General features: G+C 43.4%; 2 protein-coding genes across 5 annotated transcripts; both read left to right on the top strand.

Moving 5' to 3' along the window:
• The first annotated feature begins 1,369 nt into the window (after positions 1 to 1,369).
• LOC129855587 (zinc finger CCCH domain-containing protein 3-like) lies at positions 1,370 to 92,343 on the top strand. 4 transcript variants are annotated; one of them, XM_055923408.1, is made up of 12 exons: positions 1,370 to 1,465; positions 1,710 to 3,318; positions 3,863 to 4,083; positions 54,917 to 55,070; positions 61,726 to 61,898; positions 74,364 to 74,445; positions 74,546 to 74,701; positions 74,823 to 74,892; positions 77,218 to 77,349; positions 83,099 to 83,268; positions 83,543 to 83,733; positions 92,018 to 92,343. In XM_055923408.1, exons 1-12 carry the CDS (start codon positions 1,420 to 1,422, stop codon positions 92,047 to 92,049), a joined length of 3,036 nt encoding a protein of 1,011 aa, XP_055779383.1. In that variant the 5' UTR covers positions 1,370 to 1,419; the 3' UTR covers positions 92,050 to 92,343. The 4 variants fall into 4 exon arrangements, with proteins under 4 accessions (XP_055779383.1, XP_055779385.1, XP_055779384.1 ...); XM_055923410.1 differs by having other exon boundaries at positions 3,935 to 4,083; XM_055923409.1 differs by having other exon boundaries at positions 1,710 to 3,306.
• A 9,757-nt stretch (positions 92,344 to 102,100) lies between these two features.
• On the top strand, positions 102,101 to 106,815 carry LOC129855588 (transcription factor MafAa-like). The gene has a single exon (XM_055923412.1). The coding sequence runs from the start codon at positions 103,237 to 103,239 to the stop codon at positions 104,161 to 104,163; it is 927 nt and encodes a 308-aa protein (XP_055779387.1). The 5' UTR covers positions 102,101 to 103,236; the 3' UTR covers positions 104,164 to 106,815.
• The last annotated feature ends 37,364 nt before the right edge of the window (positions 106,816 to 144,179 follow it).

The following is a 144,179-nucleotide window of genomic DNA, read 5'->3' on the forward strand; positions in this document are numbered from 1 at the left end:
CCAACTAACAATGGAATGTTCCTCAATAAAATTGAAGAAGATGGGACTTCAAATGGGTGTCCTAACTCTGTGGTCACTAAAGATCCCATGACACTTATTGCAAGTGTATGTAATGATGAGTACCATTTTATGTGTAATGTGTATATCAAACTGTATTCTTATCATGTAATACTGTGTATAAAAGTACCCTGAATGTAAAGTGTATGAATAATGTATATATAACAAAATATCAGTAAAAAAAATAGTTAAACAAGTTTACTTTGGGCCAATAAAAGTAGAGTATGTAAGTTGGGTTAGCGTGGTAAGTTTCCCCTTACACTCTTTGGGTGCTTTGGGTGTCTAGAAAAGTGTCATGTACGTCCAATCAATTATTTATTATTAAATGTTTTGCCATCTTCCATAGCTTGAAGACCATGCCTTTGTACAGCGGCAAACTGGTTCAAAATACCGGAAAGGTGGACTGCACGGCTATGTTAGGTTAAATAAACAAATTACTATAGTAAGGGCCTAGGTGCCAAATAATATCACAGGGTTGAAGTTTATATCTTAAATCATCCAAAAATTAGCCAGTTTAAAAAAAAAAGAAGAAATTTCTGTGAACATTTCTGTTAAACTGTTGTGGATTTTGGAAATAAAAATCTAAAATTAAGATATGTCAATTTGTTTGTCTACATGCCATTTAAAATACAATGCAGATATTGGAGTAAACCTATTTTGGGGTAAGACAAGTACCTATGAGTAAGGGCAAATATCATGATAAGCTTGCGAGCTGAGTTGAAATAAGACATCTGATTACCACTTTGCATTTAGAACGTTTGGTTTTATTATAGTTAATAAATAACCAAATCATTGGTGAATCACTAGATAAAACAAATGCATGTCTTTAAAAAAAATCTTTATTATGGTTAAGGAAACCGAGCAGCACATTCTCCCATAAAAAAACAAAAGTCATCAAGAATATTAACAATATTAAACTGTGAATATCTTTCCATAATTGTTTTACATGTAGACAATGCCAAAATAAATGCGAAACTGTTTCTGGATGCTCAACACAAAAAGTACAATCAATGTTAATGTCTTTTTTTAGTTTCTTCAGGTAATGATTCGCAGAGTAATAATTATGGATCATTCTGAAAGAGGCCTCTTTGACCTTGTTAACAAGCAAGTTTTTGTGTGGTTATAACCAGACTTTTCCCCAACAGATTTTAGTGACCAATGTATTCCATTAACTTGTGACATAATGCATGTCCCGTCTGGCATTGCAAGCCGGTCGACATTCGCGTCATCACACTCCCTCATCTGATTGGTCGAGTAGGTGGGATTTCTGATTTTGTGGGTGTGGTAACGACCAAACTCCTCCACACGTATTCTATAATCGCGACGCTGGATGATGACGTGTGAGTTCAGGACATAAACAACATGGACGAGAGAGAAGCGCTGAAAAGGCAAATCGATCTGTTGCAAAGTAATGTGGAGTTTTACAGTACAGTTAACATTAATGATACACTATATTTAATAACTAATACTTACCAGTTACATTTGAAAGCTGTCACGCTGGCTGTTGGAACCACCACGTTCTCTGTTGATGCCTAGCTAACGCTATCTAATTTAGCTGGCGAAAATTGACGGTGCTAGCTAGATACACGCTATTCAATTTTAATTAACCACTGTTGCCAGTTACTTCTTAACCTCTTTCTGTCATCTTACAGATCTCATCAATAACCATAGAAGTATCCATGGTGATGCCCCTTCTTGTTCTGGCCAGCAGTGGCACCCAGCGAGACCACCAGCCCGAGGCAGGAGTCCCAGCTCATTTTTCAGCCCTGCATTCTCCTCGCGTGGTGGGCCTCAACCCACAAGACACTGGAGGAAGAGCTTCACCCTCAGTAGCAAGACCAGCTCATCCCAGCACAGTAGACATACTACACAGACTGCCAAGCCCTCTCTAGAGCAGCAGGGTAGACCAATAAAGATTACCAAGCCCTCTTTAGATTCTGCAGCACCCAACTCCTCTACTGGCTTCCTGTCCCTTCATGCTGCAGATACCTTACAGTCCAGCCAGAGCAGTAAGGAACCAGCTAGAGGAGAGAAGGATGGAACAAAATGTGCTACATCTAGGGATCTAACAGGACCAAGGGGCCAGCAGTACGCACTCACAGGGGGAGTGAGAAGCTCTATGACGGGGACAGGCAGTGGATCCACAGCTATAGAGGCAGAGACTGAACCCGGCAAAGGAAGGACAGGACTTGGGGGCAAGGATGGGCTGGGAGTCTCGGAGCTTAAAGGGCCTGGACCTCCAGAGGACCAGCATATAGAAACGAAACACAATATTCAGGCCAAGACTGAAGGGAAGAGCATAGGACTGGGACTGTCTCTGATGGTGACCGCCCCTGGACAAATGGACTTGTCAGGTATCCCTTCCTCAGCCAAAATGACCACCACTGCCACCAGGGTTCAGAACACTGCTCAGCTACATATTAAACATTGCGTGACTGGAAAAACCAACACAGCAGCTAAGCAGGTTGTTGCCAAGGCAACCTCCAACAGCAACCCCACCCCTAGCGATGCCAATTCACTTCCTCTACCCCTTCCACCTCCTCTCTCTGCTCCCCCTAGTGCCTCTCTCAGTCCCAGGTCCAAGCTCACCCCAGCCCAGCCAGCCTCCTCTCCCCACTCCAAGTTTTCCTGGGTGAAGAGCCATCAGCCAGGAGGAGTCAGGCCCAGCCAGGCCAGAATAGAGTCTCGGCCCCCAGAAAATCTAATCACCTCTGTCATCACCACAGTCTCCCATTCTGGGGTCCCTAGTAGTTTCTCATCCAGCCCCAGTTCCAGTAGGAAAGCCTTTGCCCCCAGAAAGAAGGTTCCCCGTAGGCTCAGTTTATCCACTGCAGTCCCTAAGACCTCCAAGTACACCTGGGTGTCCTCCTCTGCAGGGGCCCAGGCTAGGTTGTCCCGGAAGCCTCTCTCACCCAAAGACCTGGCTCTGGCTCTGCCCCAGAGAGCTACAGAGGGGTTGGTAGCCAAGAAACCAAAATCCCAAAATCTTTTAGCCAAGCAACGTAAGGCAGCAGGGGCCTCCTCCTCCACTACCCTCAGTAGTCGCTACTGCTGGAAGGCAGGGCCTGGGGGAGGGGGGCAGACTGGCTCCGGGACAGGGTCCAGAAGTGGGTCTCTGTTCCGCTGGACCTCAGAGAAAGAGAACGGGGCCAAGGGGGGGTCCAGTGTTCCTCCATCTGTAACTCAACGCACCGCCTCCTCTTCCCCTGGAGGGTTCAAACTCAGGAGCAGGATGAAGATCATCAGGAGGTCAGTTAGCAGGTGAGAAAGAAGAGGATGAGGGCAGCCAGTGATTTATCTTCTCATCCATTCTCTTACTATAGAGAGCAATAGTAATGGCGTCTTTTTGTAAGCACTAACTCCGCCATGGCTCGTTGGGTCAAAGCCTATGGGGAGTTGAATTAATTGTTTTATTTTTTGGGGGGCGGGGGGTAGATAAACGTGAAAATAAGGTTTGTGGTAAATACAAGCTTAGGAGATCTTATACATTTTCTTTGAGATTATTTTCTTTTAACTACTTTTTGTGAATTTTGCTTTACAATTCATACAGGTCATGTTAACTCAGGGGTTACCAAACATTTTCGCTCAGGCCACCCTTCCAGCTTTAGGGAACATCCTGCGCCCCCCCCCCCCCTTCAAGCGCACGCCATGTCTGTTACTATTGGCAAAAGCACTATTCATGACAAACTGTTCACACCCCTCTTGGCAGAGGAATTTATATTATTTCCCCACTACCTCTAACACGAACACACACCTACCTCTAACATGGACATCTACCTCTAGCACACTCTCCTATGTATTACAGTGGGTCTGGGGCAGAACGGAGACCCAGCCCAGCAGCCATGACCCTGATCAGCCGCTACTCTCTGCGCCTTAGGACACACATTCCGGTCCGGACACAAACTGCAGTGAGGACATGCACCCTTGTCCAGAGCCCGGGGGGTGTGAAGAGGAGCCCGTCCCTTGAACTGGTCTCATTTGGCAGACACAAGCTACGACGTCTCTCCCCCAACCCCTCCAGGACAGGTAGGAAAAGAGAGCTGGGGAAAAGGGGGCAAACACACAGGATGTACAGTCCTATTAGGGCCAGTAGGTTTTTCTGACCTTGGCTAGTGACCTGAACAAAAAAAAACATCTTCCATGTAACTACAAAATTAATGAAGGAATTAATGGAGATCCTTTCCATTCTAACATTTTAATTTAAAAAAAATAATGTGATTTTATAAATTTCGCTAGCAGGGTTCTGGTGAATTCCACAAATTAAATTCCAACTCAATTCCCTCTCCCTATAAATTCCATCAATTCAACATTCCAGCAGGGTTGGGGTCAATTCCCTAAATTAAATTCCAATGTAATTCCCTCTCCATTTAAATCCCATCAATTCAATACAAAATTCCATAGCAGTTCTTCAATTCAGAGTAAATTCAACTTGAATTCCAATTCTGAGTCAATAAAAAAATACAGTTCCTAATTCGTTGTTCTGCCACAACAATTCACTCAATTAAATTCATCTCAAATACAAATTCTAAATCAATTCAAAACTACAATTCTTAATTCAATATTCTGCCACAACAATTCAAATAGTTACATTTCCTCACTCGACCAATTCCCTGAATTTATATTCCTTCTTTCAACTCAAGCCAAACACAACCCAACTACCTCAACTCATGGCAGATTCCAAAGACAAACTTAACCTCTTGACAAATTAAGAGGGAATATTCCTGGTAAACCTCAATGTCCCCAGAATTTTGAAAACATTCAGGAATTAGCTTAACATATAAAATAATACTATCAGATGCTTTTCAAATTGAAACATACCATCATAAAGATGTAAAACGTTATCCTAAATATAACCCATCCAATTTGTGAATATCATAGATAAGTTAAAGCTGTTTAATACGAACAGCATCAAATAATGCAGAAAATGCTGAATTCTCAATTCCATTCGATAGCGGCTGTTGTTTTATTCATTATTGTGTTATACAGTTTTTCCCCAATTGTTTTGGAACATTGTAGGGAACAAATCTCCATGCTCTAAAAACAATTGCCAAACCTTTTTTTATGAGATTGGGAAAACACCTAAAACACATTTACTTCATGTTTTTAATATTCAAACAAAACCCTTTAGATAACATACTCATTATGTAACATTTACACATCAGCTGCCTAAATGTATAGTTCGAAACAAGATTCACGATAGAAATAAGAGGATCGTCCAGTGCCGTGGTCATGTGGACAACACTCACAGCAGCAAGCAAATGTGTGCTTCCGCACCGGAGACCAGTGTTCAATTCCCGTTTCTACCTTTCATGCAATTTGTCTGTCTAAATAAAGCACAAATTCTACAGTAGAGTGGAATTCCACTCCAAATAATGTATGATAGGTTTATTAATTCAGTAGTTAAATTTACACTCAGTGTACACTCAGTGTAAAATAAACCGAGTTGAGTGTGATTGTCATTTTTACTCTGTGTAGAATAAAACAGTCACATTCAAAACCATAGCTATCATTATCATATTTCCCAGCATGCTTTATTGCAGGTTGATTTTTAGAATTGTTTATGACAATTTCTGTGTTTTTGCATGCCCATCGATTGATTGATTTATCTGATGCTGTACAAAGATAAATAACAAACAATTTTCTAATCTAATTCATTCCGTTAGTGGTTGGACTTATTGCACCCGTTAATGAGATCATTGTTCAAGTTGAAATGGTTTAGGTTGTTTCCTTTGTCCAAGTCTCCCTACCTTGGCAGTCGTTATCAATGCAGGTTGTGGGTGATCAAAAGTTCCAATTGTTGGATATTCATATCCATATTACTTTGCAAGCCAGCATAAATTGACTTGCTTGATGTGACCTGCAAACCATGAGTTTCAGATCACTGTGTTAGGGTAAAACTAGGCTGTTGCAGTATAGTCTAATGATATGTGTTGTCATGAAGGGTTACATTTTAAGGATAAGATATTCACTTAGGCCACTCAGGACGATTCAATGTGGTCTTGTTAAGCAACTCCAGTGCATATTTGGCCTTGTGTTTTAGGTTATTGTCCTGCTGAAAGGTGAATTTGTCTCCCAGTGTCTGTTTAAAGTCACAATTGGTGAAATCCCTGAGCGGTTTCCGTTCTTTCCGGCAACTGAGTGAGGAAGGAGGCCTGTATCTTTGTAGTGACTGGGTGTATTGATACACCATCCAAAGTGTAATTAATCACTTCCATATTCTCAAAGAGATATTCAATGTCTGCTCCCCCCCCCCATCTTCCAATAGGTGCCCTACTTTGCGAGGCATTGGAAAACCTCCCTGGTCTTTGTGGTTGAATCTGTGTTTGAAATTCACTGGTCGACTGAGGGACCTTACAGTTAATTGCATGAATGGGGTACAGAGATGAGGTAGTCATTCCAAAATATTTTGAAATACTAATATTGCACACAGAGTGAGTCCATGCAACTTATTATGTGACCTGCTAAGCACATTTTTACAACTGAATGTTACGCTTTCAATAACAAAGGGGTTGAATATTTATTGACTCAAGACATTTGACCCGAGACAAAATCCTAGCGGAAAACCTGGTTAATTTCAGCTTTTCATTTTTAATTTGTAAAAATGTCTAAAACATAATTCCATTTTGACATGTTGGGGTATTGTGTTTAGGCCAGTGACACACAATCTCAATTTAATCCATTTTAAATTCAGGCTGTAACAACAAAATGTGGAAAAAGTCAAGTGGTGTGAATACTTTCTGAGGGCACTGTATGTTGTAGATTTATAAAGCAATACAAAATAATTGAGTAAACAATACTTGGTGGAATTTGAATGTTCCCTCCTTATAAAAGATGTCCTTAAGTGATAGTTCACCCGTATTACAAAATAACAATGCCATAGTTCATAAACTGCTTATGGCTAAGGAAACCAACATGTAATTTTGGTGAACTATCATGTTAATTGGACCTGTATATTGCCCGTCGACGACTCATTAGAAAACAGTATTGTATATAATTATGTGATTTAAAAGAAAGTTTGAATTCAATTTCAATGCATTAATAATACATGGTCATAGCCCTCCATGTTCCATATCACAGCCTTGATTAAAAATGTCAGAACCAATGGCCTCTCATATATTGTTTTTATACAATGGGTTACCAACATGAAGAAGCAAGATTGTTTCCCAAACCATATTTTTTTTCAACATACATTCACTAACACTGGTTGTCAAGTGCAATTTTAGGCATTCTCTGGTTGTTAGTTCTATTCACTTTGACTGCCGTGTAAAGCAAAACTATCCAAGCGCTGGTTAATAGAACTTTGCAAGTTGCTATGGCAAACAAAAATGGTTGCTATGGAGGCTTTTCCACCCCCTTGCTAGCTTGCCAACTACACAGCTAACACAATTACTTCAGACTGAAGCTGGAAAGACAGCAAAGTATCTTCATTTCATTTAATTTTACCCGATATTTCTTTGTATATATCCATACAAATTATGCTGATTTGTGATTTCGACTGTCTGAGAAAAATTGCCTGTCTCGTCCGGTCACGTTCATTATTGTGGGACACAGTGAAATCGAATTTCAATATTGTAACAATGTTGGAGATAATTTGTGATGCTTTTTACAGTGTTGATCAAGTTTAGAAATTGTGTAGCTGGGCAGATGAGACAGTGGATCTGTAAAAGTAGTAGTAGTGCGTTGCTAGGTAACGGTGTATATTAGCGCTGGGCGATATGGCCAAAATATCATGTTATATGGTATTTTAAAAATGTTTTTGATTAATAAAAGTTCTAAATTTGCTTTATGAGTAGTGCGTGACCCTAGGGTGGCAACACATATATTCTAAATTATTTCAATGGGTCTTTCTCCATTCTGATTGTTTTATACTGTTCAATTCAACTTCAACCTAAAATAACTTCCTGCATTTCCATCAATTTCTGCATTTCCTGCACTCATTTGAGATCATTCCCACACTGCCACGATATGGGAAAAAATACTAGTCCTTATTTTTAACAAAATGTTGCAATTGCGATTTAGATCAAAACACTTGGGTGAACTTTTGGAATCATGGAAATAGAATGTTTATTATAATTCTATAGTTAGAATATAAATAATAGTGGGCACTTTGAATACAGTGTTGTTTGACATGACAACAAATGAAAATGCCATGGACGAGTTTATTGTGACAGGGTAGGAACCAAAGTGATGTTCAGTGTTTCCTATGGGACCCTATAATCTTGTCCTACATTAAATCTTTGTTCATATAGCCAACATATTCATGTTTCCCCTATTCCTCTTTGATTTAGAAGATACTGTTGCACAAACAACATGCTGATTTAAGCCTCCACAAGTACTGGTATCAGGCTGTATTAGCTAGCTACGTTTGCCCTGACTCAGAACTTTTATTAGCTAGTTTGCTAGCCAGCTAACTAGCGATTAGCATTAGTGGCTAACACGATTTAGCGTAACTTGCTAAGAAAATACAAACTAGCTCTTTGCAGATGTAAGAAACACAAACTAATATTGTAATTATAGAACGCTTGTGGATTTATATTAAGATCAAAGTGGAAACAACTTCGTTGTCATCAATATTGTTGCATGTGCTGCATTGACCATCTCGTGGACAAGCAACAACAAATGTGCTACTTGAGTGACGGGGTGGGACTATGTCTGTGCGGAAAGCGGAATGGAGAGAGAGAATGCAGAGGGATGACTCAAGTAGCGGAGTAAACTATAAAAATGGACGTTACACACGGCGTATCAAATTTAACAAACCAAACATTCAAATACCGGTATAGAAGATAAAATAAAAACCCAAACCGGTCCGTGCATAAATACCAGTATATAGTAAAATACGGTATACTGCCCAGCCCTACATTTGATGAACGTACTGGCCATGTGTATGTTGTTTAGTATATCATCGGCAGGAAAGGTTGCTAGATCGAATCCCCGAGGTGACAAGGTAAAAATCTGTCGTTCTGCCCCTGAACGAGGCAGTTAACCCACTGTTCATAGGCCGTCATTGTAAATAAGAATTTGTTCTTAACTGACTTGCCTAGTTAAAAAAGGTTAAAATAAAAATTCCATTGCAAGGACGCTTCATGTTAGAATTCAATTTCAAATCACAGTTTAAATTCCAGTTCCATTCCAGGGATGATATTCAATTAAAATTCAGACAGTCTAAATTCCAGTTAAATTCCAATGACGTTTTTTGAAGATATAATTCTTCACTTCCTGCTTGAATTCCAAAATTGAATTCGGAATTTGAAATTAAATTGGAATTGACCCCAACCTTGATCACTAGCGATCTCAGAATAAACACATTTTGAATTACATTGCTAACCTACTAGGCCTGTTAGCTACCTAGAGCTACCTGGAACCCTACTAATTCCACGACTGGTCTATCGACGTCACCGCACGAAGAGGCAAAAACAGACTTCCCCCCCCATCGCGACGTCCCCCAAAGGCTAACTTGCCTGCCCCGGTCTGCTAACTGCTAGCTTATCTTGTAGCTAGCGCAGCCAGGAAGCTAGCACCAGTTAGCAAACACAATTCTACAATTCACAACCTCTCTTTCGCCATCGCTATCCGGCTTGGATTCTCTGTCGACACGACCACGTGCCCTCAACCGGTGCCCTCAACCGGCCTCCGTCTGAGCAGACCACCCCCCCGGGCTACTAACTTTAAACGCGTGCTAGCTTAGTGGAGGCCTCACTGCTCCATCTACGGCTGCCCCCTGGACACTATGATCACTTGGCTACATAGCTGATGCCTGCTTGACTGTCCATTAATTCATGGTACTCCATTCTGTTTATTTGTGTTTTATCTGTCGGCTCTGTGCCTTAACTCAGGATCTGTGTGTAGTTAATCCGACCCTCTCTGCCCAGTCGTCGCCATTTGTACCTTCTGTTGCTGTGTTAGCTGACTAGCTGCTGTTATCTCACCTGTTGTTTTAGCTAGCTCTCCCACTTTATGCCTTATTGTATGTCTCTCTCAAATATCAATATGCCTTGCATACTGTTGTTCAGGCTAGTTATCATTGTTTTGGTTTGCAATGGACCCCGTAGTTCCACTCTCCGTACCTCTGATACCTCCTTTGTCCCACCCCCCACACATGCGGTGACCTCACCCATTGAGACCAGCATGTCCAGAGATACAACCTCTCTTATCATCACCCAGTGCCTGGGCTTGCCTCCGCTGTACCCGTGCCCCACCATACCCTGGTCTGCACATTATGCCCAGAATCTATTCTACCACGCCCATAAATTTTCTCCTTTTATTCCTTGTCCCCAACGCTCTAGGCGACCAGTTTTGATAGCCTTTAGCCGCACCCTCATCCTACTACTCCTCTGTTCCTCGGGTGATGTGGAGGTAAACCCAGGCCCTGCATGTCCCCAGTCACCCTCATTTGTTGACTTCTGTGATCGAAAAAGCCTTGGCCTCATGCATGTCAACATCAGAAGCCTCCTCCCTAAGTTTGCCTTACTCACCGCTTTAGCACACTCTGCCAACCCCGATGTCCTTGCCGTGTCTGAATCCTGGCTTAGGAAGGCCACCAAAAACTCTGAGATTTCCATACCCAACTATAACACTTTCCGTCAAGATAGAACTGCCAAAGGGGGAGGAGTTGCAATCTACTGCAGAGATAGCCTGCAAAGTTCTGTCATACTTTCCAAGTCTATGCCCAAACAGTTCGAACTTCTAATTTTAAAAATTAATCTCTCCAGAAATAAGTCTCTCACTGTTGCCGCCTGCTACCGACCCCCCTCAGCTCCCAGCTGTGCCCTGCTCCCCATCTAGCTTCAGAGTTTGTTCTGTTAGGTGACCTAAACTGGGATATGCTTAACACCCCGGCAGTCCTACAATCTAAGCTTGATGCCCTCAATCTCACACAAATCATCAAGGAACCCACCAGGTACAACCCTAAATCCGTAAACATGGGCACCCTAATAGACATTATCCTGACCAACTTGCCCTCCAAATACACCTCTGCTGTCTTCAATCAAGATCTCAGCGATCACTGCCTCATTGCCTGTATCCGCCACGGGTCCACGGTCAAACGACCACCCCTCATCACTGTCAAACGCTCCCTAAAACACTTCTGCGAGCAGGCCTTTCTAATCGACCTGGCCCGGGTACCCTGGAAGGATATTGACCTCATCCCGTCAGTTGAGGATGCCTGGTCATTCTTTAAAAGTTACTTCCTCACCATATTAGACAAGCATGCTCCGTTCAAAAAATGCAAAACCAAGAACAGATATAGCCCTTGGTTCACTCCAGACCTGACTGCCCTCGACCAGCACAAAAACATCCTGTGGCGAACTGCAATAGCATCGAAGAGCCCCCGCGATATGCAACTGTTCAGGGAAGTCAGGAACCAATACACGCAGTCAGTCAGGAAAGCAAAGGCCAGCTTTTTCAAGCAGAAATTTGCATCCTGTAGCTCTAACTCCAAAAAGTTCTGGGATACTGTAAAGTCCATGGAAAACAAGAGCACCTCCTCCCAGCTGCCCACTGCACTGAGGCTAGATAACACGGTCACCACTGATAAGTCCGTGATAATCGAAAACTTCAACAAACATTTCTCAATGGCTGGCCATGCCTTCCACCTGGCGACTCCAACCTTGGCCAACAGCCCCGCCCCCCCCCCCCCCGCTGCTACTCGCCCAAGCCTCCCCAGCTTCTCCTTTACCCATATCCAGATAGCAGATGTTCTGAAAGAGCTGGAAAACCTGGACCCATACAAATCAGTTGGACTTGACAATCTGGACTCCCTATTTCTGAAACTGTCCGCCGCCATTGTCGCACCGCCTATTACCAGCCTGTTCAACCTCTCCTTCGTATCATCTGAGATCCCCAAGGATTGGAAAGCTGCCGCTGTCATCCCCCTCTTCAAAGGGGGAGACACCCTGGACCCAAACTGTTACAGACCTATATCCATCCTGCCCTGCCTAGCTAAGGTCTTCGAAAGCCAAGTCAACAAACAGATCACTGACCATCTCGAATCCCACCGTACCTTCTCCGCTGTGCAATCCGGTTTCCGAGCCGGTCACGGGTGCACCTCAGCCACGCTCAAGGTACTAAACGATATCATAACAGCCATCGATAAAAGACATTACTGTGCAGCCGTCTTCATCGACCTGGCCAAGGCTTTCGACTCTGTCAATCACCATATTCTTATCGGCAGACTCAATAGCCTCGGTTTTTCTAATGACTGCCTTGCCTGGTTCACCAACTACTTTGCAGACAGAGTTCAGTGTGTCAAATCGGAGGGCATGTTGTCCGGTCCTCTGGCAGTCTCTATGGGGGTACCACAGGGTTCAATTCTCGGGCCGACTCTTTTCTCTATATACATCAATGATGTTGCTCTTGCTGCGGGCGATTCCCTGATCCACCTCTACGCAGACGACACCATTCTGTATACTTCCGGCCCTTCCCTGGACACTGTGCTATCTAACCTCCAAACGAGCTTCAATGCCATACAACACTCCTTCCGTGGCCTCCAACTGCTCTTAAACGCTAGTAAAACCAAATGCATGCTTTTCAACCGTTCGCTGCCTGCACCCGCACGCCCGACTAGCATCACCACCCTGGACGGTTCCGACCTAGAATATGTGGACATCTATAAGTACCTAGGTGTCTGGCTAGACTGCAAACTCTCCTTCCAGACTCATATCAAACATCTCCAATCCAAAATCAAATCTAGAGTCGGCTTTCTATTCCGGAACAAAGCCTCCTTCACTCACGCCGCCAAACTTACCCTAGTAAAACTGACTATCCTACCGATCCTCGACTTCGGCGATGTCATCTACAAAATAGCTTCCAATACTCTACTCAGCAAACTGGATGCAGTTTATCACAGTGCTATCCGTTTTGTTACTAAAGCACCTTATACGACCCACCACTGCGACCTGTATGCTCTAGTCGGCTGGCCCTCGCTACATGTTCGTCGTCAGACCCACTGGCTCCAGGTCATCTACAAGGCTATGCTAGGTAAAGTGCCGCCTTATCTCAGTTCACTGGTCACGATGGCTACACCCACCCGTAGCACGCGCTCCAGCAGGTGTATCTCACTGATCATCCCTAAAGCCAAAACCTCATTTGGACGCCTTTCCTTCCAGTTCTCTGCTGCCTGTGACTGGAACGAATTGCAAAAATCTCTGAAGTTGGAGACTTTTATCTCCCTCAACAACTTTAAAAATCTGCTATCCGAGCAGCTAACCGATCGCTGCAGCTGTACATAGTCCATCTGTAAACTACCCACCCAATTTACCTACCTCACCCCCATACTGCTTTTATTTATTTACTTTTCTGCTCTTTTGCACACCAGTATCTCTTCTTGCACATGATCATCTGATGATTTATCACTCCAGTGTTAATCTGCTAAATTGTAATTATTCGATTTATTGCCTACCTCATGCCTTTTGCACACATTGTATATAGATTCTTTTTTTTCTACCATGTTATTGACTTGTTTATTGTTTACTCCATGTGTAACTCTGTGTTGTTGTCTGTTCACACTGCTATGCTTTATCTTGGCCAGGTCGCAGTTGCAAATTAGAACTTGTTCTCAACTAGCCTACCTGGTTAAATAAAGGTGAAATAAAAAAAAATAAAAAAAACATACCTACAGTAGAAAAGAGGATAATATATTATTTCTTTGTTTTTCAACTCCTAATATTTAAGCAAATTATATTAATTGGAGCCAATTAAACTCACTGGAGTAGCTGACATAGGCTTTGAAAAAGCACCCGTGAAAAGGCTGGCTAATTATTCAGATGGCTGTGAGTGGTGTCTTAGTCTGTGTTAGCTACTGTGTGACTTATTCACTTAAAGATGGAATCCTTAATGTTGAAACTGACACTTCTTTTTGGGATATTACAAGAGAAAGAAGTTACTGCAAACAATCACTGTTTGTTGCCATCTTTAATGAATATATCCCTCTGTGTAGAATTACATAACATGGACCATAGTGTGGATATAATCTGTCTAACAGCTCTATGGTTTAGTAATTTTAGGACACTGTGATCATTTTAGGAAACTGTTGGACATGTTTGCGCTTTGCAGTGCTCGAATCGGCCTATCTGCCGATGGTATCCCACACTGTCTCCAGTCTCCTGCAGGGGGCAACATACCCATCTCTATGAGAGGCCTATGGAGAAATGCAATGTGGTCTTTGTGTGAGGTCGCAGTTAAGAAGAGAGGAGTGAGGGTGGGGGGGGTGTAATTGATAGCCTGATTGAGCTGTGATGGTGAACAAGTGGTTACAGTGGGTAATTTGCAGGGCTGGAGGTGGGGAAAAGAAGAGGCTCTACTATCAAGCCCTAACATCACCACACCACTCACCTCCCCATCTCCCCCATCCAGCCCTAGATAAAAAGCAGCTTATGCATAATTATCATTTTGCAAATTGGATTGTTTTAACAAACTAGAGAATCTAGGCCTAACCTGATAGAAAGCAATCAGTGTTTTTTTTACAACCCTCTCTTCCTTCCATCCCCCGGTCATTCTGCTATAGCAGCCCCTGTCATGCCCGTCTTTGTAATCTCCCCCCAGTCAATGGAGTCGAGCAGACATTAGAAAATACATCACTATTAACAATGGGCTTTATTCATCCTGATGGCTGACTGTCTGGCCCTCTCCATCGCTCACTCTCTCTGTTTCTCTCCTTTCCCTCTCTTCGTTCGCCCTCCTCTTCTCACATCAACTCTCTGTCCTCCATTGTTTTCCTGCTGTTCGTCTCTTCTTGTTCTGTCTCTCACCCCTCTCTCTCTCCATCCAGTCATTCTTTCTCCTAGTTCTGTGCCTTATCTTCCCTTGTAAGTGTCGAGATGAAGCTCGCCTGAAGCAGGACATGTTTTTTTTCTCTCTCAGTGATGGAGGGAAGGAAGGAAGGAGAAACTGAGGAAAGAAGGGATGGAGAGAGTGAGAGAGAGAGAGGAAGATGGAACGAGGTAAAGAGAGAGGGAAAGTAGCCATCTATGCTGGAGATAAGAGCTGCTAATAAAGAGCAAATTGAATTACTAATGATAGGGAGCAGTCTTACAGCTCTGATGACCACACACAAACAATGTTTTTTTCTCTTCAATGATCTCTCTTTCTCTCAGTGCAGCAGTAGTGCAGGTGTTAATTTTGCTGCCCGGATATCTACGGTTTAATTTAAAGAGAAAATTCCCCAGATAACCTAATAAAGCAGATAAACGACAGGAATGGACAGAATGCGGAGTGGAGGAGTGCTGAGCCATGTGGGTTCAGGCCCCATGTGATGGCTCGCTGGGAGTGGAGGGTCTCTCTCTCCCCCCTCCATCTCTCTTTCAGCCTCTCTAAATCAAATGTAATTGTCACATGCGCCGAATACAACAGGTTTAAACATTACCGTGAAATGCGTACTTACGAGCCCTTCCCCAACAATGCAGAATTAAAAAGTAATAGAAAATGTAAATAATAGCACAATAAACAAAGCTATATACAGTGCTTTGCAAAAGTATTCATCCCCCTTGGCATTTTTCCTATTTTGTTGCATTACAACCTGTAATTTAAATAGATTTTTATTTGGATTTCATGTAATGGACATACATAAACTAGTCCAAATTGGTGAAGTGAAAAAAATAACTTGTTTAAAAATAAAAAAAAATCAGAAAAATAAAAACCTGAAAAGTGGTGTGTGTATGTATTCACCCACTTTGCTATGAAGCCCCTAAATAAGATCTGGTGCAACCAATTACCTTCAGAAGTCACATTATTAGTTAAGTAAAGTCCACCTGTGTGCAATCTAAGTGTCACATGATCTGTCACATGATCTCAGTATATATACACATGTTCTGAAAGGCCCCAGAGTCTGCAACACCACTAAGCAAGGGGCACCACCAAGTAAGTGGCACCATGAAGACAAAGGAGCTCTCCGAAGGAGCTCTCCTATATGACAAAGTTGTGGAGAAGTACAGATCATGGTTGGGTTCTAAAAAAAATATCAGAAACTTTGAACATCCCACGGAGCACCATTAAATCATTATAAAAAAAATGGAAAGAATATGGCACCACAACAAACCTGCCAAGAGAGGGCCGCCCACCAGAGAGGCAACAAAGAGACCAAAGATAATCCTGAAGAAGTTGCAAAGCTCTACAGCGGAGATTGGAGTATCTGTTCATAGGACCACTTTAAGCCGTACACTCCACAGAGCTGGGCTTTACGGAAGAGTGGCCAGAAAAAGGCCATTGCTTAAAGAAAAGAATAAGCAAACACGTTTGGTGTTCGCCAAAAGACTTGTGGGAGACTCCCCAAACATATGGAAGAAGGTACTCTGGTCAGCTGAGTATAAAATTGAGCTTTTTGGCCATCAAGGAAAACGCTATGTCTGGCGCAAACACCTCACTTCACCCCGAGAACACCATCCCCACAATGAGCATGGTGGTGGCAGCATCATACCGTGGGGATGTTTTTCATCGGCAGGGACTGGGAAAATGGTTCGAATTGAAGGAATGATGGATGGCGCTAAATACAGGGAAATTTTTGAGGGAAACCTGTTTCAGTCTTCCAGAGATTTGAGACTGGGACAGAAGTTCACCTTCTAGCTGGACAATGACCTTAAGTGTACTGCTAAAGCAACACTTGAGTCGTTTAAGGGGAAACATTTAAGTGTCTTAGAATGGCCTAGTCCAAGCCCAGACCTCAATCCAATTGAGAATCTCAAATCAAATTGTATTGGTCACATACACATGGTTAGCAAATGTTAATGCAAGTGTAGCGAAATGCTTTTGCTTCTAGTTCTGACCGTGCAGTAATATCTAGCAAGTGATCTAACAATTTCATGCATAGTTTCCTAAGAACGCAAAGCCAGGCGTCTATCTCTGTCGGCGCCATCCCACCTGTGGTATGACATAAAGATTGCTGTACACCAGTGGAACCTATCCAACTTGAAGGAGCTGGAGCAGTTTTGCCTTGAAGAATGGGCAAAAATCCCAGTGGCTAGATGTGCCAAGCTTATAGAGACATGCCCCAAGTGACATGTAGCTATAATTGTTGCAAAAGGTGGATCTACAAAGTATTAACTTTGGGGGGGTGAATAGTTATCCATGCTCAAGTTTTATTTATTTACTTATTTCTTGTTTGTTTCGCAATAAAACATATTTTGCATCTTCAAAGTGGTAGACATGTAGTGAAAATCAAATGATACAAACCCCCCAAAAATCGATTTTAATTCCAGGTTGTAAGGCAACAAAATAGGAAAAATGCCAAGGGGGTGAATACTTTCGCAAGCCGCTGTATATATTTAAGTGGGCAGGGGTACGAGGTAGTTGAAATACTAGGTAGGGGTAAAAGTGATTAGGCAATCAGGATGGATAGTTAACAGAGTAGCAGCAGCATATGTGGAGATTGTGAATGTGTGTGTGGTGTCAATATGCGTGTGTGTGTGGGTAGAGTACTCTAGCTGTCTCTGTCTCTTTTGTGTCTCTATTTGTCTATATGTCTCTGTGTAATGTGGTGTTGCTCTATATTATACAATCACACAGAACAGAGCTATCTCTGAGTCTTCGCATAACAAATCCAATCCCGTCAAAAGATCACGTTAGGTTCAGACTTCACTTCACTGAGAGGGTGTCTTGGGGGGTTGGAGCTGTAAGTTGAGAGGGCAACTGTTGGTGCGTTTAGAGTTGGTGTAGTTCACATACTGGCCCTGCTATGGCAGCCATGTTCTCCTCTTTCTCAGCATCAAGTTACTAGTACCCCCCCTCCACCACAAACACACACACATACACATACACACACACACATACACACACACACACACATACACACACACACACACACACACACACACCCCCCCCGGTTACCCCGCCAACACAGATGTTTTGTGGGGATCCCGCTACCGTGCCGATGATCTGCCCATTTGGTCCATAAATTATCATAGTGCGACATGTGCATCTAACCACAAATATATTTAGGCTTCACTTAGTGACAGTATGCTCTTATATCATGCCCCCTGGCTCTGCTATTAGGTCTTCGTATGACTTAGCAATATAGTGAATCTATGATATACTCTGCAATAAAATCTAAATCTAGCTGCACTATTTGTTTGTATATGCAACACAAAATGTAGGTGTGCGAGTGTGGACTATCTGTTAGTGCAGTGATGGTTTTAATCTCTGCACCCAGAAGCAACTATTGCGTACATGCTGGCAACTATAGATGGTTATTTTGGCAGACATGCCTAGATGTTGAGAAAGAGGTCTATGTTCCCTGCCAGGTTTTAAACTCAGCAAAAAAAGAAACGTCCCTTTTTCAGGACCCTGTCTTTCAAAGATAATTCGTAAAAATCCGAATAATTTCATAGATCTTCATTGTAAAACGGTTTAAACACTATTTCCCATGCTTGTTCAATAAACCATAAACAATTAATGAACATGTACCTGTGGAACGGTCGTTAAGACACTAACAGCATACAGACGGTAGGCAATTAAGGTCACAGTTATGAAAGAGGACACTAAAGGGGCCTTTCTACTGACACTGAAAAACACCGAAAGAAAGATGCCTAGGGTCCCTGCTCATCTGCGTGAATGTGCCTTAGGCATGCTGCAATGAGGCATGAGGACTGCAGAGCAATAAATTGCAATGTTCGTACTGCCTAAGACAGCGAGACAGGACGGACAGCTGATCGTCCTCGCAGTGGCAGACCACGTGTATCAACACCTGCACAGGATCGATACATCTGAACATCACACCTGCGGGACAGGTACAGGATGGTAACAACAACTGCCCGAGTTACACCAGGAACGCACAATCCCTCCAACAGTGCTCAGACTGTCCGCAATAGGCTGAGAGAGGCTGGACTGAGGGCTTGAAAGCATGTTGTTACACCTTGCCCAAACCGTCTGCGCGCGTGCGCTATCGTGCATACATTTATTTTGCCCCCCCACACCAAACGCGATCACGACACGCAGGTTAAAATATCAAAGCAAACTCTGAACCAATGACATACATTTGGGGACAGGTCAAAAATGTATGGTAATTTAGCTAGTTAGCTTGCACTTGCTAGCTAACATTAATTTGTCCTATTTAGCTAGCTTGCTGATGCTAGCTAATTTCTCCTGGGATATAAACATTGAGTTGTTATTTTACCTGAAATGCACAAGGATCTCTACTCTCACAATTAATCCACACATAAAACAGCCAACCGAATCGTTTCTAGTCATCTCTCCTCCTTCCATGCTTTTTCATCGTTTAAATTATATGGTAAATGTCACGTTCCTGACCTGTTGTTTTTGTATGTGTTTAGTTGGTCAGGGCGTGAGTTGGGGTGGGCATTCTATGTGTTGTGTTTCTATGTTGGGTTTAATGTGTTGCCTGATATGATTCTCAATTAGAGGCAGGTGTTTGATGTTTCCTCTGATTGAGAACCATATTAAGGTAGGCTGTTCTCACTGTTTGTTGGTGGGTGATTGTCTTCCGTGTCTGTGTATGTCGCACCACACGGGACTGTTTCATTTTCGTTCGTGTATGTAGTCTGTTCCTGTTCGTGCGTTCTTCGTGTTTATGTAAGTTCACATGTTCAGGTCTGTCTACCTCGTTTTGTTGTTTTGAGTTTATTCAAGTGTTCATCGTGTTTCATCTTGTTGTAATAAATCATTATGGATTCAACTTACGCTGCATTTTGGTCCGACCCTTACTCCTCCTCTTCATCCGAGGAGGAGAAAGTAGACAGCCGTTACAGAATCAACACATTAAACCCAACATAGAAACCCAACACATAGAATGCCCACCCCAACTCACGCCCTGACCAACTAAACACATACAAAAACAACAGAAAACAGGTCAGGAACGTGACAGTGATCGCATCTAAACTTTCATTGTATTACCACGACTACCGGCAAAACAGTTCGTCTTTCTATCACCCACGTAGCTATAACCAATGAGGAGATGGCACGTGGGTACCTGCTTCTATGAGGAGATGGGAGAGGCAGGACTTGCTGCGCGATCTGCATCAGAAATAGGAACGACATCTATTTTAGCCCTTGGTGTCGCAGACGCTCGTTGGCGCGCGCAAGCAGTGGGTGCAATAATTGAATAACATGGATTTCTAAATTTATTTTACGACGCACGCGACGTGTCCGGTCTGGTCAGCATGTAAGGCAGGTCCTCATCAGACATCACCGGAAACAACATTGCCTATGGGCACAAACCCACCGTCGCTGGACCAGACAGGACTTGCAAAAAGTGCTCTTCACTGACGAGTCGCGGTATTGTCTCACCAGGGGTGATGGTCGGATTCGCGGTTTTCGTCGAAGGAATGAGTGTTACACCGAGGCCTGTACTCTGGAGCGGGATCGATTTGGAGGTGGATGGTCCGTCATGGTCTGGGGTGGTATGTCACAGCATCATCGGACTGAGCTTGTTGTCATTGCAGGCAATCTCAATGCTGTGCGTTACAGGGAAGACATCCTCCTCCCTTCCTGCAGGCTCATCCTGATATGACCCTCTAGCATGACAATGCCACCAGCCATACTGCTCGTTCTGTGCGTGATTTCCTGCAAGACAGGAATGTCAGTGTTCTGCCATGGCCAGCGAAGAGCCCAGATCTCAATCCCATTGAGCATGTCTAGGACCTGTTGGATCGGAGGGTGAGGGCTATGGCCATTCCCCCCCAGCAATGTCCAGGAACTTGCAGGTGCCTTGGTGGAAGAGTGGGGAAATATCTCACAGCAAGAACTGGCAAATCTGGTGCAGTCCATGAGGATACTGATACTGACTGTTACTTTTGATTTTGATCCCCCCTTTGTTCAGGGACACATTATTCAATTTCTTTTAGTCACACGTCTGTGGAACTTGTTCAGTTTATGTCTGTTGTTGAATCTTGTTATGTTCATACAAATATTTACACATGTTAAGTTTGCTGAAAATAAACACAGTTGACAGTGAGAGGACAATTATTTTTTTGCTGAGTTTATATCATTCTCGTCTCTCGGTTGTCTCCTCATTAATCAGATCAAGCCACCCCTTCCAATCCCACCACACCCCGTCTGTATGCACGCATGACTGTAAATCGCGTTGGATAAAAGTGTCCGCTAAATGGCTAATATTATTATTATTATTAAAATCACACCCGCTTGCTGGATTACACTTATTTTTTATTCATATCTTTTACAGTATATTAGGCTAACGATACTCTATGCATATCCAATGTAATCAATCTCAGTGCTAGTATCAGGTATAGTCTAGGCTTCAACTATGGCAACAACGCAACACACACACTGATCGGTGAGAATGACACCATCTCCCCTAACACACACTGATGTCATGCGTCACATTTAAAAGCCTGTCCTTATTTGGCTGTGGTTTGGCTTAATGTGTTTTTGTTTGTTTATTTGCATCATTCACTAGTTCACACTTTCTCTAGTTTCTCCCACTATAGTTGTCCCCGTCGTAAACATTCCGTTATACACACACACAGCTTTATTTGGCTATGGGCTTGAAATCACTCCTGTATTTGTTTGGATTCAGAATACACAGTTGCTGTGTCCATATGTGTATATGCATGTACGAATACATGTGTAAAATAATCTTTCTGCATGCCACCAATCGTCTTTTACTCTTGTAATAGTTATTGAGTGAGGAGGGTGAATCGTGTGTGCGTATTTCTTTCATCAGCTGCTTGTCAACATATCCCACTCTAAATGCCATTCCCTAACACATTGTCAGTCAGGCACCATAGCTTTGTCAATCAGGCACCACGCACGCTCTGCGTCTTATGGCAGGCAGTAATGCCAACCCACAGCTCTCTTCGTCCTCCTCCAACAGGACAGGTAGCCTATTCTCATCAGTGAGGTCTTTGAAACCTTGAATAAGGGTTTCATGCAAATTAATTACTTAATCATACAATGTGATTTTCTGCATTTTTGTTTTAGATTCCGTCTCTCACAGTTGAAGTGTACCTATGATAACAATTACAGACCTCTACATGCTTTGTAAGAAGGAAAACCTGCAAAATCGGCGGCAGTGTATCAAATACTTGTTCTCCCCACTGTATATGTTTTTGTGAGTGAGCAGGCTGAGCAGGTGATTGAGGGACATGGCTGGAGGCAGAAACAGTAAAGTCAGCTTGAACTCTTCCAAGTTAAGGGGGTACATGTTTTTTGTAGGTATCCAGAGCAGTCAGAGCAGTGTCCTATGTGCACCGCTGGCTACACTCTCCTCTCTCTTCTCTTCTCTCTCGCTCTCTCGCTCTCTCTTATATATTTATATATATATACTTATTTCCATAGACATGCCAACAGGGATGTTACTTGGTGGGTATGTTTCTATGTTAAACCACAAGGCCTTATGGGCCATGTAGCTATCACTGACATAGATTCTGTTAGATTTTCATTTTCACCTGATTACTGTTTAGCCAGTCATGCATTGTTGCAATCTGTTTTAATAGCATATACTGTAGTACCATTTACATGGATTCATACAGACTACGTGTGACCTTTGCATAGGCCTGGCTATTCGTTGTAGTAGGAGTTTCTCCTTAAGTTAGTTTTTTTGACAATGGAAGACCATTGCACCACTGGTTTAGCCTGGTGAAACCAACCTGATCGCTGCCTTCACCATTCTGTAAGTGAAATAGAATGGTGAACACAGCAATTTGGCTGGTTCCACCAGGCTACCACTGGTTTTGCCTTGAAATAATATGTCAACATTACAAAATGCGGGGGGGGGGAAAACAAATCTTTCTCACCTCCACCTGCTCAGAATAAAGCTTTTACAGTGTTCAGTTTTGGGAACAGTACCCAGAATGTGTTCTGTGGTTTTGTTGTATTATGTAAAGCTCCAGGAAGCTACTCCAGTCCCTTAGTGAGTCAATCATAGAGCAGTACACTGGCATCTAGCCCCTCACTCCCCCTATAGAGTACAATAGTATGAGTCATAATACCCATAAAACCTAGCGGTCAAACAAGGAAATGGTTCCAATCATTTTTCCATCATTAATTTTTCCCCGTAGGGTTTTTTAGAAACACTTAATGTAAGGGCTGTGTTTTGTGTAGGCATATTCTGGCGTGACGTTTTGATAACCATGTAAATATCTCTAGGACAAGGGGACTTTTATCAATATGTTCACCTTTATTCACCCCCCAAAAATGAAATGCTAATGTGGCTATCATAAAGAACAACAAATGCCATGATGATCTGGACGAGACTGCCGAATCGAGGCAAAAGTAAGAATCTCTGATTAACTATCTAATGTTAGCTACATTTTGTAATTGATACATTGGCTACATTTCTTTAAATTGACAATTCTGTGAACTGTCTTGTGCAAGTTTTAAATTGACCTGTTAGCAAAGGTGTCATCTAGAGATGCCGTGCAGGAGCTTGCAGAGATTAGTAGTCTTGCATGATGTCTACTTTGATGCTAATTAGCATTTTCGAATCTGAGGGTAAATAGAGCCGACTATATTGATGTCGCCTTGTCCAAGAGAGATTTACATGGTTATCAAAACGCCATGCCAGGGTAAGCCTACATGAAACACAGCCCTTATTTTAAGGGATTCTTAAAGTACCTTTGGGAAAAATGTATGTTGGAAAAACGATTGGAACCATTTCCATGTTTGAAGGCTATGTTTTATGGGTATTATGACACCTCCACTGTGGGGCTCTATCCCTCACCTCTCCCTCGCCATTACAGTAACCCAACACCAACTCCCTCCCCTCCATGTGTCTTTACAGAGTGAAGTGTAACCATAATAATCATGGGGGTTTGGCATTTGCGTGTCCTTGGATCGCCTGGCATGTTAATTATGGGACCTCCTCTCCCTGTCTCTCTACCTTCCTGATTGCATGCAGGGACACTTCTGGTCCCATTAGGGGCAGGGGTAGCGGGTGACAGTGGGTAGGGGGGGTTGGGGACTTTAGAGCTTGGGAGTTGGGGTCCAAGCAGGGGGCTTGCAGTGTGTCCCTTGGTTGGGGGGGAAGGGGTCAGGAGCAGCCCACCTCTGCTCTAGCCTTTAACGCCCTCTTGTAAGACAATCCTCCCTCTAGTCCAGTGGGTTTATGATGGGGAACCTCAGAGGAGAGGAGACAGGCTTTACACTGGGTTACCCTCAGCGCTAGATAGGACACGTAGCTGACTGTACGGAGTTACCTCACCACCAAATGGCCCTTTGGGCCTCATTAGGGAATATCTTTTACACCCTGTCTTACATATGCTCACTCACTCACTTTCTTCTTTTACACTCCCAAACTCCTTACTGACATACTCACACTCAATAGGTTACTTATTTACACACAGTCACTGTGTCTGTCAGTCAGTAGCTCCAGTATCTCTCTTAATCACACTAATAGCAGCTACTAGTCAATCCCGCAGGGACGGAGAGATCAGGGGAGATGGGTAGGGGCATGGGCCTGTCCCAGCCACTGACTGACCACAGACCACAGGTTCAGGAACTATTCTGAGCTATTCTCCCCCCACCTCCTCACTCCCTCTCTCCTCAATCCCTCTTCCTCTCTTTCTCTTCTTCGTCTCTCCCTCCTCGCTCCCTCTCTCTGTCCAGAGGGAGTAATGATATTTTTCTAATTAACTGGTTGGCTGATGCTTTCTCAGGGCCAGCTGAGCAAGGCTAGGGGCCAGATCTCACCCTGCCTCCACCATCCCGTCCAGTGCTATCCCTGGTTCAGCTGGGTGAAGCTAGGGGCCAGATTACTCTTCCCCCTGACTCCCTCCCTCCTCCGCCTGGCTCTCTCCCCAAAAACAGCTCCAGCACCAGGCCCCTAGCAGCCCCTCCAGACGTGGGGAAACCCAACCCTCTAATCTCTTTCTATCTCTCTCACTGCCTGATATTTTTTGTCAGCCTTTCCAACTTTCCATTTCAGTCGTGCAGGCTGCAGGGCCGGACACCTGAACCCCCTGTCTATTCTGGTCCTCAAGAGTTATCCAGCCAGCAACCTCTCTCCCTCCCTCTCCCTGCCTCCCTCCTCACACCCTCCTCTCCTCCGTGCCCCAGTCCATCCCCTGGGGGCAGTTAAGTTTCTCCAGTCTCTTGGGCCCCCCAGCTATGTGGCTATGTGCTTCAAGTCATGATAAGCATGCAAGCCTCCAAGCTCAACACCAGGCTTTCTCCTAAGCCTCTGCCCTGACCTCCCCCACCTGCCCCCTGACCCTCGGCGATCTATGCACGGGCACACACACACAAAAACTCTCCTCACCATCCTATCCCCACAGGTGTGCCCATCACCTCCCTCAAAAGAGGAAGGTGACAGGCAGGTGTAAACTGAATGATGGATGGGTGAAACATATATGAACCCGGTCTCACCCTATCTCTATCTCTCCCTCCCTCTCTCCCTCCACTGTCTCACTCCTCCGCCTTCTCCCTCCTATCTCACTTAACCCCCCCCCCATTTAACGTCTGCTAGTACCCTTTATCCATCTCCTCTCCCCCTCCATCACTCCTCGAGCTCACCCCAAGCCCTGGTTGTGTGTGTGTGTGTGTCCCTCTGCGTCTGAATAATTCATGCTTAACCTATTTCATTAGGGAGATTTGCTCTGAACAGAGAGAGACAGAGTAATTGAGTCCTCTTAACTGTGTGTGTGTCTGTGACTGACTGTTAGTGTAAACATTCTAACACAGCGATAGCAGCATCGAGCGACTGTAAGAAGAGTCTGAGGAGCCACCAGTCTCTATCCCTCTCTCCTTTTCACAGTTACCTAGTTTATTTCATTCTCTCTCTCTCTCTCTCTCTCTCTTTCTTACTCACATTCCCTCATTCAGTCCCTCACTCACTCACTCACTCATTCACTCACTCACTCACTCATTCAATCACTCACCTGCTCACTCACTCACTCACTCACTCACTCACTCACTCACTCACTCACTCACTTACTCACTCACTCACTCACCGTTTCCTGCTAACCAAATCAGTCTTTCACAATACTTGGCGGTGCTGGGGATTGGCTGTCTTGTTGATCATTGCACAATACTAGTGTTGTTGGTAATATCCTGGTCAGATGGGTGACTGACGTGGCTACAGACGAGTAGTGCCTTCATTACTGGTCTCTATTACTCATAGTGTCTCTCTCAGGGCTTGGCAGGCTGTTTTTATTTTTGTATTTATTTAACTAGGCAGTTGGGACAACACTGTGGTTAGGGTCAGCGTCCAATACTAATTATACACACCTGTCCTCAACCGGGTTAAGTGTACAGCCAGGACCAGGGTATACAAATGCACGTGTGCATGCATACACCCGCATACACACGTGTTTGTCAGCTGCTTGTATTTCTGCTCATGGACTGCAGAGGGGGCTGTGCACTGTGAATGCAGGCAGGACCAGGCCCGGTGACCTGAATGATTTCAGAGGATGGTCTATCTATGAGCCTTACATCTGACATTGTCGGTCGGGCTGAATGTGTGAAAGTACATGTGAGATGCATGTTGCAGGTGTCCTCTACCCTCTACTGTATGTCACTAAGGTAATCACAGACGGGACAATCCCGAACGTAATAATTTAGGTGGCCACCACAGCCTCCAGCTTGACCTAACCCTCTCTGTAACTGGTTGGGGGAGGTGACAGTGGAGAGTGCTGAACAGGAGATGGATTAGGTTTTGGCTTTAGGCCCTCAAAGGATCAAGAATAGGGGCACTACTCTTGACTTAACCACATTTTCCGGCCAGATCCACTCCTTAAAGCCCTCTCTGGAACAGAAATGTGTTCTGTGTATGGGGGCTGCGGAGTTGACCGCGTCATAAGAAGGTGTGAGGGGGAGTCTGAATGTCACACCTGACCCTCCACGCCTGTCCAGCTGTATGATACTTAACGTCACCCTTCTCCAGACAGCTCTGCGCATGCTGCTGAATACTAATATGTACACTACGCACATATGCACGACGATTACACACATGCAGTGCATTCGGAAAGTATTCAGACCCCTTCCCCTTTTCCACATTTTGTTACGTTACAGCCTTATTCTAAAACGGACTCAATTAATTTCCCCCCTCATCAATCTACACACAATACCGCATAGTGACAAAGCGCAAAACCAGTTTTTAGAAATGTTTGCAAATGTAAAAAAAAACTAAAACAGAAATACCTTATTTACTTAAGTATTCAGACCCTTTGCTATGAGACTCGAAATTGAGCTCAGGTGCATCCTGTTTCCTTTGATCATCCTTGAGCTGTTTCTTAAACTTGATTGAAGTCCACCTGTGGTGAAAGGCACAAATCTGTCAATATAAAGGTCCCACAGTTGACAGTGCATGTCAGAGCAAAAATCAAGACATGAGGTCAAAGGAGCTCCGAGACAGGATTGTGTTGAGGAACAGATCTGCGGAATGCTACCAAAACATTTCTACAGCATTGAAGGTCCCCAAGAACACAGTGGCCTCCATCATTCTTAAATGGAAGAAGTTTGGAACCTACAAGACTCTTCCGAGAGCTGGCCACCCGGCCAAACTGAGCAATCGAGGGAGAAGTGCCTTGGTCAGGGAGGTGACCAAGAACCCAATGGTCACTCTGACAGAGCTCCAGAGTTCCTCTGTGGAGATGGGCGAACCTTCCAGGAGGACAACCATCTCTGCAGCACTCCACCAACCAGGCCTTTATGGTAGAGTGGCCAGACGGAAGCCACTTCTCAGTAAAAGGCACATGACAGCCCGCTTGGAATTTGCCAAAAGGCACCTAAAGGACTCTCAGACAATGAGAAACAAGATTCTCTGGTCTGATGAAACCAAGATTGAACACTTTGGCTTGGATGCAAAGTTTCAGGTTTGGAGGAAACCTGGCACCATCATGTGGTATGTTTTTCAGTGCAGGGACACACTCAATTGCATACTTTAAAAAATCTGAAATAGTATTTCAAAATTCTCTGCGCCCCACACACTACTCTGTTTGAGACAGGGAAGAGGAGAGAGAGAGAAAGAGAAGGAGGGGGTGAGAGGAGAGCGACTGTGAGAGAGAGTACAGTATTGATTTGGGGGCAGTTCATTCTGTGCTGTCCCTGGTGAGTTGCTCTGGGGGAAATAGCTAGTTTGTCTCCTGTCACTTTGGCTTCACAGTTAAAGAAAGAAAAGAGCGGAGAAAGAAAACCACTTGTCTCCCTAAACGAGAGCATCAAGATCAAAGGGACGTGGGGAGATCTAGAACAGACGCGTGCGTGCGTGCGTGCGTGCGGTGGAGAAGGTTGTATTGATCATTGCTCGTTTACTGTCCCTCGTTCCCTGGTGAATTGCACTGTGGGAAGTGGTTAATTTGTCGCCTGTCCAGGGGGGGCTTGGACAAGATGCGTGCATACAGTATGTGTGTGTGTGGTCATTTGTCTCCTGTCCAGAGTCGTTCTCAACTGTTAAAAGCCTCGCTCTGTCTCTGTGGTGACAATGTGATGTCATTGATCCCTCTGTCCAATGACGGTAATGCTGGACTAACTGGCCTCATTAACATAATGTATACATTAAATACTGTAGAAATTGTATAGGAAGAAAGTAACAGTTATGAAAGAATGAAGAAGCATTGTACTCTTTGTGATCTAGGAGGCTAAAAGCCTATTCAAATTGAAGAGAGTTGAAGCATTGGTATGCAGACAAAATTTAATTTCATATAATATGTACATAAACCTTTCAATTTACATTTGCAACAGAATGTCTTGTGCCGAGAGGGTTCGGGGACATTTACCTTAAACATCCCATTTTTGCAACCTATTTTGCAACCTGTATGGTGCAGCTGTCAAGTTTTTGGACCTTAAATAAAAAAGTATAGCAGTTTCATTTATCACAATTTTCTTTAGCCAATTTTGTTATTTTAATGCATGGCTGACAGACAAGTTCTTTACCTTCTCTGCTTTCCACTTGCCTCCTCCATTTCTGCTATAGTGCTGCAATCAGTTAGTTGTAATTTTGTGTAGAGCAGGCTTCCATATATTTTGGTTAACTGCGTGTGTGACAACTCCACCAGTCCTATTTATGATATTATATACAATTATATATTATTATAAAATATATACATTTTTTCATCAATCGTACTTTTGAGTTGAACCATAATATTTGTTCTGGTGGATTAAACTGAAATTGCAACCAGTTTTCTATTGCTTGTTTTAAAAATAGCAATATTTTGAAAATTATTTCATTTTCAAATAACCGAAAGTGAGAGGTGGTAATCTGATGAAGGGAAACAGGCCATCCTTGAACACGGGATGAGCCATTCTTACTAATCTGCTAGAGAACTGGTTCGGATTTAAGTATATTTTTTGTATGACTGGAGCCTTTAGTGAGCGGTCCAATGCTTTAATATTTTATAACTTTTGCCCACCTAATTCCTATTCATTATATGAATATGTCAGTTTAATTTTGTCTGGCTTGCCGTTCCAAATAAAGTGGTATAGTTATTGCTCATATTTAAAAAGACACGTCGCTGGGTGTAGGCAGGGCCATAAGTAAATAGGTAAACTGTGACATGACTAAAGAATTAATCAGGGTGATTTTTCCACAAATACACAGGTGTTGTCCTTTCCATGGTAACATAATTTTATCTAATTTGGCTAACTTTCTTTTGAAATGTATTGTAGTTAGGATTTATTTTGGGATATGAATACCGATCATGTCCACTTATTCATCGGACCATTTTATTGGTAAACTACACAGTAATGTAAAAGTTTTTTTTTTTTTTTTGATATCCATTATGTAATGTAGTGCATTTATCATAATTCAGTTTTAATCCAGAGAGGTTAGAAAAATTGTCTAGATCCTCTGAGGCTGTGCAGGGATCCAAATTGCAGATTTAAATATACATACATACAGTTGAAGTCGGAAGTTTACATACACCTTAGCCAAATACATTTAAACTCAGTTTTTCACAATTCCTGACATTTTATCCGAGTAAAGTCTCTGTTTTAGGTCAGTTAGGATCACCATTTTATTTTAAGACTGTGAAATGTCAGAATAGTTGTAGAGAGAGTGATGTATTTCAGCTTTTATTTATTTTATCACATTTCCAGTGGGTCAGAAGTTTACATACACTCAATTAGTATTTGGTAGCATTGCCTTTAAATTGTTTAACTTGGGTCAAACATTGCGGGTAGCCTTCCACAAGCTTCCCACAATAAGTTGGGTGAATTTTGGCCCATTCCTCCTGACAGAGCTGGTGTAACTGAGTCAGGTTTGTAGGCCTCCTTGCTCGCACACACTTTTTCAGTTCTGCCCACAAATGTTCTATGGGATTGAGGTCATGGCTTTGTGATGGCCACTCCAATACCTTGACTTTGTTGTCCTTAAGCCATTTTGCCACAACTTTAGAAGTATGATTGGGGTAATTGTCCATTTGAAAGAACCATTTGCGACCAAGTTCCTGACTGATGTCTTGAGATTTTGCTTCAATATATCCACATATTTTCACTCTTAATGATGCCATTTATTTTGTGAAGTGCACCAGTCCCTCCTGCAGCAAAGCACCCCCACAACATGATGCTGCCACCCCTGTGCTTCACGGTTGGGATTGTGTTCTTTGGCTTGCAAGCCTCCCCCTTTTTCCTCCAAACATAACGATGGTCATTATGGCCAAACAGTTCTATTTTTGTTTCATCAGACCAGAGGACATTTTTCAAAAAAGCACGATCTTTGTCCCCATGTGCAGTTGCAAACCTTAGTCTGGCTTTTTTATGGCGGTTTTGGAGCAGTGGCTTCTTCCTTGCTGAGCGGCCTTTCAGGTTATGTCGATATAGGACTCATTTTACTGTGGATACAGATACTTTTGTGCTGGGATTGATTTGCACTTTTTGTACCAGCGTACGTTAATCTCTAGGAGACAGAACGCGCCTTCTTCCTGATCATGGTCCCATGGTGTTTATACTTGTGTACTATTGTTTGTATAGATGAATGTGGTACCTTCAGGCGTTTGGAAATTGCTCCCAAGGATGAATCAGACTTGTGGAGGTCTACAATTGTTTTTCTGACGTCTTGGCTGATTTCTTTTGATTTTCCCATGATGTCAAGCAAAGAGGCACTGAGTTTGAAGGTTGGCTTTGAAATACGTCCACAAGTACACCTCCAATTGACTGAAATTATGTCAGTTAGCCTATCAGAAGCTTCTAAAGCCATGACATCATTTTCTGGAATTTTCCAGGCTGTTTAAAAGGCACTGTCAAATTAGTGTATGTAAACTTCTGACCCACTTGAATTGTGATACAGTGAAAGTGAAATAATCTGTCTGTAAACAATTGTTGGAAAAATTACTTGTATCATGCACAAAGTAGATGTCCTAACCGACTTGCCAAAACTATGGTTTGTTAACAAGAAATTTGTGGAGTGTTTGAAAAATGAGTTTAAAACTTCCGACTTCAACTGTAAACTTCCGACTTCAACTGTGTGTACACTTAGAAATGTCCTTATTTTTGAAAGAAAAGCCAATTTTTTATTTTTATTTTCCTTCCCGTGATATCCAATTGTTAATAGTTGCTATCTTGTCTCATCGCTACAACTCCCGTACGGGCTCGGGAGAGACGAAGGTCCTCCGAAACACAACCCAACCAAGCCGCACTGCTTCTTAACACAGCGCACATCCAACCCGGAAGCCAGCCGCACCAATGTGTCGGAGAAAACCCGCGCACTGCGCCCGGCCCGCCACAGGAGTCGCTAGTGCGCCATGAGACAAGGATATCCCTATCGGCCAAACCCTCCCTAACCCGGACGACGCTAGGTCAATTGTGCGTCGCCCCACGGACCTCACGGTCGCGGCTGGCTGCGACAGAGCCTGGGCGCGAACCCAGATTCTCTGGTGGCACAGCTAGCACTGCGATGCAGTGCCCTAGCCCACTTCGCCACCCGGGAGGCCAAAATAACATCAAATTGATTGGAAATACGGTGTAGACTTTGTCAATGTTGTTATTTTATTTTTTATTTTACATTTATTTTACTAGGCAAGACACATCCTTATTTTCAATGACGGCCTAGGAACAGTGGGTTAACTGCCTTGTTCAGGAGCAGGACAACATTTTTACCTTGTCAGCTCGGGGATTCGATCTTGCAACCTTCTGGTTACTAGTCCAACGCTCTAATTTTTTGGCTTCCAGCCGCCCGATAGTAAATGACTATTGTAGCTGGGAAATGGCAGATTTTTGTTATGGAATAGGCGTACAGAGGCCCATTATCAGCAACCCTCACTCCTGTGTTCCAATGGCATGTTGTGTTAGCTAATCCAAGTTCATAATTTTAAAAAGGTAATTAATCATTAAAAAAACCTTGTGCAATTATGTTAGCACAGCTGAAAACTGTTGTCCTGATTATGGAAGCAATAAAACTGGCCTTAAGACTAGTTGAGTATTTGGAGCATCAGCATTTGTGGATTCGATTACAGGCTCAAAATGGCCAGAAACAGAGAACTTTATTCTGAAACTCGCCAGTTTATTCTTGTTCTGAGAAATTAAGGCTATTCCATGCGAGAAATTGCCAAGAAACTGAAGATCTTGTACAACGCTGTGTTATACTCCCTTCACAGAACAGCGCAAACTGGCTCTAACCAAAATAGAAAGTGGGAGGCCCCCTGTGCACAACTGAGCAAGAGGACAAGTACATTAGAGTGTCTATTTTGAGAAAGAGACGCCTCACAAGTCCTCACCTGGCAGCTTCATTAAATTGTACCTGCAAAACACCAGTCTCAACATCAACAGTGAAGAGGCGACTCCGGGATGCTGGCCTTCTAGGCAGAGTTCCTCTGTCCAGCTTCTGTGTTCTTTTCCCATCTTAATCTTCTAGGCAGAGTTGCAAAGAAAAAGCCATGTCTCAGACTGGCAAATAGAAATAAAAGATTAAGATGGGAAAAGAACACAGACACTGGACAGAGGAACTCTGCCTAGAAGGCCAGCATCCCGGAGTCGCCTCTTCACTGTTGACATTGAGACTGGTGTTTTGGCATAAAACGAAGCATGTGTGTCCATGTATGCTGATGATTCAACCATCAGCAACCACAGCTAATGAAGTCACTGAAACCCTTAAAAAAGAGTTGCAGTGTGTTTTGGAATGGGTGGCCAGTAAGAAACTGGTCCTGAACATCTCTAAAACTAAGAGCATTGAATTTGGTACAAATAATTTCCTAAGTTCTAGACCTGGCTGCTGAACAAGTTGAGGAGACTAAATGACTTGGCGTTACCTTAGATTGTAAACTGTCATGGTCAAAACATATAGAGTCAACGGTTGTAAAGATGGGGAGAGGAGAAAGCAAGTTCTGCAGGCTCTAGTTTTGTCTAAGTAGTGTGGTCGAGTGCTGCAAGGAAAGACCCAGTTAAGCTGCAGCTAGCCCAGAACAGAGCGGCATATCTTGCTCGACATTGTAATCGTAGGGCTGATATAAATACTATGCTTGCCAGTCTCTCTTGGCTATGATTTAAGGAGACACTGACAGCTTCACTTCTTTTTATAAGAAACATTCATGTGTTGAAAATCCCAAATTGTTTGCGTAGTCAACTTACACACAGCTCTGACACACACTTACCCCACCAGGCATGCCACCAGGGGTCTTTTCACAGTCCCCAAATCCAGAACAAATTCAAGAAAGAGTACAGTATTATATAGAGCCATTATTGCATGGAACTCCGTTTCATCTCATATTGCTCAAATAAACAGCAAACCTTGTTTAAAAAAACCCAGATAAACCAACACCTCACGGCACAACGCCTCTCCTCTATTTGACCTAGATAGTTTGTGTCTATGTATTGATATGTAGGCTACGTGTGCCTTCAAAAAATGTTTTATGTAGTTCTGTCAGTGAGCTGTTGTCTATTACTGTTCTGTATTATGTCATGTTTCATGTTTCGTGTGGACCCTAGGAAGAGGGAAAGGGGAAAGGGGGATACCTAGTCAGTTGTACAACTGAATGCATTCAACTGAAATGTGTCTTCCGCATTTAACCCAGCCCCTTTGAATCAGAGAGGTATGGGGGGCTGCCTTAATCGACTTTTGCAACAGCTAATGGGGATCCTAATAAAATACCAAATGTGTGAAAATCTGGTGCTTACCAGAATTAGAGGATGAAGGTGAGATCCAGAGAGTGTGGTGAAAGAATTGATGGTTAAAGTGTTTTGTATCGTGTTCTTTGTATGCCATTTTTATATTTGAGAATTAACCAATGATATTAGGCCACATTTGGCCATGATTACAGACATCTGTGTGTCTTTTGACACTATATAAACGAGTCAACCCGCAGTGTTTGTGATCACACCCTGATGAAGACAGCTTGGATGTCGAAACGTTGGACATTACATTTTTGCATCTGAGCTCCTGCATCGGCTCTCCTTTGTTTTGAAGTTTTCTACTCCGCTGGCCAGCACCTCGCCTAAAAAGGTGTGCGTTTCTTTTTCTTCTGAAGCGTTTCAGATCCCAGGCGACATTGTTGACCAAATTAAACTCTAATGCGTATATCGTTTTGGACAGAGAGGACAGCGATACGAGTGCCCAATCGTTGCCAAATTAGCATCCTTTAAAGATATATAATGGTTAAAAGCCTGGGCAAAAGACTCGCCGGCTTTAAAATAGGTGTGAACAATCACTTCCCAAAGGAAATCACAGAACGACGCAAAGTACTGTATCAACTCTTCTAAGACAATAGACTAAAAGGGAGACGTGTAGCTCTCATAGTCGACAAGCTATACATTGATAACCAACTGTTCTGAGACACCAAGACCACTCCATGGCTATTCTAAATCACTAACACTATTAATGGTAGGGATTGTAATAAAAAAATGTTATGATAATACTAATATACAACAATTAATAAACTATAAATACGCTATACTATTGAAGTTACTTAAAATAATTAGTATTACATTTTTTATGTGTAGTATTTATATATCGATAAAAGATATAGGACAATTCATGAAATAATATATCCCCACATACAAGAATCCACAACACAAAATTCCCAAGCCCGAAATTAGGCAGGAATCAACACGGTAGAAATAAAAACACAACAAACAGAGGACAAAGGGCACAGTATATGGGTATGTACGGGTGTATGTGTGGGGAGTGCAGGTGTGTAGGCAGATGGGGTGCATGTGTGATTGGAAAAGTGTGATTAGTTAAGTGAGTGAGTAATTAAAGTGGTTGCAAATGCCAGAGCCCATGTGTTTATGCGAGCAGGCATTAACTCAGCATTTTTAAGGTTAGGGATAAGTTTAGGAATTAACTCCGGATGGTTAAAGTAAGGGTTAAGGTTTGGGATAGGATTAAAACCAAAATATCTATCGCTGGATATGAACATGCAACCTTTGGAATCAGAGGCAGATTGTCACGCCCTGACCATAGAGAGCCTGTTATTCTCTATGTTGGTTAGGTTGGGGTGTGACTAGGGTGGGTCATCTAGGTAATTATATATCTATGTTGGCCTGGTATGATTCCCAATCAGAGGCAGCTGTTTATCGTTGTCTCTGATTGGGGATCATATTTAGGCAGCCATTTCCCCTTTGTGCTTTGTGGGATCTTGTCTTGGTATAGTTGCCTGTGAGCACTACTCTGAGCTTCATGTTTCGTTTTTTCACTTTATTGTTTTTGTTATTTGAGTTTTCTCTTCCTAATAAAAAGGATGGAAACATACCACGCTGCATTTTGGTCCACTCCTTATGCCGATCGTGACACAGATGCTTACGCCCATCCACCATCCCCGTCTACAACACCTAAACCTTTTTAATGGTAACAGAGATCACTGTTGCTACTAGTGGCCGGTTTCCACTTCATCTCCCAATGTCCTCAAACATGGATGGACATCGAATACTGACTTGTATCACGGGTGACCTGGCTGATGTAAAAGGGGCAACTTGGAGCAGTATTATGTGGCCAGTTTGGCCCCTAACTGACTAGCTGTTTACAATACAACCTCAGCCTCCTACTTAGAAACACATGTTTACGACTAGTCGGCACTCATGAGGGGCCACTAAGATGCTTGTGGAATGAATTAAATTAATGAAAAAATAAATAATTAGTGTCAAATCTCGAATTGGCAAACCATTCCTTATTGGATTAATTAACACATAAACAAACATTACAATAATTCACTATGGTAATGAAATGAAAATTCTTCTTCCGGGGTTCTCTGCGTTTCACATCGCATAAAGAGTGAAAAAAAAGTATGGTAAAAATGTAATGCATAATAGTAAATGACATCCCTAGAGCAGTAAAATAATATACATACATACATTCACACTGTATAACATATACATCTACAGACAAATAAATACAGGGAAAAAAAGTTTAAAAAGACAAACAAGTCCCTTGATCCCCATTGGGCACAAAGAGAAGATTAATATGGGAGACAAGCCAATACACAATCTATATACACATGCCATTAACCACATAGAAGCTAAATCATTTTTACATTTTAATTATATGTAGCCCTTTTTCTTTTATTCCCGGCTTTATTTAAATATTCCGCAAAAGGAAATACACAATGGACGAAAAACCATTTCAATTTCCCCTCATCACTCAGCCACATAATGCCAGGGTATATCTGGTGGGCTTTCTGGAATAAGAGCAACTGTATATCGTGGTAGAAAGGGCAATAGAGGATGAAATGAGTTTAAAATCAGAGTGTATTTGTCACATACACATGGTTAGCAGATGTTAATACGAGTGTAACGAAATGCTTGTGCTTCTAGTTCCAACAGTGCAGTAATATCTAACAAGTAATCTAACAAATTCACAACGACTACCTTATACACACAAATGAGCGATGGCCGTGCGGCATAGGCAAGATGCAGTAGATGGTATAGAATACAGTATATACATATGAGATGAGTAATGTAGGATATGTAGACAATATTAAAGGGCTGTTATTTAAAGTGACTAGTGATACCTTTATTAAATCCATTTATTACATTTATTAAAGTGGCCAGTGATTTGAGTCTGTATGTTGGCAGCAGCCTCTCTCTGGTAGTGATGGCTGTTTTTTTCAGTCTCTCAGTCCCAGCTTAAATGCACCTGTACTGACCTTGCCTTCTGGATGATAGCGGGGTGAACAGGCAGTGACTCCGGTGGTTGTTGTCCTGGAGGGCAGGTAGTTTGCCCCCGGTGATGCGTTGTGCAGACCGCTCTACCCTCAGGAGAGCCTTGCGGTTGTGGGCAGAGCAGTTGCTGTACCAGGCGGTGATACAGCCCGACAGGATGCTCTCGATTGTGCATCTGTAAAAGTTTGTGAGTGGTTTAGGTGACTTGTCAAATTTCGTCAGCCTCCTTCACCACACTGTCTGTGTGGGTGGACCATTTCAGTTTGTCCGTGATTTCCACCTTCTCCACTACTGTCCCGTCGATGTGGATGGGGGGATGCTCCCTCTGCTGTTTCCTGAAGTCCACAATCATCTCCTTTTGTTTTGTTGATGTTTTAAAAATAAAAAATATATTTCACCTTTATTTAACCAGGTAAGCTAGTTGAGAAGTTCTCATTTACAACTGCGACCTGGCCAAGATAAAGCAAAGCAGTGCAACACAAACAACAACACAGAGTTACACATGGAATAAACAAGCGTGCCGTCAATAACACAATAGAAAAGAAAGAAAGTCTATATACAGTGTGTGCAAATGGCGTGAGGAGGTAAGGCAATAAATAGGCCCAAGTAGTGAAGTAATTACAATTTAGCAAATTAACACTGGAGTGATGAGAAAATGATGATGTGCAAGTAGAAATACTGGTGTGCAAAAGAGCAGAAAAGTAAATAAAAACAATATGGGGATGAGGTAGGTAGATTGGTTGGGCTATTTATAGATGGGTTATGTACAGCTGCAGCGATCGGTTAGCTGCTCAGATTGCTGATGTTTAAAGTTAATGAGGGATATATAAGTCTCCAGCTTCAGCGATTTTTGCAATTTGTTCCAGTCATTGGCAGCAGATGTTGAGTGAGAGGTTATTTTCCTGACACCACACTCCGAGGGCCCTCACCTCCTCCCTGTAGGCCGTCTCATCATAGTTGGTAATCAAGCCTACCACTGTAGTGTCATCTGCAAACTTGATGATTGAGTTAGAGGCGTGCATGGCCACGCAGTCATGGGTGAACAGGGAGTACAGGAGAGGGCTGAGAACGCACCCTTGTGGGGCCCCAGTGTTGAGGATAAGCGGGGTGGAGATGTTGTTTCCTACCCTCACCACCTGGGACTGGCCCGTCAGAAAGTCCAGGACCCAGTTGCACAGGGCGGGGCCGAGACCCAGGGTTTCGAGCTTAGTGATGAGTTTGGAAGGTACTATGGTGTTAAATGCTGAGCTGTAGTCAATGAACAGCATTCTTACATAGGTATTCCTCTAGTCCAGATGGGATAGGGCTGTGTGATGGCCATTACGTCATCTGTCGACCTATTGGGTGGTAAGCAAATTGGAGTGGGTCTAGGGTATCAGGTAGGGTGGAGGTGATATGATCCTTGACTAGTCTCTCAAAGCACTTCATGATGACAGAAGTGAGTGCTACGGGGCGATAGTAATTTTGCTCAGTTACCGTAGCTTTCTTTGGAACAGGAACAATGGTGGCCATCTTGAAGCATGTGGGCACAGAAGACTGGGATAGGGATTGATTGAATATGTCCGTAAACACATCAGCCAGCTGGTCTGCGCATGCTCTGAGGACGCGGCTATACACGGCTGTGACTATAATCGAAGAGAATTCTCTTGGTAGATAATTCGGTCGGCATTTGATTGTAAGGAATTCTAGGTCAGGTGAACAAAGGACTTCCTGTATGTTATGATTACACCATGAGTCGTTAATCAGAAGGCATACACCCCTGCCCTTCTTACCAGAGAGATGTTTGTTACTGTTGGCGCGATGCGTGAAGAAACCGGGGGGCTGTACCGACTCTGACAACAAGTCCCAAGTGAGCCATGTTTCCGTGAAACAGAAAACGTTACAATCTCTGATGTCTCTCTGGAATGCAACTCGTGCCCTAATTTCGTCCACCTTGTTGTCTAGAGATTGGACATTGGTGAGTAAGCGGTGGATGGTGTGCTCGCCTTCTAAGTCTGACCAGTAGGCTGCCCCGTCTGCCTCTCCTGCGGCGACCGCATTGTTTTGAGTCGGCCTCTGGGATAAGGTCCCATGTTCAGGGTTGCGGTCTGGACAAAGGCTCCGCTTCGAGAAAGTCGTATTCGTGGTCGTAATGTTGGTAAGTTGACGTTGCTTTTATATGCAGTAGTTCTTCCCAGCTGTATGTAATAACAGTTGCTTTTTTTCTGGGCTAACAATGTAAGAAACAATACATACAAAAACAAATTACTGCATAGTTTCCTAAGGACCTGAAGCGAGGCGACCATCTCTGTCGGCGCCATTGTTGAAAGTTCATTCTCTATTTCTTAGAGGTCACAATAGTTACATAGTCTTTCCTCTTCCATTTCGCCACAATACCGACCTGTTTCAATATGCGGAGGCAATATCCCTGATCTTACCTGTGCATATAGCGATCTTTTGCTTTTAGGTAGGTTATACATAATATACAGTTGAAGTCGGAAGTTTACATACACCTTAACCAAGTACATTTAAACTCAGTTTTTTCACAATTCCTAACATTTAATCCTAGTAAAAATTCCTTGTCTTAGGTCAGTTAGGATCACCACTTTATTTTAAGAATGTGAAATGTCAGAATAGTTGTAGAGAGAGTGATGTATTTCAGCTTTTATTTATTTTATCACATTTCCAGTGGGTCAGAAGTTTACATACACTCAATTAGTATTTGGTAGCATTGCCTTTACATTTTTTAACTTGGGTCAAATGTTTCGGGTAGCCTTCCACAAGCTTCCCACAATAAATTGGGTGAATTTTGGCCCATTCCTCCTGACAGAGCTGGTGTAACTGAGTCAGGTTTGTAGGCCTCCTTGCTCGCACATGCTTTTTCAGTTCTGCCCACAAATGTTCTATGGGATTGAGGTCATGGCTTTGTGATGGCCACTCCAATACCTTGACTTTATTGTCCTTAAGACATTTTGCCACAACTTTGAAAGTATGCTTGGGGTCATTGTCCATTTGGAAGACCCATTTGCGACCAAGATTTAACTTCCTGACTGATGTCTTGAGATGTTGCTTCAATATATCAAGCCTCCCCCTTTTTCCTACAAACATAACGATGTTCATTATGGCCAAACAGTTCTATTTTTGTTTCATCAGAAAAGTACGATCTTTGTCCCCATGTGCAGTTGCAAACCATAGTCTTGCGTTTTTATGGCGGTTTTGGAGCAGTGGCTTCTTTCTTGCTGAGCGGCCTTACCGGTTATGTCGATATAGGACTCGTTTTACTGTGGATATAGATACTTTTGTACCTGTTTCCTCCAGCATCTTTACAAGGTCCTTTGCTGTTGTTCTGGGATTGATTTGCTCTTTTCGCACAAAAGTACGTTAATCTCTAGGAGACAGAACGCGTCTCCTTCCTGAGCGGTATGACGGCTACGTGGTCCCATTGTGTTTATACTTGCGTGCTATTGTTTGTACAGATGAACGTGGTACCTTCAGGCGTTTGGAAATTGCTCACAAGGATGAACCAGACTTGTGGAGGTCTACCATTTTTTTCTGAGGTCTTGGCTGATTTCTTTTGATTTTCCCATGATGTCAAGCAAAGAGGCCCTGAGTTTGAAGGTATGCCTTGAAATACATCCAGAGGTACACCTCCAATTGACTCAGGCTAATTGACATGATTTATCAGAAGTTTCTAAAGCCATGACATCATTTTCTGGAATTTTTAAAGGCACTGTCAATTTAGTGTATGTCAACTTCTGATCCACTGTAATTGTGATATTGTGATAAGTGAAATAATCTGTCTGTAAACAATTGTTGGAAAATTACTTGTGTCATGCACAAAGCAGATGTTCTAACCGACTTACCTAACTATAGTTTGCTAACAAGACATTTGTGGAGTGGTTGAAAAATTAGTTTTAATGACTCCAACCTAAGTGTATGTTAACTTCTGACTGTATCTCTCACACACACAAATATGCCCTTAATCGAACAATACGTTCTCATTTTGGGTTCATGATTAATCTCCTCCACCCATTTTATTTTCTTATTGCTTCAAAAAAAATTTATTCATATCTATGTCTCCCTTATTTTGGTTTTCGTACAGATGTTCACAGTCAGACTCTTGAAAAAGGTCAGACATTTCAGTTGCCCAGGCTCCCCCTATGGATAGATCCCATTGAAAAACTTCACTAGCTATTCTGGCAGTTGGTATATCCAACAGTCTATTCCAAAGTCTCACCATACATACATGCCTTCCATCTCACATCACAGGGTTCCCAGCCCATATCCCCAGTTATTGCAAGTATAGGTGCAAACTTGTGGACACCTGAAAGTAACGTACTGCTCTGTTATGGACATGTTCATTTTTAAAATACCTCTTAGCACGCCACTCTCCTGCTGAATAATCCAGAACACGCATGTCTGATACAGTTTCTAAAACGTAGTCAAACCAATATCTTTGAGTGTTTTTGTGGATGTGGATGTTGGTTTGTGTGTTTGTGCGTTTGATATCGGCCTACCTACATGGACGTGTGAGCCTCTGTGGGTGTGTTTGTGCCGTTCCTCTTTTGACCAAATTATTTAGTAAATGTCATTTGTGTCCGTGGAATGCTTGCGTGTGAGTGTGTGCTTGATTCAGTGCATGTCTGCACTTGTGTGAGGGTGTGTGTGCTAACGTGTGATTGTGTGTTTATCTCTAGATCAATGCAATCTTGCTGTACTCCGTGCTTCCCTGTCTCAAAAGGAGTTAGTGCCCCTGGTCTATTTTAGAGACGATTACACCCCCTCTACTACCCTTACCCTCCCTCCCTCCTCCGGTTAGCCTTTCAGGGCATTCTTAGCCTAACAAGTTTGTACATATTAATGACCAACTTGCAGCGCCGCCTCTCCAGTTACCACGATGACAGGGACCCTTTCGCTAACGCAACACCCCTCTGCCCTAGTGCTGCTCCTCTCGCTTTATCTCTCACTCTCTAACACTCGATTCCCTTTTATCTATCGCCACGAAGACATTCTACTCGGTCTGTTGGTGGAGAGGAGCAATGGTTAGAAAGTTCTGAGACCTGTCCGTGGGACCAGTCACTCTAGAGAGTCGCAGTGTGGTGTGTGTGTGTGTCTCTGTGTGCAGGGCCTCACTCTACACATCTGAGTTGCCGATGCTTGGCTTGGTATACATTATTTTGTCATTGTACGCTCATTTCTGGGACCTTTTCCATTGTGTGCGTGCAGATGCCCGCTCGCGTAGATGCCCGTTCCTCCTGGCGATGCTGAGCGTTTTAGAGTGGGTCCGGTGCCAGTCTAGTCCTGCCCAGAGGGACCAATTACAGCACAGCAGCTGCACCCAGGCACACACACATACAAGCACGCACACACCAGGGTATCCGTTAGGAAAATGTGACGTCGGACAATGTGACCGGGAAGATTTTAATTTGTTGGCCATTTGAGAAATGTACTGCTCTATATGCACTGGGTGCATAACCCATTAGAGCGTCCACCCACGGTAATCAGAATGATAGAAATCACATTTTGATTATAGTAATGCATCTTAGCAGAACATGCAACTCCTGTAATGAAGCAACCAGTAAAACGTTGTTTTCAAACATTTGCGTAAATGCATTTTTGCTGGGAAACACCATTCTCACAGCGCACCTGACGCGAGTGATTCCATATGTGAAACAGAAAGAGGGGAAATCTAAATATGCAACAACTAGGATGGGTAACGGGTTGTTAATATGACTAGGAGTGTGCCTTTGGCTTCTGGACAACGAAAGAAAGTTGATATGACACCCAATAGAACAGGAGAGTAAGGGCATATGAGGAAGTCTTTCATAGGCAGCTCATCCAATAGCTTCCACTAAAGCAAATTGGAAATAAATTTGCCAAAATAATGTAATTAATCTTGTCTATACAGAAATAAATGTAATCATTCAAAATACTGCATCAGAGAGAATGACTTAGCCACAGAGGAATTAAAGATCATTAGCTTTTTAAGAAAAGTAGCTGTGGATTGTTTCAAACCACCAGCTCGTATAGGCCTATGCCTATTTGAGCAGCGTGTGTGGCAATAGGCCTAGCTGGTTAGCGGTCAGTGAAAAGCATCTAAAATATGTGTGACGATGATGTGTCTTGACTATAATTCAAATGTTGTAACAAAAATACACACACACCAATTGAATTCCACTAAATTATGCAAATTAACCCGTAGACCGATAGGCGTGGAGGTCAAATGTAATTCCATCAATGATTTAAAAATCATTATTTTGCAATTGAATCGTTTTTCTCTCCCAGTCAATTTGCCTGGCAACTATTTTATTTATTGGGTTTAATTTATTTTCGTTCAATAGCTAACGGAAGCCCTGGTGCGCACACACACAATCACTGCCTGTAGTGCCACAATTAAGGAGAGCAAGAGAAAGGGGGAGAAGAGAACTAAGAGAAGAAGACGACAGGGGATAGGTTAGATATTCACTTGGAGAAAGGAGAGATACAAATCTGTATGGGGCAGAGTGAAAAGAGAGAGGGAGTGTTCGAAATAGAGGAGGTGGGTGGGATGATCGGATGAAGAGACTGTTGGATGGAGGGAGTGAAGAAAGAGATGGATGACTTGAAAGCTAGAGATGAGAAAGGTGGAAAGGAGGCGTAGGGAGAGAGCAAAGGGGGGGGGTGAGTGTTTATTTGGAGGTTTGTGTCTTCGGAGCACCTGCTTGACTTCAAAAGGTCTGGAAAGGAGTGAGCGGAAGTCCCCTGTGCCCCACCAAATTAGCACCCGGACTGACTGGGTTCGAGAGGCCTCACTATCCCCCTGTCACGAGGCACCCTATCCCCTTCCTCAACCCCCTGACCCCTCACCCCTGACCACTGTAAATGTAGCCCTCACTGTAGCTGTGGGCCATGCCGCTAACCTTTACGCTAACAGCTACAGTGAGTGGCCAGGCAGTAGTTCGTTAGCTTAGCATTAGATATGAATAATAAGGTCAAAGGTCAGGGCCAGCGCCGGTGATCATTCTCCGAGAGCCGAGGGTTTCCAGTAACGTAAATAAGACCGCAGTTTGTGAGAAGCGCTGAGGGTTTTGTCAATAACTCATAGTCTATAGGCTACGGTATGTTTTCTGTGTTTCCCCGCCTTGCCTGCCTAGGAGCCAGTCATGTTGGATAGCTCTCTTTTCTCATCTCCTACTCTTTTATAAGCAATTGTCTGATAAGTTAATGGGAAAGAATCAGTCTCAATGAGTCATTTCATCATACTGACCTTGTTGTTACAGCATGAGGTTCTGTTATAGATAGACCTATCCTAATAAGAGAACACACACACACACACACACACACACACACACACACACACACACACACACACAAACCTCAACTACCAGGTGTCAAACTTAAAAGTTCAACACCTGGTAGCTCAGTGTGTGACGCACATGGGCTGTGTTGTTGTGTCTCGACCTTGCCAGTGTGTTACTGTGTAATGGAGACCCCATGAAAGGTGGATCCCTTTTTAAAAAGAGGGTGTAAAGAAGGCCTAAATACACCCTAAGAACAGCCTCCAGTCCTCTGACTCTTTTCTGTTCCCCGTTCTCTCCCTCTCTCTTTTACACACGAGCCGTCTTTCTAACCCCCTCTCTAGCTACTGTAAACCCCCTTCTCTCTCTCTAACCCCCATCCTTCTCTCTCTATAACCTCCTCTCTCTCTCCCCTCTGCCCCCTCTTTCACTTTACTTATCCCTTGACGCTCTCTCTAACCTCCCTCTGCCCTCCCAAACCACCTCCCTCTTCGTCCCTGGCCCTCTCTCTCTCCCCTCTGCCCTCAGCCATCTTTATAACCCTCTCTCCCCCCCTCTTTCACCCCTCCCTCCCCCCTTAACCCCCTTTCTGTTATCACTTTGACACTGAATGGCGGTTGAAAGTCTCTCTGCGTGTCTCTCTTCGGGGCTGTAAGTCACCTCGTGGTCTCTCACTCAGCGTCTGAAAGGAAGAGGAGCTAACACCAGGGTTAGTGTCTGACCAGCCGGCCCCCAGCACTCACTCACTGGCCCCGCGGCATTGCCCAAATGATGGATGTTGGCCAGACAGGCATGTGGTGCAACCAGAACCTTACCCTGGGTTTAGATACTCATACCAGAGAGCCCCAGATGAGTGTGTGTGGGGGTGAGGTAGGGGTGGTTGTGTAGGTTTGTGCATACGAGTGTACTATCTCTCATTCTTCTCTGGTCTGTTACGCTCAACAAAAACGTATGTACACCTGCTCCTCCCCTCTCTCACAGACTGTCACTCTCACACACACACAGACATGCTTTCCTTGGCCATGTCCCCTGGGACTGCTTAGTAAGTAGTTCAGAGCTCTTGACATGTATCAGGAGAGTCAGGCAGGGGTTCATATCCCATGTGGACTCTGTTGTTGTCCTCTGGAGCGAGAGAGAGTTGCCTAACCTTGGTGTGCCCTCTTACTTAGGGGAAGGTCACACACACATCCCATCAACTACTACAACTGATGTGTGTGACTGACGCAAGCAAACACACACACACACTAGGGCTGACCCCGTTTAGTCGCCTGGTGGATTGTTTGGTCGATAAGCTGTGGTCATCCGAGATTTCTTTAGTTGAGCAGTTTCAGTAAAAACAATAAAAATGTTTCATGGTACACCAGACACGTGTCTGATTCGCGCCTGTCTCAGTGGACTAATCCATTGTGGAGGCCACGGGGCTTGCACAGTTTATCACTCTAAGACGTGATACTGAAATTGTAAATGGTTATTTAATGTAAAAATAATGGTGCAACACTAATAAATAGAATATAATTTTATAAGAAATGTGCTTTCTCCCACGTTGGATACGGTCGCTGTCCGCGGTTCTGAAACAAGCTTCAGTGCGGCGTAGAATTGGAGCCTTTCACTATTTTGCTATGTGCATAATAGCAAAGTTAACCAGCATATTGGGATTGAGAACAATGCGGCGCAGGCAGCAGCGATGAGGAAACAGCCTTTGCTTTAGCCTAATTGTCTAAGAAAATTGAGGAGAGGGGAAACCCCAACTTTAATTAGATCGATAATCAATAGCCTAACTTAAATGTGCGTGGCTTTATAAATGATCCATATATGTCTACAGAAATGAGATAGAGGTTGCTTCAGTTGCCTGTTTGAGTGTTTGTTTAATAGCCTGAGCACCAAGCCTCACGCAACGGAAAAATGTCGGATAAAGCAATTTTACAGATTCGGCTATTTTTCTATGCTGTAATTAAGGCTTTACAGTTTTTTTCTGTTTCATTTATTTAGTGTTTACGATGTTGCAAACAGGCAGGAAAATATTGTAGTTTAACAGCACCTGTTTGTCACATAATATGCAAGCACCTCTCGCTCCTATACCGTACTTTTTCTTGATCTTCTTCTTCTTATTTTTGCTATTTTGATCATCATCATCATTACAATAATAAGTAACGTCGTTATCATTAGTAGCTTTGTATATTAGCCTTGTATAACCACAATTGAGCTCTAGGCCTAAGAGCGTGTCCTGTTAAGTCTTAATATCGTAACTTACTTAGGCCTATATTCCTCTAACCACTACTCTACCTGGGGCAGCAGGTAGCCTAGTGGTTAGAGCGTTGGGCCACTAACTAAAAGTTTACTAGATTGAATCCCCGAGCTGACAATGTAAAAATCTGTCGTTCTGCCCCTTGAACAAGGCAGTTAACACACTGTTCCTAGGCCGTCATTGTAAATAAGATTTTTTTCTTAACTGACTTGCCTGGTTAAATAAAGATAAAAAATCTTTATATAATAATATATATGCTACTGTATCAATCAATCATTAATTAGTTCATGCCATCACACAACATACGAGAGACATTCGTGCTTTGAAATGCAATCAAGCCTTTTAGTTTTCAAATTAAATAATAAAAGGGAACTTTGATTAATTAGCCTAAACAATAAATACACTTAAATCCACGAATGCATGCAACTGTTTTTAGTCTGCTGTAATAAAGGCTTTATATATTTTTGTTGTTGTTAGAACAGACTCTCTGCTACACTTATTTATTTAGTGTTTACACTGTTCCCAAAATAGCCATGAATAATAATAATATTGTAATCTAACAGCAACTGTTTGGCACACAATACTCATGCAACGCTTGCTCCTATACCCTCCCTTTTCTTGATCTCCAGTATTTTCCACAACTAAGTCAAATGTCTTCCACAGATCTGACTTCCCCTTTCCCTCCTGAGCAACCAGTAAACATTTGCCCATTTCAAGTTTCTTTTTCACGTCCTTCTCATCCATTTTGATGTCACGTTTTGATATACTGTGTTTGGAGTTTGTTTAAAACCTTATTTATTGATGTGATTATGATAGGCTATAGGTCAGCCCCTATTGGTCAGTTGCATGCGATGCTTACATGTTTCACGTAAAGAGAGCAAGGGTTGAGGGAATAGGGAATGTTTTTTTCCTAAACAAATGAGGAAACATGTAAGAAACTACTGAACAAAAATCTAAATGCAACATTCAACAATTTTACTGAGTTACAGATCATATAAGGAAATCAATTTAAATAAATTCATTAGGCCCTAATCTATGGATTTCACATGACTGGGCAGGGGTGCAGTCATGGGTGGGCCTGAGAGGGCGTAGGCCCACCCACTTGGGGGCCAGGCCCACCCACTGGGGAGCCAGGCCCAGCCAATCAGAATACATTTTCCCCACAAAAGGGCTTTATTACAGACAGAAATACTTGTCAGTTTCATCAGATGATCCCGCAGGTGAAGAAGCCGGATGTGGAGGTCCTGGGCTGGCGTGGTTATCCATGGTCGGCGGTTGTGAGGCCGGTTGGACATACTGCCAAATTCTCTAAAACAACCTTGGAGTCGGCTTATGGTAGAGAAAATCACATAAAATTCTCTGGCAACAGCTCTGGTGGACATTCCTGCAGTCAACATGCCAATTGCACACTCCCTCAACTTGAGACATCTGTGGCATTGTGTTGTGTGACAAAACTACACATTTTAGAGTGGCCTTTTATTATCCCCGGGCACAAGGTGGACCTGTGTCATGATCATGCTGTTTAATCAACTTCTTGATATGACACACCTGTCAGGTGGATGGATTATGCTCACTAACAGGAATATAAACACATTTGTGTACAACATTTGAGCGAAATAAGCGTTTTGTGTATATGAACATTACTGGGATCTTTTATTTCAGCTCATGAAACATGGGACTAACGCTTTACATGTTGCGTTTATATTTTTGTTCAGTATAAATGGCTGAAATGATGTTAGTTTCAGCACGGACAGCACAATAAACACTTGCTGTGGTGTGGTGCCTTTTCACTGCAACAATGTGCGCCAGTCACACAGGCACTCGCTGTCATTCTTTAACACAGTGTGACCGTCGGGCTTTGAGTCATTTGTGTCTTAATTATTTGACCAAACACTGTGCTTAAAGCGTTAGACAAGCTCAGTGCATATGTTGTTGTTGACACACATGGTGTCTGTCTATATATGGAAAAATAAGCTTAAACAATCGATTGGTCGAAAAAAACAGGACGACTCTCAGGTTGACCCAAGATTTGTTTTAGTCGGGGACAGCTCTAAAACACACAGACCCACTCACTCTAATGGCTGATCCTTAAATGGACAATGCCTGAGGCTCTTCCCTTTCAGGCCCCTCTTAACCCCCTGACAGGGTCTATTTGATTGACAGCCAGTCACTCCCCTTTGACTCCACAACACGTTAACATGTCACATGAGTGACACATGAGTGAACCCGAGCTGTCGGACGATTCGGTCCTTGGAACCAAAAAAAAGCATGCTAGCGTCACTAGTGGTTCGTCACAAAGCGAGCCCCTGTCTCCTCCAATCATCTGACTGGGGTCAGGGTCAAGTCTACGGTCTCCGGAGGTGTGTTTGTCTCATCTGTATGATGTTTTTTTAATGAGTCTTTAACGTATAGAAGTTGTTTGCGTTCGTGTACGGTATGTGCACGCGCATGTGTGTCTGTGCGTGCCCGTGTGTCAGTGCCTTTAAGTGAATTGAAGTGATGGAAGCATGTGTGTGAATGGACTGGATATTTATTGAAAGCATGGTAAAAATCCATCCCTGTCCCCTTGATTGGCCGAGAGGTGTATGGCTGTCTCGCTCTCGTCCCGCCCAACACATATCCTTCCTCTGACCTGTCCCATGGATATACACTCCTCTCCATATGTATTTGGACAGTGAAACTATCATTTTGGCGCTATACTCTAGCATTTCATATTTGAGAGGTAATGTTTCATATTAGGTGACAGTACAGAATGTCAGCTTTTTTCATACATATCTGTTTTACTGTTTAGAAATGAAAGCACTTTCTGTGTTTAGTCCCCCCCTAAGTATTTGGACAAATCCACTTATAGTTTATTAAAGTAGTCAAAAGGTTAGTATTGTGACTCTTTTGGTTGTTTTGGACTATGTTTTGCCCAATAGGAACTGACTGTGCTTTAATGTCTTAACAGTAAAACAGATGTATGAAAATACCCTCAAATAAACGCTGGCATTCTGTTCTGTCGCCTCATAAGACATTTGATCTCAAATCCAAAATGCTGGAGTTTAAAGACAAATTTAAAAGGTTAGCTTCACTGTCCAAATATGGAGGGGAGTGTATTTACTTTGTAATAAATAGTACTTTGACTTAACTTTTCCTGGTATGTCAGATAGCGTGAGTGGTGGTGGAAAATAGGAGACTTTAGAGGGGGGTAAGGTGTTACCCTAACTAACTTGAAGGGGGTTGGGTGTTACACTACCCCTCCTGGAGGGCAGTGGAAGAATCAGCGAGGGGGGTGGTGGGGACAGGGGGTGTGGTTTACAGACGATTGCTCCACACACACGCGCACAGATGATGGCTTCACCGCGATGACAGACGAGGCGTAGCCCCTCGGGCGACACCCGAATCCCCCCCAAACCCCCTACTCCTACCCGACAACCACAATGATCCCTCCGCCTTAGTGACATCATCACTTATCGGGCCCTAGGGTGTCCATGGCACCGTCTCTCCTTCAATCTGTCAGTACACCTCTCTCATCCCGCCATCTCATATACCCTCTTATGCCGCTTATTCTAACCCTCACCCCTCTCCAACTCAACAACAGAAAAACACCTTCTTTCCCTCTAAACGTATGTAGAACATCTTTAAAGTCCATTATTGTGATCCACACCAATACTTTTCCATGTTGGAAACATGGCACAGCTGGCTCAACAGAACAACACAAATTCAGATCATAAGATTTCTGGCATTTTACATTACTTTTATTGGGTGCTTGTTCATGAACTGAAGGCAAACACATGTAATAGCATGCCCAGACAGGAGGCCCTTAGTAGGAAACACTCTGGCCATCATCACTTCTGAATCCCACAGGCTCTCAAGGCAGCTCTGTTTTTATCCTAAGGAACGCCTCAAGGTCACACACACACCATCTAACCCCTGAAAGCAGGTCTGGGACCAGAGGCTGGGTCTCCTTCCTGTAGCATTTGTCCACTGGACCTGTCAGTCAACACAGAGGGCAGAGGTCATTTCTCTCCTCTCTATTCTTTTTCTTTATTTCTATCTTTCTTTCTTTCTTTCCTTATCTCGCCTCTCGCTCTCTTTATTCCTTTCTCTCTCTCGCTTGCTCTCTTTCTCTCTCTCTCTCTCACTTTCTCTCTCCTCTCTCTCTCCCCCCCCATTCTCCATGTTGATATCTCTCACTCCCTCTCTCACACCACCCTTCTCTCTTTCTCTTCCCCCCCTTAATCTGAGACGCTAGTATGTACTCACACTTCCCCGAAACATACACACACGCACACGTTAGAGTATTTGTGATCATATGACACCAACACTATCTCACACGACACCACTAAGCTCTCTCTCATACACACACGTGCACACACCTATGAGCACACAGCATGCCAGTCAGTGTGAGATATTGCACAGAACAGGCCATATTTTTGCTGGGTGGGGCAGTGGAGTGGTACTAATATTGCTAACTGAAAGTACGTGCCAGAATCTGCTCTCACTCTATCTTACTATACATGTGTATCTATAAGTGAAACTGCCTGCCTGAGCTTAGCATTGGGTGTTAAACTATATGCTAGTAACTTGAGCACCAAGTTGGTGGTTAACCGCATGACATTTGGTATGCATTTAAATATGATATCCTCCCAAAGTCAATTAAAGTGAAGCATTAGCTTAGCATTGGCCATGTTAAGTTAGCCTCTCGTTGGGCATATCTATCAGATTCCCACTGGGATGCAGAGGATGAGCCCCGAGGGATTTGAATGGAGACGGGGGGGGGGGGTTGTACAGCAGAAGGGGTGTATAGAAGCTCCAGTATCAGACTGACTGTCAATAACAAGATTAACGGTCTACAGAGTCTCCGGAGGCGGGTGGTGGTGGTGGGGTGCTGTTAGCTGGAATTAGCCGTCAGGTAAGGAGAAGTCTCGCTTGCCAGAGTCACAGCGGCTGTGGGAAGGGACTAGATAGAGGCAGGCAGGGGATCACAGAGCAGGTAGGGGGAGGAGAGGGATAGATAGCAGCCTGTCTCTGGAGACGCCACACCGTGCGGTGCTGTGTTATGATGGCATTATTTGATCATCCCTAAGAGGATGGGGTGGAGTGGTGCTGTGGTGAGCCGCTCTGTCACTCTGCAGTCAGGGAGAAGACTAGAGCAAGAGCTTAAGACTGGGTGAAGAGAGCAGGAGGTCCGGAGTGGCAGGCACACTGAGATGTACTCTACCCGTCCGTCTCATAGAAGACGTAACAGTCTTCACATCCCAGTCCCGGTCGATCAGATGTAGCAGCTACGTTATAGAAGAAACAGCAGTTGATCTGTTTCGGGGGGCTGTTGCTACATAATAGGAGGGCATGGAAATTGTCCATCTGTGGCTGCTGCTGTATCGCAGCCAAAGGGATCTAGATCCAATCCATGTCGAACTCTGTAGTTATTCAGTGTTTAGAGAGTTTGTGGAGGGTTGCGTGTGTAAGTTCAGTCGCAGTAGCCCAGAGCAGAAGGTGTGGGGTGGGCTTGCTGAGAAAGGTGCAGTGCAGAGTGAATAGACTAGATCATCTGTGGTTTCACAGCATGGAGTTGTGTGTCATCTTGGGATGGATGGGTTTGATCTGTGTGTGTGTGTGCGCGCGCGCGTGTGTGTGTGTGTGTGTCAGCGTGGGATGAATGGAGGGTGTGCTCTGATTGTAAACCCCAGCAGGTTGTGTTGGTTGAGTGGGTCTGGGAGCAATAGGGACTCAATCTTCTTCTACTAGACCACCGCGAACACACACACACACACACACACACAGGGGTCTTAATCTTCCTCTAATAGGCCTTTGACAGCAAGATGGGGGAGCGAGAGAGAGTACTACCCTTCTACCATACACGCACACAGACTCTCAAGCGTGTAGCTACACTACAAACTGGGGCTGTCATTAAACAACAGCTAAAGCGGAACATCATTGTGTTTCGCTGTTGGGACTAGGTGGACTGTGTTAGGGGTGTTTGGAATAGGACTGAAGGAGGGGTAGATGTGGGGGGTAGGGTGTGACGGGGAGGCGGTAAGAGGTTTGGGGTGCGGGGCACGGCAGCGGTCTTTGACAAGCCCTATTTGTCATCTGCCAGGGGGCCCGAATAGCTCTGAATGCAATACAGATGACTGCTGGGAAGAGAAGGGACTACAGTCCAGGCAACTAATCCTGCACAACCATGCCGCCCCCCCACCTCAGACCATGGTTATTATAGTAAATGAAAACTGAAACAAAACCTAAAATTGGAAAAACAATTTAGTAAACTGAAATAAAACAATTAAGAAAAACATTTGAAAAACTATACTGAAACTGTCTTTGGCTGCGAAATGAAATGAAATGAAATAAAATAAAATAAAAACAATCATAAGTGTTAGTTTTTGTTTTTTTCCTTCTAATGGAGTTTTCAAGTTTTTTTTTCGAATGGGATTTACAAGCTTCTGAATCTGGCAGGTAAATGCTGCGAGTTGATGGCAATGTTTGAAATAGCGTAAAAGCTATCACTAGCTAGTGGTAGCGTGAACCATAGGTGTGAACCATAGCGGCAACAAAAGTTAAAGCTGAAACGAAAAAAGAAAAAAATGAAATAAAAATGGTTGTATATGACTCAAACTAAATAAAAACCTTTTAAATCAATTCTGAAAATGAAACTAAACTGAATGTGAAAAAATTATCGAAAGACTAATAGAAATGAAAAATAATAGAAAATCACAAAAATATCATAACCTTACCTCACACACATACACACTCCCACATGCACACACACACCTATACATATGCAGCCTTACCTCATTCATACAGAGGGACGTGTGGGTGGGCAGGTCCCGTGCGAGCGTGTGTGTGTTTGGGGTAGGTTCCACTATGATGTGTGGTGATTCATGGGTGCATGTTTGTCTGAAATTAATTATCCAGCTGATCCAGAGCTGTGTGTGTGTGCTGCCTGACAAGTGAAACGCACTCCCCGTCTTCGGAATGTAAGATAAGAGAGAGAGGGTGGAGGAAGATAAATATTTTTGTTGTGTCATTGCTCCGAGCTGCTATTTGCTTCCTGGTCATGCTTTGTTATTAAATGCTAATTAACATGACAACAATCATGGCAATTGGCACTTAAAGATATCAGATACAAATCATTGAAATGAAGTAGAAAGGGTACGTTGTTGGGTCTCTCTCTCTCTCTCTCTCTCTCTCTCTCTCTCTCTCTCTCTCTCTCTCTCTCTGTCTCTCTGTCTCTGTCTCTGTCTCTCGCCTTTGCTCTCTCTCTCTCTCGCTCGCTCTCAATTTCCTTCCTCGCTCATTAAGAAGACAAAGTGTTGTCATCGTGAGAGATGGGTGGTACAGGAGAGAGGGGGGGCGGCAGGGAGTAAGAAAAAGAGAGATTTTCTTTGTCACCAACCTCTCTCATTTTCTCCTGCTGGGTCTCAGCGTTTGTCTTATTGAACAGAAGATGATTTATGTGAGATTTGAGCTGGGAGACTTCTGTTTTAGACCTTCCACAACACAGCTCTGGTTCAGTTGGAGATTCACTTGTATATTTCAACTCTAGAATTGACCCAGAGTTTTATTTAAATTAGAACCCACTGTATTCGTCCCAGTCCTCTCCGATCTTCAGAATCATCAGTCTTATTCATTCTTCCACAGTCATCAGACACAACCTGAATCATCACAGCACACTGCCTGATCCTGAAAGCTAAACCATAACTCCTGGCTTTGATAAATCCTCGAGTTTGTTAAATTGGTGTAAAGCAGCGGTTTCAGATCCTAGCGGATGCAAATGCCATCCTTTACCCAGCGCAGCGTGTACGTCAGCCAATCCCAGCCATCATAAAGCAATATGATGGATACACACCCAGATGAATAAATAACAAAGACTCCTATTCTTTTTTTTCTCCTCCTCCCCTCTTTTATGGATCTGCAACATGATATAACGAATGAGACTTAAAGAGGGAAATCGGGAAGGAGGGAAAGAGACAGAGGATAGGAATTATTAGGCTCATATATATATATATATTCCTCCTTTGTTATTCACTCATCTTTACATGTGAATCTTGTTAAAGAGCACACCTGCCTGCCACAGAGTTCTAGGTGCGTGTGTGCGCCCTGCGCATATGTGTCTGTGTCTTATTTGTGTTTTATCTCTTAACTTGACCCTAAAGCCTGCCTTGACCCTAAAACCAGGCTTGACTCCAGGCTTGACCCTAAACCCAGACTTGACCCCAGGCTTGACCCTAAACCCAGGCTTGACTCCAGGCTTGACCCTAAACCCAGGCTTCACCCTAAACCCAGGCTTGACCCTAAACCCAGGCTTGTCAGCCAATCCCCCAGTGGTGCATTGGCACGTTGTAGTTTGTACCTATGAGTTAGCATGGGCATATACACAAATGCCATGCCCTGTATTGATTTCTTGACCTGTCAATCTGATGTCAATCACTTCCTCTGTCTTCCCCAGGTCCCGCCTCTCTGTCCCTGCATAGCCAATTGTCTCAGCGGGTTTTCAGGACGCGGTATAAGATAGTGACGCGCCTGGGCGGAGCCACCTCGTACACCCCACACTATAGTAGCCACGCCCTCTCCTGGAGAGCCAAGAGGATCCATACGGCCAGGTAATGCGTACACACACACACACACACACACACACACACACACACACACACACACACACACACACACACACACACAAAAATACGGCATACAATGTTCCACTATTTGAAATACGCAGTTTATACATAGGCTGCACTCTGTAACACATGGTACGTAATACACACAGGCCGCCACACACACACTATGGTTCTTATGTTTAGTGTGTCTCCCTTCTTAATATCACTCAGCAGCACCATAACCCAGGATGAGGGCCTGTCATTAAAGTAGCAGACAGGTGTGCCGTTGTGTGTTAGCCTGTGCGTGGAGCGGAGAGGGACCCCGGGAATTTATGGAGCTTATTTTTGCACGGTAGATGACCCAGGGAATAAAACATTTACACCGGTCCTCTGCTCTGTACGCTCTGAGCATGAATTTACACCTCTTACAATGGGATCTCAGAGAAGACCCCATCAGAAGGGAGGAGAGTGGGCAGGCAGGGGGGGGGGGGGGGCTCTTCTCCGAATGTCATTACAACCTCCTGTCTCTCTTTTCCTCTCTGTCTTTATTGCTCTCTTTCTTCCTTTCACCCTTTCATTTTGAGAATGAGGGAATTCACTGAAATGAAGCTAAATGCATTTACTTAATAAGCACTCAATGAACATGTGATTTACAGGGCTCCAACTTAACCCCTAGCTCTTTATCCCTCCTCATGTCTTTACCGCTCTCATCCTCACATCCATTCTATCCATCCTGTCCTCCTTTCTCCCTGGGAGTGAGGAAGGGGCTCGGCGCTAAAACCGAGGTTCTAGAAAGTAAACGATATAAATGAGACGAGGAGAGGAGGTACGAAGTGGATGATATGAAGTGGTTATGAGGTCATAACATGGGGGACGGAGGGAGAGGTAATGAATCCTTCTGATGATCTCATTATTGCCCGACGGGCAATAAGTTCATGTGTTATTCATGACCTCATCACCGTGGGACGGACAGTTAGACAGTTAGTTAATGTTTTATTGTGATTGTTATTAACATGGACTTCTGGTTTTATTTGCGCCGCTAGTTAGAAGGTAATATGGTAATGGAGTTGGATAATATATTATTCTACTGTTATGATAGGCCTGTGAAATGGCTTAGTGTCTTAATGATACTCTGTTTTCTAAAGCCTCGTAATGGGCTGTGGCGGGAGGAGATTACAAGCTGTTGCGTGTCGCGCGGGCACGCGCACGGACACACACAGACACCGGTGTGTTCATAGCGCGAAGGGTTCAGTCGGAGTGCGGTGTGCTGTGCAGGTGTGTCTTTGTCTTTGTGGCCGTGTGAGACGTCCACGGACTCGGAGGAGATACAGACACACAGGCTCCCATGACAAGGGGACACACATGGTTACATTTCAGCTTGGAGAGATGCAGTAGTTTCTCTCTCTCTCTCTCTCCCCGTAAGGAAGATTGTTACCGTATGCCAGTTTGGATTTGTGTGTTCTTCATGTGTTATACAGTTATCTTAATTGTCTCTATGTGAGTGTTTTTTTTTGTGTGTGTTTGGTTGTATGTCTGTGTGTGGTGTCAAATTTTGTGTAGTTCGGGTTGAGCTAGGTGAAACAGTGGGACTGGCTGCATGAGGCTGAGAATGGAGCTAGGGCCTCTGGTGACTTATTACTATTCATTTAGCCGCTGCAGTAAATATTGATTAATCAAGGGATTTTCAATTTGAGCCGCGCGACATCCTGTGAAATATCACCAAGTCTGGAGATTGGGGGGGAAGGGGGGGGGGGGGCTGAACAGGTCCCCTGGGAGAGAGGACGTTCTCCTAACCCCCCCCCCCCCCCACTTACTCCCCTCACTACCTCAATCTGTCTGACTCTCTCTAACACCCCTGAACCTTTTATTAGTTCTATCCTAAGCCATCTAAGCAGTCCTAGCTCATCTATAGCAGTCTCATCTCCTCTTACCCCCTGCACCGAGTCCTGTCCTACCTCTGCAGCCCTCTCATATCATCCCCACTCGGGTGTCCTCAAAGCTTTAGAGAGGCCCAAGATGTAGCCTCGCTGTGGGAATAAATATGGTTCATTCTGATTTCCATAGTTGGGCTGATGCCCTTGGCACAGAGTGACTAGCACCAGCCACACATGATCAGTGGGCACCTCTACCTATCTGAGCACTCCTGTCACCCTTAACTCCCCTCTCTCTACTCTGTTAGTCTCCCACCCAGACCCAAGGGAAGTGAGCTGACCTGTCCCATACCCAGCATGCCGTGCGGTTCTCAGTGTGGTGTCAGCAGTAATGGGCATTCTGGGTGATTGAGTGCTGGGGGAGGCGGATGGGGGGTGGAGGGGGGGGTCGTATTCCAGCCCCCGCCACCAGGAAAGAGATATAATCTCAACATTAAGTCCATTAATAGTAACAGGAGTTGAATTAAGAAAGCCGTAAAACATGCAGCGCACCCCAGGATAAATGACCGTCCCTCCCTCGCTCCAGCCGTCCCTCTCTCCGCCCGTCTTCTCCGTCCCTTCTTTTCTCGCCTACTCTGTTGCTTATTTGCCTCCCATCATGTTCTATGTTTTCTCTTTTTCTCTCTATCCGTATCATTGTGTTGCTGGTCGTCTTTATCTTTTCATTGTCTGTTTCTCTTCTCATCCTCGCCTCTTTTTCATGCGTTTTCAGTATCACCTTATCTCTGCTTCTCAGCTCTTTTCCACCTACTTCACTCTCTTGCACGCGCTCTCTTCTTGTCAGTTCTCTTTTGGATTTAATGGTGCTTGATTGTTTGTTTTTGAGCTACTGTTGAGACACACACACACACACACAAACACACACACACACACACACACACACACACACACACATGGTCTCTCATCTCGTCTAGTGCTCCTCTATTGATCAGGATGTGGGAGACGGCAATAAAGGCCGCTCCGCTCTCCTCTCTCCCATCACTTACACACTCATTCACTCCTCCATTCATCCCTCCTTCACACCAGCTCATATGGCATTTTTACTCGTCACTTATCATATTTATCTTCCTATCGCTTTCTCACTTATCCCTTCTTACTTACTACGGTCTATTCTAACATTCATGTTTTTACTTTCCTTTTGCGCTTTTCTACTCTCCCCTCTTTCTTACACACGTACACTCTCATCTACAGATTTCTGATTGCTTTGTGTTAATTTGATGTTGTTTTGCCCCAGAGGTGTCCCTTACTCTCCTACGATTAGTGTAGATTGAATTGTCTTAATGCGTAATGAGTGTGTTTTAGGACCACTGTTACTGCATTGCTGTAAGCAGAGCGCAGTCCTCCTCTCCTCGCTATAGGGATTAGCTAGACTGTTTGCGCTGCTCAGTCTGTTCCAAGGGTAACTGTTTTCCCAGTATGAGCTTACTAATGCTTTCGCTGCATGCAAACAGGCCAGAGCAGCATTATTCAGAGCACTCGCGCGACCCCCAAATTCTTCCCTGTCACCGAAACAAAAGTCAGATCGTTCATCAACGGCAGTAGTAGTGCTGAATCGCTCTCTCCTTCATCTGTGTGTCGGGCATGGTGAGAGCTGTACACACACACACACACACACGCACAATTTCACAGGCATGCAAACACTCAGAATATACTCACAAGGGAGTTCCTCTCTGCTATTTTCTCCACCTCTTTTTTCTCCTCCTCTCCTCTCCTCCTCTACGGCCACCTACAACTCTGTGGGATCATGGTCCATGGGGTCAACTTACCCCTGCTGTAAATACACGGTGCATTCGGACCCCTTGACTTTCTCCACATTTTGTTACTAAAATTGATTAAAGAAAATATTTTCCTCATCAATTTACTGACAATACCCCATAGTTTGTTTTTCAGCGGCAGGGACTGGGAGACTAGTCAGGATTGAAGGGAAAGATGATCTGAGGTCCTTGATGAAAACCTTCTCCAGAACGCTCAGAATCTCAGACTGGGGCGAATGTTCACCTTCACAACTACACACACCTACACCTACACCTACACCTACACCTACACCTACACCTACACCTACACCTACACCTACACCTACACCTACACACACCTACACACACACACACACACACACACACACACACACACACACACACACACACACACACACACACACACACACACACACACACACACACACACACACACACACACACACACACACACACACACACACACACACACACACACACACACACACACACACACACACACACACACACACACACACACACACACACACACACACACACACACACACACAAACAGCTCAAAATCTCTCTTCTCCCCCATAGTTTGTCCCATTTAATGAATCACCATGGTGATTGGGATGATGTGTGTGCAGCCAGGATGTGTCCCCCAGGGCTGCTGGGGAGCAGAGTGGTATATTGGCGTGTCGGTGAAAAGGCTCCCCCTGAAACGAACGTGCTGTCCGGCAGGGGAGGATTTGTGTGGCGGACAGGCCTGGAGTACCTTTGATAACAGATCGCTTGCTTGGGGGTCAAGGGCGGCACAGGAAAAGGTCAAGGAGAGAGAAGAGGGGATAAGGAAAGGGAAGAGAGACGGCTCTCTCTTCTCCTTCTCCAGTTGTATCACTTGGGGCTTTTTTTTATTATCTCTTTCGATCTCATTATCTCTCTCTCTCCCTCCCTCTCTTTCCCCTCTCTCTCTCTCTCTCTCCCCCTCTCTCTCATTAATAGGGAGATTACATGGCGATAGTAGTGGAAATAGGGGTGGTGTACAGGAAGTAATATGTATAATGTCAGTAATGATGTTGTGCTGGAGGGGAAAACTCATTCAGACAGCTGCCTACCTCACATTACTACCCTCATTCACATGCACACGCGCACACACACACACACACACACACACATACAGACACTCATGATGCACTCTTATATAGGCACACACTTTCTTTCATACTCTATGTATGCTCACACACACACATTGCCATTTTTCCCCAATACTCCCTCACCAGGTGTCTAGTCCTCCTCCCCCTCCTCCTTCTCCCCTCCCAAGTCCTGCACCATGTGTCAGGGTTAACTGCTGTCTATGTTAAGTGTTCATGTCATATCCACATTAACCTCCATGATGGCTCCTCTGGCTGTTGGGCCCTGCTAAAGCCTCCCTGGGAGGCAGTCACTGCTCCTACATTAGCCTCCATTATGGCTCCCTGGGCTCCAGTTGCCCTGTGTAGGGCACACACTGATCTTATATTTGTGAAACTGAGTGTCTCTGCTGGTGAGTTATGGCCTGGTGCGGGAGAGGGAGAGAGGTAGCTAACTAGCGATCTGTGAATGTGATGTTCCTTCTCTTGTTCTTCTTTCTTCACTCAGCTACACACAAGCTCTCCACTTCGTGTGTGTGTGTGTGTGTGTGTGTGTGTGTGTGTGTGTGTGTGTGTGTGTGTGTGTGTGTGTGTGTGTGTGTGTGTGTGTGTGTGTGTGTGTGTGTGCATCTCGCTGGCTGTGTGTCCTTGTGTGTGGTTCTCTGTGTGTTTCTGTGTCTGTTATTGTGTAACTGTAGTTGTAGTGTGTGAGTGTGTACGTGTGTGTTTGGGGTCCCCGCTCTGTTCTCTGTAATGGGAGGCATGAACTCTGGCTCCAAACACATTGCCAGCCCATCTGAACTACAGCAGCAAATTACCTCCAGCGCACTGCACACCAGCCCCAATCCCACCCAAATAAAAGTGACAGGCCAGTACAATTTATTGCCATAACCCCCCCCCCCCACACACACACACACAGTTACACACACACACAGTTACACACATAGCACAGAGGGTGACTTCCTTTGCTTCTGCATGTCATTTTGTGAATATTTATTTGTGTGTATTCTGTAGGCTTGTGGTTGTGGTTATCCAGTATATGTGAGTACAGTGTGTGTGTGTGTCTGCCTGCGATTGCGACTCTGCGTTTCTGTGTGTCTGTTCGGCACCACGCGTTGCTTCAGGACCCGGGGGCAGCCCTCCCTGCTCTGGCCTCCTGCCCTGTCTATTATCTCATTGATTTCCTCCTCTTTTCAATTCTCTCTATTTCCACGCTGCCGCCCTTTCCATTAGGGCGGCAATTTAACAGAGTGCTGTGACACGGAGGAGAAAGAGGGAGGCGAGGAGGGAGGGTAGGACTGGGAAGCGTAAAGAGGGAGGTGAGGAGGGAGGGTAGGACTGGGAAGCGTAAAGAGGGAGATGAAAAGGGAGGGTAGGACTGGGAAGCGTAAAGAGGGAGGTGAGGAGGGAGGGTAGGACTGGGAAGCGTAAAGAGGGAGATGAAAAGGGAGGGTAGGACTGGGAAGCGTAAAGAGGGAGGTGAGGAGGGAGGGTAGGACTGCGAAGCGTAAAGAGGGAGATGAGAAGGGGAGATAAAGTGGAAGAGGAGTGCAAAAGACAGGCAGAAAGAGAAGCGGTGTAGATGTGGTGGGGAAGTGAGCAAATTACAAGAGCAGTATCATTCAGCTCATTACTACTTTGTGGTTATACCAAATTGATCTTTTTGCCCAAGTACTGCGTTCTCCAGGGGTTATCATACCATGATGTTTCCTCCCATAGAAAATACCATCCCAAAACCTGGAATTGTCAAACAAGATGTTCTGTGTATCCATGTATGCTTTTCCTAATGCTTTGCCAGTTTCTCCCTCCCTCACTCTATTCTGCTTCTTCTCCACTCTCTCTCTCTCTCTGTGTCCTCCAGGAGTGTGCTCCAGAGTCGTCTGCGTCCCCCCGGTAGTAATGCCGGGCACCCCCCGGCCCAATACTGGAGAGGCAGAGGGCTGGGCATGCGCTGGATTGGCGGAAACCTTTACAGCGTCTCAGCCAATAAGCTGTCCCGCACTGTGACAACCAGTGCGCCAATCAACAGGACAGGTACTACACACACACACACCTTACAAATACAGTGCGCCAATCAACAGGACGGGTACTACACACACACACACACCTTACAAATACAGTTGAAGTCGGAAGTTTACTTAGGTTGGAGTCATTAAAACTCATTTTTCAATCACTCCACAAATTTCTTGTTAACAAACTATAGTTTTGGCAAGTCGGTTAGGACATCTACTTTGTGCATGACACAAGTAATTTTCCCCACAATTGTTACAAACAGATTATTTCACATATAATTCACTGTATCACAATTCCAGTGGGTCAGAAGTTTACATACACTAGGTTGACTGTGCTTTTAAATAGCTTGGAAAGGAGACGCGTTCTGTCTCCTAGAGATGAACGTACTTTGGTACAAAAAGTGCAAATCAATCCCAGAACAACAGCAAAGGACTTTGTGAAGATGCTGGAGGAAACCGGTACAAAATTATCTGTATCCACAGTAAAATGAGTCCTATATCGACATAACCTGAAAGGCTGCTCAGCAAGAAAGAAGCCACTGCTCCAGAACCGCCATAAAAAAGCCAGACTATGGTTTGCAACTGCACATGGGGACAAAGATTGTCCTCTGATGAAACAAAAATAGAACTGCATGGCCATAATGACCATCGTTATGTTTGGAGGAAAAAGAGGGAGGCTTGCAAGCCGAAGGACACCATCCCAACCGTGACGCATGCTTTTCTGCAGAAGGGACTGGTGCACTTCACAAAATAGATGGCATCATGAGGCAAGAAAATGATGTGGATACATTTAAACAACATCTCATGACATCAGTCAGGAAGTTACAGCTTGGTCGCAAATGGGTCTTCCAAATGGACAATGACCCTAAGCATACTTCCAAAGTTATGGCTTAAGAACAACAAAGTCAAGTTATTGGAGAGGCCATCACAAAGCCCTGACCTCAATCCCATAGAAAATGTTTGGGCAGAACTGAAAAAGCGTGTGCGAGCAAGGAGGCCTACAAACCTGACTCAGTTACGCCAGCTCTGTCAGGAGGAATGGGCCAAAATTCACCCAACTTATTGTGGAAAGCTTGTGGAAGGCTACCCAAAACGTTTGACCCAAGTTAAACAATTTAAAGGCAATGCTACCAAATACTAATTGAGTGTATGTAAACTTCTGACCCACTGGGAATGTGATGAAAGAAATAAAAGTTTAAATAAATAATTCTCTCAACTATTATTCTAACATTTCACATTCTTAAAATAAAGTGGTGATCCTAACTGACCTAAGACAGGGACTTTTTACTATGATTAAATGTCAAGAATTCTAAAAACTGAATTTAAATGTATTTGGCTAAGGTGTATGTAAACTTTTAACTTCAACTGTACACTGTGCCAATCATTGTAGGCAAAGGTTATGTACTTGTTATAGACCACTGAGTGAGTGTGTATCTTGCGGTGTGATAGTGTGCAGTCACGGAATTAGCACTACGGTAGACGAGGAGGAAATAGGAGGTATGAGGTGTGTTAGACATCTGAAATAATCAAGTTGTCATCAGTCAGTGGGAAAGGAGGAGGGGCTGCTGTGGGGAGAACTAGACGACGCAGATTAAACCCAGCCCTGAGCTGCTCTCTCAATCTCTCGCTGGCTCAATCGCTTTCTCGCTCTCGTGCTCTCTGGCTCTCTCTCTCTCTCTCCCCTTACAGAAAAACCACATGATTTCACATGTGGAAACATGTTTTTGGAACACTTCACGTTACCTTTAACATGTGGAAACGTGGTTATGGAACACAACACGTGAAAACGTTGTGCTTTTAACATAGTGTTTTCAACGTACAATTTTTTTTTACACGCTTTGACATACATAACTGCATTGTGTATGTTTAATTATACAATATTTATTTTTCAACGTGTTCTCACCTGGTATTTGAGCTGAGTTAATCTGTATTCTTACACTTTGGACTTCAAAGTGAATCTCAAATTTGTTAAAAATATACTCAAAACTCTTATTTATCATAGTGATTCAGGAGTATCATTAAAACAGGCTAATATGCCCCACCAACATTAGACAACTATATAGAAAACCCTCAAATTGCTGAAATTAGTAAATGAAATCATTGATGAACGAATAGTTTAATTGATAACTCAAATAGCAATGCAGATGGCACTCTTTGCTAAGTGCAGAGATGTATTATAGGTAATGAATGTGTATGGGTGCAGATTAGTGCACCTCAAATCCAGAGGTTGTGAGTTCAAATCCCAAGGGGGGTCATATTTTAGCTGAGCAGCGTACCACTAACTTTTAAACCACCATTTCATAACTTTACTTATAATGATTTGGGATAGTTTGAGACCGTCTGGGACCATCACGTAACTTCCTGACGACTGGTAAAACAAATGTATTGAGAAAGTCTTACAAACATGCTGAATTGGTCCTCACCTTTACGGAAAAACTAAATGTCACGTGTGAAACGTTCCAAAAACACATTTTCAGGGAGGTGGCAGGGAAGTGAGTATTACATTGAAATGGTGACTAGCTACAAATTAAATATTGTATGTTTCTTTTGTAACACATGCACTTACAGTGCCTTCAGAAAGTATTTCTCACATTTTGTTGTGTTGTAGCCTAAATTGAAAATTGATTACATTTAGATTGTTTGTCACTGGCCTACACACACACATACCCCATAAGGTCAAATTGGAATTATGTTTTGAGAAGTTTTTACAATTTTTTTGTTATTCTTTGTTATAGCATGTCTAAATAAGTTCAGGGTTAAACATTTGCTTAACAAGTCACAATAAGTTGCAATGACTCACTCTGTGTGCAATAATATTGTTTAGCGTGATTTTTGAATGACTACCTCAGCTCTGTACTCCACATATACAATTATCTGTAAGGTCCCACAGTCGAGCAGTGAATTTCCAACACAGATTTAACCACAAAGACCAGGGAGGTTCTCCAATGTCTCCAAATGGTAGATGGATAAACAAAAAAGCAGACATTGAATATTCCTTTGAGCATGTTGAAGTTTTTAATCAGACTTTGGTAGGTCTCTTAATACACCCAGTCACTACAAAGATACAGGCGTCCTTCCTAACTCAGTTGCCAGAGAGAAAGGAAACCGCGCAAGGATTTCACCATGAGTCCAATGGTGACTTTAAAACAGTTACAGAGCTTAATGCAGTAGTCACCAACCTTTTCTGAGTCGAGATCACTTTCACAGTCAAAAAGCAAGCTAAGATCTACTGCTCAGATTTTTTTTTTTACATGAACCTCACACAAACAGTTTTGTAGGAATAAGGTTTGGGCAGTAGGCCTAATACATTATCACAGCATATTGTCTATATGACTGGCCTGCCAATATTGTTAATCAGACCATATTATATTTTAAAACTAGAACTTTGATAACAAAATAGATCAGTTGGTTTAGCACTTGTGAGGCACTGTGGAGCATGAGTTGAAGTAATTAGCTTTTTTATTTTACTCGACTGACGGTACCTGCATCTGATGGTCAACGACGTCAAATCATGCACATGGTTTTTTCAGGTCGAAAAGTTGGAGCTCTAGAAAGATGCCCGAGTTTCCAACTTGGAATTCCAAGTTGGATGACCGTTCAGAACTATTTTTCCCAACTGCCCCTCACGATGTAAAAAAAGGAGTGCAAGCCTTTATTTTTCATTGGCTTTTCTACATAAATATTGGGTGATCGACTAGCAATTCCTTGAAGATTGACCGGTTGGTCACCACTGGTTTAATGGATGTGATAGGAGAAAACTGAGGATGGATCAACAACACCGTACTAACTCCATAATACGAACCAAACTGACAGTGAAAGGAAGGAAGCCTGTGCATAATAAAAAACAATTCCAAAACATGCATCTTGTTTGCAACAAAGCACTAAAGTAATACTGCAAAACGTGGCAAAGCAATTCACTTTTTGTCCCTTATAAACTCAGCAAAAAAAGAAACGTCCCTTTTTCAGGATCCTGTCTTTCAAAGATAATTCGTAAAAATCCAAATAACTTCACAGATCTTCATTGTTTCCCATGCTTGTTCAATGAACCATAAACAATTAATGAACATGCACCTGTGGAACGGTCGTTAAGACACTAACGGCTTACAGACTTAGGCAATTAAGGTCACAGTTATGAAAACTTAGGACACTAAAGAGGCCTTTCTTCTGACTCTGAAAAACACAGAAAGAAAGATGCCCAGGGTCCCTGCTCATCTGTGTGAACGTGCCTTAGGCATGCTGCAAGGAGGCATGAGGACTGCAGATGTGGCCAGGGCAATAAATTGCAATGTCCGTACTGTGAGACGCCTAAGACAGCACTACAGGGAGACAGGACGGACAGCTGATCGTCCTGGCAGTGGCAGACCACGCGTAACAACACCTGCACAGCATCGGCACATCCGATCATCACACCTGCGCGACAGGTTCAGGATGGCAACAACAACTGCCCGAGTTACACCAGGAACGCACAATCCCTCCATCAGTGCTCAGACTGTCCGCAATAGGCTAAGAGAGGCTGGACTGAGGGCTTGTATGCCTGTTGTAAGGCAGGTCCTCACCAGACATCACCGGCAACAAAGTCACCTATGGGCACAAACCCACCATCGCTGGACCAAACAGGACTGGCAAAAAGTGCTCTTCACTGACGAAGCGCGGGTTTGTCTCACCAGGGGTGATGGTCGGATGTGCGTTTATCGTCGAAGGAATAAGCATTACACCGAGGCCTGTACTCAGGAGCGGGATTGATTTGGAGGTGGAGGGTCCGTCATGGTCTGGGGCGGTGTGTCACAGCATCATCGGGCTGAGCTTGTTGTCATTGCAGGCAATCTCAACGCTGTGCGTTACAGGGAAGACATCCTCCTCCCTCATGTGGTACCCTTCCTGCAGACTCATCCTGACATGACCCTCCATGACAATGCCACCAGCCATACTGCTCGTTCTGTGTGTGATTTCCTGCAAGACAGGAATGTCAGTGTTCTGCCATGGCCAGCGAAGAGCCCTGATCTCAATCCCATTGAGCACGTCTGGGACCTGTTGGATCGGAGGGTGAGGGCTAGGGCCATACCCCCCAGAAATGTCCGGGAACTTGCAGGTGTCAAGATCTCACAGCAAGAACTGGCAAATCTGGTACAGTGCATGAGGAGGAGATGCACTGCAGTACTTAATGCAGCTGGTGGCCACACCAGATACTGACTGTTACTTTTGATTTTGACCCCCCCATTTGTTCAGGGACACATTATTTTATTTCTGTTAGTCACATGTCTGTGGAACTTGTTCAGTTTATGTCTCAGTTGTTGAATCTTATGTTCATACAAATATTTACACATGTTAAGTTTGCTGAAAATAAACGCAGTTGACAGTGAGAGGACATTTAGTTTTTGCTGAGTTTAGTTCTCCTTTCCTTAAATGTATTTAAAAACCTACCTTAGGTCGGAAGTAGGCTAAATACAATCAATTGACAAGGGAAGTATGAAGGGGACAGCTACAGTTGAAGACGGAAGTTTACATACACTTAGGTTGGAGTTATTAAAACTAGTTTTTCAATCACTCCACAAATTTCTTGTTAACACACCATAGTTTTGGCAAGTCAGTTAGGACATCTACTTTGTGCATGACACAAGTAATTTTTCCAACAATTGTTTACAATTGATTTATTTCACTTATAATTCACTGTATCACAATTCCAGTTTGTCAGAAGTTTACATACACTAAGTTGACTGTGCCTTTAAACAGCTTGGAAAATTTAGAAGCTTTCTGATATGTCAATTTGCATAATTTGAGTCAATTGGAGGTGTACCTGTGGATGTATTTCAAGGCCTACCTTCAAACTCAGTGCCTTTTTGCTTGACATCATGGGAAAATCAAAATAAATCAGCCAAGACCTCAAAAACAATTGTAGACCTCCACAAGTCTGGTTCATTTATGGGAGCAATTTCCAAAAGCTTGAAGGTACCACGTTCATCTGTACAAACAATAGTACACAAGTATAAACACCAGGGGACCACGCAGCCGTCATAACGCTCAGAAAGGAGACGCGTTCTGTCTCCTAGAGATGAACGTACTTTGGTGCAAAAAGTGCAAATCAATCCTAGAACAGCAGCCACGTACCTTGTGAAGATGCTGTAGGAAACAGGTACAAAAGTATCTATATCCACAGTAAAACGAGTCCTATATCGACATAACCCGAAAGGCCACTCAGCAAGGAAGAAGCCACTGCTCCAAAACCGCCATAAAAAAGCCAGACCACGGTTTGCAACTGCACATGGGGACAAAGATCGTACTTTTTGGAGAAATGTCCTCTGGTCTGGTGAAACAAAAATAGAACTGTTTTGCCATAATGACCATCGTTATGCTTGGAGGAAAAAGGGGGAGGCTTGCAAGCCGAAGAACACCATGGCAGCATCATGTTGTGGGTGTGCTTTGCTGCAGGAGGGACTGGTGCACTTCACAAAATAGATGGCATCATGAGGCAGGAAAATATGTGGATATTTTGAAGCAACATCTCAAGACATCAGTCAGGAAGTTAAAGCTTGGTCGCAAATGGGTCTCCCAAATGGACAATTACCCCAAGCATACCTACAAAGTTGTGGCAAAATGGCTTAAGGACAACAAAGTCAAGGTATTGGAGTGGCCATCACAAATCCATGACCTCAGTCCTATTGAAAATGTGTGGGCAAAACTGAAAAAGCATGTGCGAGCAAGGAGGCCTACAAACCTGACTCAGTTACACCAGCTCTGTCAGGAGGAATGGGCCACAATTCACCCAATTTATTGTGGGAAGCTTGTGGAAGGCTACCCAAAACGTTTGACCCAAGTTAAACAATTAAAGGCAATGCTACCAAATACTAATTGAGTGTATGTAAACTTCTGACCGAGTGGGAATGTGATGAAAGAAATAAAAGCTGAAATAAATAATTCTCTCTACTATTATTCTGACCTTTCACATTCTTAAAATAAAGTGGTGATCCTAACTGACCTAAAACAGGGATGTTTTACTAGGGTTAAATGGCAGGAATTGTGAAAAACTGAGTTTAAATGTATTTTGCTAAGGTGTATGTAAACTTCCGACAACTGTATGCTATAGTATGAAGATGAAATTGACAATGTTTAAAATAGAAACAAATACACACAACATGTCCATACCATATCTATCAGCGACACTGATTATCGATGGGGAGAGTGTCAGAACAAATTTTCAAAAATCTGTTAGGAACTATAATAATTTGAGTGGTTGTAAACTAAAATAAAAAGGACTTTGTTGACTTACTATGTGAGGCAAAGAAAAAATGAGTGAGAAGCCCACCTGGGAACTTTCCTACATTTGGGATTTGAAGCAGGCCAGGTACTAATATGCGTGCTCAAGCGCGTGCTCCGTCAACATTAACAGGACAGAGAAACCAGACACATTCTCATTGCTCTCATGGAGCGCTTACATGATGGTAAGAAATAAACCAAAATAAACCAAGACGGTTGTGAACTCTGCAAACAACGTTTCCACTCTGAGAATGAGAACGGTAAATTACTGTAATTAATACATGCATTAACATAAATACATGTAACCAAGTGACAGGGATTAACAGTAAATTGCCTGTTTTGCAAACGGTACGTTACCACATGGGCATTCATAAAAGTGAATTTCAGGCCGACACTGTAGCCTAGACTACTATTCTACTTTGAGGGTATAGGAGGGCGGCAATTTTTGGGGTCTCGGCCTATGGAGGCATATCAACCAGGACCGGCCTGGTCAGCGTTGATTAGTCTATAAATTTAAATTAAGAGATTCTGTATCAAATTATACCATGCCAGATTGAAGAGGCTGGCGCATTGTCCATTTGACACAACATTAGCGCGTATATAGGCCTCAGAGCCAGAACAACCTTGTCAACTGCTGTTGAATAATTAATGAATGGTCAGACACATCCAACCTTTTTTTTTTAAAGAAGATGGATGTAATTATTTACTAGCAAGAAATTAAAACGTGCTCTACATAAAAGCTCATTTTGCGATTTAGCTGCTCGCGCATCAAAGGTCAAATGGAAAGAAGGGGAGGTATAGAACGTTTAATTGACAGACTAAGTTAGCAAAACAATCGCTTATAATCATTAGTAAACACTTACATTTTACGGTAAAGTTGATCTACTTGAAAATAAAGTTAATAAAAAATCATCCTAAAATGGATATAGGCCTATTTAAACGGGTTGGGAGGTTATATGGAAGATCTTCATCCATAACTGTCAGTTACACGGTTATTCATTCAATTACCGTCACAGCCCTAGGGGTTTTCCCTTGTGCTCAAATATTGTCACGTGTTGTTTCATGTCATCACATGTTGAAATGTTTCATCCCCGTGTTACATTTATTTCACACGTGCTCACCAAGTTGTCACATGTTATCGCATGAACTTCACATAAAATCACACGAGATCACGTGAAAATCATATGGGTTTTTGTAAGGGGTCGCTCTCCTCCTTCTGTCACATACAGACTTAGTCTTTCTTTCTCTCCCCTTCTCGTTCTTTGATTTACAGTCGCTCTCTCTTACTCTCTCTCTCTCTGCCAAAACATGTGGCTGGAATTGAAGAGTTGACTTCTGTTCCTGCAGCTTGTGACTCGCCTCCTGACACACAAACACACACACACACACACACACACACACACACACACACACACACACACACACACACACACACACACACACACACACACACACACACACACACACACACACAGAAGTGCCGTTTTCACACACCGACTCTCCAGAACACCACATTCCAGCATGCTCTGAAAATGCCTTTAGTGTCCACCACAACAGCGGTTATAATTTCAGATCTCACCAGTCCAGTTAGCTGAGATTACACTACTCTTATTTTCTTGGTCATCTGCCAGTGGCCTCCCATCATAGTGTCAAGATCACAGGAACACACACTGATGAAGAGGATATATTTTACATCTGAAATATTCCAAAATTAGAGACTTGGCTCGGTATCAAGCCTCCTTACCTTACCTCCCCCCTCTTTTCCACCATACCCATATCTCATTCCCTGCTTCCTTCCCTCCCTCCAAAACTAGAGTCTTGGTGAGCTATCAGGTCTCTGGTACACACTTAGAAAAAAAGGTGCTATGTAGAACCATATAGTGTTCTTCGGCTTGTCCCCTTTGCAAAGGTTTTTTACCTAGAACCATTTGCAGTTTTCTACCTAGACCCTTTGCAGAGGGTTCTAGCTATGGTAAGAGGACATGAAAATTGCCAACAAGGGTTTTCCAACCAAGTACTAAGTCATGTTTTGCAGAGGGGTCAAATACTTATTTCCCTCATTAAAATGCAAATCAATTTATAACATTTTTGACATGTGTTTTTCTGGATTTTTTTGTTGATATTCTGTCTCTCACTGTTCAAATAAACCTACCATTAAAATTATAGACTGATCATTTCTTTGTCAGTGGGCAAACGTACAAAATCAGCAGGGGATCAAATACTTTTTTCCTTCACTGTATATATACAATACACTGCTGGTTCACTCAGACTCCCTTCTTTTCTCCTACTCTCTGCTTAATAAAATCACTGAAAATACTACACTGAACAAAAATATAAATGCAACATGCAACAATTTCAAAGTTACAGTTCATTTAAGGAAATCAGTCAATTGAAATAAATTCATTAGGCCCTAATCTATGGATTTCACATGACTGGCAATACAGAGATGCATCTGTTCATCAGCTGTCCGGGTGGCTGGATTTGTCTCAGACGAATCCCGCGGAAGAAGAAGCCGGATGTGGAGGTCCTGGGCTGGCGTGGTTGTGAGGCCAGTTGGACTTCTGCCAAATTCAGTTTATGTAAGTGGCTTGCGAAAGTATTCACCCCCTTGGCATTTTTCCTATTTTGTTGCCTTACAACCTGTAATTAAAATAGATTTTTGGGGGGTTTGCATCATTTGATATACACAACATGCCACTTTGAAGATGCAAAATATTTTTTATTGTGAAACAAACAAGAAATAAGACAAATAAACAGAACTTGAGCGTGCATAACTATTCACCCCCCCCAAAGTCAATACTTTGTAGAGCCACCTAAGTTTTTTGGGGTGTCTTTATAAACTTGGCACATCTAGCCACTGGGATTTTTGCCCATTCTTCAAGGCAAAACTGCTCCAGCTCCTTCAAGTTGGATGGGTTCCACTGTTGTACAGCAATCTTTAAGTCATACCACAGATTCTCAACTGGATTGAGGTCTGGGCCTTGACTAGGCCATTCCAAGATATCTAAATGTTTCCCCTTAAACCACTCAAGTGTTGCTTTAGCACTATGCTTAGGGTTATTGTCCTGCTGGAAGGTGAACATCCGTCCCGGTTTCAAATCTCTGGAAGATTGATACAGGTTTCCCTCAAGAATTTCCCTGTATTTAGCGCCATCCATCATTCCTTCAATTCTGACCATTTTCCCAGTCCCTGCCGATGGAAAAACATCCCCACAGCATGATGCTGCCACCACCATGCTTCACTGTGGGGATTGTGTTCTCGGGGTGATGAGAGGTGTTGGGTTTGCGCCAGACATAGCATTTTCCTTGATGGCCAAAAAGCTAAATTTTGTCTCATCTGACCAGAGTACTTTCCTCCATATGTTTGGGGAGTCTCCCACATGCCTTTTGGCGAACACCAAACATGTTTGCTTATTCTTTTCTTTAAGCAGTGGCTTTTTCTCTGGACACTCTTCCGTAAAGCCCAGCTCTGTGGAGTGTATGGCTTAAAGTGGTCCTATGGACACATACTCCAATCTCCGCAATGGAGCTTTGCAGCTCCTTCAGGGTTATCTATGTCTCTTTGTTGCCTCTCTGATTAATGCCCTCCTTGCCTGGTCTGTGAGTTTTGGTGGGCGGCCCTCTTTTGGCAGGTTTGTTGTGGCGCCATATTCTTTCTATTTTTTAATAATGGATTTAATGGTGCTCCGTGGGATGTTCAAAGTTTCAGATATTTTTTTATAATCCAACCCTGATCTGTACTTCTCCACAACTTTGTCCCTGACCTGTTTGGAGAGCTCCTTGGTGGTGTCCCTTGCTTAGTGATTGCAGACTCTGGGTCCTTTCAGAACAAGTGTATATATACTGAGATCATGTGACACTTAGATTGCACACAGGTGGAATTTATTTAACTAATTATGTGACTTCTGAAGGTAATTGGTTGCACCAGCTCTTATTTAGGGGCTTCATGGCAAAGGGGGTGAATACATATGCATGGACCACTTTTCCGTTTTTTGTTTGTTTTTTGAAACAGGTAATTTTTTTCATTTCACGTCACCAATTTTGACTATTTTTTTTATGTCCATTACATGAAATCCTCATAAAAATCCATTTAAATTACAGGTTGTAATGCAACAACAGGCTGTAAAACAAAAACACCAAGGGGGTGAATACTTTTGCACGGCATTGTAAATGTCCATTCAAGTCTCTGGCAACAGGTCTGGGGGACATTCAAGCAGTCAGCATGCCAAATGCACACTCCCTCAACTTGAGACATCTGTGGCATTGTGTTGTGTGACAAAACTGCACATTTTAGAGTGGCTTTTTATTGTCCCCAGCACACGGTGCAACTGTGTAATGATTATGCTGATTAATCAGCTTCTTGATAATCCATCCACCTGACTGGTGTGGCGTATCTTGGCAAAAGAGAAATGCTCACTAAAAGGGATGTCAAGAGAATGGTGCACAACTTTTGAGAGAATTTATTTGTGTTAGGACATTTTTGGGATCTTTTTTTTCAGCTCATGAAACTTGGGACCAACACTTTACATGATGCGTTTATATTTTGGTTTAGTGTAATTTGAAATACAGAAAGACTGGCAAAGATATCAACTATGTCCGTTTAAAACATTAAATTATAGCTGTCAGGTCATTGCGTCATATCTGCCTGGGCACACAGTGGAAATGGCTTGCAGTAATGGCAGATGCTTTATGACTGTAATAGCCTACTCTAGGCTACTGATGAGTGGTGAGCTTTCTGGTGCCAGCGGCTGCCGGGGCATCACCCTTGTGGGTGCTACTTGTGGAGGAGTGGCTACAAAGTCAAGCGGCTACGCTACAGATGGCTGTCTGTGTCGGGCACGGCGAGGTGCGCTGCTAAACAACGGCTCCAGAATTGTCCGATCCTCACCCACGACTTCCCCCTGGCTGTGACCATTATTTGCTGTTGACGCTGTGAAAACAAACCGCTTCTGTTGACATCCTGATTTGGAACTGCTTCACTTTACCCGTTTAATTACTTGTATGTGCTATGTAAGTATTTCAGCTCTTAGCTGCCAAGTACGGCCTACATGTAATGTAATAAAACTACTACTACTACAGTGTAAACACAGACATGGACACACACACACACAAACACTCACACAAAATATGTCAGTCGTAATGGTGTATTAATAACGCCATATTACCCATTTTTTTAAAAAGTTTTAGTTTATAGAGGCGGTTTCTTTTTTTCTCATTCTCTCTTTTCCCCAAACAGTGCGGTTGTCCAGTCCACAGGAAGTCTCCCACACCACCTCTAGCACTTTCATCCGGCCCTCCAGCACTCGTTTTGTGGCTAGGTAAGCACTTTAGTATATACACGCGCACACACACCCTCTGCTACCTGTACGTAATTGCACAACTATATGTTTTCTTGATTGTGTGTGTTCTTTCTTCCAGTCGTGCGGTTCAGAGGAGTCTAGCCATCATCAGGCACGCTCGTCAGAAGAAGTCCCAGAAACAGTACTGTATGTACTACAACCGCTTTGGCAAGTGTAACCGTGGCAATACCTGCCCCTACATCCACGATCCTGATAAGGTGGCCGTCTGTACCAGGTAACACACACACACACACACCTAACATGCACAGATCTCCTCAAAACCACCTGTACAGACTGTGTGGGCTCTCTGATTGGCTGCTCTGTGATCTGATGACTCTTCCCATTGGTTCCTGCAGGTTCCTGAGGGGTACGTGTAAGCAGACAGGTGGGACCTGTCCATTCTCCCATAAGGTGGCCAAGGAGAAGGTGAAACTATGTGACACACACACACACACACACACACACACACACACACACACACACACACACACACACACACACACAACGACCTTGAGGTGAGAGTATGTGAAACGTCAATGTCTCTCACACCAGCTGGGTTGGAGTGTACTGTGTAGTTAGGCAGTTAGCGTTTGGCCCCGTCAGGTATATAGCCAGGGAGGAGGTGAGAATATGGTGTCACACACTTACAGATCTGCAAACATTGAAGGATTAATGGTAGGGGGTAGGGAAAGGGATTGCATTAGGACCGACTGTTAGTTTACCACCCAGAGATAGATATGGAGACATGTCACATACAATACGTGGTGTTTAGAGTTATGGTTGGTGTAAGACGTGGTGTATAGAGATACAGCTAGAGTCACAGTCACTCGATTGGCACAGCTCCTGTCTCTGTGCTCTCACTGGCAGTATTAAGACACACACACACACACACACACACTCCCACTGGTAGTGTACACACTCAGAGACGTGACCTGATTCTATGGTTAGGGGGGTGCAGGTTGAAAGGAGTCGGGGTACGGGCGATGGGGGTATCATGACCAAAATGGTGGTCCCTGTCCCAGGTTTCAGATGTCCCAACATGGTTTACACCTGAACACGTACACCTTAATAGGCATGGGTACAGAGAGTATGGCATGAGTACACAACCCCTTAATTAACTATAAGACACATCTACACACAGCTGATTATACATACCCAATATGTTCACGGCCAGTCACACAAACTCTTGTTAAAGGTCTGAGACACACACCTGAACTGGATAAATCACAAATAGGTCAGAAGTATGACTCTTGTTTCAAAACTGTTTAAATTTGGTGCCAATTGGTACTATGCCAATTGCATGGCATGTTGTGTGACAAACTGCACATTTTAGATTGGCCTTTTATTGTCCCCCAGCACAAGGTGCACCTGTGTAATGATCATGCTGTTTAATCAGCTTCTTGATATGCCACACCTGTCAGGTGGATGGATTATCTTGGCAATGGAGAAATGCTCACTAACAGTGATGTAAACAAATTTGTGCACAACATACGAGAAAAATAAGCTTTTTGTGCATACGGAAAATCTTTTATTTCAGCTCATGAAACATGGGACCAACACTTTACATGTTGCGTTTATATGTTTGCTCAGTATAGATCATTGGCTGCATCTTTAACTTCATCTAAACGACTCCCTCTCTAACAGAGAAAGAGTACAAACTAAAAGATAATAATCACATGTTTAGTACTACCAACAGTCAACACAATGGTTCATCTTCGATTATTCATTCTGCTTCATAGCTACTAATGACATAGTTACATAGTAATACGTGTAGTTAAACTGTCTCATTTGTTTATCTGGCCCCATAGCACAGAATAGGGTCATGTAGTGGTGTTTAACTAGGTGTTTAACGAGGCCAGTCCGTATAGGGTAAAGGAAAGTGGTTACACTGGAAAGGGAAATATATTTTTCTTTAGACAAACAACCCACAGACAGGTGTCCTGTCCAGCCTCGCAACCCAATACGCACACATACTAGTAGGGACTGGGGATAGACGAGGAGCTCCAATCCTGTACCCCCCCCAAGAAATAACTCCCGAAACAAGACCCTCTGTACCCCCCACCTCCGCACGTCCCCCCTTCCTACCCCCTCAGGGCCTGGCGACCGTAACTCGTACACACAGCCAGCACATAAACGCATCATGATAGCTAGCTGGACAAGCTGCGGCCTGGATAAATATTTCTGTAGCAGTTAATTAGGTAGAACTGATCCCATCCCAACGAGCCGCCCTGATTCTCTCATTACCCCCCCCCCCCACCCTGGCCCTCTCCGTATAGCTCTCCCTCTCCTAGCTCCTTTTCCCTTGCTCTCTGTCTCGCACCTCTATCACTCTCTCTACATGGTGTATATTTAGACTGGCCTGCACTACTCTCACACAGCGTACCTTACTCACACACAAGAGGACATTTTACAGGCTGTCACATGCGCGCACACACACACACTCACTCTCTTTCTCTGTCAACTGCAATTAAGGCTATTTAACAGCAGAGGCAGTGACAGATTGTAGAAGGTGGGACCTATTTGAATGGTGGATTGGCTTGTTGACTTCTTTCACTCTACATCTGACTGTGTTTTCTCTAGTATGCTGTGAATGAACTCTTTCTTTCTCTCGCCTCTCTCGTTCTCTCTCTCTCTCTCTCTCTCTCTCTCTCAATGAAATGTTCAATTCCGTTGAAAATGCTTTATTGGTGTGCCATTTTTATGGAGATATTGCCAAGCAGAGATTGGTAACAACAACTTGTCTCTCTCTAGATGCCTGTGTGTTCGTACTTCCTGAAGGGTATATGTAACAACGGTAGCTGTCCCTACAGCCATGTCTACGTGTCCCGCAAGGCTGCTTTGTGCCAGGACTTCATCAGGGGATACTGCCCTCAGGGAGAGAAGGTATGACACACACACACACACATACGAATACACACACACAATCAGTCAGTCCCACACACATGTATGTACACACGCACTCACACACCTACTCTCTCTCTCTCTCTCTCTCACACACAGACACTCTTTCGCACACACGTGCACACAGTCAGTCAGTCACACACATACAAACAGTCAGTCAGTCACACACATACACACAGTCAGTCAGTCACACATGTACACACAATCAGTCACACACATACACACAGTCAGTCAGTCACACATGTACACACAGTCAGTCACACACATACACACAGTCAGTCAGTCACACATGTACACACAGTCAGTCACACACATACACACAGTCAGTCACCCATGTACACACAGTCAGTCACACACATACACACAGTCAGTCAGTCACACGTGCACACAGTCACACACATGCACACAGTCAGTCAGTCACACACGTACACACAGTCAGTCACACACATACACACAGTCAGTCAGTCACACATGTACACACAGTCAGTCACACACATACACACAGTCAGTCAGTCACACGTGCACACAGTCACACACATGCACACAGTCAGTCAGTCACACACGTGCACACAGTCAGTCAGTCACACGTGCACACACAGTCAGTCACACACATGCACACAGTCAGTCAGTCACACATGTACACACAGTCAGTCACACATGTACACACAGTCAGTCACACATGTACACACAGTCAGTCACACATGTACACACAGTCAATCACACATGTACACACAGTCAGTCACACACGTGCACACAGTCAGTCAGTCACACACGTGCACACAGTCAGTCAGTCACACATGTACACACAGTCAGTCAGTCACACATGTACACACAGTCAGTCAGTCACACATGTACACACAGTCAGTCAGTCACACATGTACACACAGTCAGTCAGTTACACATGTACACACAGTCAGTCAGTCACACATGTACACACAGTCAGTCACACACGCACGGGGACAGACACAGACATTCTCTCTTTCTCTTTATCATGATCTGATGACCTATGGTAGAGAAGGTAGATATACCCAGTGGTGTAGTGGAGGGTATACGCCGTTTACCCACTCGGTGGGCATTGCGTATTTAAGTGATAATGCCCGAGAAGCCGGTGTTTGGAGGATAGATTGGCACGGGTGTTGTTAGGCCCGAGACGAAGTCCCTTCGAGGGGCATTATTACTTTTACACAACAGGTTACCAACATATTCAAATAATGATTGACATTTTCATTAAAAAACGATATGTTGATGAATTTATTCATATTATTTCATCCTTCCACAAGATACAGTCCCGAAACAAATCTACTGTAAGAGTGCTACCCAAGCCGGCTGGTCGTTCGTTCTATTGGATCGGTTGCCAGAGACGGGACCCAGTCGTCGTTCCAAATGTTCCTTATCCCTTGCTTGCTAGCTAGCCAACTACGGTTAACTTAGTCGCGTCAATCAGTGCAGCCGGAATAACAACAGCAGCTGCATTTGTTTAAGCTGTTTTCAAGTGCCATTTATTTGGAAACATCCATAACAACGAGCTAATGAGGCACGATTTCGCCTGGCATAGAAAATGTGCTCTCTCGTTAGGACACTGTTGTTCAGAGCAGCCAACAACACAGCTAACACAATCACCTCAAACTGAAGCTGGAAAGACGGCAAACTAGCTGCACTTCGTTTCGTTTGACCTTTTTTCAATTGACATTTCTCCCGATCCCGACACGTTCATTACTGTGGGACGGTTGGAGATCGAATTTGTATATTGAAACACTGTTGCAAATGTCAGAGAAGACAGACTGCAAGGTTTGTACAAATCTCCGCTGTTGAAAACAAAATGTTATCCTGAAAGAAATGTGAGCTAATGTCTAGAGGCTTTTTATAGTGGCGATCAGGCTGGAGTGTGCTTTTAACCAATCAGCATTCAGGATTAGACCCACCCATTGTATTAATCCCCAGGATGCGTAGTGTAGTGGTAGGTATACGCCATATCAATTAATAAGGCTGAAGGAACAGATCAGAATGTTTAGCTGAAAATGATGATAAACTATTCATTTTTTCACATTTTCAGAGCAGCAATGTGCACACGGCAGTAGGCCTAGAATGGTGCGAATGTTCCCAAAATGCAATTTGCAGGAAAGCACAGTTCTAAACTACACAGCGCACATGCGAGCGATTTCATGGACAGAGATGGAAAATATCCATTCAAGATGTTGAAAGTGGGGAGATCTAAAGATGCAACAACAATCATGGGGTTGCTAATATGACTATGATAATGTGTTTGGCTGCTAGATGATGAAATAAAGTTGAAAGAAAGCCAATAGAACAGGAGGACGCATATGAGGGATGTCTTTATAAAATAATTGCCTCCGCATTTCTATGGTGGGATTGTGGCTTTAGGCTACTTTGAAGCCAGTTAAGACGTGCCTCGTAATATGAAGTAAAACGTCCAGGTGTCGAACAATTAAGGAACAGGAGAAATATAGCGACGCTAATGATAGGCCTAACCGTCTTCTGGTAGATTCAAAGGCTTTCGCAAACTCCATCTCATGTGCCCCAGAAACACCACTAACCAAACGCATATATTAAAGGGTAACTACACTCAAAAATCCTTATGTGGTTTAAGCATTGTTGTGTACTTAGAACATCCAATTTGGTTGTTTTCTATTTTAAAAAAAGTGTGACTTTGAGAGCGAAAACCTGACAGAAAAACCAAACCTGTGAATTTCTGACTCTGTTGACAGCCTCATTTATCTGTTTCAATAGTAGGCCTACTATTAGACTACTTGCACAGTGCAGCTTGGGTTGGCCTGACTTTGAAAGACCAGAATGGGATGTATCATTTTAAGTCATTCAGAGTGTTGTTTCTCAAATAATTGTTCACCTTTCCTTAGTGGACCGTTTGGGAAATGTTTGGCAAAATGAGTGTATACCCACTTCTCCAGGCACTGCTACACCACTGGACACACCCTGGTGGACATACTCTTCACACAAACATATAAACTGTCCTCCGAACAGCCCTGGGTATGGAGGGACAGCTGTTGAGAGTAAGGGCTTGTCAATAGTGACATAACTCTAGTGTCTGAGTGACACATTGAGGACCAGGGGGTAACGGTGCACGGCCACACAGACACACAAAAATGTTGAGTTCCCATACACACTCTGTTTCCTAGTACCACTCCTATCCTCTCTTTCCGTCTGTCTCTGTCCCTACCAATCCTATATCTGTTCATCTATCCCCTCCCTCCTATAACCCTCTCTCTGTCTCAGTTGTTGTTTATGAGTGTCTGTGTAACACATGCTTTTTCACACTGTCAGGCCTCGTTTAAATATAGCACAGAGAAATGAGGATATATAAAACCAAAGGGCATTAATATTTATTCTATTAGCTGAAGTGCTTAGGTCTGGTGTGTGTGTGTGTGCTCGCGTTTGTGCGTGCACATGTGCTTGCTAGCTGGTGGCTGTGGGAGGGATAGCAGGCAGTAATTACAGATGGAGGAAGTGCTGAGGATGGCACTATGGGGCAGGCAGGCAGACACTCCAGTAGCTCAGGGGTTAACCCCGCTTCCCTCCATCTCCATCCTCTTTTCTCGTTCCATCTCTCGCTTTGTCTCGCGCTCACTATCCCTCCCTCCCGAACACTCTTTCTCTCTCTCTTTTCTATCTATCCCCCATCACTACCTTCTCCCCCTTTTCTATTCTGTATTACTCTTTTGTGCCTGTCTCTCTCGTTTTATCCAATTTGGACCCTCTTGGTCCCTTTCGCCTTCTCTCATTCCCTTGATCTCCCACCTTTCTCTTGTTTCTCCATCTCCACCACTCTTTCAACTTCCCTTGCTCTCCTTTGAACCCCGATCCACCCCCCCCCCCCCTCTGTTTCCCTCTCCTCTCTCCCCTTCCCCTCCTTTCCCACCTCTATCTCCCTCCCTCCTTGCCCCTCTCTTCTACCCCTCCCTCTCTGTAATGGTAAATGTGCTGACTCGTCCTGGTTTGGAACGCAGTGGAGAGAGAGCTCTTCTAATAGACCCCTGAGACATCCCAGCGTTTCTTAAATCAAGTGGAAAATGATTAACTTGGTGTGGAATAAAGATGTTCTGTCCGCTTTCACTTTTTTTATTATCTTCCGTTTCTTGGCTCTTGCTCTCTTTCCCTCTTTTCAGTGTTTTATGAAAATGAGAATGTATTCGACTGCTGGCAGTTGATTCTTAGTAGATTTGGCATTTGGCTCAAGTTTTCCCTCCTCTCCTTACGCTGGAGAAGGGCTCTAAAAACGGTTGTAAGTCTTTGTATGGTCCCATTCCCTGGTCTAAAGACGACCACTATAACCCCAGGGCACATCTTGGTTGGATTGGTTAAAAACAATGTAAAGCGTCTTCTATCTGCACCTCTGCTCTCAGACTCTTGAATTGTAACAGACTGATAACGTAATAGAGACAGACAGGCTTTGCTAAATTTGGCAAATAGTGTCAATGTTTACGTTGGGGCATAAAAACATATAGCATTATGGTGTGACTTTGTGAGTGTTTTGGTTTGCCGCCTCAGAAAAGCTGAAAGTGAGATAAGTCTAAGACCTACACTGATCTGACCCCTAGGGTGCAGGAACATGGGTGTGAGAAGGGCAGGGGGTCTGAGTTTGGGAGTTAGTGGTACTGGCTATAGTGAGGGGTTGGGGGTATAGCGGAGCGAGAGGTGCTTCATCGGGGAGAGGAGAGGGGTGCACGGACTGGTTCAGGGCTGAGGGGACCATGGGGTGAACTGGAGTCCAAACTGTTCCTGGAAACTCAATCTGCAGACCCCCACCCCTCTCACACACACACACACACACACACACACACACACCCCTTACCCCCACCCTCACTCTATTTCTGGACCAACCTGCTCCAGGCTGCCCCCCCACACACCACATACACACAAACACGGCTCGCACCCCATAGTGAGTATAATTAGCTTTTCTGACAGGTGGGAGGGATCGAATCTCCCTCAGAATGAAGTTACCAATTTACGCCCATATTACACCGTCACACACACTCTCCCTGTCACATACACTCTCACCAGACCTTCATCTGTATACTCACTCAGGCACACGCAGTGCTCTTAAGATGACCACGTTCAAGTGCGCACACACACACACACTCAAAAACAAAGCTTTGAAACACATACACTGAGTATACAAAACATTAGGAACATGACATAGACTGACCAGGTGAATACTATGATCCCTTATTGAGGTCACCTGTTAAATCACTTCAATCAGTGTAGATGAAGGGGAGGGAGGCAGTTAAAGAAGGATTTTTAAGCCTTGAGCCAATTGAAACATGGATTGTGTATGTGTGCCATTCAGAGGGTCAATGGGCAAGACAAAAGATTTAAGTGCCTTTGAACGGGTATGGTAGAAGGTACCAGGCACACCGTTTTGAGTGTGTCAAGAACTGCAACGCTGCTGGGTTTCAAGAATGGTCCACCACCCAAATGACATCCAGCCGACTTGACACAACTGTGGGAAGTATTGGAGTCAACATGGGCCAGCATCCCTGTGGAACGCTTTCGACGCCTTGTAGAGTCCATGCCCCGACGAATTTAGGTTTTTCTGAGGGCAAAAAGGGGTTTAACTCAATATTAGGAAGTAAACTATATGTTTTTTACACTCCGTGTAGTAACTAACAGAGCAGTCTCAAACTGTCTTCTTGGGTCATGTTAACCTCCTGTGTGTTTCATATAATAAGTGGTATCGGTCTGTCCTCTCCTCCAGTGTAAGAAGAAGCACACCCTGGTGTGTCCAGACTTCTCCAGTGGTGGCTCCTGTCCTCGAGGGGCCCAGTGTAAGCTGCAGCACCGTCAGAGGGCCAAACGCACTGCTCCTAACCCCAACCCCACCACAGGCCCCTCCGCTGCCCCGGCCAAGAAGTCCCGCACCAAGAGGTCAAGAACAGGCCCTCTGTCAAAATAATTAAATGACAAAGTGAAATTAATTAGATACAATTTATATTTAAAAAATGTAATAAAACAGAGCAAATAGATTACATTACAAATTGAAAACAGATATTTTGGAAAATGCATAGCAACAACCATAAAACAACACAGTAAAAACAGACATTAATTTATATTGCCAGATGTGCACAGATTATATTACATTTCGATGTCAATAATGTTTTCTAATCTCCTCCTTTTCCACTTCCCCCTCTCCTCTCTTCAGGCCTAGCCTGTCAGTGGTCCTACCTGTTGATCAGGCGGCAGAGGGTTCTGCTCAGGCAGATCCAGGGACACTCTCGTCTTCTTCCTTGGGTCCTCACAAGACCAAGCTCCCGTCGTTCATCTCCCTCTCCAGCTCCCCCGAAGACACAGACGCCCCGGACACGCCCCCTGCCGACAGGGCAGAGGTCACAGGTGAGAGGTCACACAGTGACCAGGAAAGTTAGTCTAGTTCAGGGTTGTGTCCTACAGAGGTCAGGAAACTGCTTCTATGGACGCCATGTTGACTCCTATGAGCCGGAGGGGTGGGGTGGGCTCATCAAACAGGGCATTGGAAAATTGTGGTAATCATTGCGAGCACTGTGATTCTTCCAACTGCCCCATGTTTTTAAAACATAGCTCAGATGGCCCACTGCTAATCGAGGAAAGATGTTGAATGGATAAAAAACAAAAAAACAAATCAAGATCCATTCAAATTATTTGTCACGTGCTTCATAAACAACAGGTGTAGACTAACAGTGAAATGTTTACTTACGGGCCCTTTCCTTAGGAGTAAAGCGACTAGGTAACAGAATAGATAATAAGCAGTAGCAGCAGTGTATGTGATGAGACAAAAATATTTAATGCAAAATAGTCAATGCAGATAGTCCGGTTAGCTATTTGGTTAACTGTTTAGCAGTCTTATGGCTCGGGGGGTAGAAGCTGTTTAGGGTCCTGTTGGTTTCAGACTTGGTGTATCGGTACCGCTTGCCATGCAGTAGCAGAGAGGTCAGTCTTTGGTGATAGGAGTCTGTTTAGTGACTTCCTCTGATATCACATGGTATAGAGGTCCTGGATGGCAGGGAGCTCAGCCCCAGTGATGTACTGGGCTGTACTCACTACCCTCTGTAGCACCTTGTGGTCGGATGCCAAGTAGTTGCCATGCCAAGCAGTGATGCAGCCAGTCAAGATGCTCTCAATGGTGCAGCCGTAGAACTTTTTGAGGATCTGAAGGCCCATGCCAAATCATTTCAGCCTCCCGAGCGGGAAGAGGCGTCGTCGTGCCTTCTTCGCGACTGTTGATGTGTGTGGAGCATGTTAATTCCTTAGTAATGTGGACACCGAGGAACTTGAAGCTCTCAACCCGCTCCACTACAGCCCCGTCAATGTGCATGGGGGCGGCCCTCCATTTCCTGTAGTTCAGGATCAGTTGCTTTGTCTTGCTGACGTTGAGGGAAAGGTTGATGTCCTGGCACCACACCATCTTCGTCGGTGATCAGGCCTACCACCGTTGTGTCGTCAGCAAACTTAATGATGTTGGCGTCGTGCGCAAACAGGGAGTACAGGAGGGGACTAAGCATGGACCCCTGAGGGCACCATTGCCATGGGGTAAATATTAGTGGATGAGGAAATAAGGTTTAGGAACGCCCTGATATTGGGGTACTTTTAGGAGGTTGATACTGATTGCAGTAGAAGGTAATATTTGAGTATGATAATACTTAGCTGGAAGTGTAATAGTGCTTAGTGGGAGAGAGGTAATAATATTTAGGTTTGGGGCAAGAGGGAGGCACAGCTGGGCTCTCTGTTGACAGACTGACAGATAGAGGATTAGAAGAGGGCCTCCCTCCCCCGTCACCCTCCCTCATTCCCCCTGTCGGCCTCCCCCCGTCGCCTACTCTCCTATGTCCACCTGCCTCTGCCCCTCCCTGACATAGAGGAACCCTCAATCACACACTAACACACACATTTACTCTCACTGTCCAGTAGTGAAGAAACAGACAGACACCACAAATGAACTTACCACTTCAATTCTCTTTCTATTGCCCTCCTTCTCATATTATCTTTCAGTAACGGTACATTTTAACAATGTCTACATTTTGCTTGAAAGAAATAAACAAAATCTGTTTCTACCTAATACTAAATAGTACCCTGCGGTACAGTACATGATTCAATAACTCCAAAAGAAAGTGTTAATACATTATTATGTTATTACCATATTACCATTACATTTCTAAGTAAATGCCAGGAAGACGACGACTGTAAATTACACCAGAACCTTTCTCTCACTTTCTCGCCATCTGTCATCCCTCTCTCCCTCGCTCTGTCATCATCCCTCTCTCCATGTCTGTTTCGTTTCATATTTAATCTCTCTTTTCCAGGAAACAACTATGAACTTTCACCTTTAGCTGCCCCTGTGTCATCTGGACATCCTGCATGTCACTCCCTTACTGCTAGCTACCACGACACACACACACACACACATACACAAACACACATATATATCTCACACACATGGATTATCTTTTTACCTTTACATGGACTCTGGAACTCAGTCTCTCTCCATCTGTCATCTCCCCCCCCTCTCTCTCTCCACTGTGTCCCCCTCTTTCTTCTCTTCTCTCTCTCTATTCTCCTCCTTAACCCTCCCTTCATCCCAGCTTTAGTATGTGTTTAAATCCCGCAGAGGGTCTTGCCTGCATCATTGGTTATTCCTGTCTGGGTTAGCTGGCCATAGCACATGCTGACTGGGGTGTATACGTGTGAGTGTGTAGAGCCAGGGCTTATTTGGAACTAGGGCTCCCTTCCGGGAACACAGCAGTTAGAGCTCAGTCTATAGCTGCTGTGGTGCCCAGTGGCAGTCTCCCATAGGCACGGAAGGCTATTTTAATGTCTGGGTACAGTGTTAGCAGGGTACAGAGCAGCTACCAGTCACAGCAAAAAACTCAGTATATACAGACAACGAGGAACAACGAGGCAGACCATATAGAGTGCATTCGGAAAGTATTCAGACCCCTTGACCTTTTCCACATTTTGTTACTTTTTAGAATAAGGCTGTAACGTATTAAATTATTTTTTTCCCTCATCAATCTACACACAATGCCCCATAATGACTAGGCGGAAACAGTTTTTTAGATGAGATGATCAATGTGGTAAATTCAATTGATTGGACTTGATTTGGAAAGGCACACACCTGGTGGCAGCATCATGTTGTGGGGATGTTTTTCAGCCGCAGGTACTGGGAGACTAGTCAGGATCGAGGGAAAGATGAGCGGAGCAAAGTACAGAGAGACTTGATGAAAACCTGCTCCAGAGCACTCAGGACCTCCGACTGCAGTAAGGTTCACCTTCCAACAGGACAACAACCCGAAGCACACAGCCAAGACAACGCAGGAGTGGCTTCGGGACAAGTCTCTGAATGTCCTTGAGTGGCACAACCAGGGCCCGGACTTGAACCCGATTAGAACATCTCTGGAGAGACCTGAAAATAGCTATGCAGCGACGCTCCCCATCCAACCTGACAGAGCTTGAGAGGATCTGCAGAGAAGAATGGGAGAAACTCCACAACTACAGGTGTACCAAGTAGGGCTGACCCCAATTAGTCGACTGGTCTATTTTTAGGTTGTTGGTCAACCAAGATTGTTTTAGTCGAGCAGTAACAAATATATGCAGTACCAGTCAAAAGTTTGGCCCAATCCTTCATCCAAATTTTTTGTTTTAGGCTGCATGACGGTGTGACGCAATTGCGGAGCCTCCAGAGGCACGCAGAGGGCAAATCGAGCTCCGTAATGCATCGCCATGCGCCTCCCACATTTTTTTAACAATGCGGAAGGCTCTCTATAGGCCCGCATTGACATGATTGGTTGACGGTATGGGGGGTAATATCCTGTATGATAACAGCTCTGCAATGCTCCGCGAAGCGCAAGAAGTATGCTGAGGCCATATCAACGTAAATGCTGCCTGGCCAATGCAGACGACAGATTGACCATGCGCCCAGATGCATTTCTCGCTCCAGATTGCGCTCTCTCTCCCCCCAGTTTGTACACGTTAATTGTTTGCGTTTGATTGTTAGTGTATATCAATTCACCATTACATATATAACCTGTAGTACATTTACCGTTAAATTATTGGAATTTTCGTCTACAATGTTTTTTACTTTGGTTACGGTAATTTATTTTAATTAATGCGTTCAATATTATTCCGGTCTTCCCGTTCTCATTATCGGAGTGGACACATTGTTTGCGGAGTGCACAACCTATACTACACTTGTGAAAAAGTGTTGGTTTATTTCATTCCATTTATGACTTTTGTCAATTTAGTAATTTTCTTTGGTTTGGAGCTCTCCTGTCAATGTTGAGTAAGGACGTGCGCGCATAGAAGTAGGCCTAAAGGCTACCTGGCCTGTAGGCTTTAGGCCTACTTCTATGCGCGCACGTCCTTACTCAACATTGATAGGAGAGCTCCAAGCCAGGCTGTAGGCTTTACTTTTTAGGTTTGTATCATTTTCATTTAGATTTGGATCAAATGTTGATTAACCACATGACAATGATTTTGACATATGAAGATGTTATTATAAATTAAATGAATCTGTTTCACCAAAATGTGCATATGAAAACCATAACTGTCGCCCTCTTGAGGCATTTGTCTTATTTCATTAAACCGTAAACTTTAAGCAACAGATAGTTGATTTTATTCAAACATCGGGTGTGTCTATATATGAAAAAATACACGTTTTAAAAATGTTGACCAATAGATTGGTCGAATAATCAGACGACTTTCGTCAACCAAGATATTTTTTTTGTCCTACTACCAAGAAGATTTAAGGCTGTAATTGCTGCCTACGGTGCTTCAACAAAGTACTGAGAAAAGGGTCTGATATTTCAGTTTTTACTGTTTTTGCTTTGTCATTAGGGGGTATTGTGTGTAGATTGATGGGGGGAGGGGGGACTATTTAATCAATTTTAGAATAAGGCTCTAACCAGTGGTGTAAAACTACTTTAAAGTACTACTTAAGTAGGTTTTGGGGGTATCTGTACTTTACATTACTATTTATATTTTTGCATTTTACTGGGTGACTTTTACTTGAGTCATTTTCTATTAAGGTATCTTTACTTTTACTCAAGTATGACAATTGAGTACTGTTTCCACCACTGGCTGTAACGTAACAAAATGTGGAAAACGTGAAGGGGTCTGAACACTTTCCGAATGCACTGTACACACACACACTTAGGCACACAAACACACGATCCTCCTGAGACACAACAAGTGGTCAGTTACACACACATACACACACAGACCACCTTCAACTCTGTGTCCAGGGCAGTTAAGCGTTACTAATGACCGCTGGTTTATCCCCCAACACACACACACCCTCACACACACACACACTCCACACCCTTGTGGCTTGTTAAGGGTGGAAAGAATCCAAACAAGTTCCTCTCCACTGGGGCTGTTGCAGTGACCGTATTACTGCCACACCAGCAGTCATGAGTCAGGACCGTAGTAAAATTCCATGTGACCATTGAGTCACGGGAATCTCCTTTTATGCACTCTGGACATGCATTGGTAGTATCCAATTTGGTAACTACCATCAGGTCCTAATGGACTGGTACTCAGGGCTCTATTGTCCCTCTAACCACTCTGACATCAATGCAATGGAAAAGTCACGTCAAACACTTATCGTCAAAGCAGTATCATGCTTTTAAAACTCACCTCACTGTGGTGATCAATTTGAAGACAGAAGTTCAAAAGCAGCTTGAAACTGAGTGTAAAATATGGTCGTTGTGGATGTTTCAGCACAGTGGAACGGACAGCGCTTTCTAAGGTGATGATTCATTCAAAACACCCATGTGCATTTTAGAGCTTATGCATGCTTATGAGCCCAAGCCTGGGAGAGAAAAAAAAACGTAATTAAATGGATTGTGCGGTTATACAATACATAGCCTACTGCATATTACGCACTGCAGAAAAACATCAAACAAAACCAATTTAAGATGTCTTTGGTACATAATTGGTTTAGCCTATACTCCAAAATTAAACACATTTTTGATAAATGCCTTTGAGTGTGGACTGTATTATTATGCACAACTGGATGGACTGGTTACCTTATGCTACGGTCCAAAAGTTCTATCCACGAGTCTGGGAGAGAACGTACTGTATAGCCAGACTAGGCGATGCTGTTGGTTCAATGATTGTGCAGGGCAGCTTACAGTGAATTTGATTTTGAATAGCCTAGTAATAGGGATTTTTATTTTACTGGTGTTGCCTATCCGGCCTCATTTATCAACGAACTAGCGGGAAAGAGTGAGGCCTCCATTTGCTGTTTGAGTGCATTTAAATTCATTTTAAAAAATCCCATGCCCCTGTTCCTGCCCATTTCATAATGGGTCATTCTGAATCAAAACTAATTTGACATATTAGTAAAGACGAGATTAAATTGAGAATAGTCTGATGGGTGTAAATATGATCACTTGATCGGAGAACAGCTGTGCAGCCTGAGGCAAGGAACAGCTTTTTTTCGGACTTTCTCAAATCATCAATTAGCCTATAGTCACATCATGCAGCCCATACCGTGAATTCGGACCTCTTGACTTTTTCCACATTTTGTTACGTTACAGCCTTATTCTAAAATTGATTATAATATGTTTTCCCCTCATCAATCTACACACAATACCCCAAAATAACAAAGCAAAAACAGGTTTTTATTTAAAAAAATCTAATTTATGAAAAACAAAAAAGGTTTGAGGTCCTGAACGCTCTAGAGCAGGTTTTAATCAAGAATCTCTGTAATTTGCTCTGTTCAACTTTCCCTCGATCCTGACTAGTCTCCCAGTCCCTGCCGCTGAAAAACATCCCAACAGAATGATGCTGCCACAACCATACTTCACCGTAGGGATGGTGCCGGGTTTCCTCCAGATGTGATGCTTGGCATTCAGGCCAAAGAGTTCAATCTTGGTTTCATCAGACCAGAGAATCTTGTTTCTCATGGTCTGAGAGTCCTTTAGCTGCCTTTTGGCCAACTTCAAGCGGGCTGTCATGTGCCTTTTACTGAGGGAGTGGCTTCCGTCTGGCCACTCAATCAAAAAGGCCTGATTGGTGGAGTGCTGCAGAGATGGTTGTCCTTATGGATGGTTCTCCCATCTCCAGAGAGGAACTCTGGAGCTCTGTCAGAGTGACCATCGGGTTCTTGGGGACTTCCCTGACCAAGGCCATTCTCCCCCGATTGCTCAGTTTGGCTGGGCGTCCAGCTCTAGGAAGAGTCTTGGTGGTTCCAAAATTCTTCTATTTAAGAATGATGTTGGCCACTGTGTTTTTGGGGACCTTCAATGTTACAGAAATGTTTTGGTACCCTTCCCCAGATAGGTGCCTCAAAGAAATTCTGTCTCGGAGCTCTATGGACAATTCCTTTGACCTTATGGCTTGGTTTTGCTCTGACATGCACTGTCAACTGTGGGACCTTATATTGACTGGTGTGTGCCTTTCCAAATCATGTCCAATCAATTGAATTTACCACATGTGGACTTCAATCAAGTTGTAGAAACGTCTCAAGGATGATCAATGGAAACAGGATGCACCTGATCTCATTTTCGAGTCTCGTAGCAAAGAGTCTGAATACTTATGTAAATAAGGTATTTCTGTTTTTGATTTTCAACACATTTGCAAAAACAATTATCTGAAAACCTGTTTTCACTTTGTCATGATGGGGTATTGTGTGTAGATTGATGAGGATTTTTTTTATTATATCCGTTTTAGAATACGCCTGTAACGTAACAAAGTGGAAAAGGTCAAGGGGTCTGAATACTTTCTGAATGCACTGTATATGTTTTGATTTCTAAGGTTCGTATCATTCACAACTAAAGCTGCCAAATAACTCTAAATCTTGTGTAGAAGACCTGTTTTAAATTATCACTTTCATGCTCAACGTTGCCACTTCATATGCACACTTGCTCCGGATTGGGAAGAATATCCTTTCTATTTTATTCCACTAGGTTCAATTATATTCTTCTTACTATATTATCATATAAAATAGTGGCATAGGACTTATAGGCATATATTGTCAGCTAAATCAACAAGCCTACTGCTTATGGCATGGAGCATAGCCAGATAACATACAGTAGGACAACTCATATTCTGTTCTTCTGAAATACATTTTCTTTAGAACTGACTAAAATAAATGATGGATTTATTTTGATTGTGTATTTTAAATTGATTTATTACACTTTTTAAATGTAGATTCCAAAGCCACACATCATCAGCTTGTATGTAGCTTGTATGCTAAAGATGCTAAACTTTTTGTTATGTTAATTAACGGTCAATTACCGTGATACCGGCAGCCTTTTGCATGACAATAACCGGCTGACAACATTTCATGACCGCCACAGCCCTGCTCTCCACTTTACATAAATTAACCCAATAGCTATGCATCACTGCCGGGGCGTACACACGTATGCACACACACCCCCCTGTTCTCCCATTCATTCAGTTCCCAGTGTGCTCATCAGCGGAGATGCCATCACTCAGGCTTTCAGTAGGACAGAGAGCCCTGCGTTTCACCCATTCACATCCTCAGGCACACCATCAGTCACACACACATACACACAGCCTGTCGTTTTGTACACCCCTGTGGTTGTAGAGCGATCTCTCTGCTGTCTGACATGTTAGTTTTGTTGGTATCTTTAATCACAATCTGTTTCTGTCTTGCCTGTCTGTCCGTCCTCCACAGAGAGAATACTGCAGATCAAGCCTCGACTCTAGAACTACAGGAACTCGAATGGATACTGCCTGAACACCAGATGAGCTTTGAAAATACTACAGAGACGTATGTATTGAATGCTTATGGAAGCTCTGACGTTTCTCAGACCCATATCTGTGTCCGCTCTCAACCACACTCAGGGTCTTTTAATGTAGCTAAAAGTTTGCTTTATGGACTCATTCATTTCATACAGCAATGATGTTTGTAATAAAGATTGTATTGATATTTGAACATGTTTTGTTTTTTTGTAAATTGGAGATTGACGAATTTGGAATAAAATGTATGTTATTACTGTACATGCCTTTGTTTGACTTTGTTTTGCTCTTGGGGTGGGGGTGCTAGCCTCTATGATTGTCTGCTTTAAGGCGCATGTATTCTGAAAAAAGGGCATCCTTCTGATAAAATAACTATTACCCACCAACCTCTCTCCCTCCCACATTCTCTCATCTTCCATCCCTCTCCGGGATCGGTCTCTTCTCCTAGATTGTGCTCGGTCTCTCTCACGCCATCTCTTTGTGTCATATAATTAGTGTGTAGGGAGATGGAGAGTGGCACAGAGAGGATGTTGGGATGTGTAATCCATCCATTACCTGCCTACCGAGCCCAGAGCAGCCCCTGATAATAAAACTATTACTACGCCCTTTGTGTGTTTGTGTGTGTGTGTCTCTAGTGTGTGTGTGTATATATGTGTACAGCTCCTGATATTTAGGCCATTAATACGCTATTTAACCGAGGCGTCGTCACAGTGACAAAGGACTGTTGCGTCGCCCTGGGGAGCATGTTCACACCGCGGAGCTTACCACGGCAACCCAGAGCATTAATTCACGCTAAGGAGCTCACACACACAATGTAGACCGAGGTTATTGTAGTAGCTAAACTAAAACTGAAACGAATACGAAAACGAATCATGAAAAAAACAATTTAATAAACTGAAATAAAATAATTGACAAAACTAAAACTATACTGAAACTATTATCTTTGACTCCAAAACGAACAAAAATTCAATAAAAACCATCATGAATTATGTTCAGTTTTCTTCCTAAACTTTGGGAAAAAATCTAATGGAGGTTTTCAATGGGGGTTTTCAAGCTTTTGGGGGGGGGGGGGGGGGGGGGGGGTTCAAGCTCCTGAATCTAGTGGGCAAATGATGTTAGGAGATGGCAATGTTTCCAATAGGTCTAGCTTGTGCATCACTATCACTAGCTAAACCGGGGAAAAACGGCTAGGTAGCTAACTTGATTATTCTTACAAGTTAAAAGGCATTTGATTGGCGTAAACCACTATGCATCAGTGGTGTGAACGTGGGCGAAACACGAGTTTCCTTCCACCATATTTTTTTTGCACCAGTCTCAGCGCTATTCCCTTTAAATCCAAGTAATGTTGAGGTTGACTTAATAATTGAAATGTAACCTCTGATCTGACCCATCACCTTATGTATAACTGTCCCCCCCCCCAATGCAAGAAGTGACTTCCCAAAAAACACTATACAACAATACTTACTATGTATCTTACAGGATGAATGCGCAACAAGCTCTCACTGCAGAATCCGTTTGTCCATAAATGGCAAATTTCAAAGGTTAAGATGAGGCATTCATTCCGAATGATTAAGTCAAGGGTTAAAGTTTGGGATAGGGTTAAAGCAAAACAACTCTAAGATTAAGTTTAGTCATTAACTCTGAACGGTTAAAGTAACTGCCCAGTGTTTCCAGATTTCTATTAAATATGCTTACAATATAAATGTTTTTCCTTCCAATTTGTTTTTATTAAGTATGCTAAAAAACTGCTTTTCTGAGTTGGAATGGTGTGGGTTTCCCCAACAACAGAATGGTGTGGACGTATACCGGTCATAAAAAATATGCACGCGAGTAGACTGCTGATTGGCTAGCTCATTCTCCTCTAGACCGCTGATTGGCCAGCTCATCCTCCTCAGGGAGATGACATCATGTTCTATGAGGAAATTGCAAGCATTCTTTAAATGGTCTGTTTGAGATAGAAGTTTGAGGTGGATTTTATTAAAGTGTTTTTTCTCCAATATATGCTTTGGTCACAAATACGAGTATAGGACTCATCAACAACATAATTTGGTTATGAGTTAACAGAATAGGAACTCTTCAAAGTAAGTTTTTCTGTGGGCAGTCACTTTAAGGTAAGGGTTGAGGTTTGTGATAGAGTTAAAACAAAAAACAGTGCCTAGAACTGGGATTGAGCTCGCGACCCTCACCCTCACCCTTTCCCCTAGTGGCCGGTTTTGTAGTAATCTCCCGATGTCCTGCTTACCTGGACAGACGTCGAATTTCACAGTGGATCTTGAGCGACCAAGCTGGAATGAGGACAGGATTGGATGATTAGGAAACGACTACCCTTTCTTTCACTGTCTTTTTCCCCCAATATATCTAGATGCAGAAAGTGCACACCAGTTCTGCCCACTGTAACCATCAATGTGCCCATGTGTGCATGTGACTAATCCCCCTGATTCTCTATGTGACCTATTGACAGTGGAGAGAGAGAGAGCTGGACATGATTGTAACACGAGACAAAATTCACAAATTCTACACTACAATGTAGTCATGTCTTAAAGATGCAATATGCAGAAATCACTCCGCCATTTCCTGGTTGCTAAAATTCTACAGTAGCATTGGTACAATTTAAGGCCATGTGGCAATCAATAATGCAGGCACTAGGGATGGGAGCATGAGGGTCTGTGCAGATGAGATGTAGTCGTGGTTTGTGTGCATCTGTATATTGACGTTTGTATGTGTATGTTTGTATCTGGTGTGGATTATTTCTTTTTTATGACAAATAAAATATTTTTAAAATTGAAGGAGCACACACACCGAACCCCACCAGGGTTTGATTTCTAAAAGATTTGATTTCTGAAAGATGTGTCCTGAGATTTGGTCTAAAATCCTAAATTAATCAGGAATGAGCAAGGTCAACTATACCATAAGGACCCCTTATTCATGTCCTCATTACATGTTGTGCAAAAAGACCACTCGTGGTCTGTAAAGTTTTTTTTAAACAATATTGGAATCACCATGGTCACAACCACAAACTGTCAACTCCATCTGCCTGATAGATTAAGATGGAATATTAATTTTGGTTCAAATATGTTACATTTAATTCGGTTTTAGTTATAAAGAAACTGAGAGAGAAAAAAAATGTGACTGTGTATACCACTACAATGAAGAAGAAAAAAAATATATACAGTACCAGTCAAGTTTGGACACACCTACTCATTCCAGGGTTTTTCATTATTTTTACTTTTTCTACATTGTAGAATAATAGTAAAAATATCAAAACTTTGAAATAACACACATGGAATAATGTAGTAACCAATGTTAAACAAATCAAAATATATTTTATATTTAAGATTCTTCAAAGTAGCCACCCTTTGCCTTGATGACAGCTTTGCACACTCTTGGCATTCTCTCAACCAGCTTCATGAGGTAGTCACCTAGAATGCACTTCAATTAACAGGTGTGCCTTGTTAAAAGTTCATTTGTGGATTATGTTTTTCCTTCTTAATGGGTTTAAGCCAATCAGTTTGGGGGGTGGTATACAGAAGATAGCCCTATTTGGTAAAAGACCAAGTCCATATTATGGCAAGAACAGCTCAAATAACCAAAGAGAAACGCCAGTCCATAATTATTTTAAGATAGTCAATGCGGAAAATGTCAAGAACTTTAAAAGTTTCTTCAAGTGCAGTCGCAAAAACCATCAAGCTCTATGATGAAATTGGCTCTCATGAAGACCGCCACAGGAAAGGAAGACCCAGAGTTACCTCTGCTGTAGAGGATAAGTTCATTAGAGTTACCAGCCTCAGAAATTACATCCCAAATAAAATTTTCACAGAGTTCAAGTAACAAACACATCTCAACATCAACTGTTCACAGGAGACTGTGTGAATCAGGCCTTCATGGTCGAATTTCTGCTAAGAAACCACTACTAAAGGACACCAATAAGAAGAAGAGACTTGCTTGGTCCAAGAAACACGAGCAATGGACATTAGACCGGTGGAAATCTGTCCCTTGGTCTGATGAGTCCAAATTTGAGATTTTTGGTTCCAACCGCCGTGTCTGAGACGCAGAGTAGGTGAACGGATGATCTCCGCATGTGTGGTTCCCACCGTGAAGCATAGAAAAGGAGGTGTGGGGGTGTTTTGCTGGTGACATTGTCAGTGATTTATTTAGAATTCAAGACACACTTACCCAGCATGGCTACCACAGCATTCTCAAGTGATACACCATCCCATCTGGTTTGGGCTTAGTGTGACTATCATTTGTTTTTCAACAGGACAATGACCCAAAACACATCTCCAGGCTTTGTAAGGGCTATTTGACCAAGGAGAGTGATGGAGTGCTGCATCAGATGACCTGGCCTTCACAATCACCCTACCTCAACCGAATTAAGATGGTTTGGGATGAGTTGGACCACAGAGTGAAGGAAAAGCAGCCAACAAGTGCTCAGCATATGCGGAAACTCATTCAAGACTGTTGGAAAAGCATTCCTCATTAAGCTGGTTGAGAGAATGCCAAGAATGTGCAAAGCTGTCATCAAGGCAAAGGGTGGCTACTTTGATGTCTTCACTATTATTCAACAGTATAAATATTTAAAAAAAACATATCTAAAAAAAACTTCTCCGTAAAACATCAACTCCATCAGAGTGCTGAAAGATCTGATTAGAGTGGTTATTTTTTAATGGGATTTTTCTAATTAATAATTTTCCATATTTTACAAATGTTTGTATTTAACTCATTTTTAGAAGCAAAAATATGTTTGTTTTGAGTATCTGTTCTCAACTCCGTCAGAGGCTTGTCAATATTTGACTCACTGCAACATATTTTTACATTTACGTTTTGGTCATTTCCAGGCGCTCTTATCCAGAGCCATTTACAGTAGTGTGCGCATACATGTTCATATTTCATACATATTGCTCAACAATTTAAGTATTTGCTGTGCAAGATCTAATGGATAATGTTTGTTTTATAAATGTTGCTTTATGTTCTAAATCTAGAAAAACATACCAAAATGCTAATGGAATTAGCCCTGGAGCATTTAATAGTGCTATAAAACGAAACAAAAAGATTTTGGGAGATTTCTGTTACATATTGTTTTTAAATCTAAAGTTAGAATTAAACAATCAAGGTTTTTAAACACTTGTTGGACAATAATTGTAAAAATGAAATGCCTTTTGTGGTGACTGACGGAGTTTACATAAATCCAACAAGTTGCATTTTATGAACACATTTTTGGGGGGTTTTGTATGATAGCTGATACTTTGGTCTATCAAGCATATAGATTAAGACAAATATCTGTGGGAAAAAAGTTTAGATTGTCCCGTCTTTCAAGAATTCTTGAGCTCTAAAACAGCAACATTTTCTCTCAGCCTCATGGCAAAATGTGTAATAAACTGTGTGGTTGGAGCCCTGAATGCTGATTTGGCTGGGAGCCATGGTGTATCAGACCATGGGTATTACGGAACGTGTTTGATAAAATGCTACTGTTCTAATTACATTGGTAACCAGTTTATATTATCAATAAGGCACCTTGGGGGGGGGGGGGGGGTATATGGCCAATTTAACAAGGCTAAGGGCAGTATCCAGGCACTCCGCATTGCATCGTGCATAAGAACAGCCATGGTATATTGGCCATATACCACACCTCCTCGTGCCTTATTGCTTAAAAATAGCATGAGATTAGCTATTAGACTTCACATTTTTTTCTGTGTCCCATGGCAACAAAAAAAGTTTGGAGAGGGGGGCTTGCTCGAACATTGCGGGCCATTTTGAGCCACGCCACTGTAGGAGACGGGAGCTATCACTCTTCCATCCTCCCTTCCTGTTTCCCTACTCCCTCTCCCTCTTGCTGAAGATGTAAGTGCCTTAGACAGGTGTCTGCTGCTGCTTGTCTCAAACCCTCAACACAGGCTGCTGAGCTCGGCAAAGCCTAATTAAGATCAATATTTGAATGTTTTGTGAAAGCGCACAAGAAAAGGGAGAGGGGAGGAGAGAGAGGTGTGTGTGGGTTGGGGGGGTGGGGGTGTGTTATGTGTGTGTTTATTCTCCCCAGTAGATAGCAGTAGCATAAAAAATGCAAACTCATTATAAACAGTGGCTATTCCATTAATAAAGATCACAGTTTCTTTGTGAGAAATGATTCATTAGCTCTCTCTCACTCGTCCAACCATTTTCTTTCCTTCTGTCATTACCTCTCTCCCTACATTATCTTCATGTCTCATAGATTCAAGATGTGCAAGTATTGGATAAAGAAACTTACTTTTTCACTGACTCAACGTAAGCTTTGGCAAATGCCTTACAACATGTAGTAGTAGGCAAGTATGTAGGGTTTTCTGTCAAATCTCCATTTAACATGTTGCCTCTTTTCTGTTGCCCTTCTGTTGGCTTCATAAAGTGTGTATGTGTGTGCATGTGACTGCGTGTCCCTCTAGAAATTGAAACTGATTCCTTAAGACCAGCATTTAAGACTTTAAGATGGCCACAAAAACTCTTTCACTGATAACCTTACCCCCCCCCCCCCCACACACACACAGACCAAGGAGAAGACTTTGGATAGAAGAGGGTTAACTTCGCCCAAAGCTTGCGCCCACCCTGCTCAAATAATCTCCCACTCGCTATGTGGATCTCCCGCGTGCTGATGTCCATTTTTGCTTAAATCGGTAAGAACTGCACCAGCAGCGAACACCCGATATGCAAAGGCACAATGAAATCCCTGACTTCTTCTAAATGTATGTCTCAAGGCCTCGGCCACACACACTTCCCTCTCACAATGAATGGACCTAATGGCAGATCTTCTTAAATGTGGCCCTTCAATGCGGACTGCTTAGCTTGGCGTTTGGGGTCCGGCTCCTGCTTATTTGATAAAACCCCAACCCCCGTTATGATGACTTAGTGCACCTTAAACTTCAAATACCTTGATATTTCTCTCCCGTTTCATCTTACAGTCCTACTTTTCTTTTCATCCTAGCCAGCAGATTTGAGCCAGGGAGAGAGAATGCGTCCCAACTGGCACCCTATTCCCTATATAGTGCACTACTTTTGACCAGAGCCCTATTGGCCATGGTCAAAGTCGTGCACTACATTCGGAATAAGATGCCATTTGGGAGGAAAATAGTGTATTTCACATCTGTAGTGTTGGACAGGAAGTTGAGCTCAGCGCAGTGTCAGGACGCACACAGTGTATTTCACAGCTGTAGTGTTGGACAGGAAGTTGAGCTCAGCGCAGTCAGGTGCAGGTTTGATGGTGGCTATAGGCTACTCTTCTGCCCTATTCATCTCATATTATACCTGACTAAGTTAACTTACTGCTTGCCCTCCATCTTTTTTAAATCTCAATATCACTAGACCACACGAGTCTGGGGGGCCTAGGGGCCATGTAGGCTAATTTGACAATGCACTACCATTACGCATTGCCCCTTAACCATTATTATCTTAGGCTACTGCCGTTTTTCATCTTATCACTAGAACACACCAGTCTCTCTGCAGGGCCTAAAGGGCTATGAAAAATATATGCCTTTAATTTATACTAAACAAAAATATAAATGCAACATGCAACAATTTCAAACATTTTACTATATGTAAATCAGTCAATTTAAATAAATTCCGTAGGCCCTAATCTATGGATTTCACATGACTGGGAATACAGATATGCATCTGTTGGTCACAAATACCTTTTTTTTTAAAAGGTAGGGGCATGGATCGGAAAACAGTATCTGGTGTGGACACCATTTCCCACAATTATCATGCTGAAACAAGAGGTTTGGGTGTCGGATGAACAGCACGACAATGGGCCTCAGGATCTCGTCACGGTTTCTCTGCATTCAAATTGCCATCGATAAAATGCAATTGTGTTCTTTGTCCGTAGCTTATGCCTGCCCATACCATAACCCCACCGCCACCATGGGACACTCTGTTCACAACGTTTACATTAGCAAACCACTCACCCACACATTTACATTTACATTTAAGTCATTTAGCAGACGCTCTTATCCAGAGCGACTTACAAATTGGTGCATTCACCTTATGATATCCAGTGGAACAGCCACTTTACAATAGTGCATCTAAATCTTTTAAGGGGGGGGGGGGGGGTTAGAAGGATTACTTTATCCATCCTAGGTATTCCTTAAAGAGGTGGGGTTTCAGGTGTCTCCGGAAGGTGGTGATTGACTCCGCTGACCTGGCGTCGTGAGGGAGTTTGTTCCACCATTGGGGTGCCAGAGCAGCGAACAGTTTTGACTGGGCTGAGCGGGAACTGTACTTCCTCAGAGGTAGGGAGGTGAGCAGGCCAGAGGTGGATGAACGCAGTGCCCTTGTTTGGGTGTAGGGCCTGATCACACGACACCATACACGTGGTCTGCGGTTGTAAGGCCGGTTGGACATACTGCTAAATTCTCTAAAATTACATTGGAGGTGGCTTATGGTAGAGAAACTAACATTAAATTCTCTGGTAACAGCTCAGGTGGACATTCCTGCAGTCAGCATGCCAATTGCACACTCCCTCAACTTGTGACATCAGGCATTGTGTTGTGTGACAAAATTGCACATTTTAGAGTGGCCTTTAATTGTCCCAAGCACAAGTTGCACCTGTGTAATCAGCTTCTTGATTTGCCACACCTGTCAGGTGAATGGATTATTTTGGAAAGGAGAAACGCTCACTAGCAGGGATGTAAATAAATTTGTGCACACAATTTAAGAGAAATTAGCTTTTTGTGCATATGAAACACTTCTGGGGTCTTTTATTTCAGCTCATGAAACATGGGACCAACACTTTACATGTTGCGTTTCTATTTTTGTTCAGTGTAATTTGATAAAGAACTATTCTTCCATTATGCTTTAATTGTCCCTCGACTGACCGCCTAACCCAATTTGCAGAGAAAAGACACAAGTGAGCAGAATCTCAGTATTCATCCTACCCTCCCTTGAGACGCATATCACTGGTATCGACGTTCTGCTCAACCCTCTGCTTTCATTTTCTTTAACCCGGGTGCCTCTCCAGATGAAGACGTATGTCTCCATGATGGGGAGCGTACATTGCGCGTTGCACGCGAAGTTTAATTATTTGTCGATCCGCGGAGATGGGTCGGCATGCAATTTGTAGTTAATTGCGACTTAAAACCCATGCGCAAGGGCCATCACGTGGAATAGCCTAATTGTAATTAACCCCCTCACACCCATCGCCCGGACCCTCAGCCCGACGGAAAATGCGGCTTGATTTTATGGGCGCGTGGCACTAAATCCATCACCACATAGGGTGGACTCGTGATTGGGGAGGCCTGGCCCGGGGAGGCCAGGTTCTTTCTTGTCCCTCAGACCACAGCTGCATAGGACATGTGTCCTTGTATGTGGCATAATATACATCAAATAAGAAGCGTATAATAACACCTTTCCAACTTTTACCATCTCACTTCATCCCAATATTATCTCATGCTTGTTTTCTATACGCTTTTCGTTAGGTGTTTCATTCAGTTTTGAAGTGAAACCTGAGACAACTTGTTGCTGTAAGATTTTTTTATGAGATCGTTAACGGGACTCCTCTGCTACCAGTGTCCCATAGTGGCTTTACGGAGTGGCCAAGCACCTCAAAGTTAACCAGCCTCTCTTATTCCTCCCTTGTTTAGTCTGTTTTGTCATATAATATTGATAATTCTAACGTTTTTGTTATAAACTGGAATAGATCTATTGTCACCACTGTTCATTTTTTTTCCGTTGTTTGCTATCAATCATGTGGATGTAAGCTAGCCTAGCGGGGCGCCTAGCGGGGCGCCTCCCGCGTACCTTACATGTGCCTGCCTCTCTCCTCTCCGTGCAGTAGCACGATCTCGTCGCTAGAGGGGGGAGATGCACCTGTTCCGCAAATATGAGTTCTGCGTTCCGACAGCTGCCGGCTGGTCCCAGCGCGAGATGTTGCTATAGGATAATGCAAATCCACCGCTGTCATCTTCTCCCATTGGTCCGTCACATACGAGGTGGGAGGTTCGGGCGCGTGGTGTCTTTAAAAGTGCAAATTGCCTTTCCCAGCGTCTCAGTGACACTGCGATGTGGCGCTGCACTGCAGAGCCGAAAGTAACGGCCATCTGCCAGATAGAGAGAACCAACTGTGAAAGGAATTCATCAGCTCACACACACATATACACACACTCTCACACACAGGACGCAACGTTCCCAGAGTGAAGGGGGAAACCGTGGGGACCGGCGCATTCGTGAGTACACAGCAAACTGATAAATCTGGACTGACCATTCAGAAACGGCACCACTTAGTCCTGTGTCCCACCACAGCTTAAGGAATATCTATTTTTAATATACATACCTATTTTCTGCTTGTAAGAACTCTTGAGAACTGTTTTTCTCCGAACCATTCCATTGTGGACTCCAGCAGATGCAGAAAGTGGGAGTTTAAAAAAACTACTTTTTATTTTATTTTTATAACGTGTTTACGCGCGTGTGTCTAGTGCACAGTGACTTTTTTTCCGAGCAGTAATGCTCGTGTCTTGTGTGGAAAGTTTTATTCTGGTCATATGTAACACATGCTGCATGCTGCAGTAACTTCAGTCGCGAGCATCGCGAGCCTTCCTGCTCTCCTCCTGCAGAAAGCCTGGACTCGCTGTCCTTGCGTCAGTCGAGACGAAGAAGAAGGATACAGGAAAATATCTACATTTTTTTAAACAGACAACAAGAGAGCAACAACTCCAGAACAGGAGAGGAGAAAATAAAATGTTCCCCTGTGCTGCTTTCCTTCACAACCACTGACTGAAGGACAGTAAATCAGAAGGCGCGAGCCGGTACAGAGGTGGAGGGAGGACAGGACCGGTTGGTGTCTCCAAATTTCACCAGGGGGCTCGAGTTTCAGCCGGCCCTGGGCCGTGGTATTAAAAAGTGAATTTGACCTGGGATAAATTGTCAACAAGAAAATCGGCAGAGGAGAACTGGCAGGTGTACAAGTTCATTTGCGTGCATACATATATTAACACCGGCGCCGCTATACATAGTTGTTGTTTTAAGGACTAGCAGCTTAATACGAAGTACCCCCTCATCTATACAACCTTACAACTCCACACACCGGGCACACAGACGTCCTCTTCGAATCGAAGAAGCAATCTACATCCGCGAGGGCTGCCCAGTGTCCTGCCCGTTGTTGGTTTGGCTGTGAGGGCGGGAGTCGTCGCATGGACTGACATGGCCACCGACCTCGCCATGAGCGCAGAGCTGCCCAATAGCCCACTGGCCATCGAGTACGTCAACGACTTCGACCTGATGAAGTTCGAAGTAAAGAAGGAGCCTCCAGAAGCTGACCGTTACTGCCACCGCCTCCCCCCGGGATCCCTCTCCTCCACCCCGATTAGCACGCCCTGCTCCTCCGTGCCTTCCTCGCCCAGCTTCTGCGCCCCCAGCCCTGGTGGCCAGTCGAGCCAAAACCTGGCCAACGGCGTCAACAGCAACAACAGCGGCAGCAGCAACACCCAGAGCGTTGGCGGTAAGCCTCAGTTGGAGGACCTGTACTGGATCCCCAGCTACCAGCACCACATCAACCCCGAAGCCCTCAACCTGACCCCCGAAGATGCGGTGGAGGCCCTCATCGGCAACGCCCATCACCACCATCACCACCACCAGGGCTACGAGGGCTTCCGCGGCCAGCAGTATGTAGGGGAGGATCTATCCGCGACCTCGGCCGGTCACCATCACCAGGCCCACCATCACCACCACCACCACGGACACCGCCTCGAGGACCGCTTCTCGGACGAGCAGCTGGTCAGCATGACAGTGCGCGAGCTCAACCGGCAACTGAGGGGGTTCAGCAAAGAGGAGGTGATCCGCCTAAAGCAGAAGAGACGCACGCTCAAGAACCGAGGTTACGCGCAGTCCTGCCGCTACAAGCGCGTGCAGCAGAGGCACATGCTGGAGAGCGAGAAGTGCACGCTCCTGAGCCAGGTGGAACAGCTGAAGCAGGACGTTGCGCGCTTGGCCAAAGAGCGGGACCTCTACAAGGAGAAGTACGACAAGCTGGCGAGACGAAGCTACAACGGTTGCGGGCCCGGTAACAACAACAGAGACCCCTCCAACGGAAACCACGGGAAACTGACCTCCACGGAATTCTTCATGTAAGAGACTGATTCGTGACATGACTTTTGCCCCCTTCTTAAAACGTTTTTTTTTTTTTTGTTGTTGAAATATATTATTTATATTTTTCTGTTTGCATTTTTTTGTTTACAGTTATTCCTTTAGGAAAAACACTCAGTGTACATTTTAAAAGTACAACATAGCATAATGCTTCATATTTAAAGAAACAAGCAAGTTAGGTGCGCACATAGGCTAAGTAGCCTATTCTATGTGCGCAGATATAATTGTTCGATAAGTCTTAAAGATGCTCCTTGAATGAACTTCAATACACTAAGACCTCTTGATCTAGACATGGGATCACAAATTGTCAAATCAATAGACTGATTCATATTTTATGATGCAATAGATCTCAGAGAAACCCTGAATAACATTTGGAGTCTTACTGAAACATGTGAATCAAACTTGGCAAAGTTGACCTACTGGACAGAAAAACCAAACTGAATCCTTTTGTTTTTCTCAGACATTAAATCCGTACCTGTTTGTTTTGATTCTTTATATGGGGTCTTAAAAGAGAGCCTTGAGCATATTGAAGCTTGTGGGACTCAAGGAAGAGAAACCGGTATTTATTTTATCATTGGGACTGAATTGAAATCAAAGTGATCGAACCACGGAAAAAGCAATACACCTTTGCAGCTCCTGCAAGACCCGTTGATGCACCGGACTGTAAAGATGGAGGGGACTCCCTGATATGGCCTTCCATCCCCGTTAACGTAAAGGGAACATTTGAATATTGCAAGTTTAGTTCCATCCCTTTTAGCAACCCTGCATGCAGGACATGTATGGTACGGTACCCCAAACCTCCAGTCATCTAACACGAAAGCATGGCCCATGGTTCTTTCGTCCTGTCTTGGTACTTCCCTCTCCTCTCTCCTCCCTCTCTTCCTAGGTTAAGGCCAAGGACGCGTCTTAACCGATATTTTCAATCGATTTTTCTATTGTTTTAAAACAAAACAAAAACAAAACAAAAATAAATGATCAACTGAGCCAGATATTAGACTTTATTTATTCCCAAGTGTACATATGTGTAGAGAACAGTTTTTGTGTTATTTGGTTACCTTACTTTTCATAGCTTTTGTTGCTTGATGATGAAGCAGAACGTCTTAAAACAATGTTACAGCATGCAAATAGTCTACGATATCCTTTTACTTCTACTGGACATGTGGCCCATATGATGTAAATGAGAAGCCTAACTGCACTAAGATAAGAAACATTTTGGGGTAACATTTTTTTTTTATGGCGTATTGATAGTTATGGTAATAAGGTGGATATAGAAATTCGATGGGAGGTGATTTACATAATAGCTACAAATATAAGGATGGCATTCGCTGCTAAAACTCTATGCACCAACTTAACTAAACTCTTAATTCATGGATTTTTTAAAAGTGTATAATAATAATAGAGGTGATCTGGCGGCTTGTGAATACTAATTTATTTTATTTTTTTACCTTTATTTAACTAGGCAAGTCAGTTAAGAACAAATTCTTATTTTCAATGACGGCCTAGGAACAGTGGGTTAACTGCCTGTTCAGGGGCAGAACGACAGATTTGTACCTTGTCAGCTCGGGGATTTGAACTTGCAACCTTTCGGTTACTAGTCCAACGCTCTAACCACTAGGCTACCCTGCCGCCCCCAAACTAATTCATTAAGTCCGCAGTACGGTGTCTTATAGCTCAATATATCTTCTGTCTGGTCTGATGTGTAGAGAGATGGCTACAGAGGGCGCTTGTTTTTTGGCATACAAATTAGAATATTTTGATCTGAGGGTATGGTGCCGACTTAGACTAACTAAAAAATCCTTACTCTCATCAAGAAATCCCTGGATCGTGTGTTACCTGCTGCCTAGATATATGATGTGCAATATTGTGCAGAAGTTCTGAACCACCTTGTCAATGCCGGTTGTTAGTGCAAGGCTGATGGCGACCTGTGTAGGAATACAGCCAGGTTGACACGACAAGGATAATTATGAGAGGTGTTTGCAAGTCGAATCATAATTAGGTGGAATAGAGGTGTTGTTTTCTACCTCCCAACATGCTGTACAGAAGAAGATAATGAGTTATCTTGGATAATTGCATAGATTTTAAGTGAACTTCATTGTGGTGCAAATGCAATTCGTCTTCACTTAACGAAATAACTTATTTTGGTACTTTTTCTGATCTTAAACATTTTACAAAAATATGTCCTATTTTAGTGAAAAGTTATTATTGATCGATTATCAATCAATCAATTCATTCATCACTCAATCAGACAATAAAGCGGAGAGATGTGTCATTGGCCTCTGAGATTTAACCTGTGTTTTTGGTGCTAAAATTATTTAGAATTTTTAGAATTCCAACGTGAAACAGGCCTAAACACCAGGATCGTGGCAAGATGGTGAAGTATATTCTGCACGGTGCTGTCGATGCCGCGTTCACGTGATAGTCGGAACTAGGAAACTCGGAAATATCCGACTTCCGAGTTTCTAGTTCCGACTAGTATGTGAACGCTATATCTGTAGGCTATATATGATTTCTATATATTTATTCGAGAAACATTTAAATGTCCAAAGTGTGAATAAGTCTTAACAAAGACATGTTTCAAAATGGAATGTTGTTGAGAATCTTGTTTTCGAAATGTTTAATAAAAAATTATGTTCAAAATCTGTTCATCATTCCCGATGTCTTTCGTTTAAATGTGCCTTCAAGCATTGAACAGTTAGGCTCCGCCGTAAATATAATTTTTACTCAATACACACAAAAGGTTAAAACATCTACAGTAGCCTTATAAGAAAATAAATAGCAGTTTTTTTTATAGGCCTATAAATTATTTCGAAAATAATTGTGCAAATGAAACACCTCTCGCCTGAAGCGCTCGCCTGTTTGCAATAATAAAGACCTCGATTGCCTTTAGAGAACGAATATCTCACATGTTTCAATTAAATTATAGATTTACTAATTTTGAGAATATCCAGTGAAACACCAGCAGATGTTTTAGCTATAACCGAGCAATTCAAGAATCGTCCATAAGCGTAATATATAAAAACAAATATATATATATATATATATATATATATATATATATATATATATATATATATATATATATATATATATATATATGCCTAAATGAAAAAGGAATCAGGCAAAATGTAATGACAATTTTCTACTTAGCCTATAGGCTAGCTCAGAGTTAAACAAATGAACGTAATTCTAATAGTTTAGATAGCCTATGTTTGTGGATCAGGTTCTGCAACGATTGGCCATCTAAATAAGGCTACTGAGCTCCAACGAAATGAGAAGCAATCTGTTGCAAAAAGTATAACATACAGAACCGAAACCACAATACTCACATTTGTCTTATTTAAAATGTACAATTATGATATTATTATTATCACTATCATCACTATCCTGACGTTCATGTTGTGCTGTATTTTAACCGAGATAAGCTACACGTGAACGTGCCTACTTTCATCATGTCAAACGAAACAGTGTAGTCTATATCACACATCAACCGCAATTTCTGTAAGGACGCACATTAGTCTAATTTAACCGCCGTTCGACAGACGATGGGCACGAGCTTCTCCACGTCCCTCTGCTCGGTATCCGGTAACACCACTGGACCAAATTGTCTTTCTATGCATCCGTTTAGGCTAGTCAACTACTCTGCGTGCAGCCCTTTCTCCCCTGGCCACGAGCTTCCCACTGGGCAAAAACTGTTTCCATGTCATTTCAACAAAAACATTCTATGTGATGAAGTTGAATCAACGTGGAAAATTGATTGGACTTTTTTCACCCAACTTTTAACCTAAATCCAATGACATGGTGCATGTTTTTCTTGAATTCACGTTAGTTGACAACTCAACGATATGAAAATCAAAACTAGATGTTGAACTTAGTCTGTGCCCAGTGGGTTGTAATGTCCGGGGAAAGCCCTGCACGGCACCATGTGATGGATGGATGGCTCATGGACTTCGCGCGCGTTTACTGCCCTGGGCTGGCAATGCTCGCACCGCAAAGGGGAGGTTCAGAGACGTCGCTGGTATAAAAGGTAGGAGAGCAGACATCTCTCTCTAACCGCAGTGAGCATGTTTGTTTGTAATGTGGAGTGTTTAAACAGTGTGTTTAGAGCAGTCAGGCCTAATTTTGGTGCATTATAACTGCAGTGTGCTGCAATCTTGTTTTGTAAGGGATGGACCAAAATTAGGCCTGACTGCTCTAAACACACTGTTTAAACACTACACATTACAAACTAATTACTGCAGTAATTATGCAGTGAACTGCAGTTACAGTGCAGTATTACTGCAGTTCATCTGCAGTATTCTGCAATTACTGCATCCAAAATACCACAGTTGACTGCAGTTACTGCACTTTTAATGCAGTTTCAAAACTAAACTTTTTATGCAAAGGATTCATTCAGGTGTGTGTGTGTGTGTGTGTGTGTGTGTGTGTGTGTGTGTGTGTGTGTGTGTGTGTGTGTGTGTGTGTGTGTGTGTGTGTGTGTGCGTGTGCGTGCGTGTGCGTGCGTGCGTGTGTGCGCACGCATGCCCACCCACATGTGTGTGGGTGTGTGAGTGACACAGTGGGGGTCGGTGCTGTTTAAGATGAGGGGGACAATACTTTTTTTTATGAGCAGGACCTTATTTCTATTACAGCATATTCGACGACTGTAATTCATATTCCATTCACCCAGTTCAATGTAACATCGATAGGTTTAGGCTACTACATGATACTCAAATTTTCCCTATACCCATCATGAGGTTGCTACAACCTAGCCTATGAATGAAAGTTTACAATGTAGAGGCACAGGTTTAGAGAAAAATGTGAGTGATCAAGGTGGCAGACAGTGACACTGTCAATACTGCCTTGCACACTCTTGCCTGCATCTAGCTGACCTAAAGTGTAATCCTTAGTCCAACAGTTGCAAACTAGAGTTTCTATTGGAGAAATTCAGGTGTGTTTATCCCTGTTTTGTTGCATTTGTTTTTGTTTGTGAAACGTTTTTCAACAGAATCAGCGGAATGAATACAGTGCCATGAAAAGTATTTTCCTTCATTTTAATTTTCTCTACTTTGAATTATTTTTGATAATAAATGTTATCAGGTCTTCAATCAAAACCTAATATTAGATAAAGGGAACCTTAATGAACAATTAAAACAACAATTACATACTTATTTCATTCATTTTATTAACAAAGTTATGCAACACCCAATGCCCCTGTGTGAAAAAGTAATTGACCCCTTGTGTAAGCGGTGTGAAATTGCTAGCTAGTTAGCTGGGTGCGCACTAGTAGCGTTTCAATCGGTGACGTCACTCGCTCTGAGACTTGAAGTAGTTGTTTCCCTTGCTCTGCAAGGACCGCAGCTTTTGTGGAGCGATAGGTAATGATGCTTCGAGGGTGACTGTTGTCGATGTGTGCAGAGGGTCCGTGGTTCGAGCCCAGGTAGGGGCGAGGAGAGGGACAGAAGCAAAACTGTTACACTTGCACTCAATAACTGGTGTGCTACCTTTAGCTGCAATGACTCCAACCAAACCCTTCTTGTAGTTGTTGATCAGTCTCTCAAGTCGCTGTGGAGGAATTTTGGATGACTCTTCCATGAAGAACTGCTCTAAATTAGTGACATTTGCGGGTTTTCAAGCATGAGCTGCTCATTTCAAGTCCTGCCACAACATCTCAATTGGGATTAGGTCTGGACTTTGATTAGGCCCTTCCAAAACTTCAAATTTGCTGCTTTTTAGCCATTTTCACGAAGACTTGATTGTGTGTTTTGGATCATTGTTTTTCTGCATGACCCAGTTGCGCTTCAGCTTCAGCTCACAAATGGATGGCCTGATATTCTCCTTTAGAATTCTCTGATACAGAGCAGAATTCATGGTTCCTTCTATTAAGGAAAGTCGTTCAGACCCTGAGGCAGCAAAGCATTCCCAAACTATCACACTGCCACCACCATGCTTGACCGTTGGTATGAGGTTCAGTTTTGGTTTTCACCAGGCATAATGTGACCCATGTTTTCCAAAAAGTTAACTCAAGTTTGCAAAAGAAGCACCTGGATGATCATCAAGACTCTTGGAAGAATGTTCTATGGACAGATGATTCAAAACTACACCTTTTTGGATAACGTGGGTCCCATCACATGCAAATACAGTTCACTTTCATAGCAGCCACATACAAACAGCATGATAACTTTGCTCGTTAATTCCTTCTCGTATCTAAGAATTCTCCTCCTATCACTTTTTCCCTTCACTTGTGGACTTCAGTGCTAGCTACCATAGCATCCCTCTGTTTGAGCTGGGTGTTTGTGTATGCTAAACTAGCTAGCTGCATTTGCTAGCTAAGTATGTGAAATTGAAAATAACAAAATATCTCTCTCTCGCTCTCTCTCCATTTTTTAAGAAATTCATTTGTTCAAACCCTTTCAACTATTGTCTTTCTCTCTCTTTGAGTCAACTACTCACTCACCACATTTGATGTACTGCAGTGCTAGCTAGCTGCAGCTTATGCTTTCAGTACTAGATTCATTCCCTGATCCTTTGATTGGGTGGACAATATGTCAGTTCACGCTGCAAGAGCTCTGATAGGTTGGAGGGCGTCCTCCGGAAGTTGTCATAATTACTGTGTAAGTCTATGGAAGGGGGTGAGAACCATGAGCCTCCTAGCTTTTGTAGTGAAGTCAATGTGCCCAGTGGAGGATGGAAGCTAGCTGAACTCTGGCGACACCATGGTGCTACCCTACAGAGTGCTGTTGAGCCTACTGTAGACCTCCATTGCAAAACTGTGTGTTTTAATAAATGATTTGGTGATGTGAATATAAATAGTCTAGATTCATCTAAAAAGGATAACTTTTCAAATGTTTTACTATTTATATGAAATTCATTGAGGAGGATGGTCCTCCCCTTCCTCCTCTGAGGAGCCGTGTGTGTGTGTGCCACTCACTCCAAATGTGTTTTCTCTCCGGGAGCAGTAAGAGCACTGAGGGGTGAGGCCGATGTGTCAGATCTTGTGAGTGGTGATATGACATCCATCCAGTCATCAGATTAACAGGGTTTCCATACTACTTCAGGGTCACTGACATGGAGCACGCATCACAGTTCTATGTGTATGCTTCATGCAGTTAGCGTCGTTCTATTTAGGTTTCAGACATGCAAGAAACATCTGTGTTACAGTAGTTGTGTGTATGTACAGAAAGTGGTTCTTCCATGGCCAAAAGCCGAAAAAGCAAGGGGACCAGCGGAGGCTCCTCAGAGGAGGAAGGGGAGGACCATCCTCATCAGTGAATTTCATACAAATAAAAAGAGTGAAACTTTAAAGTTATAATTTTTAGGTAAAACACACTGTTTTGTAATGAAGGTCTTACAGTAGCCTCAACAGCACTCTGTAGGGTAGCACCATGGTGTAGCCGGAGGACAGCTAGTTTCCGTCCTCCTCTGCGTAACAAAAATTAAGGAAAAAGCAAGAGAGAGAGCTATATTTAGTTGTATTTCATTTCACGTTCACTTACTTAGCTAGCGAGCCAGGTTAGCCTACTTAAACATAAAACAGAGGGGGATACAATGTTAGCTAACTGGCTATGGCTATCCAACAATGAAACTCTTCAAAGTCAAGCTAACATTTGTTTTATTTATTGCCACTGGGGCCCGCTGGTGTAACTGCTAAACTGTTTGCTGCTGACTGTACACTGTACTGCATGATTGTAGCGGGTTTACTAACGTGTTAGTTCTAGTAGCTATGTTGACTATGACGTTAATATCGTGACAACGATGTAGGCTGTGTGTAGTGGTTGTGATATAAAGGTTTGGCATGGTAAGTTTTTTTTGCCTGGTCACAAACAGCTCATGTGTTGTGCACTGAAGTCCACAACTGAATTCTTTTTTTGAGAGGAATTATACAATGATCAAAGGGATCATGCTGTTTGTATGTGGCTGCTATTACAGGGAAGAATGTTTGCTTGTTATCAGGGGTATATTCATTCTGCCGATTGTGTTGAAAAACATTTCTCAAACGGAAGCAAACGGAATGAAAAAGGGATAAACATGCTTGAATTTGTCCAATGGAAACGTTCATTTGCAACTGTTGGACTAATGATTACACGCTAGATCAGCTAGATGCAGGCAAGAGTGGGCAAGGCGGTATTGAATGTGTCATGTATTGAATATCATGTAGTAGGCTAAACCTATCGATGTTACATTGAGCTGAGTGAATGGAATATGAATGACAGTCATCCAATATGCCGTAAAAGAATTAAGGTCATGCTCATTAAAATGTAAAAAATCATTGTCCCACATCTTAAATGACACCGAGCGCCACTGAAGGGGACTGACTGTATGAGACATGCATACAATTCTGTCTATGCATGTGTTACTTATTTTTGTGTTCAGGTATTGCACTGCTTGTATCTGTGTTTTCGTCTTTGTGTGTTACTGTTTGCAAAAGTGTATGTAGCTATGTGGCATAGGGCATGTCAAATAGCAGGTTTGTTTTCTGGTCTCAGTGCTGTATCACAGTACTCTGTTTACGGGAGGGCAGGGAGAGAGGCTCCGTGTGATATTTAAGCAATAAGGTTAGATAAGGTGTGGTATATGGCCAATATACCACGGCTAAGTGCTGTTCTTATCCACGAAACGCGGAGTGCCTGGATACAGCTCTTCGTCGGGTTATATTGGCCATATATCACAAATCCGAGGTGCCTTATTGCTATTATAAACTGGTTACCAAAAATTAGAGCAGTAAAAATAAATGTTTTATCCTACCCGTGGTATACGGCTGTCAGCCAATCAGCATTCAGAGCTCGACCCACCCAATTTATAATGTCTGATATACCACGGCATTCAGCCAATCAGCATCCTGGACCCAAACTACCCGGTTTATAATTAAGCTGTAGTGCCTGAGTGGGTGTGGTGTATTTAATCAATAACGCCCGATGGGGTGTGGTATATGGCCAATATACCACGGCTATGAGCTGTTCACTGTGTGGTTCGAGCCTTGAATGCTGTTTGGCTGAAAGCCGTGGTATATCAGACCGTTTACCAAGGGTATAACAAAACATTTCTTGTTACTGCCCTAATTACGTTGGTAACCAGTTTATAGTAGCAATAAGGCACCTCTGGGGTTTGTGGTATATGGCCAATATACCACGGCTAAGAGCTGTATCCAGGCACTCCGTGTTGTGTTGTGCGTGGGAACAGCCCTTAGCCGTGGTATATTGGCCATATATACCACACCCCCTGGTGCATTATTGCTTGAATATAGCCAGGAAAATAGCTGAAGAGTGATCTCGAAATTGGACGTCCATCCATGTCATGAGGAAGTTGGGAAATGCCTTCAAAACCAGCTTCTTTTTTTAACCCTATCCCAAACCCAACCCATTCTGGAATCAGTGGTGGGAAAAGTATCCAATCTTCATACTTGAGTATAGATACCTTAATAGAAAGTTACTCAAGTAAAAGTGAAAGTCAGCCAAAAGTAAAAGTAAAAGTAAAATATACTTAAGTATCAAAATTAAAAGTATAAATCATTTAATATTCCTTATATTAAGCAAAGCAGACAGCACCATTTTGTTGTTTTTAAAATGTATGTATTACGAGGGGCACACTCCAGCACTCAGACATTATTTACAAAAGATGCATTTGTGTTGAGTGAGCAGGCCAGAGGCAAAATTTGACAATTTTCCTGTCCTGCTAAGCATTCAAAATGTGACGAGTACTTTTGGTTGTATGGAGTAAAAAGTACAATATTTTCTTTAGGAATGTAGTGAAGTTAAAGTAAAAGTTTTCAAAAATATAAATAGTAAAGTACAGATACTCCAAAAAACGACTTAATAATACTTACTAGTACTTTACACCACTGTCTTGAAGGAATGCCTCAACTTAAAGACATGCTCCGGTATTTTGGAAACTAAAAATGTATTTTTTAAACCTCCCCCTTTGGCCTGGATGTGTCCATGTGTAGTTCAGACATGCATAATCTATGAGCAGAATTACTGTTCTATCGCAATTAGCCATGAAATCCCTAGTTTGAAGCTGTGCCGTGCCATTTTCTCTACATTTACCCCCACGTGGGCCAGCCTCCTAGCAATTTGAGTTCTAGCCAGTGAACTTCAGCCTCTCGCATTTGAGTGATAACTAGAAGAGACCAGCCCAGTATTATCCAATTAAGTTGCAGGGCTGGCCCAACAGCTAAGTGGACACAGCAGATAGAGGGAGCAATGACGTGGTGCACTTATCTGCGCATACGTGATGTAGTACGCAATTTTCAGGGACCACTTTTGGCTCATGATTGCTAATAACTACTGGCTAAAAAGTATACAAAAGTCCCGGAGAAACTCTTTAAAGTTTAACCTTATCCAAAACCTTAACCCCTAACTTCGAAATGTGATCTTTGGAGCAGTTTCTAAATTATACCTTTGGAGAAATGGATTGATGCTGAGTAGGAGCAGCAACACAGGGTATCAAAAACACTTTGAAGTTGGACGTTTGGAACATCTTTGAAATTTTACCTTTGGAGAAATAGAACAATGCTAAGCTGGAGGTGAAACTTGAAAATGAGACATTTGAAGAAACATGGAGAAATGTCTAATTATGCTGTGAGAGCTTGTTGCAGCTCTGCTTTATGTCGAGCGTAAGAACAGCCCTTAGTCATGGTATACAGGACAAATATGACAAACCCCTGAGGTGCCTTATTGCTATTATAAACTGGTTACCAACATAAATAGAACAAACAAGTATTTTTGCATCAAAGCTGTTGTATATTGTCTGATATATACACGTCTGAAATGCTTTTTCAGCCATTTAGCATTCAGGACCCAAACTAAAAATGGCCAATATAGCTGTCACGTTCCTGACCTTGTTTTCCTTTTGTATAGCTTTGTTTTGTTGGTCAGAACGTGAGCTGGGTGGGCATTCTCTGTTTTTGTTCCTTGTTAAGTGTCAGGGTTAATTGACCTTGTATGGCTCTCAATCAGAGACAGGTGTTTTCATTTTCCTCTGATTGAGAGACATACATAGGGAGGTTGTTTCACATTGTTTGGTGTGGGTGGTTGTCGCTGTGTCTGTGTTTATTGCACCACACGGTACTGTCTCGTTCGTTTTGCCTGTTCATGAGTTCTGCGTGTTTTATGTAAGTTCCATGATCAGGTCTGTCTACGTTGTTTGTTTGTTATTTTGTATAAGTCAAGTATAGTTCGTGTCAGTCTTCGTCTTTTCAATAAATTCATTATGTCAACATACCTCGCTGCGTATTGGTCCACCGATCCTTCTCTCCTCTCCTCGTCCGAGGAAGAGGAAGAAGTAGACAATCGTTACAGAACCACCCACCAAACTAGGATCAAGCAGCAGAGAAAAGGGCAGCGACAGCAGTGGGAGAAAACCCAGGACCCCTGGACTTGGGAGGAGATCCTGGACGGTAAAGGACCCTGGGTTCAGCCAGGGGAATATCGCCGTCCCAAGGCGGAGTTGGAAGCAGCGAAGGCAGAGAGGCGCTGGTATGAGGAGGCAGCGCGGCGACGCGGTTGGGAGCCCGAGAGTCAGACCCAAAAATTTCTTGGGGGGGGGGGCACACGAGGAGTGTGGCAAAGCCGGGTAGGATACCTGAGCCAACTCCCCGTGCTTACCGTGGAGTGAGAGAGCGTCGTACTGGTCAGACACCGTGTTATGCGGTAAAACGCACGGTGTCCCCAGTACGCGTGCTTAGCCCAGTGCGGGCTATTCCACCTCGCCGCACTGGTAGGGCTAAGTTGGGCATCGAGCCGGATGTCATGAAGCCGGCCCAACGCATCTGGCCTCCAGTGCGTCTCCTCGGGTCGGCATACATGGCACCAGCCTTACGAATGGTGTTCCCGGTTTGCCAGCATAGCCCAGTGCGGGCTATTCCACCTCGCCTCACTGGCAGGGCTACGGGCACCATTCAACCTGGTAAGGTTGGGCAGGCTCGGTGCTCAAGAGCACGTGTCCTCCTTCACGGTCCGGTATACCCGGTGCCACCTCCATGTACCAGTCCTCCGGTGGCAGCCCCCCGTACCAGGCTGTCTCTCCGGGTTCTCTCTCCAGCTGCTCCCACCTGTCCAGCGCTGTCAGAGCTTTCCTCCTCTCCAGTGCCTATACCACGCACCAGGCTGTCTCTCCGTCTCCTCCCTACAGAGCTGCCCGTCTGTCCAGAGCCGTCCAGCCAGGACCAGCCAGAGCCGTCCAGCCAGGACCAGCCAGAGCCGTCCAGCCAGGACCAGCCAGAGCCGTCCAGCCAGGACCAGCCAGAGCCGTCCAGCCAGGACCAGCCAGAGCCGTCCAGCCATGACCAGCCAGAGCCGTCCAGCCATGACCAGCCAGAGCCGTCCAGCCATGACCAGCCAGAGCCGTCCAGCCATGACCAGCCAGAGCCGTCCAGCCATGACCAGCCAGAGCCGTCCAGCCAGGACCAGCCAGAGCCGTCCAGCCAGGACCAGCCAGAGCCGTCCAGCCAGGACCAGCCAGAGCCGTCCAGCCAGGACCAGCCAGAGTCCGTCCAGCCAGGACCAGCCAGAGTCCCTCAGCCAGGACCAGCCAGAGTCCCTCAGCCAGGACCAGCCAGAGTCCCTCAGCCCGGACCTGCCAGAGTCCCTCAGCCCGGACCTGCCAGAGTCCCTCAGCCCGGACCTGCCAGAGTCCCTCAGCCCGGACCTGCCAGAGTCCCTCAGCCCGGACCTGCCAGAGTCCCTCAGCCCGGACCTGCCAGAGTCCCTCAGCCCGGACCTGCCAGAGTCCCTCAGCCCGGACCTGCCAGAGTCCCTCAGCCCGGACCTGCCAGAGTCCCTCATCCCGGTGCTGCCCCTTATCCCGGTGCTGCCCCTTATCCCGGTGCTGCCCCTTCATTTAGGTGGGTTTAGTTGGAGGGTGGTCATTGGGAGGGGGATACGTAAGTGGGGAGTGACTATGGTGGTGTGGGGACAGCGTCCAGAGCCGGAGCCGCCACCGTGGACAGATGCCCACCCAAACCCTCCCCTTGAGGTTGAGTTTTGCGGCCGGAGTCCGCATCTTGGGGGGGGGGGGGGGGGGGGGGGTAATGTCACGTTCCTGACCTTGTTTTCCTTTTGTATAGCTTTGTTTTGTTGGTCAGGACGTGAGCTGGGTGGGCATTCTCTGTTTTTGTTCCTTGTTAAGTGTCAGGGTTAATTGACCTTGTATGGCTCTCAATCAGAGACAGGTGTTTTCATTTTCCTCTGATTGAGAGACATACATAGGGAGGTTGTTTCACATTGTTTGGTGTGGGTGGTTGTCGCTGTGTCTGTGTTTATTGCACCACACGGTACTGTCTCGTTCGTTTTGCCTGTTCGTGAGTTCTGCGTGTTTTATGTAAGTTCCATGATCAGGTCTGTCTACGTTGTTTGTTATTTTGTATAAGTCAAGTATAGTTTGTGTCAGTCTTCGTCTTTTCAATAAATTCATTACGTCAACATACCTCGCTGCGTATTGGTCCACCGATCCTTCTCTCCTCTCCTCGTCCGAGGAAGAGGAAGAAGTAGACAATCGTTACAATAGCACACACTCTCAGGCCTTATTGCTCAAATGGTAAACAAGTCTACACTATGCCAATCAATGATGCTGTGGTTTAGTGGAAGCTGTTTTTTTAGGGCCAGACCTATTTTGGTCAATTCATTCAGGTAAGTGTGTGTGTGTGTGTGTGTGTGTGTGAGAGCTGACTGAGCAAAAACTAGAGGGGGAGTATAGGAACAGAGGAGAAATGCTTAAGAGGAAGCTGATTACATATGGTGTAATTGTTGTTGTTGTTATGTGTTCTACTCCCCTCATTCCTGCTGATATGTCTAGGGAAATTATGCACATTTATTTAGCTTTTCTTTTGGACTACTGGTCTATATGTTATTCCATTAACTGCTAATGATCTCACCACCCTTTACATTTAAATGACATTTAATTGGATATTGTTTACTTATTATTTCCACATTTAACACTAGTTTTCCCGTATTTATATAGTGAAGCTAAACCCTTTGTTAAAAGGTTTTGCTTTGAGTATGGACACAATCATTTCATTTGTCTCCTCAATTTAATCTATAGGTCCATTATTTCCTCTTCCCTGCCTCTCTTCTCTTTCCTCTCTTCCCTCTCTCTTTTTCCACACTCAGCTTCCTCTCTCGCCTCTCTCCTCTCCTCCCTCTCTATCTATCCTCCCCCTATTCCTCAGTTTTTTGCTGAGTCAGAGGATTCACTGGGCAGTCTGACAGCCATCACTTCACCCTGCCACTGCTATTGCTACTGCACCTAACCTAACCTGACCACACACACAAACACATTTTCTAGATAACCAGACTCTGATTTGTGTGTGTGGCATTGTGTGTGTTTATTATAGGTGTGTGTATAGTGCAGGCTACACTTGTGCTTCCCTGTGTAAGGTTACTTACGGCCCAAGGTGCACTTGAAAGAGATAGAGGGAGAGATAGACGAGTATAGAAAGAGGTAATGAAAACAAAGGACAGTGATAGAGCTAGAGAGAGAGGGATGGAAGCGGTGCTGTATGTCTCTGACGTCTGAGCTGCTGCTACTGCAGCTGAGATTTCCCACAGTCAGCGTCTCTTAGGCTCAGCTTACCCACTCACCAGAGAGAAAGAGAGAGTACAATACACACTCTAACACACATACACTCAGACATACACACACACACCATATAAACTCACACAGGCACACGCACACAATGTACGATGTACACACACACATCCACACACGCATATATAAACAAGGTATTTGACAAAAGCTGACACAGTGAAAAAAGACTACTGTCTGTGTAGTGTCGGAAATTAGGTTACATTTAGGCTAGCTCAAATATTCCGCACCTGTGTGTTAAAATGATTTCTGCCTTTGACTGTTCTGTAGGCCTATAAATATGGTAAAGAAGTCAATGGAATGCAGACGTTCCATTGCCCAGATTGGCGCACACAATTAATCTGATTTAACAGAGTGGATATTTGTTAAATCCGTCATGATTTATGTATTGTAACAAGCCCACAATGTGGTTACTTAAGTCTGATTTGGATATAAAGTTTTGATATACAATACTTCAGAAAGTATTCACACACCATGTCACTACAAAGATACAGGCATCTCTCCTAACTCAGTTGACGGAGAGGAAGGAAACCGCTCAGAGATTTCACCATCAAGCCAATGGGGACTTTAAAACAGTTACAGAGTTGGCTGTGATAGGAGAAAACTGAGGATGGATCAACGACTTTGTAGTTACTCTCCAATACTAACCTAATTGACAGAGTGAAAAGAAGGAAGCCTGTACAGAATAAAAATATTCCAAAACATGCATCTTGTTTGCAAAAAGGCACTAAAGTAATACAACAAACAAATGTACCAATTCACTTCTGAGATCTCTTTTGTTCGAGGCATGGTTCACATCAGGCAATGCTTCTTGTGAATAGCAAATTCACATTTTGTGTGGGTTTTCTATAGGGCAAGGCAGCTCGAACCAACATCTCTAATCTCGTCTCATTGATTGGATTCCAGGTTAGCTGACTCCTGACTCCAATTAACTTTTGGAGAAGTCATTAGCCTAGGGGTTCACATACTTTTTCCAAACTAGTGTTTAAATGATGTACTCAATATAGAGAAGAAAAATACAATAATTTGTGTGTTATTAGTTTAAGCACACTATGTTTGTCTATTGTTGTGACTTAGATGAAGATCAGATCAAATTTGATGACCAATTTATTCAGAAATCCAGGTAATTCCAAAGGGTTCACATACTTTTTCTGGCCACCATGTGGGAACTCCTTCAAGACTGTTGGAAAAGCATTTATCATGAAGCTGGTTAAGAGAATGCCAAGAGTGTGCAAAGCTGTCATCAAGGCAAAGGGTGGCTACTTTGAACAATCTAAAATATATTTAGATTTGTTTAAAACAATTTTGATTACTACATGATTCCATATGTCTTATTTCATCGTTTTTATGTCTTCACTATTATTCTACAATGTAGATAATAGTAAAAATAAAGACAACCCCTTGAATGAGTAGGTGAGTCTAACCTTTTGCCTAGTACTGTATCTAAATGAGATATTTATGTATTTCATGTTCAATAAACTAGCAAACATTCCTAAAACATTTTTTCACTTGTCATTATGGGGTATTTTGTGTAGATGGAAGAGAAATTAAAAAATGTAATCCATTATGAATTCAGGCTGTAACACGACAAAATTTGGAATAAATCAAGGGGTATGAATACTTTCTGAAGGCACCTTATTTTTGGGTTTTTGCTGCAAAATATCTAGATAAGTGTCAATTTTCAGGTTTAAAAGAAGTGACTGCTAAATGCTAACTCCAGTTCGTATAAGCTGGTTAGCCTAGCTAGCATACATAAATCAGTGGTGATAGTCAAAGTCATTTTTAACTGTGATGCAGTTGATTGGTAACAATGACATAAACATGTTTTGGGGTTGACATCCATACAGGCATTATACTCTGATTTTTACGTCAACATAGTGTGAAATACACATACAAGAAATAGCCTAAATGTAGGCTAATTTTGCTGGGGAGCAATGAGGAGACTCAGGATCTGTCACGCCCTGGCCTTAGTTATCTTTGTTTTCTTTATTATTTTAGTTAGGTCAGGGTGTGACATGGGGGATGTTTGTGTTTTTTGTCTAGCCTAGGGTGTGTGTATTGTCTAGGGGGTTTTGGTAAGGTTCATGGGGTTGTGTTCAGTGTAGGTATTTATGTAAGTCTATGGTTGCCTGGATTGGTTCTTAATTAGAGACAGCTGTCTATCGTTGTCTCTGATCGAGAGTCATATTTAGGCAGCCATAGGCATTAGGTAGGTTGTGGGTAATTGTCTATGTCTTGACGTTAGTTGCTTGTGTCTGCACTTTCGTTTTGTAGCTTCACGGTCGTTTGTTGTTTTTGTCTAGTTTTTATTAGTGTTCGTGTTCATCTTCAAATAAAATAAGATGTATTTATATCACGCTGCGCCTTGGTCCTCTCTTTCACCTAACAACGATCGTGACAGGATATTTACCCCAAGTATCTTTACCGCATCTATTGGTTCCTTCTTTTGGAAATCATAACACCTGTTATATAAACAAATCTTTATATGGATGCTCAGTAAAAAAAAAAAAAAAGTATTAGGGGAAAATCATTTTTGTATTTAATTCTATATGAAAGTTGTAGGAATTAAATAAAAATCTTCTCTGGAATTTTCCCTATCCCTTTCTAAGCCTACACGTTCATTTTTACTTAAGACGTAGGTATGCGTGCAATATAGGTATGTGTATGCAATAAGGGGGTGTGGTATATTATATACCATGGCTAAGAGCTGTTCTTAGGCACTACGCAACGTTTTGTCACACCCGTGGTATATATACCGCGGCTGTCAGCCAATCAGGATTCAGGGCTCAAACCACCCAGTTTATAATTAGATTTGAACAGTCACCCCTCGCAAATAAATCTACAGTTTGATAAATCGCCCATGAAGTGCTATTAACGCTCACAGGGTATTAATCATTATTACGTTTGATCTTGTGATTGAGCCACTGACCCGGGGCGTGCACCTGGCAAGATCCCCATAGTGGCGAAGTCATTACAGTGGAACGGTTTCAAACACCGTGGCCGGGGACTCTCACCACAGTTCCACCCAACCCGCCTCCGAGGGAAAAAAAGAAAGTAATTTACCTTGGGAGCATGAGCATGTGCCGGAGCTGACCCCTGCCGCGCCTCCACCGGCTTCGCACTGTCACACACGTGCTCTGACACGCACCCTGCTGAGTAGGCAAACTCAAACATGCTATCACAAGGGGAAAAATATGGCCAAACAGCGATTTTGTCTGTTTTCCGTGCTCTGAAAATAAACAAACAAACCAACAAACACAGAAGACATAGGCCGGAGTCAAGTAATTATTAAAAATGTAAAGGAGTGATGCTTTGTGATGCAGGTAGACCTAGTTTGGGGAAAACACAGACTTTTAAACCAATTAGACTGCACGTCATTTTGCATCATGCACTTCACTGCTACAAAATTAAGCTCCGCAACCACTATAGTTTCCCTGATTTTCAGAAATAATCAGTAAAACTGTTCAATCATTGTAGTTTGTATACAAAAATGTAACTATTATTTAATCTGATGAAGATACAACATTTTCTCTCACATACTCTGTTCAAAATTTTATTTCATGATTAGTGATATGTCACACACACACACACACACACACACACACACTAGGCTCCCAGAATAGGTTATATTACGTACAAAGCAGCCAACTAAAGTAATGTAGTTAACTTTATCATGGGCACAGTGGGAATTTATGTCTTTGATGTTCATATTATTTCTTACCCTCTGTGTCTTACTTGCTGAAGGTCCCGGTCATCCCTGTCTGTACCTGAGATTGTTGAAAAAGGCTATTAGATTTTGAATTTTAAGGTTCCTTGAGTACCCCCCCCCGCCCCCCACAAAAATTATATTTATTATTATTATTGGCCTTACTGCTATTAGCCCATACAAATGCAATGAATAACAGATTCCCTACATGGAACAACATATATTCATATTAATGTGCAGCCCAAACTGTTCGGACGCTACAGACACAAGTTGGCAGATCAGCTGTACCGACTTCAGACGAGTCCCAAAACGCGTTTGGGGGTTGTAGAGCACAGCAGAGAATACCATATTGTTCATGAGAGTCTCATCTTTCCATAGGGGGGTCATAATAGTAGGCCAACAAACTATCATGGTCCAAAGACACCAAAATAATTGTGAAGGGAGTACGACAACACCTTTTCCCCCCTTAGGAGATTTGGCATTGGTCACCAGAGCCTCAAAAAGTTATACAACTGCACCATCGAGAGCATCTTGACCGGTTGCATCACCGCCTGGTATGGCAACTGCTCGGCATCCAACCATAAGGCGCTACAGAAGGTAGTGTGTACGGCCTAGTACATCACTGTGGCGAAGCTTTCTGTCATCCAGGACCTATATACTAGGCGGTGTCAGAGGAAGGCCCAAAAAATTGTCAAAGACTCCAGTCACCCAAGTCATAGACTGTTCTCTCTGCTACCGCATGGCAAGCGATATCGGAGCGCCAAGTCTAGGTAAAAAAATGCTACTTAACAGCTTCTACCCCCAAGCCATAAGACTGCTGAACAATTAATCAAATGGCCACCTGGACTATTTACATTGACACTCACTCCCCTTTGTTTTTGTTTTTACACTGCTGCTACTCACTATTTATTATCTATGCATAGTCACTTTACCCTTACCTACATGTACAAATGACCTCGACTAACCTGTACCCCCACACATTGACTCAGTACCCCCTGTATATAGCCTTGTTACTTTTTATTACATTTTTTACTTTAGTTTATTTAGTAAATATTTTCTCTTAACTCTATTTCTTGAACTGCATTGTTGGTTAAGGTTTTGTAAGTAAACATTTCACGGTAAGGTCTACACCTATTGTTTTCGGCGCATGTGACAAATACAATTTGATTTGATTTGACATATTGTCAAAATGTCGATGCATCTACAAATTCAATGTTTATACAAAATATTGTATCATATTTGATGAGTTGCTGACCTGTCCGTCCACAGGCTCGATGTGCTGTAGTCTCCACAACTGGACACTGTGCTTGAATGCCACTGGCACAGGATGTTGATGCACCGGATGGTCTGAGGGATGCACTCCTGTCGGACTGGAAAACAAAGAGAAATTTGGTCAGTTCTAGGTCTTTTTCAATGCTGTATCACCATCTTTATCTGGACAGAAAACGCATTGTTTATCACAATACAAACCCACCTTTGACACTGTGACAAGTGGTCCCTCAACACCAAATCCTCATGTCTCATTGTTTGTTTTTGTTTTCCCAATCAACAGTCTGAATATTCCTCTTCGGCCATGGTGGATGAGCTACTTTTTCTGGTAAGTAGAGGGACATTTCTCTTTCTCGCCGGAAAATGGCTACTGCAGAACTGACTGTTGTAACTGGGTTTTCGTTCCGTCCATCTGAAAGACAAAAAAAAGAAGACTTTTACTTGCTAACTAAGTGGATTGCTAAAATAGTAAAACCTATTTTAAGGTACCATAACCCACAGACTTGACTATAGTAACGGTAAAATAGACTGGGCTTTGGACTTATCTAAAATAATGCCATGTGGCTGGGACATTTCTGCTGGGATGGAGGAATGATCTGGAATGCTCATCTAGATGATCAGGACAGTCTAGGGTACTATTTGCCCGAAGAGGTGAAGTATTTCGAGCTATTCGACTGTACTTCTGATTCTAATTCTCAAAAGGAAAGTTAAAACCCTCAATCGTGAGAGCACTGAAGAGAACCAACAGTGATAGGGGTATCACCTGAAAGGGACTGACATGCAGGTTTGGAACATAAGGATTTTGGGCACTGGCCAGCATGATTTCTACTAGCATGGCTAACATTCAGGTTGTTAGCTAATGTAGCAAGGTGCCTAACTAGCTAGCCCACCAGGCGATATTTAGCTAGGTACATCCCTGCCCTGGTGGGCTAACGTTAGCATGTCACCACGTGAAAAAGTATGACTACACAAACCATAGCTGGCTAGCTCTCAAAGGACTTGACAATAATAAAAGGTCACAACAAGCTAGCCTATGCTGTTTTTTTAAAGCATCTAGCTAACCACAGATCTTTGACCTAACCAAAATATCTTGTTAGCAGCTAGCAAACAGGGCTTACCTTGTCACACAGCTCCAGCAACGCCTCTCGCTTACAGAGCTTGGAAAATTATAAAATGCGCGTGTGCTTATCGGAGTAGTGGTTACAATCCGGTACATAGCACAGAACCATCCTTGCTTCTGATCGATGGAGAGCCCTAAGGTTAGCTAGTTAGCTACTAAGGCTAGGGTAATTTAACAATGCTAGTATTTTATCAATTCTAAGGTAGCTAGCTAGGTCATTTGAAAAATGCTAAACAAGAATACACACAAATACAAATACAAATACACTAGAAATTATTAGGTTAATTGCTAATTGCTAATTGCTAATTGTTGATGAGAGTTTGCTTGGAGAAATGTGGAGATTTTTCCCACCCTGCACCTTGAGTGATTACGTTAAAGCTTGCGACAGGATGTGTAGTTCTGTATGAGAGCCACATTAGCAGATAATTAGCATTTCATTTTGAGGGGTAATTACAGCAGAAAATATTGATTAAATAGGGGGCAGCATTTTCACGTTCGGATGAAAAGCGTGCCCAGAGTAAACTTCCTGCTACTCAGGCCCAGAAGCTAATATATGCATAGTATTAGTAGATTTGGATAGAAAACACTCTGACGTTTCTAAAACTGTTTGAATGTTGTCTGTGAGTATAACAGAACTCATATGGCAGGCGAAAACCTTAGAGAAATCCAACCAGGAAGTGGGAAATCTGAGGTTTGTAGTTTTTCAACTCATTGCCTTTCTAATATACAGTATCTATGGGGTCATATTGCACTTCCTAAGGCTTCCACGTCAACAGTCTTTAGAACCTTGTTTGAGGCTTCTACTGTGAAGGAGGAGAGAATGAGAGCTGTTTCAACCAGATGTCTGGCAGAGTGCCACGAGCTGGTCACGCGCTTGGCCGTGAGAGCGACCTGCGTTCCATTGCATTTCTAAAGACAAAGGAATTCTCCGGTTGAAACGTTATTGAAGATTTATGTTAAAAACATCTTAAAGATTGATTCTATACATCGTTTGACATGTTTCTACGAACATTTATATAAGTTTTTGAACTTTTCGTGAACTAAACGCGCTAACAAAAAGGAGGTATTTGGACATAAATTATGGACTTTATCGAACAAAACAAACATTTATTGTGGAACTGGGATTCCTGTGAGTGCATTCTGATGAAGATCATCAAAGGTAATTGAATATTTATGATGCTATTTCTGACTTCTGTTGACTCCACAACATGGCGGGTACTTGTATGGCTTGTTATTGTGTCTGAGCGCCGTACTCAGATTATTGCATGGTGTGCTTTTTCCGTAAAGTTTTTTTGAAATCTGACATAGTGGTTGCATTAAGGAGAAGTATATCTTTAATTCTGTGCATAACACTTGTATCTTTTATCAAAGTTTATGATGAGTATTTCTGTAAATTGATGTGGCTCTCTGAAAATTCGCCGGATGTTTTCGAAGCACAACATTACTGACCATAACGCACCAATGTGTTTTTGTGACTAGGCTCTGAACTAACATAATCATATGGTGTGCTTTCTCTGTAAAGCCTTTTTGAAATCGGACACGATGGGTAGATTAACAAGAAGTTTATCTTTCATTTACTGTATTGGACTTGTTAATGTGTGAAAGTGACATATTTCAAAAAAATATTTTCGATTTTCGCGCGCTGCCTTTTCAGTGGAATGTTGTAGAGGAACCCCTAGCCGTAAGGAGTTTTAAAGTCAGCTGGTCCGAGATAGATTTGCGCGGTTATCAAACATCACACTAGAGTAAGCCTACACGAAACACAGGCCTTATATGAAGTAGTTCTAAAATCCCCTATGGAAAACTGAATGGTGGAAAAACAATTGCAACCATTTCCAGGTTTTACCCCAGGTGTCAGGGTTTTCGCTGCTGGTCATTCAAGTCAAGTGCAGGAGAGCAGAGAATAGGTGATCAGGTGACTTTATTAGCCAAGAGCAACAAACAGACGGGCGCAAACAGCTACAACTCAAGCAAACCGACAAAAGTGACAAGCGCAAAATACCGTCAATAATATAACAATAAGGTTCACCAATAATTCCCCCCAAATAGGGTAAAGGCAATGCCCAGGGTGAAAAACCAGACTGGCACGATACAACAAACACAAAAAAAAACAATTCTACACAAAGACATGGGGGGAACAGAGGAATATATATACAGTGGGGAGAAAAAGTATTTGATACACTGCCGATTTTGCAGGTTTTCCTACTTACAAAGCATGTATAGGTCTGTAATTTTTTATCATAGGTACACTTCAACTGTGAGAGACGGAATCTAAAACAAAAATCCAGAAAATCACATTGTATGATTTTTAAGTAATTAATTTGCATTTTATTGCATTACATAAGTATTTGATCACCTACTAACCAGTAAGAATTACAGCTCTCACAGACCTGTTAGTTTTTCTTTAAGAAACCCTCCTGTTCTCCACTCATTACCTGTATTAACTGCACCTGTTTGAACTCGTTACCTGTATAAAAGACACCTGTCCACACACTCAATCAAACAGACTCCAACCTCTCCACAATGGCCAAGACCAGAGAGCTGTGTAATGACATCAGGGATAACATTGTAGACCTGCACAAGGCTGGGATGGGCTACAGGACAATAGGCAAGCAGCTTGGTGAGAAGGCAACAACTGTTGTCGCAATTATTAGAAAATGAAAGAAGTTCAAGATGACGGTCAATCACCAACGGTCTGGGGCTCCATGCAAGATCTCCCCTCATGGGGCATCAATGATCATGAGGAAGGTGAGGGATCAGCCCAGAACTACACGATAGACAATTCGTCTTTTGGTCCCAGATTTAGCTCTCCGGTACCATTTGCCATGCAGCAGAAGAGAGAACCTTATGACCTGGGTTGCTTGATGGCAGGTCCTGGATGGCATGGAATTTATACCCAGTAATGTACCGGGTGTTATACGCTACCCTCTGTAGCGCCTTGCTGTCGGATGCAGAGCGGTTGCCATACCAAGCTGTGATGCAGCCAGTCAAGATGCTCTCAATGGTGCTGTAGAACGTTTTGAGGATCTGAGGGCCCATGCCAAATCTTTTCAGCTTCCTGAGGGGGAAGAGGCGTTGTCGTGTCCTCTTCACGACTGTGTTGGTGTGTTTGGAACATGATAGGTCCTTAGCGATGTGGACACCGATGAACTTGAATCTCTCGACCCTCTCCACTACATCACTGTGGATGTGAATGGGAGCATGTTAGGCCCTCCATTTCCTGTAGTCCACGATAAGCTCCTTTGTCTTGCCCATGTTGAGGGAGAGGTTGAAAGGCTGTCTCATCGTCGTTGGTGATCAGGCCCACCACCGTCCTGCCATCGGCAAAATTAATGATGATGTTGTGCGCAGTGATGAAGTCGTGGGTGAACAGGGAGAGCAGGAGGGGACTAAGCACGCACCCCTGAAGGGCCCCCATGTTGAGGTTCAGCGTGGCGGATGTGTTGTTGCCTACCCGCTTCAGTATGGATGTTGCCTGTAATCCATGGCTTCTGGTTGGGATATGTAGTATTGTCACTGTGGGGATGCCATCGTCAAATGCACTTATTAACAAAGAGACACACCACACCCCCACGGATCTTACACGATGCAGCCGTTTCAGTCCTTCCAATGCATGGAAAACCCAGCAAACTTTATATTATCCATGTCCTTGTTTAGCCATGACTCTGAAAAGCATAGACAATTACAGTTCTAAATGTCCCGTTGATAGGATTGTCTCGAACGGAGCTCGTCCACTTTGTTCTCCAGAGATTGCACATTCGCCAATACAACAGAGGGTAGGGGCAGTTTATTCACTCATCGCCGTAGTCTCATCAACGTGCCTGCACACCGACCTCTATAGCGACGTCTTTTCCTCTTCCTAGTGTCGGGATTAGGGCCTGGTCCGAGGAGAGCAGTATGTCCTGTGCCGAAGACTCATTGAAGTAGAACTCTTCGTCCAGATCGAGGGGAGTGATTGACGTTCTGATGTCCTGAAGCTTTGGTGGAAACATTATGTAAAAATGATCAGCGCAAGAAAAACCACCGAATAGTCAGGAGCCCATAAAATGGCGGCTATGTATCCCAGCACCATCTTACACCAGTGGATATCCAAAGAGACCTATTGTATAGCCATCTAGAATCCACAGGAACAGTTTCTGGCAACATACACACACAGAGGCTGCAGACCAAATTAATATTTTTTTATATATATTTTTTTAATAAAGGTTCAATCATTTAAAAAATGAATGTGTGGAGTAATGAAGTGGAGGACTGTCCTTAGTACAGTGGAGGGTCAATCGGCAATCAATTATTCAACTCAGCCTGGCCGACCACCATACCACAGTCTCTATATACAATCTCATAATCTCACACACACACACACACACACACACACACACACACACACACACACACACACACACACACACACACACACACACACACACACACACACACACACACACACACACACACACACACACACACACACACACACACACACACACACACACACATTCACTGTCACTTTCTTGGGACACAGTCTATGTGTTGCCACATACACACACACATACAGCAAGGGGTAGTAGAGTTGTGTTTAGAAAGTTGTGTGTATGACCTGGTCTAAGGAGCACAGTAAAGATAACATCTATCTGCCTGCATGTCTGTCTGTGTCTCTTTCGCTCTCTCTCTTGCTCGCTCTCTCTCTCTCTCTCGCTCTCTCTCTCGCACTCTCTCTCTGTCTGTCTGAATACTCAGGCTTCTCTCACTGGCTCTGTGAAGCCAGTAGACTGGAACTCACCCTCGCAGTCACACACTCACTGGGCTCAGGTAGATTAGTTTGGTGCTATTAAATAGGGTTTTCCTAGTGGCCATTGACGTTGCTGCTTCACCTAAAACGGGCGCTGTCCACTGTCATGTGGGGCTGAATGTCAGACCGCACGCGGGCCTCTGATTTCACCACTGGTGCTAAACATCTCAGATCACTGCTATTGTCGTTTCCATCGGACCTTCAACACATGACACAGAGAGGTTTCGTTAATGGATGGAGAGACCTACACAGGAAACAGTCTTTAAGGGAAGGCAGTCCATGAAATCTGCTAGACTGTTCAGACATTTTGCTTTCAAACGATTTCAAACCTTTTGAATTGCAAATTAATATGCAAATAATGGAAATAGACTTCTCCATTGATTTATTTGAAACTGCATCCAGACATGGGTTGGTTATATGCGGCCCTAAAATGCACAATTTCTAACATTGAAGTCTCGGCCCAAAAGGCCTTCATCAGAATTTCCTGATGTTCTTGTGGTGTTTGGCTGCACCTCCTGGATTCTTGTTGATCGATATGCTGTCAACTCACCTAACACACACTTTTACCATTTCCACTTAGTGGGGTGATCTTTTGGGTGTTATATGTCACTTCAGCGCTCTCCCTCTGGTCGCAACTCTTCTCTTTGTCCTCTTTATCCCTCTCTCCTCATCTCTTTGTATCCCTCTCTAACGGCTGACCCTTGACCCTATAAGACTCTGATTCCCACAATGCCCCGAGGCATAGCTGAGGATTTCCTCATGTTGACAGAGTTACATACAGTAAGTGACAGTACACTTGACAGCAGCCATTTTATATAGGATTGCAGCCACCCTGTGTTGTGTAGCTTGTCACGGGGTAGGTCTGTAAAGTGCCACGTGTGCAGGCAGTCATGGTGGCCTTGTGGTAAAGATGACGTAGTGGTAGAGCCTTTGTGACTGAGGTGTCACTGGACCTAAGACACACAGTGACAAACTGACCAAACCAGAGATGCATACACACAGAATCTATCACTGGACAACACCTACAGTGACACACTGAGATGAGACCCAGACTCACACTGACCTGACTGAAGCACTGTGTGTGTTGAGGAGGGGAGAGAGTAGGAGATGAATAGGCAGATGAGATCAAACAAGATGCTGTAGATATCATGACTGTGAGGGCCACATGTGACAGTCACACAGCTAAATTTCCCTATCCTTTGCACTTAATGACCCAACACTAGGGCTGTTACGGTGAACGTGTTACCGCCACACCGGTGGTCACGAGTCATGACGGCAGTCAAATTCCACGTGACTGTTTAGTCACTGTAATTAGACTTCTCCAAGCTCTGATGCTGCTGATGGTCATTAGTAGCCTACCAAACTTGCTAACTGCCTGGTACTCAGGACTCTCTTGCTAACTGCCTGGTACTTGTCCCTCTAATCACTCTGACATCAAAGCATGTAATCGAATGTAATCGAAAATCTAATCAAACACTTCTCGAGAGTCCATGAGATTATGTTGCACAGCATTTTTATAGGCTATACAATTGCGTGAGAAAACAGTGTTTTGATGGCCTCTATTAAAAAGAGGAGGATCCCATCAGCTTACTATAGACTAGGCCTACTATATTTATTTCTCAACTTTCCTAATATTAAGCACATTGCTTCTATTTACAACAGGAGTATGGCCTACCTGGCTGGCATGAAAATTAATCACAAGAAAAACATCCTCAATTTGCTATTTAAGCGGATAGATTACATGTATTTTTTTCCCTGCCCTGTTTCGAGACAGGTGCATGATAATGCCTTCTTTATGTGACTTTTTCAAATCATAGTCTCACACCTCATGTAGCCTAGCCCATGGGCCCATATGTTTTGACAAGGTTTGTATGACAACTAAAGGGGCCAAATAACTTCTTAAAATGAAGCACATTAATCCGCTTTACAACAGGTGTAGAGCCTAACTTGCATACATACGCAACCTGTGAGTTTCAAGTTGGGGAAGATAATTTTCACCATAAAAATGCACCTTTATAATAAAATAATTACATGTATAATCGCATTTGCAGTCACTTTTGAGAATGGTAGGTCCCATACGGAAAGGTAGGACCCATACGGGAAAACTCATGTATTGTCACGATCGTGTGGCGGATTGACGGACCAAAATGCAGCAGTTGGAAAATAAGCCATCTTCTTTTATTTAACAACACGAAGATGAACACGACACAAATCACTTTAACAAAACAACAAAACGACCGTGAAGCTACAAACGTTGTGCACATACATACAGGCTACAAACGTTCTACATAGACAATTACCCACAACCAATGAGAGCCCATGGCTACCCTAAATAAGGCTCCCAATCAGAGACAACCGAAATCAGCTGTCTCTAATTGGGAACTCATTCAGGTAACCATAGACTCTCCTAGACAACTAAACACACATAGACAACACTAGAAACATGTACTCCACACAAACCCATATACTATACACAACCCCTTTACCATAAACAACACCCAAAACCAACAAAACATAAACATTCCCCATGTCACACCCTGACCTAACTAAAATAATAAAGAAAACAAAGAATACTAAGGCCAGGGCGTGACATAACCCCCCCCTTGAGGCGCGAACTCCGGGCGCACCATACAGTCTAGGGGAGGGTCTGGGTGGGCTTCCCTCCACGGTGGCGGCTCCGGCTCTGGTCGTGGTCCCCACTTCACCACAGACCCTAACCACCTCCTTAGCTTCTTCAAAATGACCCCTCTCCACATTAACCCCATTGCATTAAGGGGCAGTTCTGGACTAAGGGGCAGCTCCGGACTAAGGGGCAGTACCAGGGTAAGGGGCAGTACCAGGGTAAGGGGCAGTACCAGGGTCAGGGGCAGTACCAGGGTAAGGGGCAGTACCAGGGTAAGGGGCAGCACCAGGGTAAGGGGCAGCACCAGGATAAGGGGCAGCACCAGGATAAGGGGCAGCTCCGGACTGAAGAATGGCAGCTCCGGACTGAGGGACTGCAGCTCCGGACTGAGGGATGGCCCATGGCTGGCTGACGGATCTGGCTGCTCATGGCTAGCTGACGGATCTGGCTGCTCATGGCTAGCTGACGGATCTGGCTGCTCATGGCTAGCTGACGGATCTGGCTGCTCATGGCTAGCTGACGGATCTGGCTGCTCATGGCTGGCTGACGGATCTGGCTGCTCATAGCTAGCTGACGGATCTGGCTGCTCATGGCTGGCTGACGGATCTGGCTGCTCATGGCTAGCTGACGGATCTGGCTGCTCATGGCTAGCTGACGGATCTGGCTGCTCATGGCTAGCTGACGGATCTGGCTGCTCATGGCTAGCTGACGGATCTGGCTGCTCATGGCTGGCTGACTGATCTGGCTGCTCCTGTCTGGTTGGCGGCTCTGGCAGATCCTGTCTGGTTGGCGGCTCTGGCAGATCCTGTCTGGTTGGCGGCTCTGGCAGATCCTGTCTGACGGACGGCTCTAGCGGCTCCTGTCTGGCTGGCGGCTCTAGCGGCTCCTGTCTGGCGGACGGCTCAGTAGGCTCATGGCAGACGGGCGGCTTTGCAGGCTCATGGCAGACGGGCGGCTTTGCAGGCTCATGGCAGACGGATGGCTCAGATGGCGCTGGGGAGACGGATGGCTCAGATGGCGCTGGGGAGACGGATGGCTCAGATGGCGCTGGGGAGACGGATGGCTCAGATGGCGCTGGGGAGACGGGCAGTTCAGTCATCGCTGTGCAGACGGCAGACTCCTGCCGGCTGAGGCGCACTGTAGGCCTGGTGCGTGGTGCCGGGACTGGTGGCACCGGGCTGGGGACACGCATCTCAGGGTTAGTGCGGGGAGAAGGAACAGGGCATACTGGACCCTGGGAGCGCACATTAGGCCTAGTGCGTGGTGCCGGAACTGGTGGTACCGGGCTGGGGACACGCATCTCAGGGCTAGTGCGGGGAGCAGGAACAGGGCATACTGGACCCTGGGGACGCACATTAGGCCTAGTGCGTGGGGCCGGAACTGGTGGTACCGGACTGGGGACACGCATCTCAGGGCTAATGCGGGGAGCAGCAACAGGGCACACTGGACTCTCAAGGCGTACTATAGGCCTTGTGCGTGGTACCGGTACTGGTGGTACCGGGCTGAGGACCCGCACATCAGGACGAGTACGGGGAGAAGGAACAGTGCGTACAGGACTCTGGAAACACACAGAGGGCTTGGTGCGTGGTGTAGGCACTGGTGGTAATGTGCTGGAGACACGCACCACAGGGCTAGTACGTGGAGGAACAACAGGGCTCTGGAGACACCCAGGAAGCTTGATGCGTGGTGTAGGCACTGGTGGTAATGGGCTGGAAACACGCACCTCAAAGCTAGTGCGGGGAGCAGGAACAGTGCGTAAAGGGCTCTGGAGACGCACCTTAGACCTAGTGCTTGGTGCCGGAACTAGTGGTACAGGGCTGGAGACATGCATCTCAGGATGAGTGCAAAAAGTAGGAACAGGACACACTGGGTTGTGAAGGTGTACTGGAGACCTGGTGTGTATAACCGGCATCAAATCTTCCGGAACTTTAACACGAGTTTCAGGCTGAGTACGAGGAACTGACACAGGTGGCATCGGACAGCTAATACGCTCCTCAGGAAGAATGCATTGCATACTCTGCCAAACCAACAGCTCTCTCTCTTCACTCTCCTCCAATTTCGTCAACAACTCTTCGAATGTCTCATAATCTCCCCTTCGTTCACTCTCCTCCAATCTGTCCAATAACTCCTCGACACACTCAGACTCACCCCTCAACTTCGCCGACTGCTCCAAGTGCCCCCCTCCAAAATTTTTTTTTTGCTGTCTCTTGGGCTTCCTCCCGTGTCGCCGTGCTGCCTCTATCTCTGCCTTGGGGCAGTGATATTCCCCTGGCTGTGACCAGGGTCCTCTCCCGTCTAGAATTTCCTCCCATCTCCAGAAATCCTTTGTGGGTAGGTCCTGTTGCCGCCTTCCATGCCGCTTGGTCCTATGGTGGGTAATTCTATCACGATCGTGTGGCGGATTGACGGACCAAAATGCAGCAGTTGGAAAATAAGCCATCTTCTTTTATTTAACAACACGAAGATGAACACGACACAAATCACTTTAACAAAACAACAAAACGACCGTGAAGCTACAAACGTTGTGCACATACATACAGGCTACAAACGTTCTACATAGACAATTACCCACAACCAATGAGAGCCCATGGCTACCCTAAATAAGGCTCCCAATCAGAGACAACCGAAATCAGCTGTCTCTAATTGGGAACTCATTCAGGTAACCATAGACTCTCCTAGACAACTAAACACACATAGACAACACTAGAAACATGTACTCCACACAAACCCATATACTATACACAACCCCTTTACCATAAACAACACCCAAAACCAACAAAACATAAACATTCCCCATGTCACACCCTGACCTAACTAAAATAATAAAGAAAACAAAGAATACTAAGGCCAGGGCGTGACATGTATTATAATATGTGTACATATATATGGGGAATTCTAAATATATTTACATATATGTCCAGAATATATTAATGAAATATACAACTTCAGCACATCATAGTATATATACACTGAGTGTACAAAACATTAGGAACATGACATAGACTGACCAGGTGAGTCCAGGTGAAAGCCATGATCCATTATTAATGTTACCTGTTAAATCTACTTCAATCGGTGTAGATGAAGGGGAGGAGACCGGTAAAATAAGGATTTTTAAGCATTGAGACAATTGAGACATTGATTCTGTGCCATTCAGAGGGTGAATGGGCAAGACAAAATATTTAAGTGCCTTTGAACGGGGTATGGTAATAGTTGCCTTTCGTACTGGTTTGAGTGTGTCAAGAATTGCAACGCTGCTGCCGTGTGTTTCAAGAATGGTCCACCACACAAAGGACGTCCAGCAAACTTGACACAATTGTGGAAGCATTGGAGTCAATGTGGGCCAGCATCCCTGTGGAATGCTTTCGACACCTTGTAGAGTCCATACCCCGACGAATTGAGGCTGTTCAGAGGGCAGAAGGGCAAAAAATCGCGATATTAGGAAGGTGTCCCTAATGTTTTGTACACTCAGTGTATTTCAAAATACATGCCAATGAAATATATTTTCTGCCACATCTATCATGCTAAATGGGTAACATTAGCTCTATTGAAAATATATAAAATAATTAGCTAAAACTCGCTGTCTCTTCAAAAATAATACAATATAAATAACAACTGAATAAATTAGTTGTTTTCTTCAGCTGTTAGCTAAATATACTATTTTTGGCATAAAAAAGCTAGCTATTCGGAAGCTAGCATTGTTTATGATCCATGTAAAGCAATACACATCAAAATTGCCACCATAGCCACCAGAGTGGATCTGAGGTTATGCCATGGCATTGAATACATTACTGTTCCTTGTTCACAGTAAAGTTTGGGTTCAACCTTTACAAACAGGGGTCATTGTGTCATTTTCATATCGTACTCACTATAATAAGAGAGAAATCTGCTAGAATCTGATTACAAAAAATCTTACATATCATACTTACTATAATAAAACATATGTAGATATTGAACTTAAAACTCCAAATTAAGCAAATTAACAACTGTGTAGAGTCAGCCATATGGATATAAACAGCACCTTTATTCACAGTATCATACAAGTGCCATTATTTGGTGTCACACCATGTCATACAAATGAAATCATTCACAATAATACAATACTGTCTGTCTCCGCTTTTAAATACATGTGTAAAATACACATTCTCTACCCTGATGATGATGTTGAGTCTATTGACCTCTGGCATCTTAGCATTAGGTTTCCAAAGTGGGGTTTGCATGCCATAAATAGATCATCGAGTTGTAGTTGAAAATACATTTTGCAGCTGAGGTATAGCCTACCTGCCACTCATGAAACATAGTAAAATTAGCTAAGTTTATTTCGAAAAGAGACACACTGTCAATCACAATTTGAAATGTTTCTGAGCCCAGCCGCCAGCCCCGACCTCAACGGACAGAGCAGCTGTTTCGTCTGTTTCTTCAGATGAAAGAGAGGAGCAGCTGTCACCTCCAAACATTTCATTTGATTTTATATTCATAACATTCATTTAAAATATGTTTTTCACCTGGCGAGTGACAGAGGAAGAAGATCATTTTAACAACAGCCTGCAAGCAAGTTTTCACCAAGCTAGCTAGCGGCTTATTTAGCTTGCGACCACAACATTCACTGTGACTTTCCAAGGTCAGAATGGTTTTGGATGTTAAAGATCTGAGTTAATATGGGATGCATATGTTAGATATAATTTAATTGCCAAAGCTAATCAATGTTAAATTATGCTTGCCATGCAATGTGTTGCTTGTTACTACAGTAGCTAGCTAGCTAGCTTTATAATGTGGTCTGGGTTTCTCCAAATATTTTTAGAACTAGCTCCTTGTTCTATCTGTGGTTTCTCTGACAGCAATATAACTAGCTAGAAATGGCTAGCTCGCTAGATTAATTCTACAGTAGCTAAAAATAATGATTATTTTTTCCTGCAGTGGATCCTTGAGGTTTGGAGCTTCAACTGCCTATGGATAGACCCCAGCCAATGTAAGTTAGTACTGTTATAATTTACAGTGCCTTCACAAAGTATTCAGACCCCTTGACTTATTCCACATTTTGTTGTGTTATAACCTGCATTTTTAATGGATTCAATTGAGATTATGTGTCACTGATCTACACACAATACCCAATAATGTCAAAGTGGAATTATATTTTTATACATGTTTACAAATTTCTGAAAAATGAAAAGCTGAAATGTCTTGAGTCAATAAGTATTCAACCCTTTTGTTATGGCAAGCCTAAATAAGTTCAGGAGGAAAAATGTGCTTAGCAAGCCACAAAATAAGTTGCATGGACTCAACCTGCGTGCAATAATAATGTTTAACATTATTTTTTAAATAACTACCCCATCTCTGTACACCACACAAACAAATGATCTGTAAGGTCCCTCAGTCAAGCAGTGAATCTGAAGCACAGATTCAACCAAAAAAAACAGGGAGGTTTTACAATGGTTCACAAAGAGAGGCACCTATTGGTGGATGTTTAAAAAGCAGACATTGAATATCCCTTTGAGCATGGTGCAGTTATTAATTATGGATCAACAAGATTGTAGTTACTACACACTACTAACCTAAATGACAGGCATCATGCATCATGTTATGGCTATGCTTGTCATCAGCAAGATCTAGGGAGGTTTTTAGGATTAAAAGAAATGGAATAGAGCTAAGCACAGGCAAAAATCCTAAAGGGAACTTTAGACAAATTCACCTTTCAGCAGGAAATGACCTAAAACAGTGGCCTAGTTACAGTTTTGACTTAAACTGTCTTGAAAATGTGTGGCTGTCTAGCAATGAACAACAACTAACTTGACAGAGCTTCAATAATGTTTTTAAAGAATAATGTGCAAAAATTATACATTCCAGGTGTGCAAAGCTCCAGGTGTGCAAAGTCTTTGCTCCAGATGCAAAGACTTACCCAGAAAGACTCACAGCTGTAATTGCTGCCAAAGGTGATTCTAACATGTATTGACTCAGGGGGATGAATACTCATCTAATCAGGATATATTAGTGATGTATTTAACATTTATTGTGAAAAAGTAACTTTGACATTACAGTGTATTTTGTGTACATCGTTGTCAAAATATGACAATTAAATCCATTTTCACCCCACTTTGTAACACAACAAAATGTGGAAAAAGTCAAGGGGTTTGAATGCTTTCTGTAGCTAGCTAGTCCCCAATTAAATTAAAATGTGTTCATGAACATGAATCCCCAATACTTCATCTTGTGTGGAGTTGTTTCACTGACTCTGTCTCTGCATTATCCACCTCTCAACTCGTGAGTCTGAAAATGGACATAGGAGGTTAAGGAATCTGCATGATATTAATTAGGTGTTCATGAACATTAACACCTAATTCTTCATGTTGTGTGGATATTTTTTCACTGACACTCTGTCTCTGATTAAAGGGGGCTGAGTTAGAGCGGTGTTTGTGAGACAAGGGCGGGGCCCGGGGCCCGGGGCCCGGGGCTGGGTCTTTTTTTTTTTACAAAAACGTCTGTAGAGTCTGAATGGTTTGAGCTACAAACTATTAAACGTTATCTGTGGAAAGCTGAGACTCTCACAAACAAGCATATGTTCTGCTCTATGACGCTCGCAAGCTACACAAGAGTCATTAGAAGGTAATGGGTAATTCCATATAGAAGATCATATGAAATAGTGTCTGTAATACTGTAAAAAGCTCACATAGCTTCTGTCACAAACTCCAAACGCCACACAGTTGTCACTGACTAGTTGTGTCACCCCTGCTCCCGCTCTTCCCTGGAGCTCGAGGGCGCCAGACTGGCCTGCATTACGCACTCCTGCCACCATCATTACGCACACCTGCCTTCCCTAGTCATACGCATCAGTGATTTATTGGACTCACCTGGACTCAATCACCTGTTTATTACCTCCCCAATATTTGTCAGTTCCCCAGCTCTGTTCCACAACTAGTAATGAGCAATCCCCCACCACTAGTATTGAGCAATACCCAACCACTAGTATTGAGCAATACCCCACAACTAGTATTGAGCAATACCCCACAACTAGTATTGAGCAATACCCCACAACTAGTAATGAGCAATACTCCACCACTAATAATGAGCAAATATGTTGATATGAGTCAACCAAGAAAAAACGACTAGTTTTTTAAGGAGTGCATAGTGACTGAATAAATTGGCTAACAAAATCTATGGATAGTAGCCTATAGATTTAATTTGATCACCCTGGGCCTGTTGCAGGACAACTTTCCTACAATGCAGGACATTTAAGACGTGTATTTGAGGTTTAAAGCTGCAATATGTAACTTTTTGGGTGACCTAACCAAATTCACATAGAAATGTGAGTTATAGATCTGTCATTCTCATTGACAGCAAGTCTAAGAAGCAGTAGATCTGTTCTATGTGGCTATTACTGTGCTTCCCATTCTTAAGTTTTGTTTTACATTTGGCCTTGTACATCAGCTTCAAACAGCTGAAAATACAATATTTCTGGTTATAGAAAACGTATTTCACAGCGGTTTACAATGATTCTCAACACCAGGGGCCTTTTGTAGCACGATAGTTACTTTAGAAAAATGTAAGACGTTCCGAGCTATTATTGTTTTTGTGCTTTCAAATAGGGACATTCATCTCTTCTCTTATCCCCTGCAACTCTTCCCCAGTTCCTTAGTGTACAAGAGAAAGTAGTGCGAGGTGTTTTCTGTCAATATACCTGGCACAATAATGGTTAATAAACCACTCCAAGGGGCGCCCTATAAAATCTACATTATGTTCTCAGTTTTATTGTTTACAATTGTTCATAGAGAAACAATGCAATTTAAAGTTTTGAGTCCATGTCTATGCTTGTATCACATCAGAAGACATTATTTTTAGGTCTGGAAGAAAACGAATACATTTAGATTTTTTAATGCAATAACACCTTTAATTGCACATCCGGCCCTTTAATTGTGCTTCTAGCGAGTGAGGAATGTGCCCTCTAATGTGTAGGTCTAGTGGTGGTTCTGTACTGTTGCTGCTCATTCATGGCAAATTCATGGCAAATAACAGTTACAAATGATATACAGTTTAAGTCGGAAGTTTACATACACTTAGGTTGTAGCCATTAAAACTCATTTTTCAACCACTCCACAAATGTCTTGTTAAACAAACTCTAGTTTTTTTTGTTAAACAAACTTTAGTTTCTACTGTGTGCATGACACAAGTAATTTTTCCAGCTATTGTTTACAGACAGAATATTTCACTTCTAATTCACTGTATCACAATACAGTGGGTCAGAAGTTAACATACACTAAGTTGACTGTGCAATTTAAACAGATTGGAAAATTCCAGAAAATTATGTCATGGCTTTAGAAGCTTCTGATAATCATTTGAGTCAATTGGAAGTGTACCTGTGGATGTATTTCATGGCCTACCTTCAAACTCAGTGCCTCTTTACTTGACATCATGGGAAAATCAAAAGAAATCAGCCAAGACCTCAGAAAAAAATGGTAAACCTCTACTAGTCTGGTTCATTCTTGGGAGCAATTTCCAAATGCCTGAAGGTACCATGTTCATCTGTACAAACAATAGTACGCAAGTATAAACACCATTGGACCATACAGCCGTCATATCGCTCAAGAAGGAGACGCGTTCTGTCTCCTAGAGATGAACGTACTTTGGTGCGAAAAGTGCAAAGCAATACCAGCACAACAGCAAAGGACCTTGAGAGGATGCTGGAGGACACAGTTACAAAAGTATCTATATCCACAGTAAAACGAGTCCTATATCGACATAACCTGAAAGGCCGCTCAGCAAGGAAGAAGCCACTGCTCCAAAACCGCCATAAAAAAGCCAGACTACGGTTTGCAACTGCACATGGGGACAAAGATCGTACTTTTTGGAGAAATATTCTCTGGTCTGATGAAACAAAAATAGAACTGTTTGGCCATAATGACCATCGTTATGTTTGGAGGAAAAAGGGGGATGCTTGCAAGCCGAAGAACACCATCCCAACCGTGAAGCACGGGGGTGGCAGCATCATGTTGTGGGGGTGCTTTGATGCAGGAGGGACTGGTACACTTCACAAAATAGATGGCTTCATGAAGAAGGAAAATGTTGTGGATATATTGTAGCAACATCTCAAGACATCAGTCAAGAAGTTAAAGCTTGGTCGCAAATGGGTTTTCCAAATGAACAATGACCCCAAGCACACTTCCAAAGTTGTGGCAATATGGTTTAAGGACAACAAAGTCAAGATATTGGAGTGGCCATCACAAAGCTCTTACTTCATTCCTATAGAACATTTGTGGGCAGAACTGAAAAAGTGGGTGCGAGCAAGGAGGCCTACAAACCTGACTCAGTTAACCCAGCTCTGTCAGGAGGAATGGGCCAAAATTCACCAAACTTATTGTGGGAAGCTTGTGGAAGTCTACACGAAATGTTTGACCCAAGTTAAATAATTTTAAAGGTGTAACAGTATAGCTTCCGTCCCTCTCCTCGCCCCTACCTGGAGCTCGAACCAGGGACCCTCTGCACTCATCAACAACTGCCTCCCACGAAGCATCATTACCTATCGCTCCACAAAGGCCGTGGCCCTTGCAGAGCAACGGGAACAACTACTTAAAGGTCTCAGAGCGAGTGACGTCACCAATTGAAACGCTGTTAGTGCGCAACCCGCTAACTAGCTAGCAATTTCACATCGGTTACATTCACCCCCCTTTTGACCTCCTCCTTTTCCACAACAACCAGTGCTCCGGGTCAACAGCATGAATGTAACAGTATATCTTCTATCCCTCTCCTCGCCCCTACCTGGGCTCGAACCAGGGACCCTCTGCACACATCAACAACTGCCTCCCACAAAGCATCATTACCCATCGCTCCACAAAAGCCTTGCAAAGCAAGGGGAACAACTACTTAAAGGTCTCAGAGCGAGTGACGTCACCAATTGAAACACTGTTAGCGTGCACCCTGCTAACTAGCTAGCCATTTTACATCGGTTACACTGGCAATGCTTCCAAATACTAATTGAGTGTATGTAAACGTCTGACCCACTGGGAATGTGATGAAAGAAATTAAAGCTGAACTAAATCTTTTTCTCTACTATTTTTCTGACATTTCACGTTCTTCAAATGAAGTGGTGATCCTAACTGACCTGAGACAGGGAATTTTTACTAGGATTAAATGTCAGGAATTGTGAAAAACTGAGTTTAAATGTATTTGGCTAAGGTGTATGTAAACTTTTAAACTCAGTTCAACTGTACTTACTCATGATATACTTCTGCCAGCTAAGCCTACTTTGCAGTTAACATTCAATTGAGAATGTTATGAGGAAAGTATTTCTGTCAACCCACAAGACGGTTATCACATCAACTGGCTACACACAAAGTGATAAACAAATGCTCCGCCAAACAGACAGACGGGCAATATTGTGAAATTAATTGGCAGATATTGTGATAGGTTTGGCTTTTTAAGCCAATAGTGACCAATCAGGGTGGGATAATGTCAATGTTGTATTGATTAGGTAGTAGCTGGGAGCTTGCGGTGTTTGATACTTGTGAGAATTGTTTGACGGTTTACGGTGGAACACATTACAATTGCATATACTTTCAGAATTGTTTGGCCAGCTACTCATAGATGGGCTGCGAGCGATCGACCTGTTGGAGACCCATGCTCTCCACTATACTTGCTTGATGTCACGACTTCCGCCGAAGTTGGCTCCCCTGCCTGTTCGGGCGGTGCTCGGTGGTCGTCGTCACCGTCCTACTAGCCGCCACCGATCCCTTTTTCGTTTGTCTGTTTGTTTTGTCTTATTAGTTTCACCTGTGTTTCTGTTGTTTGGTTCAATGAGCTTCCCTATATTTAGTAGGTAGATCCGCCCTTGTTTTGTGCGGGATTGTCTTTATGTTACGTGTGTGTGTTTTTAGGTAGAGGTGTATTATTTTTACTATTTACTTGGCACCCTGTGTTTTGGGTTATCAAGTTGTTCTCTGCGCCCTGTATGTTTGGGCTTATCATTTTTTGTGTGCAATAGTAAAAGGAATATTTTTTCCCAAGTGGATCTCTCTCTGCGTCTGATTCCTTCACCCACCTAGTCCCGCGTGACACTTGATTTGTCACATAAATTGAAATTAGGCAAACTATCCGAATTTTAGAAACCAGGATATGGCAGAGTGATTTTTGCATAGTGTATATTTAAAAAGGCTTCTGAAGTTTGTAATTTCCACTTTGTTTTCCCTTATGACAATTGTATCAACCACAACAAAAATGTCCATTAATTGTAATCCACATAATAATTCCCATCTCCTGTTGCTGCTGTTTTATATTCCTGCTGTGGCAAAATGGCTCAAATTCATTAGCTTGTATAATTTTGTCTGTAAAACAGGTAGGCCTTCCTCTTATTTCTTAAATGGGAAGAAATAGGCTCCAATACAAAGCCCTCTTGTTGTTAATAATTACAAATTAAAATGAAAACTTAAAAATGAATTTGAATCTGTCTTATTGTGGGGTCAATAACTCTGATAAATAGCTTCATCATGGGCAACAAAACGCATTACTTTTATTAAAATCCATTATAGCAGTAGTAAGCTATCAAAGTTTACCTCCTCCTCATCTTCGCACTCTTCCTCTCAAACTGATCAGTAGCCTAGTCCATGCACACAGATATTGAATTCTCATTTTATTTACACCATCGCAGCAGCGCAAAAACTCCAGAACAAAGAACATTTTCTTATACATATAACTTTACCCTGGGCTTCTCCGAGCACTCACTTTATATAGCCTAGGCCTAGGCTATAGGCTATGGATAATTTGATTGGGACCACCTAATATTCCACATCCAGCAGAGAATCAGGGACGAGGGGCAGCATCAGGCAATATTGAAATTTCATCCATTACAAATTACATGACTCTCCTTTGGACTAGATTAAAAAAAATAATGAACTCTCCCCCTGACTGAAATTGAAAAAGCACGGCCCTCCCCCATTTCTCTATGGGTACCAGTTCT

This window comes from Salvelinus fontinalis, chromosome 5 (genome assembly GCF_029448725.1).
Source record: "Salvelinus fontinalis isolate EN_2023a chromosome 5, ASM2944872v1, whole genome shotgun sequence".
Classification (NCBI taxonomy): domain Eukaryota; kingdom Metazoa; phylum Chordata; class Actinopteri; order Salmoniformes; family Salmonidae; genus Salvelinus; species Salvelinus fontinalis.

Excerpts from the sequence above, each read along its gene's own strand:
- LOC129855587 (XM_055923408.1), top strand. The coding sequence starts at position 1,420 with ATGGACGAGAGAGAAGCGCTGAAAAGGCAAATCGATCTGTTGCAAA. Across the intron at positions 55,071-61,725 it reads AAGAGGATCCATACGGCCAG|GAGTGTGCTCCAGAGTCGTC; the intron begins GTAATGCGTACA and ends TGTGTCCTCCAG. Across the intron at positions 74,893-77,217 it reads ATAAGGTGGCCAAGGAGAAG|ATGCCTGTGTGTTCGTACTT; the intron begins GTGAAACTATGT and ends GTCTCTCTCTAG.
- LOC129855588 (XM_055923412.1), top strand. The coding sequence starts at position 103,237 with ATGGCCACCGACCTCGCCATGAGCGCAGAGCTGCCCAATAGCCCACTG.